At 37.7% G+C, this 144,179-nt stretch overlaps 2 protein-coding genes across 3 annotated transcripts; one reads left to right on the forward strand and one right to left on the reverse strand.

The window, feature by feature from the left end:
* Positions 1-40,627: 40,627 nt before the first annotated feature.
* On the forward strand, positions 40,628-86,391 carry APOOL (apolipoprotein O like; the record flags this gene model as incomplete). 2 transcript variants are annotated; one of them, XM_084258111.1, is made up of 8 exons in its annotated part: positions 40,628-40,879; positions 51,457-51,576; positions 54,420-54,474; positions 56,111-56,209; positions 62,242-62,333; positions 78,446-78,580; positions 78,757-78,874; positions 86,303-86,391. In XM_084258111.1, the coding sequence occupies exons 1-8, from the start codon at positions 40,775-40,777 to the stop codon at positions 86,389-86,391; spliced, it is 813 nt and encodes a 270-aa protein (XP_084114237.1). In that variant the 5' UTR covers positions 40,628-40,774. The 2 variants fall into 2 exon arrangements, with proteins under 2 accessions (XP_084114237.1, XP_084114238.1); XM_084258112.1 differs by having other exon boundaries at positions 78,446-78,556.
* Positions 86,392-89,368: 2,977 nt separating this feature from the next.
* Positions 89,369-108,463, reverse strand: SATL1 (spermidine/spermine N1-acetyl transferase like 1; the record flags this gene model as incomplete). The annotated part of the gene is made up of 6 exons (XM_084258944.1): positions 89,369-89,610; positions 90,272-90,312; positions 90,924-91,025; positions 91,566-91,646; positions 97,680-97,731; positions 107,945-108,463. The coding sequence occupies 6 exons, from the start codon at positions 108,461-108,463 to the stop codon at positions 89,440-89,442; spliced, it is 966 nt and encodes a 321-aa protein (XP_084115070.1). The 3' UTR covers positions 89,369-89,439.
* Positions 108,464-144,179: the final 35,716 nt, after the last annotated feature.

Consider the following 144,179-nt stretch of genomic DNA (forward strand, 5'->3'; position numbering starts at 1 on the left):
GCACTATATCAGAATTGAGGCTGGTATTCTCAAACCTGGCATGGTGGTCATCTTTGCTCCAGGCAATGTTACAACTGAAAGTAAAGTCTATTGAAATGCATAATGAAGCTTTGATAGAAGTTTTTCCTAGGGACAAAGTGTGGCCTCAATGTCAAGCATGTCTGTGAAAGATGTTCATCATGGCAGTGTGCCTGATAGCAGGAAAAAAAGACCGACCAATGGAAGCAACTGACTTCATAGTTCAGGTGATTATTCTGATTTTCCTGGCTAAATCGGTGCTGGATATGCACCTGTTCTGGATTGTTCTACAGCTCACACTGACTGCAAGTTTGCTGAGCTGAAGGTATTGCTGCATGCGAGGGGGGAACCACTTTATTCAACCCACGGTAATCTTCCGTCATATGGCAAGAGCCATCAGGTTTCTTTACCAGCCACATGGGCGAATTATATAGGGTTATGGGCAGCATGCACAATACCCACTTTCCCCAACTCAGCTACTGTGGCCTATAACCTCTCCATGGCCACCTGGCAACTGATGCTGTTTAGTACTGGTATCTTTCCTAGGGACTGACAGTTTTCTGGGCAGATGCTTAGCATGTCCATGCAACACTGCCTTCACCTCATGTACCCTAAGTCAAAACTCTCCTGCTGTGGTCTCCAGCCACAAGCCACATAGAACATCCTCCCCCAGGATGTACTCTGGGATTGGTGACACCTATACTTTATACTCCTTTGGGGGTAATTGCCCAGTTCCCAGGGGTATTCTCACTGCTGTCACTTTGATACTCTGGTCTCCATAGCCATCACTGTAACAAGCAGACCCCTGAAACTTCTCTGAGTTCACATATAACAGAGTACATTCTCCCCTGTATCTACTAAGGCCAAAATCCTTTGCACAATGGTTGGAGACTAGTGGATAGCAGCTCCACATATAGCCTCCAGCCCCCGCCCGTCCCCTATGGATGGGTCCCTCGGCCCTCATCCTATTCAAAAGTGAACAGGGCCACCCTCTGGACTGAGGTTGGCAGCAAATTGTACTCCAAGTACAGAGCATGTGCCTTGGTCCTGGAGTCCCCAGCTTTCCCCTTCACTGAAGCCTGTCTCCTCGTGGGAGTGAACTGCTGGTCCTCTCGCAGTTGTCTCCATAACTAACAAGTATGCATTGGGCCATGCATCTATTTTGATGAAATTTACACCTGTTCTCAATAGATCCACCCACATTTGGGTATGAGGTGTTTTTAAAAGGCTTACTTGCCTTTTTTGGCCATCGTTTTCAGTTGCTACCCATATTCCCTTCTGATTGCGCAGGCTCTCAATTTAACCCTAACTGGCTACCATTGTGGTGATGTCATTTATTTGGCATCCCTCATAGGGTGCCAGAATCGCCTTAAGGGACCCAAAATGAGGACAAAGTGGCATTCTGCAATACCAAATCCCTCATCCCAGCAGTAATATGCTCATTGTCACGGCCATGAATGTTTACATTAAACATAGACTGCCATATTCCCAGTTCCTGAAGTACCTACACAAGCTCAGTGTAAGTTGGCCATTTATTCATGGTTTCTGGCACATCTCCCACATCAGCCCATACTGTTCACACAGCAGCCATTTACCATTCCAACAGAGAGTGATCACCCTGGCTATACCACCATCTGTTCTGCAGCTTCTGTCTCAGTAATGGGTACAGTGTCTCTGAAGCCAGTTTATCCATCTCCTGTACCATGTAAATAATTCCATCCACTCCCAGGTCCCATAAACACAGCAGCCAAGCTGCCAAGAGTTCTCCTGGTTTCTGACTGAACTGTTTACCCAAGATTACTAGTTCTGCTTGTGTGTATGGGCAATATGTGGTGAACCCCACCATCTGTGGTGGCCCAGCTGCCTGATCCCCCAGGGCCATGGGCTGCTAGTGCTCCATCTTCTCTTTCACCACTAGGTGTGCCTGGAACATGGGGCCAGCCTCCTCTTCCCTGCAGAAATGGAATCTGAGGTCTCTGGAGTGGCAGGTTGGTCTACCACCACTGGGCAAGCTTGGAGCAAGGGGCCAGCATCACCTTCCTCTCTGGAGGAGGACGCTGGCACCTTTGGAGCAGCAGGTAGGTATCCCTCTATCTCTTCCTCCAGTCACTTCACATTCTTGCAGGGCCTGTGCATCCCTCTGTCACTTCCAGACCTTGGGTTCCTATTTCCACATAGACTCTCAGAGAGTTCTGAGAAACACCAACCCCATAGCTCCCGCTACCTTGAGAACACTGTATCTGTCCAAGGTCCCTTCTATTTTGTACAGGGCCCATTTCAACTGCCAAGGTGATTTATCTATACTTCTGGCCAGTCCTGAGGAGGTGCCTACCGGGTGAGGAGACTGGCCCCTGGGGACCACCTCCTCGTGGCTGGCCACCCCATTTGCTCATGGCTAGCCACCTCTGAGAACACTTAAACTATAGAAATGGTCTGTTTATAGGCATTATTGGTGAATCAAGAAAAGGTCCTGATAGGGCTAAGGAGGGGGAGGAGATCAGGTAAGACACTACACATGGTATTTTAGGAAATCTGCAGACACATCGTTTATTGCCTGTTCACTCTGAGTTAATTTTCCAGCCCAAGAACTCATCTGACAGAGTATAGGGAGCCAGTGCTATCTGAGGACCAGACTCAGCACAGTAGGATGAGAGTGAGGCCAGGTGTCCAGGCCTAGGAACTCCGGGGGCTGGACATCACAGTCTCTTGGCAGCAGTGAAGGCCTGCTTACTCCTAAACTGTCTGTTCAAGTCACTAAAAAACTCAGCTGGAAATGAAATGAAATGGAATGGAATGCTTTCTTTAGGGTGTTAACTCCCCATCTTCCACTGTCGGATTGAAGAGCACCTTAAAGATTCAATTCCTGTTTCTATTGGCATTAGGTGGTAACAGGTGACTCGAACTCCAGTCTTCTGGTTACAGTCTTACCTTTCATTTTTAAAAAAACTGGATAATTATCATCGAAATGTGTGGCAATATAGTTGTGTATGCATTATTTTTTTGAATAGCTCATTCAAAATACATGTAATAAATGGTTGCAGTTTGATCATTTTTAAAATTTTCAATGTTTCCTTCAGTGCTGATTCAGAATTCAGAGGCATAATTTTTATTACCAACAATTCCTTGTGAATAAAACAATATGTGAACTCTATGTATTCAAGCACAAGTTCTTTCATTAATATAGCAAAACCTTATTTGGTGTTTCATTGGTATTCCAATGACAACTTTTCCTAGATTAGCATTTTGATACCATTCACTATTATTTGCATAAATTGATCCTTCTAGCTCTACCATGCTCAATTTTGGTGTGGTATTGGGCAGAAGGACAGTGACTCTGGGACCCCCAAACCTACACACTCTAAATTGTTTCTGCCATCCACCACATCAAAATATACTCTAATGTGAAATACCTTAAATGGAAAAGAACTTTTATACAATTAGTATGCAATAGAGAGAAGAAAAAGTATATAGTTAAAATAGTTTCCCCATGAAGCGCCCAATGTTACCCATCCCCTCATAGGTAAATGTCCAGCCAAACAGTGCTGACCCAAAGCAGGGCCACTAAGGCCCAAAAGCCTACCACAAGTCTAAGGCACCTTCTGGTGAGTAACCCAGCAGGGGCCAGGCAAGTCTGGGACAAAAGGAGCAAAATCAAAATACAAATCAAGATAAAGGCTGCCATTATCAACCTCCCCATGGGTCTCTCACCCATGTCTCTGTCTCGTTTAAGTGTCTCCTTCCATGTTCCCCAAGTCCCTGGTACAAATCCAAGGCTGAAAAGCAAGCACAGTTTGTTTCTTCACCATAAACCATTGACTCCCCTCTCCATACTTTGCTCTCCACCATTCCCCTCCCACTCTGGTAGCCTCAATTCTACAATGATACTTCTAGGGTTTGTTTTAATTTGATTTTGTCTGACCCTTTGTTTTGTCCTGTATTCCACATATGCATGAAACTGCCCAGTATTTATCTTTCTCCTGCCTTATTCACTTAGTATAACCCCCTTAAGTCCCATTCATGTTGCTACAAATGGTAAGATTTCATCTCCTTTAACAGGTGAGCAGTATTTTGTTCTGTATATATACCACATCTTAATCCACTAATCTATCCTAGGGGACTTAGGTTATTTTTGTAAATTGGCCTATGTAAATAGTGCTGCAATGAACATAGGATCAAAAACTATAGATGTGGCCTGAAAATTTAAAAATCAGAATATATTTGTTACCAGCAGGCAGTAATTGGTACATGAGTTCCTACTCAAGATTGAAATAAGGATGACATCCTCTCACTCATATAGGCCACAAGAAGCCTAACATAAGGATGACATTATTCTTTCTAGATGGGGGAAGGGAAGAGTTTTGGAGCAACCTGGAGCAGTTGTAATAGGAGAACATACCTCTTCATGTGTCAAATGTTCAGAAAATGGAGAACAAATACCTCCCAGAGGGGAAGATCTTAGTTTTATAACAAAGATAAGGTCAGAGTAAGTTCAGTGTTCTTCTTAAGTTCCATGTGCACCAACTGGGTCTGTCAAGTCTGTGGTACAGCAACTGTTTTACTTTGTAACACTGGAATATTGGTTAAAACAAAAAAGTTACCACATCTTCTTGATCCAGTCATCTATTTTTGGGTATTTGGGTTGTTTCCAAAGCTTAGCTATTGTAAATAGTGCTGCTATAAACATAGGGGTGCAGGTGCTTCTTGGAATTGATGTTTCTGTGTCATTTGGGTAAATACCTAGGAGTGGAATTGCTGGATCATACACCATGGGATATTACTCAGCATTCAAAAAAGATAAGCACATGCAATTTGCAGCAACATGGATGGAGCTGGAAGGGATCATGCTCAGCGAAATAAGCCGAAAGAAAAAGAAAAATACCGGATAGTCTCACTCATAGCGGGAATCTAGAAAACTTAAATAAGGGACCAGGAAAAAGAATAACTATAAGAAAGAAAATATCAAAATCAACAAACAACTATGAACCAGAGACGTTCTATGGGGGGGTGGGGGACGAGGAAAGGAGGGATTGGGCTCAAAATAAGGGGGTTGTAACTGTATGTGGAATATAAAAATAAAATTTAAATTAAAAAAAGTTACAAGGGATGGAGAGATAAGTAATAATTTGCAGGTAATTGTTAAGCAATGATTTGTGGGCAGTATTTTTAATGCTCTTGTTACCAATACTACATGCAAAGGGAAAGAAGAAAGCACATCTAAGAAGTTCCCTGTTGCATCTTCTCTTGTAAACTACAATTAGTAGTGTAGAAAAGACCTCTATGATGTTTGGTATCTCTTTCTGTCCTCCTGATACTGAAGTTAAGTACAAGTGCTGTTTTCTTTGTATCCTTATTTCTATCAAAAATGGGAAAGGCCACCACTCCTGGGTGAGGTGAGGTCCCAGAGACTTGGTCCCTCACCGGACTTACTTTCAGTTCTACCAGATACCTGAAACAGGTCTGGAGTCACCACAAAGAAATTGAAACAGTAATCAAAACTTGCCCAAAAACAAAAATCCAGGACCAGATGGCTTCATAAGTAAGTTCTAAGAAATCTTCAAAGATGAACTAATATCTCTCTTGCACAAGCTCTTCAAAAATATTGAAAAAGAAAGAATATTTCCAAATACATTACATGAGGCAAGCATTATTATAATATCAAAAGCAAAGACAACACTAAAAAGAAAGTTACAAGTCAATGTACCTGATGAAAACAGATGAAAAACCCACAATAAAGCCTTAGCAAACAGAGTCCAACTATGCATTGAAAAGAATATACACCATGACCAAGTGGGATTCACACCAGAGACACAAGTGTCTCAACATCTAAAAATCAACCAACATAATTCACCACATCAACAGATAAAAACAATATGATTATATCATTAGATTCCAAGAAAGCATTTGATATGATTCAATATACATTTATGATGAAAACCCCCAAAAAACTGGATACAAAGAGAACATATCTCAGCATAATAATAGCCATGTACAACAAATCCACAGCTAACATCATTCTCAATGGTGAAATAATGAAAGCTTCTCATCTAAGATCTGGAACAAGATAATGTTGTCTACTCTCACCACTTCTATTCAACATATTATTGGAAGTCCTAGCTAGAGCAATTAAGAAAGAGAAGGATATACAAGGAATTCAAATTGGGAAAGAAGAAATAAAGCTATTGACATGAAAAATATACATAGAAATTCCTAAAGATTCCAATGAAAAACTAATAGAAATAATGAGTTAGTTTACTAAAGTGGTAGGTTATAAAGTCAATACACAAAAATCAGCTGCTTTCCTGTATGCAAACAATGAGCTAGGACAGGAGGAACTTTTTTTAAAGATTTATTTATTCATGCATATAAGAACCAGGTACAGGCCAGATGTGGGGGAGGGTGAGAGGATTCGCCAGAGACAGAGCAGGGAACAGAACAGGCAGACTGGCTGAAATACACTGCTGAGGGGAGCAGCAGGTGAGACAGGAGAGGTCTGCCGCACCATGTGGGATTCTTGCCGGCTGGCCAGGATCGAACCAACGCTGTGAAGCTGCAGCCACCAGTGGAGGCCCGGACAGGAGGATATTAAGAAGAAGATCTCTTTTACAATCATACACACACACACACACACACAAAAAAAAAAAAAAAAAAATACCTAGGAGTAAATTTAACAAAGGAGGTCGAAGCCTTACACAAAAAACTCATTGTTAAAAGAAATAAAAGACACAAACTAATGGAAGGATATTCTTTGCTCATGCATTGGAAGAGTCAACATTGTCAAAATATCCATCCTACCCAAATAGGTATAGATTCAATGCAATCCCAATAAAAATATCAATTACACCATTAAAGGAAATAAGACAAATATTTTTTTTAATTTTTTAATTGATTTTTTACATCATTGTTCATTTGAAAAAAATATTTGCTTCTCCCCCCCCCCGACTCAGGTGTAGTCCCCATAGAATTTCCTTCACCAGTGCACCCGTGCACCATCACCACAGTCCCCTGTGCTCCTCCCACCCTCCCTCTACCCCTCTCCTCCTCCTCCCCTGCAGGATGTCTCTGATTTATAATTGTCTGTTTTTGTTTTGTTGTGTTTTGTATTGTAATTATTCCCCTGATGTCTTATTTGGTTCCCCTATATTCCTGCTATAAATGAAACCATCCGATATTTTTCTTTTTCCTTCTCACTTATTTCTCTGAGCATAATTCCTTCTAGCTCCATCCATGCTGCTGCAAATGACATGAGTTTATCTTTTTTGATTGCTGAATAGTATTCCACTGTGTATATATACCACATCTTCTTGATCCAGTCATCTATTTGGGGGCATTTGGGTTGTTTTCAGATGTTAGCTATTATAAATAGTGCTGCAATAAACATAGATGTACAGGTGTTCTTTTGAATCAATGTTTTTGTGTCCTTTGGGTAGATCCCTAGGAGTGGAATTGCCAGGTCATATGGTACCTCTGTTTTTTAGTAGACTGAGGAACCTCCAGACAGCTTTCCATAGTGGTTGGACCAGTTTGCATTCCCACCAGCATTGTAGGAGAGTTCCTTTTTCACCACATCCTCACCAAAATTTGTTGTTGCTAGCTTTTTTGATATGTGCCTTTCTTACTGGTATAAGGTGGTATCTCAATGTGGTTTTGATTTGCATTTCCCTGATTATAAGGGATGTTGAACGTTTTTTCATATGCCTGTTGGCCATTTGCAGGAAATAAGACAAACATTAATGAAATTGATATGAAACAACAAAGGACCCTGAATAGTGAAAGGAATCCTTACAAAATGAGGATAAATGATGATATCACACTTGTAGACATCAAACTATATTATAAAGCCATGATAACTGAAACAGCATGGTATGAGAACAAAAACTGACAGACTAATGGAACAGAATTGACAGCCTATAAATAAACCTACACCTATATGAAAAATTAATCTACAACAAAGGAGCTATGAATATAGACTAGAATAAGGAAAGCCTCTTCACTAAATGTTCCTGGGAAAACTGGACAATCTCATGCAAAATAATGAAACTCAACCACTGTTTCACACCATACACAAAAATCAATTCAAAATGGATAAATTACTTATAGGTAAGACCTGAAAACATAAAATACATAGAAGAAAACATAGGCAAAACACTTAACTACATAAGCTTCAATGATGTCTTTGTGGATTTGTCTCCAACAGCCCGGAAAACAAAAGAGATTATTGAAAATAGGGACTATATCAAACAAAAAAACCCCCTGCAGAATAAAGGAAACATAACCAAAACACAATGGCAAACAAAAAACAAAATGGGAGACTACATTTGCACGCCATACATCTGACAAGAGACTGATGACTGCTATCAATATCCACAAAGAGATATTGATCTCTCCACAACTCAACAAAGAGAAAACAAATAATCCAATCAAAAATGGGCAGAAGAGCTAAATAGACACTTCTCAAAAAAAAACAAAACATAAATATGGCCACAAGCACATGAAAAAAAAATGTTCAACATAACTTATAGTCAGGGAAATGTAACTTAGACCACAGTGAGATACCACCTCATGCCTGTGAGAATGGTCCATATTGAAAATATCAGAAGCACCAAGTGCTGGCAAGGATGCGGGGGAAAGGAATCCCTCCTGCACCATTGGTGGGAATGTAGGCTGGTGCAGCCCCTATGGAGAACAGAACAGATGTTTCTCAAAAGATTAAAAATGGATCTACTGCATGACTCAGTAATTCCACTCTTAGGTGTCTACCCAAGGAATACCAAAACACTAATTAAAAAGTAAACCTGTTCTCCCATGTTTATAGCAGCACTATTTAATGTCGGCAAGCTATGGAAACAACCTAAGTACCCAGATAAAGATGAGTGGATGAAGAAGCTGTGATATATTACTTTGCAGTCAAAAATGATAAACTTATGCCATTTGAGGCAACATTCATGTAGCAAGAAGGGGTTATGCTAAGTGAAATAAGTCATAAGGAGAAAGATAAATATTGGATGTTGTCACATGTGGAATTTAGAGTAACTGAACAAAGGGCCAGATAAATATAAGCTTAAAAATTAACCCTTGATGTCACCAATAAAAAAGAAAGAAAATTCTAGCAACAATTCACCCCCACCCAACAAAACCTATGTTAACCTGAATAAGTAATGTATGTCAAAGGGGAAAATGAATAGGTAGAGAAGTCTTTTTTGTGAAGCTATAATGCACCTAAAATCATTTCTAATAAATAGAGGGATGCTATTGCAGATCTATTAACAGAGAGTAATATGAAGAAAATGGTATTAAAAAAGATTAATTTGTAAGTAAGTCACAGGGATATAATGTTGAGCATGGTAACTGTAGTAATATTGTAGTGCATATTTTAAAGCTGTTAAGAATGTACATCTTAAAAGCTCTTATCACAAGAAAAAAAAAACTGTAGCTATGTATGGTGATGGATGCTAACTAGACTAATTCTGGTGATTATTTTACAATACATACAAATTTGAATCATTATGTTATACACCTTGCTTATAACCAATGTTAAATATGCCAGCTTTACCTCAATTAAAGATTAATTTGACTGGCAAAAAAAAATTAACCCTTGAAAAATGAATACAGAACTGAGGTGTATAGAGTTGGAGGGGAAAGAAGAGGTTAGAAAACAAAATGGTGAGGGAGCACAATGGACTATGGTGGTGGACTATGGGTACCTTGGTGATGGGAGTGTGATGGCAACTATACCTGAAGGGGGTGGGGAATTCTATTTTAAAACACTAACAACCATGTAAAACATTACCTAAAAAAAAAGAAAAATCTTCTATTTAGTGAAAAAAATATGCTGGTTACCAAAGGGAACAAAGAGGAAAGAAAAGGGTGTGAGACAGGGAAGTAGATTGCTATTTGTTGGGTGATGGTTTCATGGAGGGTGAATGGAACATGTGCACAAATGGAGAAGTAACAATTTAACCCTCCCAAAAATAATATTAATAATAATTAACAAAAATAATTAAAATGTAAGCTGCCATTTGCAAAAACACGGATGGACTTAGAGGATATTATCCTTAGTGAAATAAGTCAGATGAAGAAACACAAACATATAATTTCACTCATCCTTGGTATATAGAGAAAATAAATAAATGAACTAAATAAAACAAAATAATAAACTTTTAGATTGTAAAAAACAAATTGGTGGTTACACAAAGGAAGGAGGAAGTAGAGTGGGAAAATTGGTAAAATGGGTCAATTACATGGTGAAGCAATAGAATTGAACCATTAGTGATGAACTTAATAGAGTATATATAGGTGTTGATTTATAATGATGCACAACTGAAACCTGTATGTTATAATGCTGTATTGCTTCAGTAAAAAAGTACTTAAAAATTATCTACTCCACTTGTCAAATATACTAGGTACATCACTGATTCCTGGTATACAGTGTTCACTTACATACTTGCTGACTGAATAAATGAATTAACATTGGGTGTGTTATTTGGCTGACTATGAACATCTTTTTTCTTTATAACCTTTCACTGGCGACCTAGTGGAAATCTTGCTTTTATTAGAGTGTTACATCTGTCCACCACATGAATAGCCTTAAAGCTCAATTATCCTTCTAAAATATAACTTAAATCCTCTACATCTTTGCTCAAAACCCTCCAATTACTTTCCTTCTTATTTAGAATCAAATCCGAAGTTCCTCCCTATGGTGACATAAACGCTCCTACACAGTGCCTTATTCCACTCTCTGATCTTCTCACTCCAGCTACACTGACTATTTATATTGCCATTTCTTCTGCATGCAAAGTCCCTAAATTATTTTGGGATTTTTCTCAAATGCCACCTATCAAAAAAACTTTTCCTAACCTATCTAAATCAGTAAACTCTCACTCCACTCCCATAATGTTTTGTTTTCCTTCGTAGCTTTTGGCACTTGTAATATTTGTCTGAATGGTACCATGTAACCTGAACAAGTCCCTGGCATACAGGAGGCACTTAGTGACATAGTTTTTGAATGTATGAACTTGCTCGGGTATCACAGAAGTAATGTGTGTTCTCTTCATAATGTAATGTAACCAGCTATTTGTCAAGGCAGCTGAATTTGGGTTTCAAGTCCTTAGCTAGACAAAACTGAAACAAACGAAAATGACGCGCCCAGAAAAATGGCTCTCAAAGGGACGATGGAGAAAATTCTGAAAGACTATTAGGGACAAGAGAGAGTAATAATTTTATTTTTTACATCGTTCTTCATTTTTTTACAATGTGTGCTTTCTCATCTGAGTTATAGTCCCCATAGAATTCCCACCACCAATTCACCCGTGCACCATCACCATAGTCCCTTATGCTCTTCCCTCTTCTGTTTTGATCCTACTTCCTTCTCCCCACCCCTGCAGAATGTCTCTGGTTTATAATTGCTTGTTGATTTTGATTTTCACTTTATTATAATAACCTGGAAAAAAAAAAAGACTGACTTACGGATGAACCTCTTCTTTGGAAGGCAGCTGGCTAACAGCAGCAAGTTCCTAAAGCGGCTCTAAGTGGGTGGAGAATGGGCGGGAGTTGGCAGATAAAAGACGTAACTAGGCGGGGTTGTGACGAGTGGAGCCTAGTTGAACTGTTTTGTCCCTCTGTGCTTTCCATATGAAAATTTGGGGCGGAGAGGGTCACAGAGATGGCGGCCGTTAGGGTAAGTGGAAAAAAAAAAAAACTTGCTTAGTTTTCGGGGGACAGACAGCATTCTAGTAACTATTGAAGTGATTCTTGCAACTTTAGAAGGGACCGCCACAGCGAGGGGCAGGGTGGAGTTGGGGGTTGTGAGAGAATTGGCAAAGTCGGGGAATCTTTAACATTTAAAGTCTCCAGACACCTGCCTCTCCACTTTCGAGTTTCCTCAGTCTGGGAAACTGTTTCCTAATCGCCTGCTGTTGACAGTTTATACCGCCACACAGTAAAAACTGGGAAAGGGCTGGATGAGAATGCTGATCAGAGGACGAGCTGCAGCTCACGTTTGGGTCTAAAGGTGAAACAGAAAAGAATCCTGGGCATTTGTCTGAGTGTGCAGGGCGGGGCCTCGTGACCTTTTACTTTTTCCAAACGTTATTTGGGGTGAAACAGTCCAAGATAGAGACGTCACAGAACCTTTTTGTAGTACGCGATTTTGTTTTGACTCTGGGTTTGAATAACAAACTTGAGGGTTCGGTTTTTATGTGTTTTTTGTTTTTTTTTTTGTTTTTTAGTTCTATAATGAGAAAATGTGCCTTTACTTAGGAATCTGTGTGCCGGAAGTGACTCAGCTGGCTGTTAACTACAGTTCCCTAAGTATGTTTCAGTAACCGTAGTCGTCACATATGTAGTGGGTTTTGAGTGTAAAATGCTGTGCCAGGCTTGCATAGATACAAATATGATTAATTCAGTTCAGCCAGTATTTAAGTTGACTCAGTATGTGTCTTGATTTCTCAGCCTCACTTCATTCCTGCAATTCTGGCTCTCGTAATATCTGGATTATTACAACATCCTTCTAACTGCTTTATATATTTGTTTAATCCTTTAGATTGCCCTAAGAAATGGGTCGTATCCCACTATATAAATGAAAAATCTGAGGCTTAGAAAGTGTTTGCTATGTATGGTGATGAATATTAATGACATAGGGTGGTGATCATTTCACAATACATATAAATATCAAATCATGTTATACACATTAAACTAGTATAGTGTTATGTGTCACACATCAATTAAAAAAAAAGTGCTATCAGGTTATACAGCTGCTAAGTGGAAAAGCCAGGTTCAAACATGTGTTTGACTCTGGAGTCTGTGATCATTCCACTACTCCTTGCTTTTCTGATAGAGAGCTGTATTTTGCACTTCGGAGAAGTTTTGTGGTACAAGGAAGGAAAGAAATCTTGGGGTGGAAGGTAAAAAATTCCCTGAAAATACCTTTTCATTAAAAAATGTCAGGAGACCTCACATGCTTGTTCAATCTGCACTACTTCCCAAAAAGAACATTACCAGAAACCTTCCCTTTTGTTCCCCTGCATAGTTATCCTCCATTATAGAGGAATTTTGCCTCTTTTTGAACTTCATATAAATGGAAATATGTAGTATTTATTTTGCTGTGTCTGGCTTCTTTCGCCCATTATGCATGGAACACTAGTTCATTCTTATTGCTATATAATATTCTAGTGGGTGAATATATTATCAATGATTTATCCATTCTACTCTTGATAGTCATTTGGATTATTTTCAGTTTTTAGCTATTATTATAAACCGTGTTCCTAAGAACATTCTTTGGGCACACATAAGAGCACATTTCTTTTGAGTATATACCTAGGAATGGGGTGGCCAGTTCATAACAGGATGTAGCTTTGGCTGAAACTGCCAAATAGTTTCCAAAATGTACCAATTTATATACCAATTCGTGAATGTTCCAGTTGTTCTTGAGAGCAGAGATTTTTACCTAAGAAAGAATTAATGGCTTAGTAGCAGCATTGGGAATCAGGAAGAATACACACTCACCTCACTTGTGGGTAACAAGAAAAACAGTGAACTCAGGTGATCTTATGTTTCATTTCAGCAAGGAAAAGGGAGACTAGATAAAATGGAAAGGTTTTTAGAGTTTGAGGAATAGCAAAAAGTTTAGTCATTGGAGAAAAAACAGACAGCACTATGCCAAGGATGACGGGGATGGGAAGGAATATGGGCATCATGGACTTTAAGCTTTCGAAATCTTTGATTATACTAGTTATATGGTATGTCAGCCTTAGTCCTTGTTTATTTCCACTATTTTGTTTCATGTAACTAATGCCAAAAAATAGTTGGAACCTAACGAAGTAAAGTTTGTATTTGGAAAGACTGGTGATTATCTCTACAAAATCAGTTTTTCAGTTTCCTCTCAGCTTTGTTGATTACCTTTATTTTCAGTGTAACTTTGAAAGTTATGCTTTGAAACCCTTAGCCTATTTAATGCTTGCTATGGTGGGTTCCAGGATGTTACTTTATGCAACAAAAACAAAGTGATCGGTGCATTGTCCCTTTCTACACTCATACAGCTCAACTAATTCCTGTGATGTCACTCTTAGAAACTGTTGTTAGGTGTTCTATGAACTTCACTAAATATGGAAATAAAAGATTGATTGTTATGCATCTAAGGTTCCCTAAAATTGTTGCACATCAGGGTCACTTAAGTCAGTGTTTCCTAAACACTGGATTGGAATTATCTGGTGAGTTTAAGTACTGATGCCTCAGTTCCACCCCAGATGGAACGTTTTAGTGTTTTAAAAGCCACCAGGTGACTGATGTGTTGCTGTGTTTGAGAACCAATAATGTAGGGGGGGAGAGTGACTTTTCTACAGATTATGAAGAACAGAATGTTAGGATTTTTCTAATTATGAAGAACAGAGGTATATTCAAATTACCTTAAGTAGTGGTTTAATATAAGCATACTTAGGTTAAGAATAAAGCTTTGGAAACTATTACCAGTTAAACAAGAATAATCCTCAAGAAGAATTATTCAGAATACTATAGCAGTCACCATTCTCATGACTAAACTCTACTTACTACTTTTGTGTTTTATATCATTTCTCATACTAAGAGGATCTGATTGGGTTGACTAGTCACTAATGTCTACAGATGTCCCCTCTTGGACAGTGTAGGGGCAGGACTGGGCACAGTGCATGTTCTCTGATCCCATGCAGACCGGGTAAAGGAGGAGTCAGAGTCCTCAGTAGTTTTGCAGGTCTTTTATTGGGGGTTCACCAGGCATATGGCAGGCAGGGGTGCTGGCTGGGGGGCTGGGAGGCTGGCAGGCCTCCCAGCCCCCAGCAAGTCTTCACTCTATCTGGACTCTCTGGCGTTCGTTCTGCTGCTTCTCGGCTTCTGCTGCTGCTGCTGTCCCCGTGACTCCGCCCTTAAAAGCACAGTCTTAGCTCAGCTGAATCCCATCTACCTATGCCCACACCCTATTCCAGGTGCCCGCCATCAGGCATGCATTCAGGACAAGGATCCATCATCTATCCTGATGGCGGAAGGGCAGAAAAGCCTGATATTTTCTTTACCCTACAGACAGAATTTGCACTCAGACCTCTTTATTAGTCAACATCTAGTTGGCTATCTTTGACTCAGGTCCAGTTAATGTTGGCCAGTGTGTTAAGTGACATAATTCAAAGCATAGTAACCTATGTTAGGTATCATAGAAGAAATCAATATAATTGTCAGATGCTCTGAGGCTCAGTAGGAGGGGCAAAGGTAATAGATGGATACTTTGGGGGTTCATGGTCTGTCTGGTACAATTTGTATTTGCATAGTTACCAAAAGTAAGCAATAAAGTTGTTGAGAATATGGTAGAATCTTTCTTAGAGTTGCTACTAAAAGCTAATTTCTGCTAAGTAAAATAAATCAGGAGAAAGAAAAATACAGAATGATTTCACTCGTGTGTTGTGCAAGCAGGCATAGGGCAGATTCACTATGGATTTGGGCAGATGGATAATTTTTCAGGCTTTAAGGCTCTCTCAGGGAACCAGGTATACAGGAACACCAGGCAGTAAGGCTGAGGCAGGCAGGGGCTGGGCTGGGCTGGGCTTTGAGACAGTTAATCAAGCCTCCCAGCTCCCCACAAATCTCTATGCTCTTTCCCTGGGCTCTCTCTGGCGTTCTCTCTCATCGTCTTGTGGTCTTGCCCCTTCTGTCTTCATGCCCCGCTCCTCTAGTAGTTGTAGTCTGTCTTTGAGTGACACCACCCTTATATCTCTGGCCTCTAGGCTCAGGTGTGCACATTTACACAAGCCCTCACTCATACTCCAGGTGTCCACAATCAAACACACATACCCTGAGCCCATACTCCTAAGAGTCTTCTGCATTAACAAAGGCCACAGGTGATAGCCATAGAGGCTAGTGGCAGAAAAAGCCTGATTTATTCCATTTACCCTACCTGTGGAATACAGAGAAACAAAACAAAGTAACAGACAAAACTAAACCAAATTAAATCCTGGAAATATGACTATAGAATTGAGGCTACAGAGAGAGTTGGTGGAGGTGGGGAGAGGGGGGCTGAATTAATGATGTTTTTGGTGCCACTAGCTTCTGTGGCCATCACCTGTGGCCTGGATCGTGTTAATGCAGAAGGTGCTTGGGAGCGAGGGACACGCTGGCCAGCAGGGGGATCGAACTTGTGTTGCAGTGGCTGGCTGTTGTGGCAGGAATGGGCACAATGCAGGATCTCTGTGATCCGAGCAGATGGGTGAAGGAGGAGTCCTGGAGATCTCAGTGGCTTTTGCAGGCTTTTATTGGGATTTTACTGGGTACACAGCAGGCAAGGGTGCCAGGGGGCCGGGAGGCTGGTAGGCCTCCCAGCCCCCGGCAAGTCTTCACTCTTTCTGGGTTCTCTGGCATTCCCTGGTGGTCTCTGCTTCTCTTTCGCTCCTTTCACTCTCGTTCTCTCTGCTTCTGCTGGTGTCCCCGTGATGCTGCCGTTATAATCCCAGTCTTAGCCCAGGTGAATCCAATCTACCTATGCCCACACCCTATTCCAGGTGCCCACCATCAGACATGCATTCAGGACCGCAGGGATACATCATCAATCCTAATGGCAGGAGGGCAGAAAAGCTTGATACTTTTTCACTTACTGTAGGGACAGGATGGGCCACAGTGCAGGTTTTCTATGATTCTATGCAGACTGGGTAAAGGAGAGAGTCCTGGAGCCCTCGGTGGCTTTTGCAGGCTTTTATTGGGATTTACCAGGTGCACAGCAGGCAAGGGTGCTGGGGCCTTCCGGCCCCCCAGCAAGTGTTCACTCTTTCTGGGTTCTCCTGTGTTCTCTGTGCTTCTCTCATGGTTCTCTGTCTCTCGGCTTCTGCTGACGTCCCCGTGACGCCGCCCTTATAAACTCATTCTCTCAGCCCAGGTGTACCCACTTGAGGTGCCCGCCATCAGGCATGCATTCAGGACCACAGGGTTCCCTCATCTATCCTAATGGCGGGAGGGCAGAAAAGCCTGATTCTTTTTACCTTACCCTACAATCCACCCCCTCAGGGTTTTCTGCCAGACAGTCTAAACAAGTCATATACGTTTCTCTTGGCAATATGAACACTGCAGCCATGGCCCACAAAAGTAAAACAGTATACATCACAGTAAAACAATATAACAAAATACAACAGAACACAAATAAGTCTAGGCAGGGCACCAACCTAGTGGCAAAAGACAATAATTGGCACCAGCAGATGATCCACCACATCTGCTCCCGAAGGCACTGTTCATACAAGGAAGGGGAACCACTCACGCATCTGCCGTCACATGCCAGGAGCCGTCAGTCTTCCTGACCTTCTCCGGCTGTGGTCTCAGCCACATACCGCATCCACCCCCAGGATGCACTCACTCCTGGATTGGGGATTCTCTGCTCTTTGGGGGTAATCGCCCAATCATCAGGGTTTTCTTTCTGTGGTCACTCCAAAACTCGGCTTTTATAGCCACCAATGCGACACGCAGACTCCTGCACTCAGGCCAACCCTTTGCACAAGCACATGGGTCAGGGATCCGTGGATACAAGCTCCACATGTGGTCTCTCTTGAGTCCCCTCTTTGACTTTGGGCTCCACCACAAGCCAGGTTCCCCACCCGTCCCCCAAGGACAGGTTCCTCAGCTCCTCACCCTCACTCAACCATGAGCAGGGCATCACCCACAGGTGATTTTAAGAGATTCACTGACCTTCAGCATACTTAGGCTGCTTAACATCCATTGAGGGCTTCTCAACCTTTATACCAGCTTTTGCTTTCTCAGTTGGCTTTTTCTCTGCCTGGCTACAGAGACTTGGTGAGCACTTCCTTCCTCAGCCAACAGTGGCCTCTTATACCAAGGCCCATTGGCCATGCCTTGATTTTAAACGATACCATCTACCCCCAGGGTCCCTAAAACATATCAAACTTGCCAAGGTCCTCTGCCTTCTGGCGGGATTGTTAGTCCATTAGTCCAAGTTCAATGGCTTTTCCCTTTGTCCACACTGGAGAGCTCCGAATCGTGGTCCTTTCTTCCTCGACAATTCTTGCTGCCTCGGGGGTCGTTGGCTGGTCCTCTCGGGCCGTCTCCTCCAGGAGAGGTCTCGTCCTGTAGCTCCCGGAACTTGTCCACCTCCTGTGCCGCCATGATGCCTCCAGCGTTGTCACAGGCTCTCTGTCTGCTCCAGAGGTCCCTCCAGAGGTCTTCAGAGGGCTCCATACCCATTTGCATGGATCTTCTTGCCAACTTACACTAAATGTAGGGGCAGGATGTGCCACAGTGCAGATTTTCTATGATTCTACACAGATGGGGTGAAGGAGTGAGATCTGGAGCCCTCAGTGGCTTTTGCAGGCTTTATTGGGATTTACCAGGTACACAGCAGGCAAGGGTGCTGGGGGGCCGGGAGACTGGTAGGCCTTCACTCTTTCTGGGCTCTCTGGCGTTCTCTCTAGTGGTTCTGTCTCTCGGCTTCTGCTGGCGTCCCCGTGACGCCACCCTTATAAACTCAGTCTCTCAGCCCAGGTGTACCCACTTGAGGTGCCCGCCATCAGGCATGCATTCAGGACCACAGGGTTCCCTCATCTATCCTATTGGCGGGAGGACAGAAAAACCTAATACTTTTTACCTTACCCTACACTGGCCATAGCTTGATAGTGCTGTCTTTTTTTTTTTTTTTTAAGAAAATATTTATTTATTTATGCATACAAGAGCTGGGGTACAGGCCAGAGATGTGGGACTTGAGAGGATTCACCAGAGACAGAGTGGGGAGCAGAACAGGCAGAATAACTGAAGTACCCTGCTGAGGGGAGCAGCGGGCAAGTCAGGAGAGGTCTGCTGCGCCATGTGGGTTGCTCCCTGGCTGGCCTGCTGGGGATCAAACTTGTGCAAACTTGTGCTGCAGAGGCTGTGGATTGCTTCATAGTGCCACCAGGAGGCACAATAGCGCTGTCTTTAACCCCTGCACCACCAGGGAGGCCTGATATTAGTACTCTTAACCAAGGCATCTACATATTTAATGGATCTTTTTTTTCTCAGTCATTCTGAAACTCAACTGGGGCATGTCATATCAGTAACTGCTATTACCACATTCTCTCCTTAGAGTGGCTTCATAGTTCACATCACTTTTTCATATTTCCAAATTCCTGGTTGATATATTTAGGTGCATCAGATTCAATCAACATGTTCAAAATTTCTTCATCTTTACTAAGTTTGATTTTTCTGCTCATATTACTCATTTAAGACTGAAGTTAAGATGAACTTGGAATCATAAAATTTTACTCACATGCAAACTGTTAACAGATCTTCATTTTTTCATATATTCATTAAAACACTTTAATATCACCTATATGCAGGAGATGGGGATATATATTGGAGATATAAAGATCAACAAGATATGAACAGGAGGTATATAGAAGAGAAACACTAAAACTAACAAGCCCATGAACAGTGAAAAGATGTTTAAAATTAGAGAAGTACAACTTAAAACAATGATATAACACTTTATTAAGCTAGGGGAAAAAATGCAGTGCTGAGTCTGAGTGTTGGTAGGGATATGGGAATGTAAGCACCCCCATATACTACCCGTGGGAGTATTGACAGCTACAGCGATTAAGGCAAACCATCTGATATTTTGAGAAATGAAGCTATATACATATACCCTGAGACCTGCAAGTTCAATTTGTCCCTGAGTGTACATCACAAAGATATACGAGTTCATGAGGGTACTTCTGCAAGGATATTCATTGCAGTGAAATATGGTGGTAGCAAGTTGGACGCACTCTAGGTATCCACCATTGACGGTAGATAGATAAAGTATAGATACACATCATATAGTACCATATAACAGATAGAAGAAATGGCTTAAATGTGCACAAAGGAACATGGATGAAAGGATATGCTTTATAGAAAATAAAGTAATAACTTTATGGAAAAATAAGAAAAAATGAGATATATGTTAAAAATATATACTGTACCACAATGTACATTTTGTAAAAACTGGAAAAGATAATCATTAAACACATTAAAATAGCTACCTATAGTGGAAGAGTGAGAATGAAATTTGGTGATTAAAAAATGAATCAATCATTTCCCTCTTTTTGTAATAAAACTTTTATTGAGGTAACAGTAATTTACAACATTGTATATGATTTGGGGATATAGGTTCACATGTCTTATATATGTTACAACACCACATCCACCACCAAAATACCTCCACCATCGTCTATCGGGTCCCCTCTCTATGCTGCCCACCTGCTCTGTAAGCTTCAATTCTACAATCAGGTATGTCCAGTCAGTTTTAGATTTGATTTTCTTTCGCTATGTTTAGTTTCTCTGTATTCCACACATGAGTGAAATGATCTGATATTTCTTTTTCTCCTGACTTTTTTTTTTTTTTTTTTGCTTAATGTGACCCTCTCCAGTTTCAGCCATCTTGTCACAAATGACAAGATTTCATCTTTTCTTATAGCTGAGTACCTACATTTTCTCAATCCACTCTTCTTTCATTCTGCATTTGATTGTTTCCATAACAGGGCTATTGTAAATAGTGTTGCAATGAAGATAGGCGTGCATATATTCCTTTGAATTAGTACTTTTATGTCCTTAGGTTAGATATCTAGGAGTTTGATTGCTGGATCTTAAGGAGATCTATTTTTAATATTTTGAAAATCTCCAAACCTCCACACTGTGTTCCATAAGGGCTGGACCTGTTTCTACATTCCCACCAATAATGTAACAAGAATTCCCTATTCTCCACCCCCGCCACACACACACTTATTATTACTGATGTTTTTGATAAAAGCCTGTCTCACAGGAATGAAGTGGTACCTCATTGTGATTTTGATTTGCATGTCACTGATGACAAGTGATGATGAGTTTTGTTTTGTTTTTTTTTCATGTGATAGTTGGCCATCTGTATGTCTTCTTGGGAAAAGGGTCTTAATTTTCACTGATGAGCATTATTCCATTGTGTGGCTACATCACATTTTATACATTTGACAGTTGATGGACATTAGTGTTGTTTCCATTTCTTGAATATTATTTATAATGCTGCTGGCTGTTTGTGTAGGGATGTTTTCATTTCTTTTGGTTAGAGATCTGGGATGAAATTGCTGAGTCATATAGGAATGCTTACTTTTTTGAGGAACTTCCAGAATGTTTTCAAAGTGACTGAATCTACATTCCCACCAGCAGTGTATGAAGGTACTAATTTCTCCACATTCTACCAACAGGCCACGGGTGCGGTGGGTAAGAGGATTCACTAGAGACAGAGTCGGGAACAGAACAGGTGGATTGACTGAAATGTGCTGCTAAGGGGAGCAGCAGGCGAGACAGGAGAGGTCTGCCGTGCCATGTGGGTTAGCGACCTGGCTGGGGCTTGAACTCGTGCTGCAGTGGCTTTGGATAGCTTCATAGTGCTGAGACTTAACTCCTTGCACCACCAGGGAGGCCCCTCTTTGTGTATTTTTTTTAAGAAATGTATATTCACATTCTTGACCCATTTTTAAAAAATTTGTTCATTTGCCTTTTTATTGAGTTTTAAGAGTTTAAACATATACTCTGGGTATTAGACCTTTATCAGATAAATGTGTGATAGATATTTTTTCCTTTTCTGTGGCTTGTCATTTCACTTTCTTGTCTCCTTTGAAGCACAAAAGTTTTAAATTTTGATGAAATTGAATTTCTTTTTTTAACTTATGGTTTTAGTTATCATATGTAAGAACTCATTGCCTAATTCAGAATCACAAAGATTAACACCAGTTTTATAATTTTAGGTCTTCTTAGTAGTTCTATGATTATTCATTTTTGTATCTGGTATGTGCAACATTGTGATTTATAGGAAAAAATATATAGAATTGTTGCTTTGAAATCTTTCCATCCTCTGGGTTCACACTCAAAGTTACTATTCCCTTTCCCCTCCCCTCCTCCCTTTGAATGGGTCACATTTTGCTGTTTCTTTTTTTTTTTTTTTTTCAAATCTTAATATTTTTTAATAAATTTTATTTTTATATTCCCCATACAATTGCAACCCCCTTATTTTGACCCCAATCCCTCCCCTCCCTGCCCCCCACCGCCCATAAAGTGTCTCTGGTTCATAGTTGTTTGTTGATTTTCATTTTCACTTTCTTATAGTTATTTTCCTGGTCCCTTATTTAAGTTTTCTAGATTCCTGCTATGAGTGAGACCATCCGATATTTTTCTTTTTCTTTCTGGCTTATTTCGCTGAGCATGATCCCTTCCAGCGCCATCCATGTTGCTGCAAATTGCATGTGTTTATATTTTTGAATGCTGAGTAATATTCCATGGTGTATATGTACCACCTCTTCTTGACCCAGTCATCTATTTTTGGGTGTGTGTTTTATAATTTTGTTTGTTGTAAACTGCACCTAATATTTAGGTAATGTAGCAACTCTGGTTTCTGATGCCCCCCCTTCCTAGAACTTATTATTGTTGTTGCTTGTTTGTTCTCTTGTTTATTTGTTTAGTTACTTTTCTGGACAATGTGATATATATTTCCCCCAGTTGTACTGTCTCAGATATTCCTGTGCAGATAGTTTTCCTGTTTATCTTTAAGCCCAAATTACTATAGATTGCCCGTATATTAACCAGTGGTTAGTCACTGGCTAAGTAACTTAATAGCAAGATTTTCACCTTTTACTATTGGGCCTGTTTGTGGTTTGTAAACTGTTTTCAAAGTTGAGAAAGTTTAAGAGTTTGTCTTATATTCAGCCAAGGACTAGAAGTGCAGTGTGTTTCTCTCCAAACTTTACTCAGACTTTGCAGCCTTGAGTATGTTCCCTGTACACTGTACTTCTGGGGATGACTGTCCTTTGAGCAGGGCTGTCTTGGTCTTTTTCCTTGACCACTTCAATTAAATTCTGTTTCTTTCCATTATACAGAGCTGCTAGTTTCCACTGGTTGCTAGGTGATAGTTCTACAGTGATTAATAAATCATCTTGTTGTCTGGTCCAATAAGGTCTGTCCCTTCAGCAGTGTTAAGGTGTTGCTAGTCTTTGATGATTGTTCTGATTCTATCCTTGGTAGAACTCTTGCCAAATGCACTTGGAACAGCTTATTTATACCACCATCTTGGGGAATGTGAAGATTCCAATCAGATGTTGTGAGTTACAAAATAACTCTTAAGCACTGCAGAAATGTGAGGGATATAGGGCACTAGAATTTTCACCAGGTACCTTCCTGGATCCTCTCTGTGGAAAAGGAACTGGGAATAGGGAATCAACACATATATTTTCCTCTTTTAAGGAGTTGGTGTGGATGACAGTTAACAAAGAGCTGGAGAGTTTTATGGAATAGCTTTTCTATAACACAGCACTGTGGGTGGATGGGTACAGGCCCTGGTACTTGAAAGCAACTGCTTTCCACTTTTCTTAACAAATTCTAAAAAATTTGTTGAATAAAAGTGTATCAATTTGCTGTAAACCCTTTGGTACATATCTAGGGAATTTGCTGATTTGACTAGTTTAGTAGATGCTTCTCAGAGGGAGAGGTTTAACCAGGCTGTTCAAACTGCCAGTCAAAAATCAAATGCAAGTTTCCAACTTGGGGCTCTTACAAATAAAGTTCCTATGAGTAATTGTGCATTGGATTTTGTATAGATATCAGTTTTGATTTCACTGGAGTAAATGCCCATACAAAGTACCATGCATAATATGGTAATTATGTTTAGTTTTAAGGCAAAGATAAACAGCTGGGGCTACATCAAATTAAAGAGCTTCTGCACAGCAAAAGAGACAATAACCAAAACAAAGAGAAACCCCACCAACTGGCAGAAAATTTTTGCACACAGCACTAATGATAAAGGACTGATCACAAAAATCTACAGAGAGCTGATGAGACTCAACAACAACAAAGAAAATAATCCAGTCAAAAAATGGGCAGAAGAGCTCAAAAGAAACTTCTCCAAAGAGGAAATGCAAATGGCCAACAGGCATATGAAAAAATGTTCAACATCACTTGTAATCAGGGAAATGCAAATCAAAACTACAATGAGATACCATCATACACCAATGAGAATGACACATATTAAAAAAACTAGCAACAACAAATGTTGGCGAGCTTGTGGAGAAAAAGGAACTCTCCTGCACTGCTGGTGGGACTGCAGACTGGTCCAACCACTTTGAAGAGCTGTATAGAGATTTCTAGACCTACTAAATATAGAGCTTCCATATGATCCAGCAATTCCACTCCTAGGTATTTACCCAAAGGACACAGAAACAGTAATTCCAAAGAGCACCTGCATCCCTGTGTTTATAGCAGCACTATTTACAATAGCTAAGCTTTGGAAACAACCCAAATGCCCAAAAATACATGCTCATTATTTTGATACTCCTCTTCTATAGTCAGATCTCTCCTCAGGCTCCTTATAAGGACAGGCATGATTACATCGGGGCTACCCTGATGATACATGATAATCTCTTCATACCCAAATATATAGTTTATTCAAATCTGTAAATTTCCTTTTTCCATTTACGGGAACATATCATAGCTTTTGGGGCTTCAGACATTGAAATCTTTGGATGGAGGTACATTGTTCAGTCTACCACAATCCTCTTATTTTATAAACTTCTCTGACACTGGCAATTTCCTGTGTTCTGAACTCAACTTTATCTGATCATATAGTTAACTCCTGCTTTCTTTTGATTACTGTTTGTTTGATATATTTATTTCCATCTTTTCATTTTTAACCTGCCTGTATAAGTCTCTTTGAAATTAATTTACTTTAGGTGGCCTATATAGTTCGGTCGTGTTTTTAAACATGTCAGTATGTCTTTCAATTAGTGTATTTAGATAACTGGCATCTAATGTAGTTATGTTAGGGCTCAAGTCTGCCATTTTATTCTGTTTGTACTGTTTGTCCTTTCTATATTTTTTCTTGACTTTCTATGGATTATTTGTACCTTTTTTAGAACTCTTTTTTGACTTATCAGTAGTATTTGTGTATATACAGTTAACCCTCCATATACAGTTAACCTTCCATAGCCATGGGTTCTGCATATGAGCATGTGCAGACTTTTCTTGTCATTATTCTCCAAATAATACATTATATACTATTTACATATAATTTGCAGTGTATTAGGTATTATAACTAATCTAGAGATGACTTAAAATGTGTATGAGGATGAACATAGGTTATATGCAAATACTGTGCCATTTTATATAGGGGATATATGTATACTTGGATTTTAGTATGCACAGGGAATCCTGGAACCAATTTCCTGTGATACAAGGGATGACTACAACTCTTTTAGTGATTTTTTTGTAGGAATATTTGCTGTATTTGCATTTACCTTAAATTTATTCTTTCCATTGTTTTTTCCTTCTTGATGTTCCAAGATTACTTATTTTATCACTTTTATCAAATTCTATTTTTCTTCATCTGAGAATGTCTTGATTATCCCTTTATTACTGAATGATATTTTTTCTTAATATAGAATCTAGGTTGACAGTTCATTTTTTTATTATTATTATTTTTTATAATAAATTTTATTTTTATATTCCCCATACAATCGCAACCCCCTTATTTTGACCTCAGTCCCTCCCCTCCCGCACCCTACCCTCCATAGAATGTCTCTGGTTCATAGTTTTTTGTTGATTTTGATTTTCACGTTCTTATAGTTATTCATTTTCCTGGTCCCTTATTTAAGTTTTCTAGATTCCTGCTATGAGTGAGACCATCCGGTATTTTTCTTTTTCTTTCTGGCTTATTTCGCTGAGCATGATCCCTTCCAGCACCATCCATGTTGCTGCAAATTGCATGTGTTTATCTTTTTTGAATGCTGAGTAATATTCCATGGTGTATATGTACCACATCTTCTTGATCCAGTCATCTATTTTTGGACATTTGGGTTGTTTCCAAAGCTTAGCTATTGTAAATAGTGCTACTATAAACATAGGGGTGCAGGTGCTCTTTGGAATTGATGTTTCTGTGTCCTTTGGGTAAATACCTAGGAGTGGAATTGCTGGATCATATGGAAGCTCTATGTTTAGTAGGTCCAGAAATCTCCACACAGCTTTCCATAGTGGTTGGACCAGTTTGCACTCCCACCAACAGTGCAGGAGAGTTCCTTTTTCTCCACACCCTCGCCAACAATTGTTGTTGCTAGTTTTTTTAATATGTGACATTCTCACTGGTGTAAGATGGTATATCATGTGGTATATCATGGTAGTTTTGTTTTGCATTTCCCTGATTACAAGTGATGTTGAACATTTTTTCATATGCCTGTTGGCCATTTGCAATTCCTCTTTAGAGAAGTTTCTTTTTAGCTCTTCTTCCCATTTTTTGACAGGATTATTTTTCTGTTGTTGTTGAGTCTCATCAGCTCTTTGCAGATTTTTGTGATCAGTCCTTTATCATTAGTGTTGTGTGCAAAAATGTTCTCCCAGTTGGTGGGAGAACACCTTTGTTTTGGGTATTGTCTCTTTTGCTGTGCAGAAGCTCTTTAATTTGATGTAGTCCCAGCTGTTTATCTTTGCCTTCACTATCACTGCTTCGGGTGATGTGTCTGTAAAGATGTCTTTGATGTGAATATCACATAGTGTTTTGCCTGTATTTCCTTCTATGTATTTTATGGTTTCAGGTCTTATGTCTAGTTCTTTAATCCATTTTGAGTTGGTTTTTGTACATGGTGTTAGGTAGTAGCCAAGCTTCATTCTTTTGCATGTAGCGACCCAGTTTTCCCAGCACCATTTATTGAACAAACTTTCTTTGCTCCAATGCATAGTCTTTGCTCCTTTGTCAAAGATTAGTTGACCATAAATCTGTGGGTTTATTTCTGGATTTTCTATTTGATTCCATTGGTCTGTGTGTCTGTTCTTGCTCCAATACCATGCAGTTTTGATGATTATGGCTTTGTAGTATAGTTTGAAGTCTGGGAGTGTGATGCCTCCATTCCCTTCTTTTTTTTTTTCAGGAGAGCTTTGACTATTTGGTGTTTTTGGTGATTCCATATGAATTTCATCAATAATTGTTCTATTTCTTTAAAGAATGACATTGAAAATTTTATTGGAATAGCATTGAATCTGTATATTGCTTTTGGTAGGATGGCCATTTTAATAATGTTTATTCTTCCAATCCATGAGCAGGGAATGTCTTTCCATTTCTTTTAACAGTGTTTTATAGTTTTGTTTGTATAGGTCCTTTGCCTCTTTTGTTAGATTTAGTCCCAAGTATTTGATTTTTTTTGTTTCGATAATAAAAGGGATTTTTTTTATTGCTTCTTCTTCAGATTTATTGTTTGTGTATAGGAAGGCTACTGACTTTTGCGTGTTGATTTTGTATCCTGCCATTTTACTGAACTGATTGATGAGTTGAATTAGTTTTCTGTGGAGTTTTTGGGGTTCTCTATGTATATTATCATATCATCTCAAATAGTGATAGTTTGACTTCTTCTTTTCCTATTTGGATTCCTTGTATGTCTTTCTCTTGTCTTACTGCTCTGGCTAGGACTTCTAGTATTATATTGAAAAGCAGTGGTGAGAGTGGACATCCTTGTCTTGTTCCAGATCTTAATGGAATTGCTTTCATCTTTTCAACATTGACAATGATACTGGCTGTTGGTTTGTCATATATGGCCTTTATGATGTTGAGGTATGTTCCTTGTATCCCAAGAATTTCAAGGGCTTTTAACAAGAATGGGTGTTGCACTTTGTCGAAGCTTTCTCAGGATCTATTGATATTATCATATGGTTTTTATATTTCTTTTTGTTGATGTGTTGGATAACGTTGATTGATTTTTGGATGTTGAACCATCCTTGTGTCCCTGGAATGAATCCTACTTGGTCGTGGTGAATTATCTTATGGATACATTGTTGGATTCTGATAGCTAAAATTTTATTGAGGATTTTTGCATCAGTGTTCATTAGGGAGATTGGCCTGTAGTTTTCTTATTTTGTGTTGTCCTTGTTCGGTTTTGGTATTAGTGTAATGTTGGCTTCATAGAACATGTTTGGTATTGTCCCTTCCTTTTCAATTTTTTGGAAGAGTTTATGAAGGATAGGCACTAATTCATCTCTGAATGTTTGGTAGAATTCATTTATAAATACATCAGGTCATGGGCTTTTGTTTTTCGGGAGGTTTTTGATTACCATTTCAATTTTGCTGCTTGTAATTTGTCTATTTAGGTGTTCTATTTCTTCTTTATCTAGCTTTGGGTGATTGTAGAGTTGTGGGAATTTGTCCATCTCCTCTAGATTGTTGAACTTGTTTCCATATAACTGTTCATAGTAGTTTCTGATTATTCTTTTGATTTCTGCTGTGTCCGTTGTGATTTCTCCTCTTTCATTTATGATCCTGTTTATTTGGGCTTTCTCCCTTTTTTCCTTTGTGAGCCTGGCTAGGGGTTTGTCTATTTTATTAATTTTTTCAAAGAACCAGCTCTTGGTTTCATTGATCTTTTTGGATTGTTTTTTTAGTTTCAATTTCATTTATTTCTGCTTTGGTTTTTATTATTTCTTTTCTTCTACTGGTTTTGGGTTTTTTATGTTGTTCTTTTTCTAGATCTTTGAGCTTCGAGATTAGGTTGTTTCTTTGAGTTCTTCTTGTTTCTTGATGTGAGCCTCTATTGCTATATATTTTCCTCTTATTACTGCTTTTGCTGCATCCCATATATTTAGGAAATTGGTGTCCTCCTTGTCATTCAATTCAAAGAATTTTTTAATTTGTTCTTTGATCTCCTCATTAGTCCAGTGGTCTTCCAGTAGTGTGGTTTTTAATCTCCATGAGGTAGGAGAGTTCCTTGCCTTCTTTTTATGGTTTATTTCTAGTTTGATGCCTTCATGGTCAGAAAGATGGTTGGTATGATTTCAATCTTGGTGTATCTGTTGATGTTTGTCTTGTGCCCAAGTATGTGATCGATCCTGGAGAATGATCCGTGTGCACTTGAGAAAAATGTGTTCTCCATTTTTTTTTGGGTTTAGTGTTCTATATATGTCTGTTAAGCCCAAACGCTCCAGGTCCTTATTTAGAGGTTTAGTTTCTTTACTTATTTTTTGTTTGTTCATCTATCCATTGTTGATATAGGTGTGTTGAAGTCTCCTACTAAGTATGTGTTTTCTCTGATGTCTGTTTTCAGAGATGACAACAGTTGTCTGATATATTTTGTTGCTCCTTCGTTTGGTGAGTATATGTTAATGAATGTTATTCCTTCTTGAAGTATTGTCCCCTTGATCATAATGTAGTGACCATTGGGGTCTCTTTTTATCTTTTTGATTTTGAAATCTGTTTTATCTGATATAAGTATAGCTGTTCCTGCTTTCTTTTTTGGTCCATTTGCTTGTAGGATTGTTTTCCATCCTTTAACTTTGAGTCTATTTTTATCTTTTGTAGCTAAATGTGTTTCCTGGAGACAGCAGAAGGTTGGGTTTTGTTTCTTAATCCAGCGTGCAACTCTGTGTCTTTTTATTGAAGAGTTTAGTCCATTTTCATTTAGAGTTAATATTGTTATGTTAGCATCTGCATTTGCCATTGTGTTTGTCTTTCCTTTGATTTTATTTATTTATTCTTTTAATAACTTTTTTTTTGGCTTTCTTTCATTGTTATTCGTCCCTCTGAGGTTCTGGCTTTAGGATTCCTTGTAGTATTTTTTGGAGTGGGGGTTTAGTCGTAATGAAATTCCAGAGTTTCTGTTTGTCTGGGAAGGTCCTTATTCTTTCTTCATAGACGAAGGAGAGCTTTGCGGGATAGAGTATTCTTGGTTGGCATCTGTTTTCTTGGAGTCTGTTGACTATGTCCCTCCACTCTCTCCTTGCCTGTAGTGTTTCTTCGGAGAAGTCTGATGTCAGCCTGATTGTTTTTCCTTTGAATGTTATCTGTTTCTTCCTTCTTGTCAGCTTCATTATTTTTTCCTTGTCCTGGATTCTTGGGAGCTTTACTGTTATGTGTCTTGCTGTATTTTTCCTTTTGTCATGGAAGTTTGGTGTTCTTCTTGCTTCTTGTTTATCAATTTTCAGCTCCTTCTTCACATTTGGGAAGTTCTTTTCAATTATCTCCTTGAATATTTTCTCTGTTCCTACATCTCTCTCCTCTCCTTCTGGTATTCCTATAACTCTTATATTTCCTTTCCTCCTGGAGTCAGATAGTTCCCGAAGTCTTTCTTCGGTCTTTTTCCTTCGTACTTCTCTTTCCTTTTCTGTTTTGGTTCTTTTTATTTTTGTGTCTTCAAGAGTACTTTTTCGTTCTTCCATTTCATGTATTCTGTTTTCATTGCTTTTCCAATAGTTCTTTAGTCCCTCCATTAATTCTTTGATCTGCATTTCTTTTGCTTCCCTCTTTAGGGACTCAATTTCATTCTTCTGATCGTTGTTTTCCTTTATGAGTTCTGCCACTTTTTTAATCATGACAATTTTAAATTCTCTTTCTGGAAGGCTCAGAATTTCTTCCAAGTTACTGTCGTTGCAATCTGGTGGGTGGTTTTCTTTTTGTGGTGTGCTTTTTCCCGAGGAGTTGCTAGGTTGCATGCGTTTCTTTTACTCCTTACTGTCTGTTTGATAATTTGTCGTATGCATTGGGACACTGTGTTGCTGGGACTGGCCGGCATCCTGGGTGAACTCTGCTCCCCTCTGGCTCCTCTGGGAGCCATCTGTCGGTTTCAAGCAGTCTTTATTGAAGAAAGGTCCCTGTTCTAAAATGCCGATGTGGGGACACACTCCCCTGTGTGCCTGGTCTGCCCCGGCGGTGGGTGCCCGCTCCCCCTCTCTGCTTGGACTGCAGGCCAGAAGGGGCCTGGCGTGGGCGAACTTCCCCGCTCACCTCTGTCTCCTGAGGGAGTCTTCTGCTGGTTTCAGGCAGTCTTTACTGAAAAAATATCCCTGTTCTAAAATGGCGACGCAGGACGCACTCCCTGTGCGTCAGGTCTCAGGCACACTCTTCTGTGTGCCTAGTCTGCCCCAACCGTGGGTGCCCGTACCCCTGTGGGCTCAGACTGCTGGTCGGAAGTGACCTGGCGTGGGCTAACTTCCCAGTTCGCCACTGGCTCCTCCGGGAGCCTTTGCTGGTTTCAAGCAGTCTTTACTGAAGAAAGGTCCCTGTTCTATGGGGTGTTAGTGACTTTTTTTCTGGTCGCTATGTGGCACCAGAGATCTCTGCTAGTGTCCTTGGGGAGCTGTTTTTTTCACCCTGTGGGACAGGGAACAGAGTGGGAATGGTAGGGAAAACCTCAACGGCTTTGGGGTGCTGTGTCTGCCTTGTGCCCCACTGTTGTGGGGAACCCACGCCCGGAATTTCATGCCCCGGGTCTCAGTTCCAAAGCCCTCAGGTCCAGGACGCGGGCTGTAGCCCAGTTCAGTGTCCACAGAAATGGCGCCTTTTGCACCCACTCCCGTGTCCAGGTGCCTTGTTTCTGATTACTCAATGAGGGACTTTTACCTCAGTGAGGGCCCCCGCGCTTCTCCCCGTAAGCCTAGGTCGCAGGCACAGGGACCTGGGCAGCCGCGATCCGCGTTTGCTTTTCAAGCATGCCGCTTTTCCGTGCAAGATTACCGGCTGGCCCGGGGCTGTGTGCAGGTCTCCAGGAGTCTCTGTTGTTCTCTAATGGTGCCCAGAGCCGTTCGCTCACCTCTGCGGTGAATCTTGCAGGGTACTCCACAGCTCCCGTTCACGGTGTGTGGTGGCCTAAATAGTTCGTTTCCACTCGCAGTCCCGCTTGATGAGTAGTTTGTTCTTGTTGGTCATTTTAGTTTTTGTTTTCCTCCTCTCTGCTGGTCGGAGAGTGCCGACTTTGTGGGTGGGCGAGTGTAGCAGGGTTCTGAGCTTTCCTCCCTTCTAGTCCTCTTTTATGGCGATTTTCTTCTTCGGGTAGTTTGCTGGAGTTGTCCGTTTATCTTCCGTGTCCCAGTTCTCACTGGGACCTGCCGCTTTTCCTCCCTATTAACTTTTTTTTAAATGGGAGATCTTACTCACAGCATTTCCTCGCCGCCATGTTGATCCGCCTATCCGACAGTTCATTTCTTTCATCACTAGAAAAATGTGCTGTAGGCCTTAGTGATTTTGTATGAAAAATCTGCTGTCATTCATTAATTTTCCTCTATTGGTAAGGGATTATTTTTCTTTTGCTGTTATCAACATTATCTTTCTTTAGTTCATATGTTCACCTTGGTATAAATTTATTTTGATTTATCTGTATGAGATTTTTTCAGCTTCTTTCATATATGAGTTTTGTGTGTTATTCCAAATTTGGAAAACTTTCAGTTATTCTTCTGTCATCTTTATTCTGCATTGAGTTAATCCACTGAGTTTTTATTTGTCATTATATTGTTCACTTCTAAATCTTCCATTTTGTTTTTCTTCATATCTATTTCTTTGTTGAGAATTTCTTAAATTTCCTTCAAGTATTTTTTAATTTCTTGTTCAAGCATTTTGATGATGATTGCTTTAAAATCTTTGTCAGATAATTCTAACATTTCTGTCCCAGTGATGTTGGTGTCTGTCAGTTTTCCTTTACTATTCAAGTTGAGATTTCCCTGGTCCATATTATGATGAGTAGTTTTCAGTGGCTACTTATATAGTTTGGTATATTCTTGTAAGACTCTGATCCTTATTCAAACCTGTTTTAGTTGACTTTCTATAATACCACTCTGCATGGGAAAGCATAGTGTTGCCTTGTTACTACCAGGCAGGAGTAGAAGTCGGTGTTCCCTGCTCATTCTTTATCGTCATTCAGGGAGGAGAGAGCTCCCTTCTATTCTTAGCCGAAAATGGGAGTTTAGGAACTTCACAAGGCCTCTGATCTTACCACCCAGACTAGGAGGGATAGGAGTATCTCATTATTGCTCTCCACATGGCCTCCACTGGTGTGTGTGTGTTTATGGGGGTGACCTTATTATCATTCAATAATGGTGAAAATCCTGACATCGGTAGGCTTTCTCAGATACCACTTCCTTAGGGTTCCTGGACCTAATTCCAGTATGAACATGTATCAGCTTCCCCACACCAATAAGCAATTCTCAGACACCAGAGTGTCCAAGAATTAAGTCAATTCTGGTACGTCTGCCCAGAGAGATCATACAATTCCACAGGTTAAGGGCTCAATTTCCAAAGACTGCCCTATACTTTAGATTCCAATCTCAAACTCAGACTGTTTACCTGTGCTACTGTTCAACTGGCTGTGGATTGGAGGCTCCTACAACCTGTTCTTAGAATTCATGAGCCAGTTGCAAGCCCAGACTGTTCCCTGTGCTTCCAACTGCCTGTAAATCAGAGGTTCTCTCTACTCAGGTTCAATTAATGTACTAGAAAGGTTCATAGAATTCAGAAAATCCATTTATTTACCCCCAGACCACTTATTTATTACAAAGGATAGTAAAAGATACTTGTCAACAGCCAGATGAAAAGCTACATATCACAAAGTCCTTAATAAAGGATCTTCTATCCTAATGGAACTTGGGGCTCAGCAAGGTGGCACATAGAAGTATTCTGACTTCCCGATATGGAAGATTTCCAGAGCCCCTCCTTTTGGGGCTTTTATGGAGGAGGCTTCATTATATATACATGATTGATTAAGTCATTGGTCATTGGCTGCTGCACCTCCCCCTGCAGTGATCTTTAGGGTTAACCGTCCCTAGGTCTGGCTGGGCAACCAGCGCCCAGGGGGAGATCAGCAAAACCCTACATACCTGCTGCACCTCCCCCCACAGTGACCTTTAGGAATGGCTTTCGCCAAGGTCCCTAGGTCCGGCTGGGCAACCAGCATGCAGGGGGAGAACAGCATAATACCCTGAAGCAGAGGAAGTACAGCAGAAGTTCCCTGAAAAGGCAGAAGCTTATCAAAAGATAAAGACCACCAGGAACCACTACAAGAATGCTAAAAATCTTATCCCATCTTTCTAGAACTACAAACTTTAATCCCTTATTTGTCTTTCTAAACTTCCTTCTTTCTTCTGTAAAAGTCATTGCCTGTTATGTAGATCACCTCCCTGATGGTGATAGACTGAGCCCATGAGCAAGCTGATTTCATTGATATTCATTGTCCCTGTGCATTTGGAAAACATATATATATTGGTCACAAACTCAAAGAAAATTACATTCAGATTTTCACTCTTGAAGTGTGTCTGTTTGTCATTTCTTTCACCGACGCCCTGACCACCCTGCATGCTTCTCTCAACCCTGAGGTGGCCTCATCATCTACTGCTGTGCTGGTCTGCTGCAATTGGCAATTGAAATGGACTACTATTCCCTCTCCCCTCCTTTGAAATCAGAGGCCAGAACTCTAAGTCCCACTTTCTATTCATGTTCATTTCCCTTATCAGCCTCCATTTTCAAGTGGTTTCCAAAAGTTACCCTCATTAACATAGAACCATTGAGATAATAAGACACCCATTCAGACTTTTATGGCTCTGTAGCTTTTTCTAGAACTAAGTACCAGAGTCCAAATATTATAAAAAAGATTCTCCCTTTGCTCTAATGGCTAAGGAAGTGCCAAGAGTTTTGGGAGTTATGACCTAAGAACTATGGATAAAGACCATATATACATGTGAAATATATTTGGTCATGTGAATGACCAAATACATATATCTGTGTGTGTTTTGTATATATGTGTTTATGTACACATATATGTGTATTATAAATCATAGTGTCACACTAATCATCAGATGATAATGAATAGCTAGGTTTCCACATGGTTTCTACTGATATCTTGGGGACCAAGGCTCATTACCATCTGCAAGGATGAAAGCTATACTTTCTCTACTACCACGCTGGTTGGATGGGGAGTGTTAGAATCCCTGTGCTTATGGGGGTGGGAGTATGCCCTCAGTTTTGTCTTGGTGTTTAGATAGAGAAGCTATTGTTTTAAAAGTTTTATGTTGTCCTAGACCACTCCTTTCTTGGTCCTTTCTATGTATAATTAGTTCATTTATTTTCACTGCTGCTTAATATTCCACTGTGTGGGCCTCCCCGGTGGCGCAGCGGTTGAGCGCTGGGTTGCGAAGCTGCCTGCAGCCTCTGCGGTGCCGGTTCGATCCCCGGCTGCTCCCCGGCCACCCGAGGAGGGTCCCACATGGCGCGCAGACCTCTCCTGCCGCCCGCTGCTCCCCTCAGCAGTGTACTTCGGTTCTTCTGCCTGCTCTGCTCCCTGCTCTGGCTCTGGTGAATTCTCTCACCCTCCCGCGCTTCTGACTGTACCCAGTGCATGTATAAACCAAACAAACAAACAAATAATAAATAAATAAATAAATAAATAAGACATGCCTCTAGAAAATTAAAAAAAAAAAAAAACACTGAAAAAAAAATATATATTCCACTGTGTGGGTATAGCAGATTTATTTCTCCATTCTCTTAATGGATGTTGTGATTACTTCCCCAACTCTATTTTCTATTACAAATAATACTGTTATAACAATCATATGCAAGTCTTTTGGGGCTCATGTGAGAGTTTCCCTGCTCTGCCATTAGCTGTATGACTTTTTTAAGCCTCAGTTTTCTTATCTGAACAATTCGGGTAAGAGTAGTACTTATTTCCTAGAGTTTTGTATTAGGAAATGCTGAACAGATAATACATGATGTGCTACAACACTAGGCCTGGGCAATAGCAAATGTCCCAATAATTTCTAACAGCTATTGTTATTCTTAATTTTTAAAAGATTTTTTCTGTTCCTAACATCTAATTGGACTGTTGACTACATGAAAAGTGCCTAGTTGTGCTTATGAATGACCAGGATTTTAATAGAGTATTCCTGGGCCTAATGACAAGCAACCAGTTGAATTTAGCTGCATCACAGAATTTCTGTAGGAGAGTAGTGAAGAGATAAGACTAGAAAAGTGATCATGGATTTCCTCAGAGATAGCATTTGAGGAAGATGGGAGCGTATCTTTTATGTTTATATTCCTAACCTAGCATAATTGTTGACTAATGTTGTTTAAAGAATGAGGAAATGTAAAATAACATGTTTGTTTTTATGATTTTTGTGATTTAGGAGGCCATTGTGTGATTTATAGATTTAAATCATCTTTTAAAACAATTTCTATATTATAATAAAATTTATCATTTTCATATTTTCCTGAAGCATATTTCTATTACATCCTCCTTCAGTGGCATAAACCATAACCAGCTTTTTCTTCTGCTGTCTTCAGGTCAGTGTATATGTCTTGAATATATAAAATATAAGATTAAAAGTGGTATGTTTGAAAGAAAAATTATAAATAATTTAATACCTTCTTTTTGATAGATAGCAATCTTTCTTTTTCACAAGAAAAACCCAAATAATGGAACTTTAAAACAGTACTGTCCAGCAAAACTTTTCAGTGATGGAAATATTTTATTTTTGTATTGTCTTATATGGTAGCCACTAGAGTCACATGTGTCTGTTGAAGGCTTGTAATGTGACTATGGGATGAATGAAAAAAAAAATTGAAATATAAATTTAAATAGCACCTGTGACTCATGTACCACATTCGACAGTGCTGTTGTAAGGGTCACAAGTAATTATTTGTTCAAGATCTTTTCATTTTATAAAGAAATGGGCACAGAGAGGTGACATGATTAACCAGAGATTACATAGTTGTTCATGAACTTTAATGTCCTAATGCCCAAGAACAAACACAGATGTCCTAATGCCCAAGAACAAACACAGATGTCCTGATGCCCAAGTTTAAATTATTACTAGATCTGAACACTTTGAAATTTTTAAGCTGCTAATCAAATTATATCTAATACTTTCATACCACTTATTGTGTTTAGTAGTAATTATCCATTCCTTTCCTGCTACACAGACCATCACTAGCTTCATCAAAAAAAAAAAAAAAATTCCTTAGGCTGAAGTTTTCAAATTCATTTATTTAACTAGAAGTAAATTTTGTGTGTATTTTAAAATGCTTTTTACTTTTAAATTCTTGAAATTCTCTTTGTTCTGTATATTCCAGATGTTCACTGAGGGTAAAAGAATGACTCTCATCATATAATAATAGAGTATTATTTTAACATAGGGTAATCTTTTATTAGTGATTTCCCCTTATGGATTTTAGAAAAAACAAAGTGGAAATATTTTATCTGTAGTAAATTATGTGCTTGGAAACGGTCACTTAGCATTAGAATCATGAGTTGTCAAAATTGGAAGGGACTTTGGACATTTTGTACTGCAGCATCTTTCACAAATGGACAATCTGATGCATGGCAAGGGAGAAGTTACTTGTAAAAGATGACAGCGTATTATTAACAGAGCCTAGACTAGAACCCAACTTTTTCAATTCGCAGTTATGTGTTCTTTCCACTGTACTACTATTCCTTCTCAGGTCTTTTCAAGTGAACATATCAAAATTTTATGGTTATGTTTTAGAGAGTTGTTTGCTCCTTGTGATAGCATATTCCCTTGAATTTTATTTTTTCCCTATTCAGTGTTGGATGGTTGTATAATTATAAGAATCTGTCTATTTCATTTAGGTTGTTGAATAATTATATTATCCTATGAATTTCTGCAGTATGTTGTGACTTCTTTTTATTTTTGATACTGTTTATTAGAAATCTTTTCCTAATTTTCTTAGAGAAGATAGATAAAGGTTTCTGTTTTTTTTTTTTTTTTTCCCAAAGAACCAGCCTTTGTTTTTATTCATCTTTTGGACTGTCATCTTGATTTGTAATTCAATTTATTTCTGCTGTAACTTTTATTATTTCCTTTCATCTACTGGCCTCCAGATTATTTTTATTGCTCCTTGAAATGAGAGTCAAGTTTGTTTGCTTGTGCTCTTTCTAGTTTCTTTTTTTGTTTGTTTGTTGTTTTCTTTTTTAAGATTTATTTATTTATATAAGTTCTGGGTACAGTCAGAAGCGCGGGAGAGTGAGAGAATTCACCAGAGCCAGAGCAGAGAGCAAAACAGGCAGAAGGCCCAAAGTACACTGCTGAGGGGAGCAGCAGGCGGCAGGAGAGGTCTGCACGCCATGTGGGACCCTCGCCTGGTGGCCGAGGATAGAACCTGCGCTGCAGAGGCTGCGGGCAACTTTGCAACCCAGCGCTCAACCGCTGCACCACCCGGGAGGCCCCTCTTTCTAGTTTCTTAATGTGATGTATTTTGGTGCGCTAAATGTGATGTATTTTGGTGCGCCTTCGTTTACTGAGTATATATTGATGAATATTATGTCTTACTGTTGTATATTCCCTTAATCGGTACATAGTGTCCATCCTGTCTCAGTACTTCTTTAAGCTAGATGTTTGTTTTGTCTGAATAAATAAGGCTGTTCCTGCTTTCCTTTGGGTGCCATTTGTTTGCAGGATTGTTTTCCATCCCTTTACTTTCTGGGTGTTTATCCTTGGCACTTAGGTGTGCTTCCTGGATGCAGCAGATGGTTAGATTCTGCTTCTTAATCCAACTATATGCTCTGCCTTTTTTATTGGTAAGTTCAAATCATTAACATTTAGAGTGATTATCGGCATGTAAATAAGTGTCCATTACTACCATTTTGCTCCTAGCTTTTTGGTTCTATTTAATTCCTTATTCAGTTCTTTGTGTTCATTTTTCTCTCTGGTTTAGATCCTCAGGCTTCTTTTAATATTTCTTAGGGGTCGAGGGAGGGCATTGGTGGATGACAACTCCCTAAGATTTTTCTCTGAAAAGGGAAAGAGATCCTTGCAGGTAGAGTAGTCTTGGCTGGCATTTTTTTCCCTGGATTTTTTTTTTTTTTTTGCATATGTCATTCCATTCTCTTCTTGCCTTTATTGATTCCTTAGAGAGATCTGTTGTTAGTCTAATTGGTGCACCTTAATAGGTCATCTGTTTGTTCCCCATTGTCAGCTTCATTACTTTCCCTTTGTCTTTGACTTGGAAGTTTTAATATTATGTCTCTTGCTGTAGTTTTCTTTTCATCTAGGTAGCAAGGTGTCTTGTTATGTTCATTTCCTTCTTCCAGTTTGGGAACTTCTCCACTGTTTCCCTAAATAGATTCTCTGTTCCCTTCTCTCTTCTAGGATTCCTGTGATTCTTATATTTCCTCATGGTGTCAGATAATTTTTGAAGTGGTTCTTCATTCTTTTTCCTTTGTTCCTTTCTTTCTTTTTCTATCTTGCTTCTTACCTCTTTTCATGTTTGAGTTTACTGATTCATTCTTCCATTTGATTTATTGTACTACCATGGCTGTCGCCTGATTTTTTTGCTTCCTCCTGCAATTCCGTTAGTGTTTTGTTTAGAGTTTTCATTTTTCCATCTTCTGTTTGTTGAATGTTTTTCTCACGGTATTTGTTTCCTCTCCTGAGTTTTCTTTGTGTTATTCCCTTTCTTTAGATTTCTTGATCATGGCCATCTTGAATTCTGTGTGTGGTAGGTAAAGAAGCTGTTCCATGTCTTTGTGGTTTGGTTCTGGGGTTTTGTTTTCTCTCTCTGATATACTGTTCCACTGTGGGCTTGCTTGGTCATTTATATTTTTACTTCTTCCCATTGTTTACTATGGGTTTACTGTGTGTAGCTGGGTCTGTTGTTGTATATGATTCTTTTCTCTTCACTGTTCTGGGTATTTACTTGATTGTGGCCAAAGCTGCTGGGGTCTTGTATGATCTGTGGTGGTGCTAAGGCCTCCCAAGAAGCTCTTCTGTGCCTTCTTCTGGTAGTTGGGAGGGCTGGGGGACACTAGCTCAACAGGCTGAGTCCCTGGGACCTTGCCTTACCCAGGATCAATAGCTCAGGCTTGTTTCTTGTGGCCAAGATGGCAGAGGGTTGCTGAAGATTCCTTATATAGGATGAGGTATTGTCCAGCCCAGAGTAGGGCTTGAGTCTGCTCCCTAAGCATTGGTCACTGTGCCCTCAATTGAATGCACCTCCTGTGTATTTCTGGGGGCTTGTGGTATAAAGCTAGGTCTTGCAAGACCCTGACTTGGGCTTGTGTTTTCCCAAGGAGCTGATGACTGGGCACTGAGTGGAATGCACTTTTTGAGTGTGGTTGGGGGCCTTGTGGTGAAAAGCTAAGTACTGCAATGCCCCGACTGGGGTTTGTGTTTGCTCCTGAGTAGTTGGTCACTGAGCCTGGAAGCAGGGCTGCTTACCAGGGAATTGTTGAAGGCCTATTATGTAAAACAAGGCCCAGCAAGGCCCAGGCAGGTGGCAATGGTCTGCTTGGAGTTGCTGGAGGCCAAGCAATGAGTAGGATGCACTTCCTGATGTATTGAACTGTCTGAGAGTTTGATCCCAGCTGCTCTTCTCTCAGTCCTTGTCTCAGTGAGGAAAGAATTCACCATTGAGACCAGAGTTAGGAAGAAAAGCAAGAAGTTTATTGTCAGATAAGAAGAAGGACAGGAAAGCTCTTTGAACAGAGAGTAGTCCTGAGCAGGTTGCTGCTCAGGAGCAAGAAGCATAGTTTTTTGTACTTTATTTGAAATTAAGGGGCTTAGTTCTCTGCGTTGTGTCTTTGTCTTGTACTGGCTGAATTCCATGACAGGTTCTTATCAAGTTGATTCTGGCCATCTGTTGAGTCCAGGAACCAGCATCTCCTTGACTGGAGGATATCTGGAATGTGCGAATGGAGCTGACCTTGGCTCACAGAGTCTTGTTTTATGGTGTGGGGCAGCCTACAGAATGTCCTTTATTTCAGCATGATTCAGAATTGTACCTGAAGGCTGGGACCCTAGTGACTCTAACTCAACTACCTACCTGCCCATCTTACTTACTTTTCTCTTCCTGGTGCGACTGGGGACCATGGTGAAAGGCTCGGTTCTGTAAGGCTCGGGCCTAATTTGGGTTTTTAATAAATTTAAATTAGACCCATAGTTTTCCTCAGATGACCCTAAAATTTATAAGAAAATGGAATGTGGGGAACTTTTTAATTAAAAATATCTTTTTGATATATCTTTTTTTCAGATGGGAATGCTGAGAACCATGCCTGCAGGTTTGATATGCACATCTATCATTGTACATGCAGCCAATAAAGAGGAATCCAAAAAGCAGCTAGTGAAACCAAAGCAGGTAATTTGTTTTAAATAGTGTCAGAGTTTTTATATAACATAACGATGGTGTAGTAGCTATGAGTTTTTTTTTTTTTAATTTACCTCTATTAAAATTTTCTGTAGTATTTGTTTGGCACATAAGTTAACAGAAATAGATATAAGGTATCTTGAAAGAAACACTATATTGTATTAACACTATAACTCAAAACATCTAAAATCCTAACTGCAATGAAAATCAATTGGTGATTTTTCTTAATGAATAATCAACGAGTAGTACAGGGTCTTAGTACTTCTAAGCAATCTTATATTTCTTCCTTGAAAAATGTAGTACCACTGATATTTGGAAGCCTTTGTTTAAGAATTTCATTAAAATTTCAGTTTTGAAAGTTGTCTTACTTGTTTTGTAGTTTTGTCTTCGATATGGTACTATAATGCTCTCTACAATAGACACATTAAGTGGTCCTTTATCTTCTACATGAATGAAACTGAATAAAGGAATGTAAGGCAATACATTTTCTGACAACTTTGATTTAACATAGTCTTTATGACAAACACAATCTCTTGAGTTCTATCCATTGACTATGTCTTGTTATAATTTATATAATTTGCTTTTAGTGGAGGTAATATTGGGATATGTCCATCAGGTTATGACCACTGTAGTGCACTTACCACCAACACACCCAAATTCTATCACCATAGACCTTTGTGCTTCCTTCCCTCTTTGTTCTTACCCTTCCTCTACCCTCCTCCCCCAGTTGGTTCTTCAGTTCTGTAGTCAGCTCTCAAGGGTTAGTTTATCTGACTCTTGTTTTAGTTACTTTATATTCCACATTTTAGTGACACTATCTAATATTTATCTTTCTCCTTCTGATTTATCTCACTTAGCATTTTCCCTTCCAGTGCCATCCATGTTGCCACAAATGGCATGAGTTTACCATATTTGACTGCAAAGTAATATTCCATTGTGTATATACCCATCTTCTTGATCCACTCATCTTTTCTGGGGCACCTAGTTGTTTCCATAATTTGGCTATAGTAAAAATAGTGCCGCAATAAACATGGAAGTCCAAGTTTCCTTTTGAATTAGTGTTGTTTTCTCCCACAAAATAACTCTTCAGATATCAGTTACATTTTAAGTACTTTTGCTTCCTGGATAAGCATCTTAGTAATTTTAACCATTTCTTTCATATCATAGCTTTGAGTTCCTTCACTATCATGATAATTATCTGCCAAATATGTTCAGAATGGTATGTAGGTATATTTTGACCACTACAGGATAGAATGAGATTGACTCTTCTTCTTCTAGATAATATTCCTGTCAGTACTGCTTAAGATTACTTTCAGTTTTGTATTTATTTTTGTTTTAAGTTCTGACAATTAACCTTGCTTATCATCAATCTTTGAGTGTATCTTTTTTGGAGGCATCAATATACTACTCTCTTATTAAGTACCATCTAGTACATATAATTAAATCTCTGTCAGAAAACTCTACAGAACCATGGGGTGATCATATTTTTTAAGCTGTTAAATTAGCAGTATTCAGATTTATAAAATTAAACTGTATGTATATGGTCAGCCATACATATCCCTGAATGTTTCTTGTTAAAAATTTTCTATGATATGAATTTTATTTATTTTGTTATCATTTGTTTGTTCTCACCAAAAAATAGCAGAGAAGAAATATTGACAAGATATGTACATTCAGGATAGTATGGCTATAGATGAGAAATAATGAGTTGATTATTCTTCTTACTTTGATACAATTTAATTTATATGTGGCTTTATACTTTATTGCTTCTAAACATAATTTATGATAAAGTACAAACAAGTTGTATTTATAGAATAAGTGGCATTTAAACTCAGGGCCTGCAATCCATAGGAATATTTTTTAATTAGTAGAGACTTGAGTAACATGTGACTGGTTACTAAAATTCTCACACTTTTGTTAATATCCTTACTTTTTTTCAGTTTTTAGAGACATAACTGCCAAATAGGATTTGTACATGTGCACGGTTTGGACAATTTGATGTTTATGAACACATACAATGTGAAATAATCACCTCTGTGTTGTCAGTTTTTGACTTATGATATTTTCTGCTTACATTGGGTTTATCAGGACATAACCCCATTTTAATTAGAAGAAAATCTGTATAATTTCTCCCTTTTCTCCATATCTTGACCAATAATTAGTATCTCAAGTCTTTTTTTTTTATAAATTTTATTGTTATATTCCCCATACAATTGCAGCCCCCCCATTCTGACCCCAATCCCTCCCCTCCCGCCCCCGCCCCCCTAAAAGTGTCACTGGTTCATAGTTTTTTGTTGATTTTGATTTTCACTTTCTTATATTCATTTTCCTGGTCCCTTATTTAAGTTTTCTAGATTCCTGCTATGAGTGAGACCATCCAGTATTTTTCTTTTTCTTTTTGGCTTATTTCGCTGAGCATGATCCCTTCCAGCGCCATCCATGTTGCTGCAAATTGCATGTGTTTATCTTTTTTGAATGCTGAGTAATATTCCATGGTATATATGTACCACATCTTCTTGATCCAGTCATCTATTTTTGGGCATTTGGGTTGTTTCCAAAGCTTAGCTATTGTAAACAGTGCTGCTATAAACATAGGGGTGCAGGTGTTCTTTGGAATTGATGTTTCTGTGTCCTTTGGGTAAATACCTAGGAGTGGAATTGCTGGATCATATGGAAGCTCTATGTTTAGTAGGTCCAGAAATCTCCACACAGCTCTCCACAGTGGTTGGACCAGTTTGCACTCCCACCAACAGTGCAGAAGAGTTCCTTTTTCTCCACACCCTCGCCAACATTTGTTGTTGCTAGTTTTTTTAATATGTGCCATTCTCACTGGTGTAAGATGGTATCTCATGGTAGTTTTGATTTGCATTTCCCTGATGACAAGTGATGTTGAACATTTTTTCATATGCCTGTTGGCCATTTGCATTTCCTCTTCAGAGAAGTTTCTTTTTAACTCTTCTGCCCATTTTTTGACTGGATTATTTTCTTTGTTGTTGTTGAGTCTCATCAGCTCTTTGCAGATTTTTGTGATCAGTCCTTTATCATTAGTTTTGGGTGCAAAAATGTTCTCCCAGTTGGTGGGGTTTCTCTTTGTTTTTGTTATTGTCTCTTTTGCTGTGCAAAAGCTCTTTAATTTGATGTAGTCCCAGCTGTTTATCTTTGCCTTCACTATCACTGCTTTGGGTGATGTGTCTGTAAAGATGTCTTTGATGTGCAAATCACGTAGTGTTTTGCCTATATTTCCTTCTATATATTTTATGGTTTCAGGTCTTATGTCTAGTTCTTTAATCCATTTTGAGTTGATTTTTGTGTATGGTGTGAGGTAGTGGTCAAGCTTCATTCTTTTGCATGTAGCGACCCAGTTTTCCCAGCACCATTTATTGAACAAACTTTCTTTGCTCCAATGCATAGTCTTTGCTCCTTTGTCAAAGATTAGTTGACCATAAATCTGTGGGTTTATTTCTGGATTTTCTATTCGATTCCATTGGTCTGTATGTCTGTTCTTGTTCCAATACCATGCAGTTTTGATGATTATGGCTTTGTAGTATAGTTTGAAGTCTGGGAGTGTGATGCCTCCATTCCCTTCTTTTTTTTTCAGGAGAGCTTTGGCTATTCGGGGTTTTTTGTGATTCCATATGAATTTCATCAATAATTGTTCTATTTCTTTGAAGAATGACATTGAAATTTTGATTGGAATAGCATTGAATCTGTATATTGCTTTTGGAAGGATGGCCATTTTAATAATGTTTATTCTTCCAATCCATGAGCAGGGGATGTCTCTCCATTTCTTTGTGTCTTCTTCTATTTCTTTTAATAGTGTTTTATAGTTTTCTTTGTATAGGTCCTTTACCTCTTTTGTTAGATTTATTCCCAAATATTTGATTTTTTTTGTTTCAATAACAAAAGGGATGGTTTTTTTGATTTCTTCTTCTTCAGATTTATTGTTTGTGTATAGGAAGGCTACTGACTTTTGCGTGTTGATTTTGTATCCTGCCACTTTACTGAACTGATTGATGAGTTGAATTAGATTTTCTGTGGAGTTTTTGGGGTTCTCTATGTATAATATCATATCGTCTGCAAATAGTGATAGTTTGACTTCTTCTTTTCCTATTTGGATTCCTTGGATGTCTTTCTCTTGTCTTATTGCCCTGGCTAGGACTTCCAGTATTATATTGAAAAGCAGTGGTGAGAGTGGACATCCTTGTCTTGTTCCAGATCTGAATGGAATTGCTTTCAGCTTTTCACCATTGAGAATGATACTGGCTGTTGGCTTGTCATAGATGGCCTTTATGATGTTGAGGTATGTTCCTTGTATCCCAAGAATTTCAAGGGCTTTTATCATGAATGGGTGTTGCACTTTTTCGAAAGCTTTCTCAGCATCTATTGATATTATCATATGGTTTTTATATTTCTTTTTGTTGATGTGTTGGATAACGTTGATTGATTTTCGGATGTTAAACCATCCTTGTGTCCCTGGAATGAATCCTACTTGGTCGTGGTGAATTATCTTATGGATACATTGTTGGATTCTGATAGCTAAAATTTTATTAAGGATTTTTCCATCAGTGTTCATTAAGGAGATTGGCCTGTAGTTTTCCTTTTTTGTGTTGTCCTTGTTCGGTTTTGGTATTAGTGTAATGTTGGCTTCATAAAACGTGTTTGGTATTGTCCCTTCCTTCTCAATTTTTTGGAAGAGTTTGTGAAGGATAGGCACTAATTCGTATCTGAATGTTTGGTAGAATTCACTTGTAAATCCATCAGGTCCTGGGCTTTTGTTTTTGGGGAGGTTTTTGATTACCATTTCAATTTCGCTAATTGTAATTGGTCTGTTTAGGTGTTCTATTTCTTCTTTATCTAGCTTTGGGTGATTGTAGAGTTGTAGGAATTTGTCCATCTCCTCTAGATTGTTAAACTTGTTTCCATATAACTGTTCATAGTAGTTACTGATTATTCTTTTGATTTCTGCTGTGTCTGTTGTGATTTCTCCTCTTTCATTGATGATCCTGTTTATTTGTGCTTTCTCCCTTTTTTCCTTTGTGAGCCTGGCTAGGGGTTTGTCTATTTTATTGATTTTTTCAAAGAACCAGCTCTTGGTTTCATTGATCTTTTGGATTGTTTTTTTAGTTTCAATTTCATTTATTTCTGCTTTGGTTTTTATTATTTCTTTTCTTCTAATGGTTTTGGGGTTTTTTTGTTGTTCTTTTTCTAGATCTTTGAGCTTCGAGATTAGGTTGTTTCTTTGCGTTCTTTCTTGTTTCTTGATGTGAGCTTCTATTGCTATATATTTTCCTCTTATTACTGCTTTTGCTGCATCCCATACATTTAGGATATTGGTGTCCTCCTTGTCGTTCAATTAAAAAAAATTTTTAATTTCTTCTTTGATCTCCTCATTAGTCCAATGAGGAGTCCAGTAGTGTGGTTTTTAATCTCCATGAGGTAGGAAAGTTCCTTGCCTTCTTTTTATGGTTTATTTCTAGTTTGATGCCTTCATGGTCAGAAAAGATGGTTGATATGATTTCAATCTTGGTGTATCTGTTGATGTTTGTCTTGTGCCCCAGTATGTGATCGATCCTGGAGAATGATCCGTGTGTGCTTGAGAAAAATGTGTACTCCGTGTTTTTGGGGTTTAGTGTTCTATAGATGTCTGTTAAGCCCAATTGCTCTAGGTCCTTATTTAGAGCTTTGGTTTCTTTACTTATTTTTTGTCTTGTTGATCTATCCATTGTTGATAGTGGTGTGTTGAAGTCTCCCACTACGTATGTGTTTTCTCTGATGTCTGTTTTCAGAGAGGACAACAGTTGTCTGATATATTTTGGTTCTCCTTCGTTTGGTGAGTATATGTTAATGAGTGTTATTTCTTCTTGAAGTCTTGTCCCCTTGATCATAATGTAGTGACCATTGGGGTCTCTTTTTATCTTTTTGAGTTTGAAATCTGTTTTATCTGATATAAGTATAGCTGTTCCTGCTTTCTTTTTTGGTCCATTTGCTTGTAGGATTGTTTTCCATCCTTTAACTTTGAGCCTATTTTTATCTTTTGTCGCTAAATGTGTTTCCTGGAGACAGCAAAAGGTTGGGTTTTGTTTCTTAATCCAGGCTGCAACTCTGTGTCTTTTTATTGAAGAGTTTAGTCCATTTATATTTAGAGTTAATATTGATATGTTAACATCTGTATTTGCCATTGTGTTTGTCTTTCCTTTGATTTTATTTATTTATTCTTTTAATAACTTTTTTTTTTTTTGGCCTTCTTTCATTGTTATTCGTCCCTCTGAGGTTCTGGCTTTAGGACTCCTTGTAGTATTTTTTGGAGTGGGGGTTTAGTTGCAATGAAATTCCGGAGTTTCTGTTTGTCTGGGAAGGTCCATATTCTTTCTTCAAAGAGGAAGGAGAGCTTTGCGGGATAGAGTATTCTTGGTTGGCATCTGTTTTCTTGGAGTCTGTTGACTATGTCCCTCCACTCTCTCCTTGCCCGTAGTGTTTCTTTGGAGAAGTCTGATGTCAGCCTGATTGGTTTTCCTTTGAATGTTATCTGTTTCTTCCCTCTTGCCAGCTTCATTATTTTTCCCTTGTCCTGGATTCTTGGGAGCTTTACTATTATGTGTCTTGCTGTATTTTTCCTTTCGTCGTGGAAGTTTGGTGTTCTTCTTTCTTCTTGTATAGCAATTTTCAGCTCCTTCTTCACATTTGGGAAGTTCTCTTCAATTATCTCTTTGAATATTTTCTCTGTTCCTACATCTCTCTCCTCTCCTTCTGGTATTCCATAACTCTTATATTTCCTTTCCTCATGGAGTCAGATAGTTCCCGAAGTCTTTCCTCGTTCTTTTTCCTTTGTACTTCTCTTTCCTTTTCTGTTTTGGTTCTTTTTATTTCTGTGTCTTCAAGATTACTTATTCGTTCTTCCATTTCATCTAATCTGCTTTCATTGCTTTTCCCAGAATTCTTTAGTTCTTCCATTAATTCTTTGATCTCCTGCATTTCTTTTACTTCCCTCTTTAGGGACTCAATTTCTTTCTTCTGACCATTGTTTTCCCTCTCTAGGGACTCAATTGCATTCTTCTGTTCGTTGATTATTTTTCTCTTATCATTGTTTTCCTTTATGACTTCTGTCAGTTTTTTAATCACGGCAATTTTAAATTCTCTTTCTGGAAGGCTCAGAAATTCTTCCAAGTTATTGTCGTTGCAATCTGGGGGCTGGTTTTCTTTTTGTGGTGTGCTTTTTCTCTGGAGAGTTGCTAGGTTGCGTGTGGTTCTTCTCCTCCCTACTGTCTGTTTTCTAATTTGCCGTATGCCTTGAGACACTGTGTTGTTGGGACTGGCCGGCATTTTGGTTGGGCTTCTCTGCTCCCCTCTGGTTCCTCCAGGAGTCATCTGTCAGTTTCAAGCAGTCTTTACTGGAGAAAGGCCCCTGTTCTAAAATGCCGATGTGGGGACACACTCCCCTGTGCGCCTGGTCTGCCCCGGCGGTGGGTTCCTGCTCCCCCTCTGGGCTTGGACTGCAGGCCAGAGGGGGTCTGGCGTGGGCGAACTTCCCCCACTCACCTCTGGCTCCTGAGGAAGCCTTCTGCAGGTAGTCTTTACTGAAGAAATGTCCCTGTTCTAAAATGGTGATGTGGGACACACTCCCTGCGCGTCTGGTCTCAGGCACACTCTTCTGCGCGCCTGGTCTGCCCCGGCTGTGGGTGCTCGCTCTCCCTGTGGGCTCAGACTACTTGTTCGGAAGGGGCCCGGTGTGGGCTAACTCCCCAGCTGGCCACTAGCTCCTTCAGGAGCCTCTGCTGGCTTCAAGTCGCTAGGTGGCGCCAGAGATCTCTCCTAGAGCCCTTGGGGAGCTGATTTTCCACCCCGTGGGACAGGGAGCAGAGCGGGGATGGTAGGGTACACCTCAACGGCTTTGGGGTGCTGTGTCTGCCTTGTGCCCCACCGTCGTGGGGAACCCACGCCCCTAATTTCGTGCCCCGGGTCTCAGTTCCAAAGCCCTCAGTTCCAGGACGCGGGCTGTAGCCCAGATCAGTGGCGCGGGAATGGCGCCTTTTGAATCCCGCTTCCCTGCCTGGGCGCCTTGTTCCTGCTCACTCAGGGAGGGCCTCCGTGGTCTCCCCGCAAGCCTAGGTCGCAGGCGGGGACCTGGGCAGCTGAGATCGATCTGGATCAGCGCGATCTGGATCAGCGCGCCCGCTTTCTGCGCAAGCTTACAGGGCGGCCGGGGCTGTGTGCTGGTGCTGGTCTCCTCCTGGGGGGCGGGGCTCTCTTTAATGGCGCCTGGAGCTCACCTCCGCGGTGAATCCTGCAGGATTCCCCACAGCTCCCGTTCAGGGGGTGTGGTGGCTGAAATAGTTCTTTTCCACTCACAGTCCCACTTGCTGCGTCCGTTTTTCTTGTTGGCCGTTTTGGTTTGTTGTTTCCCTCCTCTCTGCTGGTCGGAGAGTGCCGACTTTGTGGGCGGGGGAGGGGAGCAGGGTTCTGCGCTTCCCTCCCTTCTGGTCCTCTTTTATGGCAACTTTCTTCTTCGGGCAGTTTGCTGGAGTCACCCGTTTATCTTCCGTGTCCCAGTTCTCACTGGGACCTGCCGCTTTTCCTCCCTATTAACTTTTTTAATGGGAGATCTTACTCGCAGCGTCTCCTCGCCGCCATGTTGCCCCGCCCCTCCTCTCAAGTCTTTTTGATGATAATTCATCCTAGCAGACCTAGCAGATGTGTGATGACATCTGTATTACTACATCAGGGAAATGCAAATCAAAACCACAGTGATTTTGCACCTCATAGCCTTGTATCTGATACAAAAGGAAAAACTTTCACATTTTCACCATTGAATATGTTGTTCACTGTGGGTTTGGCATATACGGCCTTTATTGTGTTTAGGAATATTCCTTCTTTCTCCATGTTAAATGATTGTTGAATTTTATGACATATTTTCTCTATCTCCAATGGATTGTATGATTTTTATCTTTCCTTTTGTTGATGTGGTGAATTTCTTTGATGTAAATCATTTCCTTCCACTTTCTTCATATCTAATAATTCACTATAGCTCTTGGCAACTGTTCCCAATCTGTCAAACAACAAATACTTAAAATTTTCAATTTCCTATTCTGGAAGTTCTCTCATTGTTTTTATTAGTTTTGGTAATATTTGTAGTCTATTGCTATGAACTTTAATTTATCATGTTTTATTTCTTGAAAAATTGTTATTTCATATTATATATTTTCTAATACATGCATTCTTTGTATATCTGAGTCTTTGATGTTGCTGCTGGTTCTTTTCCAGATGGTTCTTTGTGTTTTCTAATTTTCCATTGCTGCTTTGTTTTCTAATTTTTCTAAATTGTCGTCTCATATTTCTTAGAACTTTATATGTTTTAATTGCTTGAACTCCGGTTCCTCCAGAGAAGGAGGTATTTATTTGTTTCTACCAAGCATCCATGGGGCTATCAGCCTTGGAGCACTTTATTTTTGGCTTGATTCTTCAGGTTACCCTGGCAATTTTATGCTTCAGAGTATATAAATTCTTATTTGTGTTTGCCAATTCTTAGGAAGTATTTCCCTCCCCTCATCTTGGTCCCCAATCTTTAAGACTGTAGATTTTCCTAACAGTCCCTTGGAGTAATATGTTTATTTCTACTTCACTCTTAATTAAGATGTGACACTATGAGGTTCTCTAGTAAGATTGCCTACCTTAAGCCTGTTTGTTTTTATTTTTTTTAATTTTTTTAAACTTTTTTTTAATTTTTTTTTTTTTTATAGAGGCATGTTTTTATTTATTTATTTGTTTGCTTGTTTTGTTTATACATGCACTGGGTACAGTCAGAAGCGCGGGAGGGTGAGAGAATTCACCAGAGCCAGAGTGGGGAGCAGAGCAGGCAGAATGACCGAAGTACACTGCTGAGGGGAGCAGCGGGCGGCAGGAGAGGTCTGCGCGCCATGCGGGACCCTCCTCCGGTGGCCGGGGAGCAGCCGGGGATCGAACCTGCGCCGCAGAGGCCGCGGGCAGCTTCGCAACCCAGCGCTCAACCGCTGCGCCACCGGGGAGGCCCCCTTAAGCCTGTTTTGAGTTTTGTTTCTTGACCCCATGTGCTGTGGACCATCTGTTTTATAGCCATTGATTTCAAGGTAAAAGTTGGTTTTGCTCATCTCTGTGGGTTTCTGTCTTCACTAAATTTCTGGATTCTGAGTAGTCTTTATAAGCAAATTTAGCTGGGAATGTGGTGAGTGCCTGTAGTCCCAGCGCCTCAGGAGGCTGAGGCAGGAGGATTGCTTGAGCTCAGCATAGTGCACTATGCTGATATGGTTGATAGGGTGCCCGCGCTAAGTTCAGCATCAATATGGTAACTTTCCAGGAGCAGGAGAGCACCAGGTTGCCTTAGGAGGGTTGAATGCCCCAGGTCAGAAACAGAACATGTCAAAACTTTCATGCTGATCAGTAAATGTACTAGATTATTCTTACATTTAAGATAGTTTAAAAAACTGTCAACATTTTTACTTGTTTTTATTAGGATGGTTAATGAGGATTTCTATTCCTGCCATATTGCTGAAAAAGGAAGTCTAACTTTTTTTTAACATAAACTTTATTTCCTCTAGCTTCCCATATATACTGCACCACCTCTTCAATCCAAATATGTTGAAGAGCAGCCTGGCCGTTTACAACAGGGCTTTGCATATATACGTACTACAACTGGTCGTTATATTGATTGGTGCAAGGTAAGTTAATTTTAATAGTGCTCTGATAGTGGAGGGTTCTGATGCATATTTACATACCAATTATTCCAGTTACTCATTGATGTGTAACAAACTTCCTCAAAAGTCAGTGGTTTAAAACAGTGACCATTCTATTACAGCTCATGATATTGTAGGTCAGGACTTTAATAAGAGTTTGGAAAGGCAATTCTGTTTTGTGTGGGATTGATAGAGGTCATTGAGTGGTATTCATTTGGTGAATGAGGTGATCCAGAGAGTCCATGAGAACTTAATTTGCATTAATTTGTAGGTGAACTTAATTGTGCCTACACATGACCTGTCAGGTATGGTGGTGTCACGATAGTTCAGCAACTTATATGGGCAGTTCAGGCCTCCTAGAAAAAAATGTTACAAGGGGCCTTAAGCAGAGCTTTCAGAGGTTTTTACCAGTCTTAGACATACCCAAAAAAGTCACTTCTACAGCATTCTATTCTTAAATCAAGTCACTAAGGCTAACCTATTTTTAAAGAGGGGGTGAATTAAATTCTACCTCTTGGTATGAGTATTAGCATATTTAATCTGCTATATCACTACTACATATTAAAGTAGTTCGGCAAGCATTTTTGTCACCTAGCATGTTCAAAACATTGTTTAGCCTTTACATGAAGTTCTGTGATTACTTCTGATTAGTTCCTTATTTGTCTAAACAAAATGTTTACTTGTTGTTAACTCATAAGACCATTCTGATATTTATTGGGCCAATTAAAATTTACCTTATTTTAATATTTAATATTTAGACTTCAATCAGCATTATCTAGCAGTAGAATATTAGAGTAAGCTGATATGATAGTGTTTCCCTTATCATCACATCAGTATTAGTGTTACCATCATCTCTAGTGTCAATGTCACAGTGATAATGTTAGTACCATTATTTCATCATTTTGATCTAGTAACCACTTTCCTCAAATCTAAACTATCTGATTGTGGACCCTTGTGTGTTTTCGGTTTTAATCCAATATATTTAAGAAGAAAACTGATGATTTTATAAAATATCCCATCTGTGAACTTTGGATATTCCAGATGATGTTTTGAACATTTGATGAATACTTGATGTTATTTCTGAAAAAGTGTCTTACATTTCTAATAATATTAGTTACACTAAAAACTCTTAATGTTTGACCTTAAAATTACCTTAACTAATTAGATTCTGAATCATGTTCCTGAGGCAATAAGCCAATAGCTGGATGATAGACTTGAGTCTCCTGAGATCTAATTTCCCATAGAGGTCTCAAAGTTGTTTTCAAAGTGATAAATTGTTTCTGAGATATCACTGTAATTACTATCAACCAATGTAAGATTAAAAGAACTTTTTATCCATTACTATATTGAAATAAATTGTTTGAAGAAAGGCACTTTTGCTTGCATATCATCTTCATTGTAACACTTCCCTTTCTGATTTTCTCCTGAGTACTTTTTCTGTTCTTTAAAAATAATTTCTGGCTCAAATTGCATTCTATATTAAACACAGAATGCAAGGGCAAATTCATTTCCTACTCCTACTCCTTGGTGTTTTGAAATTTTGGTAGCAGTGACCTCCAGTGGTAAAGGTGAATTACTTAACAAGTTAAGGAAAATTTCTCAAAATAGTGAATAAATTTCTTCCTTGGGAGTTACATGATTCCTAGTCAATTGGTCAATTGCTTTTTGAACTTTGAAGGTGAAATTTTCTCAAGATACAATCCCTAAAGAAAAATCAGTCACTCAGTGGCAGTGACTTCACTGAAAATATCTTAGACAAAGGTACTAGTACCAAGATAGCTCAATAGCAGTAGCACATTTCTTTACTGACTAATGTAATTGTTTCTTTTTTATTTGCTTTGAGAAATATCTTGTAGTTTTTATCCCATGGTTCCACAGCAGGTTGTTCAGGAAAGGAGACCATATGTTTGAATTGTGTTTTCTGATTCCTTTCACAGAGCATGATCATGGGTATTTACTATGGGTAAATCATTTTGTGACTTTATTTTTCTTCTAATGAAATTTCACAGGTACCTGTCACTTAATAAATGTATATAACAGTATTTCTTGCATTAAAATAAATTAGTTAAAAATAGGTCAGAAGGAAATTTTTGATTTAAAGATTTAATCACTCCACTGGGTTAATAAAATTTTGATTTTAGAGAATTTGTTATTTTTTTAAAAACAAGGTGGACAGTAGTCTCTGTATGATGGTTTGTATGTATTCTGAGATAAATAAATGTCTTAATCAGATTATTTTTTCATTCTAATGCACAGAAAAAGAAGATAAACCACTTTTGTTTAGGCCATTTTCTCTACAAATCATGCTGTTGCTACCAGGTTTTTATTAATCAGATAAATATAAAATAAATTGCTTTAAATTTATTTATCAATATCAACTGCTTCTAAGCTGAAATATACCTCTCTTCATGCTTTATTTAAATTACATTCATTATTCTATGTAATTATATAATAAATTATAAATGTTTGTATTTCTGCAATAACTTCTGTGAACTATTACTATTACATATTACATATTTATACATATTACTTTATCCTTTTGTATGAGGAAAATTACATATTACATATTTAAAAAATTAAAATTACATATTTATCCTTTTATATGAGGAAAATAACAAACAAGTGTTATCCATATTAAATAAGATAAAAACCAAGAAATGAAGTTAAGTTTAATAAGTATACTCATAGTGAATGAATGAATAGGAAAGCTAGGTTTATATAGTGTAATACTAATTCACTCTTTTAATATAATCTCAGAGATGTAGATTATTTGATAATTATCAACATCTTTAAAAATGCAGGTGTCCTTTTTCCTCCTTTTTGCTTAGGGTGTATATGTTTTTGTGAAAAATGGGATAATGGATACAGTACAATTTGGAAAAGGTAGGTGAGTGAACCATCCATAATTAGAAATGTTCTATTATATTTATTTTTTTTATGTATTTATGCATACAAGAGCCAGAGGTGCAGGGAGGTGAAAAGATTCACCAGAGACAGAGTGGGAAGCAGAATAGGCAGATCCACTGAAATATACTGCTGAGGGGAGCATCGGGTGCAACAGGAGAGGTCTGCTGCGCTATGTGAGTTAGCTCCCTGACTGGGGATCTATCTTGTGCTTCCATGGCTGCTCCATAGCCTCATAGTGCTGACGCTTAACCCTTTGCATCACCGTGGTGACCCAGTTCTATTGTGTTTTTAACTTGCAAGGTTTATATGTGAGAAAGTAAGCATGGCATATTATCTGTTATGTTTTACCAGCTCAGAAGATTCTGTGAGAATATTTAAGCTAATGTTCATAATAATAATAATAATGGTATCTACCATTTATTTAGCAATTATATGTTGATACTATTAAGCATTTTATATAATTTATCTAATTTTTGATGCAATCAGTATATCGGTATTATAGTTATTATCATTTTAAGATGAGGACACTGGGGTTTAGAAAGGTTAAATAGGTTACACATAGCTAGTCAGTGGCAGTATCTGGTTTTAAATAAAGATCAGTTTAACTACAAAGCCCGTATTATATGCTCATAAATTATAAATAAAAGATGTGTCCAAATTGTTATCTATTAGTTTAAGTGTTATTTTATTTGCTGTTTATGTAAACTGTTAAAATATATAGTACTTTGCTATTTATTGCTAGAAACACTATATGTACCTGCCATTGTAGAATATTTAAGTTAATGTTAGAAAGCAATTATAGTTTACTTATTTTAATAATGGTTTCCTAATATTCTTGACCTAAGCCATTTGTGAAAATAAATGTGTTTATGAGACAGAAAGATAGCTAAAATTATAAATGTTTTTCCATGATGTTGATGATCTCTATATATACTACAATTTAATATATTTAGGGATAATGCAAAATTACATTCCTCATCAATCTTAAAGATTATGATTAGTTAAATAATTAACTATGATAGAATAAAGTGGTTTTTGAATTGCATGGAACCAGAAATGATTTAAATTTATAAAAAGCCAAGAAATCTGGACTTCTGCCCACTCTCCATTTACTTTTTTTTGATCATCAGTTTTAACCAGAGCAACAGCTTCTCTGAGGTTATTGAGGGATAGCAGCAAGCAGGGTCAAATAGTTGTATATTCAAAACTCCATGCTAAAGTATTTCAGCTCTTACTGGATCCCACCAATCTTTGAACAGATAAGCATTTCCATTATAAGGATACAATACATACCAGGAATTTACTTTATAGTAATCTCTAATAAGTGAGCATTCTAGCATCATATTTTATTTGAGAGTAATAGTGCCTGTATCAGTAAGGAAACAAATATCATTAAAACAACTATGGATGGAAGACTTTATTTTGTAACAAGTAACTATTGTTTTCTAAGCTTTGTAAGTTGCTGCTCAAATCATTATTTGGTGTAGCTCTTTTGAAGAATGTTTAAACCATATGTTATCGTAGCCGTTCTTTTTAACTTTTTTGCATGTTACCTATGTAGAATGCCCAATTGTAGAAAATCATTTATAATAATTTTAACTGATTTCTTGAGATGCATATGTCTATCTGAAGAATCCACCTCGAGATTTTCTTCCCAAAATTGGAGTGATTACAGTTTCAGGATTGGCAGGCGTGGTTTCAGCGAGAAAAGGTAGGGTTTTAAAAAGTAAATTCTCTCTTTCAATGCCATTCTATTAACTTTGAAATTTTATTCTCATGGGAAAACCTCATATCCTACATTGACTATTATTAGGATGGGATACCATAATTTTTTTAGATTTTGTATTACAGCATGATTACTTTTATAGAGACTTCTTGTGTTTTCAAAAATATAGCTATTCCAAAGAATGTTCAACATCATTAGTTATTAGGGAAATGCAAATGAAAACCACAGTGAGATACCATTACACACCTATCAGAATATCTAAAGTTTAAAAGACTGACTATATAAACTATAGTAAAAAATGTAGAATAAATGAAATGGTCATTCACTTCTGATGAGAATGCAAAATAGTATAGCCATTGTGGAAAATAGCTGGGCACTTTCTTCATCAAGTTAAATATATACTTGCCATGAGATATACTAATCTTACTCCTGGATATTTATCCTGGAGAATTGAAAAACCTGTACAGAAATATAGATAGTATTCATAATCATAAACAGTTGAAAACAATTTAAATGCCTTTTAACATAAACTAAACTGTAGTACATCCTACAAAAAAATTCCATCTAATGACAATAGAGTGAACCATTGACACATAGATCAATCTCAGTTTTCTTTTTTTGTTTTTGTTTTTGTTTTTTAAAGATTTATTTATTTATTTATGCAAGCACTGGGTACAGTTAGAGGTGTGGGAGGGTGAGAGAATTCACCAGAGCCAGAGCGGAGAGTAGAGCAGGCAGAGTAATGAAGTACACTGCTGAAGGGAGCAGCGGGTGGCAGGAGAGGTCTGCGTGCCATGTGGGACCCTCACCCGGTGGCCGTGGATCGAACCAGCACTGCAGAGGCTGCAGGCAGCTTTGCAACCCAGCGCTCTATTGCTGCGCCACCGGGGAGGCCCCCGATCTCAGTTTTGATGAATCTGAATTAAAAAGTCAATCTAAAAAACCTGCATATTATGATTCCATTTACCTGACTTTTTCCATCAAAGTTTTATAAATTTGCCATTCGTTACAAAATATATATATTTTTGGGAATACAACTTCATACCTCAACATGTACACATGCTATACTTGCTCTGCACCAACACTCCATTGCCAGTACTCTATCACCTTTCCTCCTCCATAACCTCCCTCAATTCACTTTCTGATAACCACTATAGTTTTCATAGTGTCTAAGAGTTACTTTTTTGTGTTTGCCATTTTTTTTTTGTCTTTAGTTGTATATATTCCACAAAAGAGAAGCCGTCTGGTAATTCTTTCACTTTCTGGCTTAATTCACTTAGCATAATCACCTCATGGTCCATCCATATTATCATAGAAGTCACTGTTTCATCTTTTTTAATAGCTGAGTAGTATTCCATTGAGTAGATATACAATTTCTTTACCCAATTCTCTGTCAATGCATATTTAGTTTAATTACACTTGTTGGCCATTGTGAATAGTGCTAATATAAATATAGATATGCATAAATCTTTTTGTATCTTCATATTCTTTTAATAATTACCTAGGAGTGCAGGAAACTGATAGAACAGCTAAATGTCTAAATGCAAAAAGACTTATGACATATATAATTTTCTGCAAAAGATAAAATTAATAGTGAAAAAAAATAGGTCAGTGGTTCCCAGGGGTTAGGAATGGGGAGAAGGTATGACTATAAAGAGATAAGTAGCATGAGATATTTCTTAGGGGTTCCATATCATACCCAGAGTTGGGTATGATTGTAGGGACACTACAGTATATGACACTTTACATATATTAAAACTGATAGAATTGTACATCAAAAATTAAATTTATTTTTTTTAAATATAGTTCTTCCTGCTAAAACTTAATTATTATTTTCATATCTCAGTAACTATTATTTTAAGATCTTATGTTCTCTAGCTACTAACAAAAAATCAGGAGAGTTTTACATGAATATGAATATGAATTTGAATGAATATGAATCACTCAAATTCCTTTGCTTAGTCATGACTACCCATAATTTGGTGCTGTATTAATGATTTAAAGCAGAGATACTGATATCTCGGAACAAATTTTATTCCCTCTTAATCTCATCCTGACCAACGGTGCTGATACTGACATCAGCCAGCTCAGTGTGTGTGTGTTTTATTTTCCCCCTCTTTGCACTCTGTATTTATATCAACTTTGCTCTTCTTTCCCATTAAGGTTCTCAAGAACACTTCCAGCTTTTATGGTTATGTTAGGCAGTCTCACTAAAACATTACAGTGAAACTATGCAAACTGAAATCAGTAAAGGAAAAAGTCACCTGGTGCAAAGCTTAGAGGAAAACAGATACAAACTTCTAAGAGTCCTCTCCTGACACAATCATATGAGATCTACTTAATTCTTCCATTACTGAGTTGTTACATATGTGATAATAATATGAGATGTTGTCAGGCAGTGATGCTCATTAGACACTGAGAATACAAGGTTATTATTAGGGGCTCATCATGTAAACATTATCTGTTCAGCATGTACCAAAATTCTAGACTGCCAGAGCAAAGTAGGTATTCAGCATAAACTACATCATTTGTAAAGTTTAGGCTCAGTGTACCACTTTTTTCATTCAAGGAGTACTTTTTATCAGTGTAGGGAGCTTCTTATAAGTCAGGATTCCAGATTTCCAGATGCCAGCTAAGGACCAACCTTGGAAGCAGGCCTTTCTTGGCAAACTCAGCCATACTATGTAAACTCTTTTCTACAGACCATTAAATAACTCTTAAGCACATGGTGAAATTTAGATTTATACATCTTCCATCTCTGGGTATGAAAATACTTCTCAACCAAGCCATTGATAAGCTGATGCAATTCTCTGGTCAGTGCCTACTCATTGTCCCTAAACTAAATTACAGTTGGCTGGAAGTCAAAACTCTGAACCAGTCTGGAACCTGATATCAGATACCTTGTGATTAGTTTATCCAGCAATAGTCCTTAAAGCAGTTTCAACTCAAGTATACCTAATCAGATAGAAAACCTTTATGAATTATAAGAACATTCCCACATTCTAACTTTAACCCATATATCTCATCTCAATAGATCTAATATTCTCCCTATAACTAATAATAATGGCTCCCTGGATCCTTTTTATTCTAACACTGTGAGCAACTTCTTTTTTTAAAATATTTATTTATTTATGCATACAAAACCTGGGATACAGGCCAGAGGTGCAGGGGGTGAGAAGATTCACCAGAGACAGAGTGGGGAACAGAACAGGCAGATTGACCAAAGTACCCTGCTGAGGGGAGCAGCAGGCAAGGCAGGAGAGGTCTACTGCGCCATGTGGGTAGCTCCTGGCCAGGGATCGAACTCATGCTGCAGTGGCTGCAGACAACTTCATAGGTTGTGTCTTAACCCCTTGCACCACCAGGGAGACCCCTATGAGCAACTTCTAATTGAATATGTATTATAAATTACTTATTAAGAAAAAAATTGAAAACTAAGCACCATGTACAACAGTTAAGACTCAAAGAATTAATTTTGGGGGAAATTGGTGTAAAACATTATACTCAATTCTGTGAGAAATATGTAATTCAGTTGTAAGAGAAAATACTCCTCAAGTCATATCTCCAAATGTCAGACCTAGAATAACCTAACTCAGTCTTTTTCACAATGTAAATCTTAACCTATTAGTTAGTAGTGGAATAAACATATTCCACTATGGAAACATTGGTTGAGAAATAAAATTGAAGAAGATAGCGTATATCCAAATGCTTTTACTTAGTGTAGGTAAATATCACAAAACTTTTGTTTTCGTTTCAATGAGCATGAGTGAGAGGAAGGAGTGAGAGATCATAATGTAAAATTTGTTCTGAGCCTGAGTAAAAATACTTATGAGTAAAAATACTTATGGTGCAGAGAGAGGTCCAGAGAAAGGAAATCACTTAATGATTTCATAAATATATAGCATATACCTAGTTAGTGGCTACGTCTAGAGTTATTTCCTACTTATAGGAGTAAGGCTCTTGAGCCCAAATGAAACTTGTATTTTTGTATACAACCTTTCATATCAAATAAAGACAGGAGGAATATAAATCTTTTTAACCTTTAAAATGACACATCAAGGAAAAACTGCCACCTTCCTAATTTAGGAGTTAGCAGAATTGACTGAGCAAAAGAAACATCCACCAAGAGATATTAGGTCAGTAAAATCTAGAATCAAACTACAGATAGTAGAGTAATAGTGACCATGACTAGGGTAAAGGAGCAACATGAGACATGTTTTTGTACACCTAGACTCTCTATCCCAACACCACAAAAATCAGTCTGTAAATCAAGCTAATCTAGAGATTGAAGCAGCCTACTTACCCACCTACCCCAAGGCTTCCTTACTAAGAGCTAAACCAAATAGAGAAATGCCCTTGCTTGTAACATTCTTTATAGTGTAAATTTGCCTATAAACACTGACAGGTATTTTTCACCATAGTCTTTAATGATACGCCAGATAGGCTGTTTCATTTTTAAATTAAGGGTTGTCAGAGCTATTCCAGGGAATAAAATTACTTACCCCAATTAAAAATCCCATGATCATGTTGCCCATATCATATTTACAGCGTTCAAGGTACATATTTACAGAGATAAGACAAGCTTTTACAATACATTTTGTTTTTAATCAATAGTCTGCTGGAACTATACTATGACTTTGAATGGTAGGATTCAATCTATTTTTAAAATTTGGAGTTTCATGGAAGTGTTTAGGGGTAGTATGAGGATAGGGGAAAAGGTTTTCTTCCCCCAGCTAACTATATTAACCTTTAAATTTATAGGCTTTATATATTGAAGCTCCTTGATGACAGTCTACTGGGAAGATTTTTATTTTAAACACTGTACAAAAATGAACAATTTTGTAAAAAAAATATGTAAATAAATACATTTTAAAAAGGATTTTGCTGTCAAAACAGGTTGAAAATGATTCTTAGATGTTTAGTTAAGGTTCTTTTGGGAATGAATTATCTGAAGTTACTTGCAATTATTAAATTATTACTTCAGAATTCTAAAATAGTAACATGAAGGATTTTTATACCTTTTAAAGACCTTTGCTGCTTAGTTGGTTGTATCTTTTATCTTCCTAAGGACTTGATTAAAAAAAAATATGTGACACAGAAACAGTAATTCCAAAGGGCACCTGCACGCCTATGTTTATAGTAGCACTGTTTACAGTAGCTAAGATATGGAAACAACCCAAATGCCCAAAAATAGATGACTGGATCAAGATGATGTGGTACATATATACAATGGAATATTACTCAGCAATCAAAAAAGATAAACACATGCAGTTTGCAGCAACATGGAACGAGCTAGAAGGGATCATGCTCAGCAAAATAAGTCAGAAAGAAAAATACTGGATGGTCTCACTCATAGCAGGAATTTAGAAAACCTAAATAAGAGACCAGGAAAAAGACAAATCAATACAAAGTAAAAATCAAAATCAACAAGCAACTATAAACCAGAGACACACTATGGGGTGGGGGGAGGAGAGAGGGGTGGGGAGAGGAAGAACTAGAGTCAAAATAAGGGGGGGTTGTGAAATTGTATGGGGAATATAACCAAAATGAAAATGCATACATTGTGCAAAGATGGAAAATGATGTAAGAATTATATAAAATAAAATATTTTAAAAAATTCATGAAGAGAGTCCATTTCAGTTTAACATTATGCCACAAAATGGTAATTGATTACTTTTCTATATTATCATACTTTTATTAGATACTTGGGGGAAATGTGGTTACAGATTTAAGTTTCTTAGGACATAAAAATAAATGTCTGGTTTACAAAAGATAAACCCCTTTTGTATAGATAATTATCAGTATTAGATTGAGAACACTTTTCTTCAAATGGACATTACATAATGGGTATTAAGTTGTGATCCTTAAAGACATTTTAGCTGCCATGTTGATTGCTATTTTTACTAAGAGAGTAATTTATCATAAGGTGATGACTTAAAAAGAGCAGTAAAATTATGAAAACATCAAGTCTCTGATAACATCTGCTTGGAGTTTAATAATTTGTTGAAATTTCATAGGTTCTAGTTTTAAGAAAATTGCTTATCCACTTGGACTGGCCACTTTTGGAGCATCCGTTTGCTACCCAGCTCAGTCAGTAATAATTGCAAAGGTAAGTTATTTTTAAGTAAGGGAAACATTTTAATATTTGGTTAAATGGTAAATGTCACAGTATTTAAATGTTAGATCTGGTTCGGGATCTCGAGTGCTGACCTCCACAAAGTAGGAAGGTTTCACTGATGACCCCAGCCAATTGCATATATATAATCACTATATGAATTTATTGGGAGGAATCCATGTTACAATAATATGAGCATGCAATTAAATTGGCAGCAAAAAAGAGAAAAGGTAACAAATCTTTTGACAAGGTTCAGGAGGCTGGCTAGGCAGAGTGTGGGTGATCCAGTCCCAAGAGCTCTACAAATCCATCTGTCTGCAACGAGGAATGGAGTCTCTTCTCAGGGTGATAGTCCTGGCAGCTTTTACCAGACTGTGGAGAAGGCTTCAAGACCACAGGCATGGAGTTCTTAAGCATCTCAAATTGCTTTAACTTCAGTGCCCATATTTATGTGATTTCTCAGAGGTATTTTATCAGGACCACCTGTTAATTTTGACTTAGTTGTCTGGCCACACAGCCAGGTTTTTATATATCCTGGCTTCTATCATGCCTGTCAGTGTCTTCATAAACAAGTGGTTGCTTTTTATTGATAACTTACCTCTATAACAATGGCCTCCACCTTCCAGGATCAGGATCATTACAATATCAATACATGTGACAAGGATCAAGTTCAGCAACATTAAATTAGAATTTATGGGGAAACATCCTGCTGTATTGTTGAGCTATATAAAATTCAGTTTTTAATTAACAAAACTGTACCTGCTGGCAGCTATTTAGTTAAGCAGATTAACATAATGCAGAAAACACCAATTGATAGATAACAGAGGCTTCTGAAGGTAAAAAACAAACAAGTAATAAAACCTACACAAACACACAAACTCAGTTTCAAAACTGCCTGGAACTAAACACTTTCCATGAGTCTGTATGATAGTTGTTTTGTCATTTTCTTTTGAGCGTACATGCAAATTCAAAGATTCTCCAAATAATTTGGACAGTGTTTTAACACATACTTAGATTGAGGTAAACTCTGGAATCTGCACTTTTTCTTCTTTTCCTTTTTCCCCTAATTGCCAGCATTTAACATTTCCCCCTCACACTTAAAGCAGTGTGTAGTTTTACCGGAAGGACATTTTGTACTTGTATTCTCATTACTGCACCTCTTTATTTTATTTTTTTAAAAGATTTATTTATTTATACAAGCACTGGGTACAGTCAGAAGCGCGGGAGGGTGAGAGAATTCACTAGAGCCAGAGCGGGGAACAGAACAGGCAGATCCACAAAATACACTGCTGAGGGGAGCAGCGAGTGCGGCAGGAGAGGTCTGTCACGCCATGTGGGACCCTCGCCAGTGGCTGGGGATCGAACTGGTGCTGCAGAGACCGCGGACAGCCTTGCAGCCCAGCGCTCAACTGCTGCGCCATCATGGGAGGCCCCCTACTGCATCTCTTTAATTATTGGTGTAGATAAAACTGTCTATTCAGTATTTTTGAGAATGTCAAAGATACAGTATTCTATGTAGTTTGTAATGTGATCAAATTATAAAAGCTTTTGGCAATGAAAGGGCATTATTCATTAGATTTAGTTAAACTTGAGATAACTGATGGGTAAGATAGCCTCACTTTTAGGAATCTTTTCTAAGAATTTACATAGGAATTAACTACTTAAATTCATATAATGATGCTGAAAGAAAGTTTTGAGGTCATTTCCTTTAACTTCCTCATTTTTTTGTACTGAAACTAAGGCCCAGGAAAGTTTCACAGTAATTATTTTGTCCAAGATTCTATTCAATTTCAGGTGTCCTGATTCCCCATCCATTTTTCTTCCAAGGATGTGATGCTGCCACTGATTCCTTTTTAGAATAAATAAATATGTTAGAATAATAATATTCCTTTTAGAATAATGACTTAATATTTTTTGATTTTTGTGTGTGCCCATTCTTAAATAATTTAATCATTATAGAAAGAAGAAACAACCACCTGAAATCCTTCTTCCAACAAGAAAAGTATCAGTTTTAACATTTGATAGAATGTTATTATATGTCTTTCTCCATGCATACATAGAGATAGAAAGTTAAATGGATGAATAGACAGATTCAGTTTCATAAGAACAGGATTATAATATAGTAGAAATCTTTTTTAGAATAAAATATTAAATTTATTTTTACTTTAACAAAAGGAAAATAAAGACAAAATAAAAATTCTATGACAATATTTTAATGAGGGCCTAAAAATTCTTCTGTGGTTAAAAATGATTGTTAAGGGTCACCCCCGTGACACAGCGGTTGAGTGCTGGGTTTCAAAGCTGCCCACAGCCTCTGCAGCGCTGGTTCAATCCCCCGCCGCCGGGCTAGGGTCCCACATGGCGCTCAGACCTCTTCTGCCGCTTGCTGCTCCCCTCAGCAGTGTACTTTGTTGGTGTGCCTGTTCTGTTCCCCGCTCTGGCTTTGGTGAATTCTCTCACCCTCCCGCACTTCTGACTGTACCCAATGCTTGTATAAATAAATAAATAAATCTTTTTTTAAAAATGATTGTTAAATTCCTGGAGTTGAGATCCTTGCTTTTCCTTTGTCATATAGCAATGTCATATAGATTATTCAGCAGATTATAATGTATGATGATATATATAAATATGCAATATTTATACATATATGAATATGTTAATGAATATATATGAGCAATATGTAAACATATATAATAAATGTGTATATATAATACACACAACATATATTCATAGCATGCGAGTCATGATAGACTTCAGAGAATCTGTCATTTTTCCATCTAAAACTATGCATAATTATAAAATTGCATAAGTATAATAAATGCCTTCTAACTTGAAATTATCAGGACCAGTAGTTAATGATTGATTGAAAATGTTACTGCAGAATGTTATAAAAAAAATTTATAAGTATGTGCCCTAAATATTTTATTTCAAATACACACATTTATATATGTTTGTTTTTTCTCTTTTGAAATAGGGTTTTTCTTTCAGTATAGGTCTCCTAGTTGAAGCGTCATAACATCTTTTTATTTAGTTAGCCACAATTAGCCATAGCTATCTTCAATTTTCAATTTAGGTTTCCTTACAATAAAAAGAACACTTGGAAACATTTTTTAAATAATATGAGTTAAGAATCCCCTTCCATTTTTATTATTTCTCCCAGCAATTCACAACTGTATTCCCCACCTCCAATTTGACAAGTTATTATTTTAGTAGCTTATTTTTGAGTCTTTAAAAGGGACTTAGAAACAGCAATTCACATTCATATTTTATCCTATTATGTTACATTTAAATTGTTTAATTATAGTAAAAGTGATGTAGAGACTTGGAAATAAATGCAACTTATTCTTGGTGAGCATACAAATCATTTGTGTAAGACAGAACTTGGGGCATATTGGAGGGTACTTACTGGTAATGAATATTAAGCATTCTGTGAACATCATTTATTATAAATTTTAAAAACATCTTTAGTTATCAGACAAGTCTTTTGGAAGGGTATCAGATCCTTTGAAACGATCGTCTGCTGTATCTGTATTTTTGTGCAGTAAAGGAACCATACCATTCAAGAGACTCTCCAAAAGTTCTATAGTGTAAAAGCAAGTTATGAAAGACTAATATAGAAGATCCTTTGAAAAATAAAAGTCACACTCTATTTGTACACCATTTTGGAAATATACTTCAAGATGGAACTACTCTTTATATTTTTCCTCACAATATTTTCATTATTAACTTATGTAAAGAATAATATTCTGCTTGACAACTATAAAATATTATAGGAATGGACTTATTGAATAATAGTTTAACACTTTTTAAAAGCTGTTAATCTTTACTGAAGGGCATAATTTTAAAAATAAATTTAAATATATTTAGAGATTTATCTTGTTTCTGAATGAAAGGACTCAATATTGGAATATGGCTGATGCTACCAAATTTATAAATTTTATTCAGTTGTTGCAGAATTCCTGGATTTGGAAAGAACATGACATTCACTCAACATTCAGCCATTGTTATATATCTACCATGTATCAGTGACTATATTAAGCTATAACATAGACAATATAAGAGACCAAGAGAACAAAAGAGAATGTCCAAAACCAAAAATATTGAATATATCGTGTACACATGGGGTGGGGGTATAAGTATGGTAATGGTGGCATTTCAGATCAGTGTATAAAGAAAGGATGGATTATTCAAGAAATGTGCTGGAATAATTGGCTATTTGGAAAATACATAGACATTTCTTCACCAAGTATCATGCAAATATTCCAGGGGGAATAAAAACCTAATAATAAAATATAATGCTACAAAGGTGTAAGTATACAGACAGATATTTGTGTAATCCTGAGATAGAGAAGTCCTTCTTAAGTAAAAAACAATTCAGAATCTATCCGAGGGAAAAAAATAATATATTTTACTACATCAAAATAAGTTCATCTCTGTTGATCCAATATACCATGCGTGAAGTTAATGGAAAAATGAAAAACTGGGGACTATTTGTAATGTATATGACAAAGACAAAATAACGTACTTACTGTATTAACAGTTTCTGTAAATGTGTTGGCAAATTGAGGCAAGCAAAATTAAGTTGATTGTATTAAAGAATCAGGAATGAGAATTCAAACCTAGGAAGTAGTCTGACATATTTTACTCTGTGACAACTGTTACAACAGTCTCACTATTGAATTTAGTTTATATAGGTAGGAACAGTGAACCATGGACATTAAAAATGTAATTATTCTTAACAGGGAGGCTTCTATTTGTAAGTTGTTTTGACCCAAACATACATTGCTTCTATCTGTGCACAAAGTAAGACCAATGCTGTACTTTTGTCACATACTGATTTCTAAAGTATAAATTGTGGTAACTGGCTCCTTGGTCATTAGTGTAGGTTTGAAAGGCTAGTTACTCTCAGGCAGCATATTCCTGCATAGGCTGTAGCGTGAAGCCTGTTTAACCTTCAAGGCTATGCAGATGACTTTGCTCTCTTGACTACTAGACCATGAAGGGGAGTTCCAGAATATTTTTTTCTTAATTTGTCATTTTATTGGTCATCTGAATAGATTTAAGAAAGTGCTAGAGAAATGTTAATAATGCAGATTCAACATAAATCATATTGTATTTGTAGATGTTACATTATAAATAGCAAAAACTTGGGTAAATATTCTTCTGGTATTTTAAAGCTATTATGTGAAAGAGCAAAACAGTAGCTTCAGTCATTAAAACAGTTGGAAATTCTATTTTTTTCTAAAATTTTATTAATTTGTCAGTCATTTACATAGCTATACTGTTTATGATTGATATATGTTCCAACCTTGCTCTACATCAGGGATCCTCAGCAATCACCTGGTAAGCATCCCTGACTCCAGGACCAGCAACCAGCTCCTTTGGTGCAGACATGATCCAGTCTGAAACTTGCAAGGCCTAGCTTTTCACCAGGGGTCTCTAGCTAAAAATGGGAAATGCATATCATTTAACTCTCAGCCACCAGGAACTCAAGAGACAAAACAATCCCAAGTCTGGCTCTTCCAGGGCTTAGCTTTTCACATCAGGCTCCTAACCACACTTGGGAAGTGCACGTCACTCATCACTTAGCCAATAGAACCTCCCATTAGAACTATGCCCAGGCCTGGAGCTCACAAGGTTTTCTTCTACATCAGGGATCCTCAGCAACACCCCAGTAAGTGCCAGTTACTCCAGGGCCAGCCTGAAACTACTTGGGAGCAGATACAAGCACCAGTGTGGACCTTAAAGCCATAATTTTTCACTTTAGGCCCCCAGCCACATGTGAGAAGTGTGTCTCATTCAAGACAGCCACCAGTGCATCAGGACAGACTCAAGCCTCAGTGAGGGCTGCATAGAATCTCCTTCTAGATAGCAATCTTCAGCATCGTTGTGCCACACTAACCACTAAAACAGGGCCTAAGCCATCAATAATGGGTGGGGCAAGTTCCCAGGGACTCAGCCTGTTGAGCTAGTGTCCCCCAGCCTTCCCAACTACCAGAACAAGGCACAGAAGAGCTTCTTGGGAGGCCTTAGCACCACCACAGATCATACAAGACCCCAGTAGCTTTGGCCACAATCAAGTAAACACCCAGAACAGTGAAGAGAAAGGGATCATATACAACAACAGATCCAGCTACACACAGTAAACCCACCGTAAACAATGGGAAGAAGTAAAAATACAAATGACCAAGCAAGCCCACAGTGGAACAGTGTACCACAGAGAGAAAATAAAACCCCAGAACCAAATCACAAAGACATGGAACAGCTTCTTTACCTACAAGACATAGAATTCAAGCTGGCCATGATCAAGAAATCTAAAGAAAGGGAACAACACAAAGAAAACTCAGGAAAGGAAATGAATACCATGAGAAAAACATTCAAAAAACAGAAGATCGAAAATAAAACTCTAAACAAGACATTAGCGGAATTGGAGGAGGAGACAGCCATGGTAGTACAATAAATCAATGGAAAAATGAATCAATAAACTCAAAGATGAAAAAGAGGTAAGAAGCATGATAGAAAAGGAAAGAGGAATAAAGGAAGAAGAATGAAGAGGCACTTTGAAGGAAATATAAGAAGAGGCACTTTGAAAGGAAATATAACAATCATAGGAATCCTAGAAGAGAGAAGGGAATGGAAAACCTATTTAGGGGAACAGTGGAAGAGAAGTTCCCAAACTGGAAGAAGGAAATGAACATAACAAGACGCCTTGCTACCTAGGTAAAAGGAAAACTGCAGCAAGAGACATAATACTAAAACTTCCGAGTCCAAGACAAAGGAAAAGTAATGAAGCTGATGATGGGGAACAAACACATGACCTATTAAGGCGCACTGATTAGGCTAACAACAGATCTCTCTAAGGAATCAATAAAGGCAAGAAGAGAATGGAATGACATGTGCAAAAAAAATCCAGGGAAAAAGATGTCAGCCAAGATTATCCTCCAGGGCTCTCTTTCCCATATGAGAGAAAGATAAGGATCTTGTCAGACAGAGAAAATCTTAGGGAGTGGTCATCCACCAATGCCCTCCCTCGACCCCTAAGAAATATTTTTAAAAAAGCCTGAGGATCTAAACCAGAGAGAAAAACAAACACAAAGAACTGAAAAAGGAATGAAATAGAACCAAAAAGCTAGGAGCAAAATGGTAGTGATGGACACTTATTTACATGCTGATAATCACTCTAAATGTTAATGGTTTGGACTTACCAATAAAAAAGGCAGAGCATATAGTTGGATTAAGAAGCAGAATCTAACCTTCTGCTGCATCCAGGAAACACACCTAAGTGCCAAGGATAAACACACAGAAAGTAAAGGGATGGAAAACAATCCTGCAAGCAAATGGCACCCAAAGGAAAGCAGGAACAGACATACTTACATCAGACAAAATAGACTTCTAGCTTAAAAAAGTCCTGTGACAGGGATGGACACTATGTAACGAACAAGGGAATATAGAGCAGAAAGACATAACACTCATCAATATATACTCACTAGACACCCCACTGATTGGAAAAAAAAATCTTTGAACTCCAGTCAACTGATAAGAGACTGATCACAAAGATATACAAAGAAATCACACAACTCAACAAAAACAAAAGAAACAATCCAATCAAGAAATGGGCAGAAGAACTTAAAAGACATTTCTCCAAAGAGGAAATGCAAATGGCCACCAGGCATATGAAAAATGTTCAACATCCCTTATCATCAGGGAAATGCAAATCAAAACCACATTGAGATACCACCTTACACCAGTAAGAATGGCACATATCAAAAAAAACAAGCAACAGCAAATGTTGGCGAGGTTGTGGAGAAAAAGGAACTCTCTAACATTGCTGGTGGGAGTGCAAACTGGTCTAGCCACTATGGAAAGCTGTCTGGAGGTTCCTCAGTCTACTAAAAATGCAGCTACCATAAGACCCGGCAATTCCACTCCTAGGGATCTACCCAAAGGACACAAAAACATTGACTTAAAAGAACACCTATACACCAATGTTTATTGCAGCACTATTTACAATAGGTAAAACCTAGAAACAACCCAAATGCCCAAAAATAAATGACTGGATCATGAAGATGTGGCATATATACACAATGGAATATTATTCAACAATCAAAAAGGATAAAGTCATGCCATTCACAGCAACTTGGATGGAACTAGAAGGAATTATGATCAGTGAAATAAGCCAGAAGGAAAAAGAAAAATATCGGATGGTTTCACTTACAGGAATGTTGGGGAACCAAATGAGATATCAGTGTAAAAAAAAAAAGTACAAAATAATAACAGTACAAAACACAACAAAGCAAAAATGGAGAAATATAAATTAGAGACATCCTGCAGGGGAGGATGAGGGAGAAGAATCAAAGTGAGGGAGGGAGGAGCAAAGGGGTCTGAGGTGATGGTGCACAGGTGCATTGGTGAGAGAAACTATGGGGACTACACCTGAGGGGGTGGGGGAAAGCAAATGTTTAAAAATGAACAATGATGTAAAAAAATTAATATAAAAGAATGTATACTCACTAAATGACAGCGCACCAAAATACATCAGATGACTACTATCAAATTAGAAAACAGACAATGGAGAAAATACATAGGTGGCTGGAGACTTCAATACCCAACTCTCATTAATGGACAGATCAACATGACAGAAAATAATCTCCCAGAAGAAAGACCTAGACCATGTGCCTAATAGTCATTAAAAGGGTACTATACCCAAAAATACCAAATATACATTTTTCTCAAGTACACTTGGCTTATTCTCCAGGACTGACCACACACTGGGTCACAAGACAAACCTCAACAAATCCATGAAGGTAGAAAATATATGAAGTTATTTTCTCTTACCATAAAGGTACTGAATTAAAAATCAACTGCAAATGAAAACATGGAAATATTTTAATCCATGAATTGTGAATAATACATTACTTAACAACCACTGGGTTAATGGCACAATCAAAGAAGAAATTAAAAAATACAGTGAGGCAAATGATAATGAGGACACAACCTTGCAGAATGCATGGGACACAGCAAAAGCAGTTCTAAGAGGGTGGTATGTAGCAATGCATACCATTATGAAACTAGAAAGAGTACTTACAAACAACCTTGTGTCTCAACTCAAGGAACTAGTAAAAGAAGAAAAAAATTCCTAAGGCCAGTAGAAACAAGTAATAATAGCTAGAGCATAAATAAATAAAATAGAAAACAAAAAGACAGTACAAAAGATCAATGATGCAAAAAGATAGTTCTTTGAATAAAATAAATAATATACAAACCTTTAGCAGGCTAGCTAAGAGGGAGAAAACTTAAAAAATATGATCAAAAATGAAAAAAGTTACAACAGACACTGCAGAAATTCATAAAATAATAAGATTGCTATAAACGTTTAAATGTACACAAATTCAACAACCTAGACAAAAACGCATATATTATCAAAATTGTACAATCACCCAATATTGAATAGGGAAAAAAATAAAATAACAGACCAATCACAAGCAAGGAAATGGAAACTAATCAATTCTCCCCAAAAAATAAAAGTCCATGATGAGATGACTTTGCCAGTTGGTTCTACCAAAACTTCAAAGGCAAACTAATATCTATCCTGCTCTGACTTTTTCAGAATATCAAGGTTGAAGGAATTCTTACAAACATTTTATGAGGCACATATTATACTAATGCCAAAGACAACACAACGAAAGAAAACTACAGACCAGTCTCCCTAAGGATAGATACAAAACCCTCAATAAAATCTTAGCAAACAAAATCCAAGAAAACATTAAAAGATTATACCCCATGACCATTCATAGCAAGATTCATAACAAGAACATAGGGATGGTTCAACATCCGAAAATCAATGTAATATACCACGTCAAAACAGAAAAAAAGCACATGATCATATCAATAGATGCTAAGAAAGCATTTGATATGCTTCCATTTATGATGAAAACTCTTGAAAAGCTGCGCATAAATTGAATGCATTGGAACGTAATAAAAGCCATATATGACAAACCCACAGCTAGTATTCGCTATAGTGAAAAACTGAAAGTCTCTCCACTAAGATCTGGTAGAAGACAACGTCCACTCTCACCACTACTATTCAACATAGGATTGGAAGTGGGAGCTAGAGAAAGTGGCAAGAGAAAGCATCAAAAGGAATCCAAATTGGGAAAGAAAGAAAACTATCATTATTTGCAGATGTTATGATAATATACATAAATAACCCTGAAGACTCCATGAAAAAACTAATTGAAAAAATAAATGAGCTCAGCAAAGTGTCAGGTTACAAAATAAACATACAAAAATCAGTTGCATTCCTATATAAAATAATGAAGTAGAAGAAGAAATTAAGGAAGCCATCCCATTTACAATCTCACCAAAAAAATTTAAATACTTGGGAATAAACCTAACAAAAAAAAGGGGGGGGTTGAAGGATCCTTTACAGGGAAAACTGTAAAACATTGCTAAAAGAAATAGAATAAGACATGAAAAAATGGAAAGATAAACCCTGCTCATGGATTGGAAGAATCAACGTTGTCAAAATGTCCATCCTACCAAAAGCAATTTATTGATTAAGTGTTATCCCAATAAAAATCCCAATGGTATTCTTCAAAGAGGTAAATAAAAGAATACTGAAATTCATATGGAACCACAAAAAAATCCCAAATAGACAAAGCTCTCCTGACTGAAAAGGGGGGAAATTAAAGAATCAAATGAAGACTTCAAACTATACTATTAAGCCATGATGACTAAAACAACATACTACTAGAACAAAAACAGAGACATAGACCAATGGAATAGAATTGGAAGCCCAGAAATAAAACCACATGTTTATGGACAACCAATCTATGAAAAAGAGTGAAGTATACACACTGGAACAAGGAAAACCTCTTCAATACATGGTGCTGGGGAAATTGTACTGCCACATGCAAAAGAATGAAACTAGACCATTATCTCACACCATACATGAAAATCAACTCAAAATGGATAAAAGACTTGTATGCAATCCCTGAAAACATAAAATATACAAAGGAAAACATAGGCACAATACTATGATATAAATCTCAGAAACATCTTTGCAGACTCATCTCCAGCAGCAAAGAAAACAAAGGAGAAAATAAACTGGGATGTCATCAAACTAAAAAGCCTCTGAACAATGAAAGAAATAGTGATCAAAACAAAAAGACACTAATAAATGGGAGAAAATATTTGCATACCATACATATGGTAAGGAGTTCATACTCAAGAGTTACAAAGTGATTATACAACTCAACAAAAAGAAAACAAACCAACCATTCAAAAAATGAGCAGAACTTTGGTACTTCTCCAAAGAAGACATACATATGACTAACAGGCACATGAATAAATGTTCATCATAACTTATCAGGGAAATGCAAATCTAAAACACGAGATACACCTCACACCGGTAAGAATGGTCCATATCAAAAATACCACAAATTACAAGTTTTGGGGAGGGTGTGGAGAAAAAGGAACCCTTTTACACTGTTGGTAGGAATGTAGACTGGTCCAGCCCCTATGGAAAGAAGTGTGGAGATTCCTTAAAATACTAGAAATGGTTTTGTTTTCTAAATTCCTGCTATGAGAGAGACCATCTGGTATTTTTCTTTTTCTTTCTGGCTTATTTCACTGAGCATGATCCCTTCCAGCTCCATCCATATTGCTGCAAATTGCATGTGTTTATCTTTTTTGATTGCTGAGTAATATTCCATGGTGTATATGTACCACATCTTCTTGATCTAGTCATCTATTTTTGGGCATTTGGGTTGTTTCCATAGCTTAGCTATTGTAAATAGTGCTGCTATAAACATAGGCATGCAGGTGCCCTTTTGAATTAATGTTTCTGTGTCCTTTGGGTAAATACCTAGCAGGAAATTTGGAAAACTTAAATAAGGGTCCAAGAAAAAGACTAATTATAATAAAGTAAAATTCAAAATCAACAAGCAACTATAAACCAGAAACACACTATGGGGGAGAGGAGGGGAGGAGGGAGTAAGGTCAAAAGAGGGGGGGTGAGAATTGTATGGGGAATATAACCAAGATGAAAATGAATGTATTATGCAAGAATGAAAAATGTAAAATATATATAAAATAAAATACTAGAAATGGACTTACCATGTGACCAGGTAGTTCTAATCCTGGTTATCCAGATATCACTAAAATTACTATTTCAAAAGGAAACCTTCACTCCTAGTTTTAGAGCATCACTATTTACAGTAGCCAAGACATGGAAACAACCTTAGGGCCCCAGAACAGATGAGTGGATCAAGATTTGGTAAATATACACAAAGGAATACTACTAGAAAAAGATAAACTCATGACATTTGAAGCAATATGGGTGGATCTGGAAGGGATTATACTAAGTGAAGTGAGCTAGGAGAAAATTAAATACTGGATAGTTTCACTTATATGCGGAATCTAGAGAAACTAATCAAAGGTTTAGACAAAGACAAACTGTAAGACTTGAAGCAGACTGTAGATTTGAGACCCCCAGGAGGGGAGAAAAATGGTGAGGGACAGGGGAAGTAGAGAACAGGGTGGAGGGAAGAAGAGCATGGTGGAGAAATGTGGGCACTTTGGTGGTGGGAGAACTATTTTGATTGCACCCGAATGGTGAAATTTAATGTATTGATTTACATGTCATACTGGGAAAAAAATTAGTATAATATTAAAAAATATTTGGGGGATATATTTTCACATTTCCATATGTGCGCATGCTTCATTCCCCCTCTACCAGTCTCCTGGGCCAATGTCCTACCCCCTTCCTTCCCTATCATGTCCTATCTTCCCCTTTGTTTCCTCTGATGATCAGTATATTTTTCATAGTGTAAGAATTGTTTTTGCTTTGCCTTGCCAGTTTAGTCAAATCAGTAAAAAATGAATGCCCTCTAAGAAAATTAAGTATATGAGCAAGCAATCCACAAAATAATAAACATAAATCACCTAATATGTAAAAGATGCTTCATCAGGAATCAAATAAATGCAAATTGTTTAGATACTAGTGTTTAGATTTTCAATTTGACAAAGATTTAAAAGATTCATAGTACTGCTCCTGGTAAATGGACTAAGAAAACATATATATTCTTCTTGCAGTATGTCACTGACTTTCTAGAGATAGTGAGGCAATATTATCCAAAATCAAAATATATGTAATACTTATTCCAGTTATTTCACATCTAGGAATTTGTCCCAAGGAAACACCATGAGTTCTCATCACAGAATGTTTATAATGTTTATAATCACCCTTCAAAAAAGGAAACCTGCCATATGACCATCAACAAGGGACTTGTTAAAGAAATCATAATGCCGATATACTCAACAATGGGGATTTGTTAAACAAATTGTGGTATTTCCATTGTAGAATACTACTATAACGATGAATACTACATTATAGAATAGTAACTATGCATCTATTAAAATAAGAAGCAAATTGACTTCCTTTTAATAGGTGTATAATCTGACATGGAAACATTTCTGTGACATTGTTAAGCTTTGAAGAAATTAAATCTCAATAATATGTATAATGTGATCCCATTTGTGTTAAAAATGAAACAAAGTAACTTATTTTAAAATTTAAATGTGAACATCATTGATATTGTAGCGTATGATTTATTCTTTAATCACTTTTTTCAACTAAGTTCATTACTGACTTCTACTCATGTCACTGCATATAAATCTACGTCATCTTTTTTGGTAGATCTATAAATATGGACATTTCATTTGTTTCTATGTGCATATATATGTAATATACATATAAGAATAAAATATCCACACAAATGTTAACAAAGCTTACATTTAGAGGAGGAAGATTTTATACTAATGGATTGATTGATTTTTCTTAAATGTAGGAATATGCTTAACAAAACAATAAAAATATTTCTATTTAAGGAAGAAAAACATAGTTTTAAAAAAATATTTTTATAGAAAGTATAATCCTGGAAAGCTCCCCAAAACTTCATTAAAACTTGAAAAATGAATAGCTGTTGATGCTACAAAATCCATAAGAAAGAAAAATATAGGAAAAGAAGTGGAAGAAGGAATCACTTTTCAATTTGACAAAGATTTAAGAGTCATACTACTGCTGCTGGTAAATGGACGATGAAAACAGACATACATTCTTTCTGCAGTGTGTGACTGACTTTCTAGAGATAGTGAGGCAATATTATCCCCAAAACTTCATTAAAACTTGAAAAATCAATAGCTGTTGAAGCTACAAAATCCATAAGAAACAAAAATATGGGAAAAGAATTGGAAGAAGGAATCAGGAGATTTTCAAAGGGAAAGAAGATATGAATGAAAGTTACAGCAACCCCAAAGTTATATAGATATGTAAGTGACTGAATAAATAAAAGTAACAGCAGCTTCAGAAATTCAGTCAGCATCTTAGCCTCTGTCTTAGTGTGTTTATAGTTAATTTTTATTTCATGCTTCTACCAAGGAAAAAGTACTATTCTCTGGAGAAATTAATTGATGCTTATGACTGAAGAAGTCACCATACAAATTTAAGCGAAAGCATTAACTTTGTGGCATCTTAAATGGGTCCTTTATCCTTATGTGTCAGTGATGCTGTTGCTGTAGTTGGTAATAAATTAATACGGAATTATGCTGAACTGAAGCCCAGAAATGTAACTATAAAAATTTAAAAACACACACACACACACACACCAGAAAAAATAATCTCATTTTATAGTCAGCTGTTTTTCATTTTTTTAAAGATTTATTTATGCATACAAGAGCTGAGGTACAGGCCAGAGGTGCAAGGGGTGAGAGGATTCACTGGAGACAGTGTGGGGACCAGAACAGGCAGATCTACTGAAATACACTGCTGAAGGGAGCAGCAGGCAAGGCAGGAGAGGCAGGAGAGGTCTGCTACACCATGTGGGTTAGCTCCCTGGTCAGGTGTCGTACTCATGTTGCAGTGGCTGCTAATAGCTTTATAGTGCAAGACTTAACCCCTTGCACCACCAGGGAGGCCCCTCAACTGTCTATTATTTTAAATCATCTTTCTGAAGTCCCTGTTACATTGCTACAATTTTAAATTTACCTGTTACATTATGAATGAAAACTATACCTTTTATAAGACTATTTTTAAGGAAGTTAGTGGCTTATAGTCAAATTAAAAGGAAGGTATAGAGATTTATCATACACTCCAGTCATTATATTGTCATAGCCTCCTCTGTTATCAACATCTCCCACTAGAGTGGTACATTTATTATAATTGATGAGCCTACATTAACACATCATTATTACCCACAGTCATCATTATTACCTCTGTCTCTGGTGAATCCTCTAACTCCTTACACCTCTGGCCTACACCCCAGCTCTTGTGTGCATAAATAAATCTTTTAAAAAATAAAAAAACAGTTGACTATAAAAGTTGACTATAAAATAAGATTTTTTCTGGTGTATATATCCATGTATGTGTATATATATATATATGTATATATATATGTATATATATATAAATCTTTATAGTTTTACTTCTGGGCTTCGGCTCAGCATGATTCCATATTAATTTATTACCAACTACAGCAACAGCATCACTGACACATTAGGATTTACTCTTGGTGTTGTATTAACTATAGTAGTGCCACCTGATCCTCAAGGATACATTCCAAGACCCCTAAGTGGATATCTGAAACCATGGATAATATGTATACTATATGCTTTCCTATTAGTGCCTTTGATAAATTTTAACTTATAGATTAGGCACAGTTAAGACATTAACAACAAATAATAATAGAACAATTAGTAAAATATATATATACAGTAAAAAAAGTTATGTGAATGTGGTCTCTCAAAATAACTTACTATATGTAGTATTTTCCAACTCAGTTGACTACAGGTAACTGAAACAGCAGAAAGTGAAACTAGGTAAAGGGTGACTATGGTATGTATAAATTTTTTAGTATTTTACAGGAAGCAAATAATTTTTCATATAAAATGTAGAAAATGGAGAGTTATTTGATCTAGAGATTTATATCTATATTTCTATTTATTTCTTTTGATTCTAACCTGGTATTCATATGAAATATGTAACATACATTTTAATATATTTTAACTTTTACAAACATGTTATTTGATTTACTTTTTGTCTTAATTAGGTAACTGGGAAAAAGGCATATGATACAAGTCAGCAAATTTTTGAAGAAGTTAAATCATTGTGGACAAAAAATAACAAAGAGTCACTTCCTGAACCTAAAGAAAAAAACAAGGTAATGTTTAAATGGACCAAAAAGATAGATATTTAATTTTGTTTGGGTGGGTGTTGATTTATAATGGGAGTCTTAAAGGTCAGATGTAGAATGAAAGGAGATGAAGGAACATAATACCATCACATGCTACAGTTTTTGGTATATTTTATTCATTTAGTAATATGATTTACTTATGAAGGAAAAATCTTTTTGGTAAACAGCTAGGAAGCTCCGCTGAAATAGAAATACCTGCAAAAACAACTCGTGCCCTGAGACACTCAGTGCCTTTGCCAGCAGAACACAGCACTGAAACAAAGATCAAGTCAGAATGCACCTCAGGTTTGTTTGGAATAGTTCAATTTTGTTTTCATTCTTTTCTTAAATAATTTTCATTGTATTATAAATAGTAGTTTGAACATTATTTAGTATTTTCGTCATAAATGTTTTGTCTTATATCTGATATCTTTCTAGGTTATGAGGTACTCAGGTATTTGAGATTCTTTCTAAAGACTCAGTTCATAACGTAGATCTTTGAATTTGGTAGTATAGGGGATCACTGGCAGGTTGGGTGAATGAAGCATTTAATGTCACTCTATAACTGTGAACTTTTTAATCAGGTTGGAGGAAAATGTGCCTTTTTGAATTCTATCAATTTATAGGATATAAATATGTGTCACATCTACACAGAAGAAATATCAACTTTCTCTTTTTTGTGCTATTCACCCCTCTCAGTCTCAGCTTCCACCATTGGTTTTATTTAGTTTAGCTACCAAGAAGACTTTTAGTATCAAATAGTAAAAACAGTACCAATTTTAATACTAATAACTTTGCTAGTAGTAGATACAAGTAACCAATACTTTGTAGTACTAAACAGTGACAATGAAACCTTCTATGCAAATACTGCCATGGTTTTGCTGTCATCAAAAACAAAGTTAACAGAATGTTTACTACCATTTTAACAGTGTATTCACATAAACTCACCAGTTACTGTTATGCATTAGTTTGTCTCCCTGTCCATTGTGAATGGTATTAACCATTAAGTTCTCTTATTGCAATGGAAATAGGGCCAACTCAGAGGTAGAAAGTACATACTGATAATATGTACTTTTTATTGAACATCTACTGTAGTACAAAAACTGTATTATGTTATTTAACCCTCAACTAAAAGTACAATAAAAACAAAAAATCTCTGGTATATATGTAATTAGAATAACATTATGATGAAGAGACTGAAACTCTGAGAGCTTAAGTGAGTTGCTCAAAATGATATAGCTTATGAGTAGCAAGGTTGTGTTTAATAGCTTAGATCTTCCTGACACCAGAGTTTAAGCTCTTTCCATTATCTATAGTTTATCTAATTTAAAACCGTAGTTTAATCTCTGATTTCAGCCTCCTTCTCTCTCACTTAATTTTTATAAAAGACATCACTGAGTAACAAACATGATTTGACTTTTACTTTTACCTTCTGTTACCTCTCCATTCTAATCAAGGTAAGTTATAAAGTTTTTAGATTCTCTCTGAGTAATCTATAGTTGACTTTATTCCCATATGTATATTATATATATGGTTATTTTTCTAAATGCCTGTCAATTCCATGGTATCTTAGGCAGATGAAACATGTTCACAGTGGGATCAAATAATCTTTAGCCAATGTATTTTCTTCACACATCTGGATTCTAGAACCCTTTACCTGCCTGTCATGGATAATGTGGGATATAAAAAGCATTCCAAGGAGTCCTGTAGAGGAGAGAAATATGCTAGGGCTATTCACCCTTATTCTATATTATTAGAGTTAATTATACAGTAGACCCTCGGGTTCACCATTTCTACATTTCACATGCAACCCCAGAGGTCCAAGACATGGAAAGAGACAATAGTGATTATGAGCACAGATTTTAGAATAAGACCTGAATCTGTATCCTAGATCCAATATTTACTAGTGCCATAACCTGAGGCAAGTTACCTAATATTTTAAAGAAGGACAATAATGTTTTTCTCACATGGTTTTTCTGAGAACTAAATGAGATAGATATTACACATAAAGCATGGAATACAGTGTCAAACACATACAAATTCTCAATGAGTATTAGAAAATATCATTATCTTTGCCTACATTAATTTGTCATTTTGCCAATGAACAAATTTTCATTAAGCGCATTTTGGAAACATGTCATTTAGCTGGAGAACCTAGTCATAGCCACCACTTATCCACACAGAATGGATTATGTGTAATCTTCAACTGTATATCATGGCTCTGAATGTATGGTTGGTTGTTCTCTATCATCCGTATATATGTATGGTGAAAATTATGTTATTTTGTAATCACAAATTTGGCAATGTAGTAACATTACACATGCACATCTTCAAAATCTGATAAAAGCAAAATGAAATCTGACAGTATCACAGTATCAATGTCCTTATAAAGCAGAGGTTGGCAAACTGTGTCCTTTGTGCCAAATTTGGCTCACTGCCGACTTTTGTACATTTCACAAGCCAGGAATGGCTTCTCTGTTGTTTAAATGGTTGATAATATATCAAAAGGAAAAGTTTGTGTCAATGAAAATTATATGAAATACAAATCTTAGTGTTTATAAATAAAATTTTATCAAAACACAGCCATACTCATTCACTTACATATTGTGACTACTAGAGATCATGCATTTGCCAGATTTTTATGAATCAGGACACTAAATAGCCAAGCTGGAAACCTCTACAGTGCAAAACCAAGTTTCCTGCAGTCTTTCAGCACAAAGGAGATAGAAACCTGTCAATCTCTCAATCAGAAGCTTGGGAGTGCCACACCTGAGGAACAGAGAGAAAATGGAGGTTGACTGTCTCTTACTAAAACTTCAGTCCAGCTCACTGCTTGATTGGATTAAGATGATAAGCACTTCATTCTTCCTAAGAGAGGAAATGGGTCACTCTCTACTAGAGCTTCATGGTGCTTTTATTCAAAGTGTCCACTATACAAACAAAATATTAGTCACACAAAATGCCAGGAATATGTGACTGACAATCAAAAGAGAGAAAATAATAACAGCAGACCCATAACTGATCTAAATATTGAAGTTAGCAGAAAAGGGCTTCGAAGTAACTATGATTAACATTAAATAGAAAATATGATGCACCTAATGGACGAACAGATGGAAAATTTCACATAGTATTGGAATCTATCAAAAAATCAAGTGGATTTTCTAGAATTGAAAAAGACAGGTCTTAATTCTGAAATTAAGAATACTGGTTAATAGGGAAAAAGGCAAATAGAATAAAGTGTGACAATGCACTTTGCAATAACTTGTCCCTTTAAGTGTTCCAGCCACTGTGAAGCTGAATACTGAATATCATCCCAATTTTTTAATAAAAGAAACAAAAATAGAATTTCTAGCAGTCCTAACCTCACAGCAATTAGTGATCTGTTCCATTTTTTGGTACCTAACTTGCTTAAAATATAAATGAGATAATGTGTGAAATAAGTTATCAGTAAACATCCTACCTCATGGCTATTTTAGACAATAATCCATTGCAGTTTTACAATAACTAAAAACATTTTATTCATTTTCTGTTATAATACCATAATTTTGCAAAGTCTGCCAAATTAAGTAGAAAATGTTTTTATTAGTGATTAAGATATGATAAAGAGAAAAGGAAAATATTATAATGGTTTATGGGATTGAGATTCAAGAAGAGTTTTATATCTTCTTATCCTTTAGGGCAGAGAGCTTTTAATCAGCTCAAGGGGTGAAGAGTGTTTTGTTGTATTTTTTTTACCAACAGAATGTTAAATTTTACTTTCCTTTATATGGGATAACTCCATCTCCCAGGGAAATGACACAGTTTTTTACTTTATATCACAACAGAGGAAATAGATCTGTTGGCTTGTTCTTTGGGTTGTTATTGCAGTAGACAAGCCACAGGCCACATTGCTTCAAGGGGTGAAAAAATTTCTAAGAGGCAAGATATAATCCTTAATTACTCAGATCAGAATAAGATGAATCTTTTTTTAAAGGCAGAAATCAAATGATTTATTCTAAGTGGTTCTAAGCCAGAAGAACCCATATCACAATTGGGTTTTTTTCCAAAATCACTCCATCCAAGAATTATAGCATCTTCAGAGGTGAGGCCCCCAAGCAGGGAATGCTGATACAATTCCTCTAGTTAATAAAAACTGAAATAAACTATCAGTAAATTAAAAATTTGAAGCCTTTCAGCTTCAGTTTGAGAAGTAGCAATCTTAAAGCAGAGACCTTTCAAATTTGGGTGAGCTGAATTATTTCCCAAACTTACTATAAAAATATAAATTAAGGAAGTATGTGGAAGTACTAGAGAATTCAGTCAGATGATGGCATTGTTAAACAATTAGACTCATTCAGTTATATAAAAATATTTTTGTCACATGCTTATGTATTTAATAAAGAAAACTTTTTTGGTAATACACTCTTCATTTATACTGAGCAAAGTCTCCTACCACTTAGCAGTAAAAGTACATTTGAGATAAAAGCAGACAGAACCCCTAGCAAGCAGTTTCTCAATTTTTGTGAGTGTGAGTGCTACTGACACGTTCTCAGAATATTTTTACATTAATAAAATAAAATTCATTGTAATATATGAACTTCCTTAAGTAGCCAACAGTATCTAACATATTTGATATATGCTATAATTTTGAAGTAGTAATAAATATAAATATCTGGATATAGCTACAACTACAGCGTAAATGGAAAATATCTTTCTATTTCTGACAAAATACGAGGTCTTAACATTATTGTGACTTGTTGCCTACATTCATTATTGAAGACACTGTTCATTTTCAGTCAAATGTTAATGAAAATAAAAAGAAATTTCTCTCATCCAAGCTCATAGTTCACATGAATTCTATCACAGACCACCAGAGGAATACCAGGTTAAGAATCTCTATTCTATAGAGAGCTGTATTGGTACCATGTGTACTAATTACTTGTGATCTGTTTTTTTTTTTTAATATATTTGGTGGTGATGTTACATAGAGTTATATCACATTATAAAATAGGAAATGTTTCCTAAAAGATTATTGTAAAAGGCGTCATTGTATAAGAATTCTCCCTTTAATTTTCATTGTAAAACCAGAAATATAATTCCTCTATGGAAAAAGACTCCCAAATATAATAAAATTATTTAAAAATGAATCATATTTTGAAAACCATATTTAAAATAAAAAGAAATTTCTGAAAAATATCTTTAATCTTATATCACAAAGTACAGGCATACCTTAGAGAAATTGCAGGTTTAATTCCAGACCACCACAGTAAAGTGAATGTCACAATAAAGCCAGTCAAAAGAATTTTTTCTTTTCCCAGTGCATATAAAAGTTAAGTTTACACTATGCTATAGCCTACTAAGTCTGCAGTGGCATTATCTCTAATAAAGCAATGTTCATGCCTTTATTAAATGTAGCAAAGAGATACCAAGTGTGTACACACTGTTGGGGAAAATGGTGACAATAAACTTTCTCTATGCAGGGTTGCCACAAACCTTCAATTTTTTTTTAAAAAAAACAGTATCTGTGAAGGACAATAAAGTACAATAAAGGTATGCCTGTAAGTACAAAAGTAGTTGTTTCTTGACTTATTACCATATAAAAGGTATTACATGCAGCACTTTATGCATATTATCGTATTGAATACTGAAAATAATCATATGACACTGTTACTAATCTAACTCCCATTTTATAGAAGAGCCATTGTTGTTGTGTTAGGCGTCAGACAAACCTGGATTCAGTCTTGACCACCATTTATCATTTATCAGTGCAGTGACACTGGTCAAGTTTCTCAACCCATATAAATTAAAATTTATGTATTTATAAAGCAATGATAATATAAAAATAGCATCCATTTTATGGTGGTATTGAGAGATAATGCATGGAAATAATGTAGCCCCTTGCCTGGCACATAGTCAGCTTTTCAAAATCACCATTGATACACGCATTGCCAAATCCAGGAGTTGATTTTCCATCTCCCTCTTATGCAGTCTATCAGTAACGTTTAACATAGGTGATTATTCTCTCCTCTCTGAAATAATCTTTTCACTTTGCTTGTAGGATACCACATGCTCTTGAGTTCTTTTAACTCACATACTAGCTTTTCCCTCTCAATTTTCTCTGCTACATTAATTTGCGTAATTTCAAAAAAAAATTGGAGTATCCAAAGGGCTCATTTCTTGCCCCCTTTCTCTGATGTTCTAGATGTTCTCATATAGTCTTATAGTTTTAAATGCATATTCAGCTTAGGACTATAAAACTTTCAGGTCAGGCCAGGCCTCTCCTGAGCTCTATGGACTCACATTTCTACTTGCTTAGGCAACATCTGTGCTCAGATGTCTAGTTAACAGTTTACATTTAACACATTGAAACTTCATTTGCCTTCCTTCTGCCACATTTTTCCCTATCAGTAAATGTCAACTCAATTCTTCCACTTTCTCAAATTAAAGAATTTCAGACAACATATTCAATTCATTTAGGAAATCATCTCTATTCTACCTTCAGAAAGTTCTCCAGAATACAATCCCTTTCTACCATCTCCACTGCTACCACCCTAATTAAATTCATCAGTATCTCTCTTGTGGAGTACTACAATAACTTCCAAACTCGTCTCCCTACTTCCACCCTTATTCTCTGTTACCTGGATGAGAGGTCCTTGGTTCTTGACTAAGGCAAGGAAAGAATTTAAAACTACATCCAGGCAAAGCAAACCATCAGTTTATTTGGCAATAGTACATTCAGGAGAGAATTCAAGTCCTCAGGGATGCCTGCAGCACTATGGGGTTTCATATTTTTATGGTGTTGAGCAATATACAGGTACCACCTTTGCCAGGGTCTTCCAATCAGGGTCTTGCCTCTGCTTTTCCATTGAGTGGGGGGCTTTTAGCCCTTATATGGGACTTGGAGCTGTCAAGGTCATCACCCCCCACAATGCAGGGGGGGCGGGCAAAACCATATATATTAGTATCAGGTGTGGGTATCCACCTTGCTGACTTTAAAGTCATCCCCTCCCTCTGCCAGGCAGGTGGTTCCTGAGTGTTGTTTTATCTACCCCCTGAGGGTGTTTTCCTGGTGTCCTGTATATTGTTGTCCCACCTTCAATTATCTTAGGAACTGCTCTCTACCTTAACTAGCTAACACTCCTAGAGCCTCTTTTACCCAAACCAAGAGTGATCTTTTCAAAATCTAACATATCACTCTTCTGCTCAAAGTTGCTCAGTAGCTTTTCATTTCAGAAGAGAAAAACCTTACCATGACTATATGGCCTGGTATTATCTTTCTGATCACTTTTCTTATTCTCACTGTACCTACCATCACATCTTGCCTACTCTGTTCCGGCCATATTGGCCATTTTGTGGTCCCTCTGGCACGCCAGATCAATTATACCGTCCATCTGCTCACCCTTTAAGGCATTTCCCTTAGATATCTACAGGGTTCATATCTTCACCACCATCAGCCGTTTGCTAAAATATCACCTTTACAGAAGGCTTCTCTAGCCACTTTATTTAAAATTGCAAATTACTCAAGCACTCCGTATCCCCCTCCCTGCTTTATTCTTCTGCATAACACACCATCTGATAATATATTTTACTTGTTTTATAAATTTGTTTGTGTTACCTAATTTGAATGTTATATCTATGTTGGCAGAGGTGTTTTTTTTTTTTTAATATGTTTTGTTCACTGCTGTATTCCCAGTACCAACAATAATTTTGTTAAATGACTCACTAATTGTTTTTTCATTTTAATACTTTTATCAGGTGCTACACAGTTTATGCCTGACCCCAAGCTCATGGATCACGGGCAGTCCCATCCAGAAGATGTAGATATGTACAGCACTAGAAGCTGAAATAGTCTGCATAGAGAACTACAAGATGTGTGAAGTTGCAAATAATAATTAAAAAATCATGTAATGGTAACTGTGACACATAGAGTATAACTTAAACCAAGTTTTTCCCTAATGTCTTCTAATGTATTGTTGACTAATCACATAAGTTACTAAAACACAAACTGAATTCAAGCAATATGAAATGATTTATGAGGAAGGCAGAAGTAGAAGTACGAAGATGCATCTGATGACTTTATAGGGTGTTTATTTAAAAGAGTAAATAATTGAATGCAGATTAAATTGAAATATGAAAAAATATGTATGTGTATATATATATATATACATGTTTATACACATATATATTTGCTTTAGCTTTACTGAATTAATGTCAGCTAAATTAGAATCGTATGTGGGAGGATGTAACACCCCCCCTTTTTTTGTTCACAGCTCTGGAATAAAATATTCATATTTTATGGTACTTGGGCTTGACTTTGTTTTGTTAATGTTAACACCTCTTAATGTCCAAAAACATGTAACTATTTAAGAGGACCTTATGGTACATGAGACCACCCCGTACACACTCCCCAACCAATGCTATTAAGCAATCTTACTGGTTTACTTGTCTGTTCCCCAGGGGATGTATTACAGACCTTTTATTTTCAGACCTTTTATTCTCAAGCCTCCTATACCTGCCAAAGATAATTGTCTATTACAAGATATACCTCCTTTCAGTCATGCATCCCCTTTTTCTAAGACTAATGCTTCTATTTGTTACTGATCACATCCCTTCCCTTTTCCATTACCATATTCCATCCTGTTTAATCTTCAATCTTTGGTTTCTATTTTCACTTATTTTTCTCAACTTCTAAATAGCTTCAGATCTTCTTTATTCAGAAGCAGGTGTAACAAAAACATTTCCTTAACCCTGCCTTTTCCTCTTGAGCTGTCTTTCTTTCTTCCTATGATTGCCATAATTCATTGAGTTCTCTTGTCCACTTCCTCCTTGAAACTCACTTCTCCATTTGCTTTCAGTTATTCCTGATTCTCTTGTTATTCTTAATTCTAAAATGCTGAGGCTCTTTGGGTTCTGTTTTCACTCTGTATGCTCTCATTTTCATTTAACATACTTCACTGTTGTCAGCCATTTATACTTCCAGTTCACATATTTCTTCAGAGCTATGACTGTCTTTCTAATTATTACTTGGAGATATACCAGAGATATCTCCAATGTCAATATGCCTAAGGATAAATTTCTCTCTCCATATGTCTGTCTCAAATCTATTCTACCTTCTGTAATCTTTGCTCTCATCTTCATCACTTTTCTGTAGTATAATATTAGCCTTTTAAGTAAAAGTAGCTGAAATAAATAAGGGTCTATTTAAAGTCTGGAGTTAATCAGTGTAAGGTTGCTCATCGATGCCATCAAAGACCTAGACATTTTCTGTTTCCACTCTGCTCTTTAGCGAGTAGATTTGTCACCTCATGGTTAAAAATGGCATATATATATATATATATATATATATATATATATATATATATATATATATAAAATAGTAGGAAGAAGGGTTAGAGAAAACCATGTGGCTTCTGACCTTTTATCAGAAAAGTAAATGCTTCCTTAAAGCCACCTCAGAAGACATCTGTATCTTGACTAGAGCTTGTCATACAGCCACACTCAGTTCAGGGAATATTGAAAAGATTTTCTTCTTGACAAGAAGAGTATTTTTCCCTTTGTTGAGAAAGACAAGGGGTAAAGGATTTGGAATGAATGTTGAGTTTGAGTTCAGTGTTGAGTGTCAGCTTCCTATTCTAACTTGTCTGTCATTATTGCATAATTGTCTTTCTGCCAACTATTATGAATAATTGCCTTTCCAAAATCTTCAACGGCTCATCATTGCCTACAGTCAAATCAGGATACCTTAGCACGACATGCAAGGTCCTTCATATATGATCCCAGCTCATCTAAATTCTTGGTTACCTTCCCTCACCCATCCTACTGCCAATGTATCTAAAATATGCCACTTGCTTCTTGAATGTGATTTATTCTCTTAAGTCTTTTTTTCTTTCCCTATGCTGGTTCCTTTTGGAATTTTTTTCTGTCTCATCCTGCTCTACATTTCAACTTCCTACTTCATCCTTCAAACCTAATTCCATTGTCACCTCTCAATTCTCCAAGGTAGTATTTAGATGCTCTTTCATTTGTTCCCTTGGCATTTATATTTATGATAGCCCATATGATTTATTATAAAACTAAATCTTGTTTAATGTTTTTTTTCGCAGTTCAGGCTCCTTGTGAATATAACTGAATCATTGTGTAATTTTTATGCCCATGAAATCAAATACCTAGTGTATAGTAGGAATTCATGTTCTACCATGCTGGTTGAAACACAGGATACAAAAAGTATTACAGCATATCAAAGGGTTTATATTGTACTAGGAATTATAGAAACATAAAAATAGTGTTATATGTAGTATCTGCTGATACCAAATTGCTACAGAGGCTCAGAAATGAAATGTAGTTCTAGAGTGATAAAAAGGTGGCAGTGGTACTTCAGCTACTCAAGGTGGGGAAGCAGTTCAGTTACTATTGAACTCTTCAAAATTTAGTTTCAGTATTTGAAGTGATTTTTTTGTACCTTATCTGTTTATAATCAAACACACCCATCGTAGGGCATATTATTTATCTTTAAGATAAAAATGCTACAGTTGATCATTATATTTACCCCAATTTCAGCTATTATAAGATGTGGCTATATAAACATCTTAAATTTAGTGTGATATGGTAGGTAAAATATAATTATCCTAAAGTCAAGTTTATGTGATTTTTTAAATTTTATCTCTTCTTTTGGATCATCAACTCTGTTACTAGCTATTTATATATACATATATATACATATATATATATAAATTTGTATAGTGGAGAATTGACTGCATCTGCAAAGTCTGTTTATAATTAAAAGATCTGCTCAAATCAGTATTTGATCACTTGCTGTATTGTACAACACTCAACCTGCTGTTACATGATACTCAGATGTTGGAGCATATGTTGGGACATGTTGTGATGAGTTATCACTCTGCCTCTGCCATGTCCATGAGTTCTTCTCTGTTAAACCTGAACAGATGCCAGCCCTCTTCAGAGGAAAGGTCTAAAGCCCCTTGACGAGTGTAGTACTCAACAGAAGCCTGGTTCCAAATGGCGACAAGAAAATGCATGCAGTTACACTGGCTTCTGATGGCTATCTGTTTTAAAACAAAGATTTCTTTTACTAGAATGTTTTGTATTCATTAACACACTTTATTGAAAATCTACTACACAAGTTACTAGCAGATAGTAATATAATAGTTCTCTCTTAGACTTCTTTAAAGCTATAAAAAATGCTACTGTTGAACTTTAAAACCCTCTATTTAAAAGTCTAAAACTGGTTTGCAAAGCTCAAACAGTCTTTTTGTAAATTCAATTCACTGGGGTTTTTTTTGTTTTTTTTTGTTTGTTTGTTTGGTTTTGGTTTTGGTTTTGGTTTAGAAAAAGTTTATGGAAAAGGTCACCTGATCTCATAATGTATTTCCAAAATACAAAAGGACCTTATTTTTGTACTATTCTCACATTCATACTGTGGACCTATTTTATGGATAAAATCGCCTTCTAGTCTTCCTCTTGCTTGCTTCTACTTTGTAGCAAAAAAGGTATAAAGTGTGATTGTGCATTATATAGAAATCAATTTTTAATTAAAATACTCAAATACAACATTAGTATCTGATTTAAAAAATTGGTTTCATTGAAATAAAATTCAGGTTATTTGAGGGTTATGTTCACATGGTCAGATTAATTTTCTGTTAAATAATAATTTTTGATGAGGAAAAAGATAACATACAAAATACCAATGCTAATTGTAATACATACCTGACTTAGTCTCCTCAGCATTTCAGCCCCAATACCTAGACCTTTTGAACATACAATTCAAAATGAAAAACTGTTAAGTTGAAAAATTCCACTTAAAAAGTTACTTGCTGTAATTTAAAAGAAAATGCTACAGTTGATCATTATATTTACCCCAATTTCAGCTATTATAAGATGTGGATATATAAACATCTTAAATTTAGTTAATATATTCTTAATAGCTTATGTTAAAATTAACTGATGAATGTTTTTCTTGTCATTTTTCCTAATTAGAATGGGTTCCAAATGTTTTCGGTTTGTTTTAAAAACTAATAATTAGAAAATAGAGTCCCTGTCACTATCATCAAGTCACAGAATATTTTTCTTATCTATTTATAGTCAAATGATCTCAAAATGTAATAGCATTTTGTAAAGACAAAAGTGTAGCTATGCTATAATAGCTTATTCAAGCCTTGATGGGAACTAAAGAAAAACATTTTTCCAATCTGTGATTGAGTCTTCACTATATACAAGCATAACTAGGATAGTGATCAGACTCATGAAATAGAAATGAGTTATAAAAATTAATTTAAATACTAAAGCCTTATCTCTACTCAAATTAAAATACAGCATTTTCATTTTTAAAGTATAGGTAATAAAATAAGTGTAGCTTGACCTCGGTAAGCTTGTTTGACATAAAAGTCCTCTAGGTAAAGTAACTTGCCAATCCAGGGGTCGTATGTGAAGTAGTACATGGCAAACCCAACGGTCACTTTGTCTAGGAAGAGGAAACCGAGGGTATAAAGAGGTTAATGCTTTGAATCTTAAAATGACATATTCAGTGTTATCCCTATCAAAATTTCAGTGACATTCTTTAAAAAAAAATAGAAAAATATTGCTGATTTTCATATGGAACCACAAAAGACCCCAAATAGTCAAAGAAATGCTTACAAAAAAGAGGAAGAATGGTGATATCACATTCCCAGACTATTACTGCAAAACCATAGTAATCAAAACATAAAATAAAGGTCACTGAACAAAATTTCTAAAAACACATAAGTATAAATATAGAAGGGCAAAGTCTCTTATAATACAATCTTAAGAAATAATCTTTTCAATGTAAAGTACACCTTTTCAAATTTTTTTCTATGCATATATGACAGGTACATTTTCTTTTTTAAAAAAGTGTGTTTATGTACTTTTATCATCTTTGCTCAGTAGTACTTACATGCTATCAAAGTATAACAAAGTATCTGTACTTTGTTTTCAGGGTAGAGAAAATATACTCCAGATTATGTTGGAAAATGATTTATTTTACCTGAGGTTTTTTGTTGATTGTGTACTTCTGCAATGAGACAATAGAAAAGGGGATTGTCCCCAAAGCCATCCCTTAGTAAATCTGAAATATCAATTCACATAAAATGTTAGAAAATTTGCAATAGAGAGAAGATGGGGAAATAAGCAACACCAGGAATTTGTTTCTTCACCTGTGCAATTAGTCTCAGAAACTTTCCAAAGTTAACATGTTTAAACTAGAGCTTATTTGAACACTTGCAACTTGCAGAGGATAGCTTAGCTGGTAAAATGCTGTTTATTTTGATCAATTCAGTAGCAGCTTTCTGACAGCCCATCCCCAAACCCTCACCACATGACAGATAACTGAGGGGACAGCAAACTAAATTTTTCAGAGTGGTTTTCTGGAGCTGGGATAGGCAATAAGGACTTTATCCTCCAAATATTGGAGTTCTGTTTTCTGATTGTGGGTTGCTACTCTGAACACTGAGGTGAGGTCTTGAAGTTTAGACACCATTTTTCCAGTCTCCACTAACTAAAGCTGCTTCCAGGAGAAACTTGTTTTTTGGACATTCAGAAACAACCATATACACAGGGAAATCTAGAAAGCTACCATGCATGACAAAGTACAGACATAGAAAAGACCTCAGAATATCTTATTCATTCAACTCCGTGATCTCTGATACAAAGACGCCCTATATCAATAATGCAATCGCAACCCACATGGCACAGCAGACTTCTGGCTCACCTGCTGCTTCCCTCAGCAGTGTACTTCGGTCAGTCTGCCTGTTCTGTTCCCCACTCTGTCTCTGGTGAATCCTCTTGCCAACCCACCCACCCCCATACCTCTGGCCTGTACTACAGCTCTTGTATGCATAAATAAATAATGTTTTTTTAAAAAAGCAATCTCTAGCGAAGAGAGGGGGTTTCATTTCCAAAGTTAACACATAAGTTTCAAATGTCGTTTTCAATAAGAACAACAACAAAATCACAAGGCATAAACAGAAATTTGAAAGTATGGCCCTCAGGAAATAAAAATAAAAGGACACATACCTTAGGAAGCCTAGATTTCATATTTACTAGACAAATAGTGAAGGGGGCTAGGGAGAAAGGGAAGGGCACCACTCAATATAGGAATACATAGCATAGGCTGTACATATAAACTATATGACTAATCATGTTTTCTTTAAACTAAAACTCTTGCTTTGAACCGAGGATCCTGCCCCAATGTTGCCCAAATGAATGCCAGACATTGATGCCATCGGAAATTAACCAAGCAGGCCAGCATGTACCAAGACCAGCTTAACCCAGAGGCTGATAACAAGTTCTGGGGGCTTAACATGATGAATACCAAGAACATATAACAAGCTGTTCTGATAAACTGATTCAACTCTGATGGCTATCCTGATTAACTGTTAATAGTTACCCTGATAACTATTTTTGTTAATTTAACTATAAAATAGTGAGAAATGAGATGTGGGAATGCTTTCTTCAGGGTGACATGCCCACCATTCTCAGGTTGCTGGCCAGCTACCTAAATAAATACACTTCTTATAGATTGAACTCCTGTCTCTGCTTTTTGGCTTTCAGTAGTGACAGGTAATAGGATCCAGCATTATTGGCAATAGTATTTTTAAATGACTGTCTTAAAACTGTTCAAAGAGCTAAAAGAAAACATGTACAAAGACAGGAAAAAGATATATGATCAAGATGTAATATCAACAAAGAAATAGAAACTATGAGAAAGAATGCTCACCAAAAAAAATTGGAAGCTGAAAATCATAACTGAAATGAAAACAGCATGGTAAGTGTTCAAAATCAGATTTGAGCAAGCAGAAGGAAAAAAAAAAAATGAACTTGAAGATAGAACAATTGAAATCAAATCTGAGGAACAAAAAAATAAAAGAAGACAAAAAGTAAACAAGTATAAGGGATCTGTAGAGCACCATCAGGTGGACCAGCATATACATTATGGGACTCTCAGAAGGTAAAAAGAAAATGAGGGGAAAAGACTATTTGAAGATATTATGACTGAAATCACCAGAATTGACAGAATACATGATTCTGCAAATCCAAGCTCAACAAACTCCAATTATTATTAACCCAAAAGACCCCTACCAAGACATATAATAACCATATTGTTGAAAGACAAAGAGGAAATATTAAAAGCAGCAAGAGAAAAAAGCAACTGGTCATATACAATGAATCTTCAATAGGATTATCATTCAGTTTCTCATCAGAAAGCTTGGAGGCCAGAAGGCAGTACATTGATACAGTAAAAATGCTGGGATGGGAGAGGGTTTCTTTGGGGTGATAATCCTATCAACTGATGATTATATGTCCACAAAAACCATCCTTCAAAAATGGAGAAATTAGGATATCCAAGATTAAAAAAGAAAACACACACTGCTCTGCAAGAAATGCTAAAAGGTTGAAATGAGATAGTAAATCAAAGTTATATGAAGAAATAAAGATAAAAGTGAAGTCTAGTTAAAGGTAAATACATGGGTGATTAAAGAACTAATGTTATTTTAATTTTCTTTGTTACTCCATTTTTTATGTTCTACATGCTTAAAATCACAAATATATAAAATTAGTAGTGTATATTGCTGGGTACACAATATATAAAGATGTCATCTCTGAGATCAGTAACATATAAGTGGGACAGATGTATAGAAGTTTTTGTATAGTATTGAAGTTAAACTGGTATAAATTCAAATTAGATTGTTAAAACTTAAGGATGTAAATGTAATCCCCTGATAATTACAAAGAGGATAATTTATAGAATAGGCACAAGGAAATGGAAAAGGGAATTAAAACATTTCACTACAAAAATCAAACAAAAAAGGAAGGTAGTAGTGGAGGAAATGAGGGACAAAATTAGCTATTTGGCACATGGAAAACAAATAGCAAAGTAGTAACAGTCCCTCACCAGTAATTAAATGTAAATGGATTAAATGCTGTAGTCAAAGGACAGATTAGCAGAATGGGCTAAAAAATATGATCTAATTATATGCTGATTATAAGACTTTATAATTAAAAACATACACAAGTTGATATGAAATGATGGAAAAAATTTCATGCAAAGAGTATTCAAAAGGGTGTGGGGGTGGCTGTACTAATATCAGACAATACAGACAAGTAAAAACTGTTTAAAGAGACAAGGAAGGAAATTATTAATGATAAAAGAGTCAATTTGCCATGAAGATAAAAACACTGATAGACATTTTTGCACCAAACAATAGAAATCCAAAATATACAAAGTAGATAATGTCAAAATTGTAAAGACACTTCTACAATGATAGTAAGAAACTTCAATACCTTAATTTCAATAATGTACTGAATAACAAACTAGAAGACAAATTACCAGATTACTTCAGCAACACTATATAACAGCTGGACCTAACAAAAACATGCAGTACACTCCACCTAACAGAATATACATTTTTCTCAAGTGCATATGGGATTTGCTCCTGCATAAACCAGATATTAGGCCACAAAAAAAGTTAATAAATTTTGAAAGATTGAAATCACACAAAGTATCTTTTCCAACCATAATATAATGAAGCTGGAAATCAACAAAAAGGAAATTAGGAAAATCACACATGGAAATTTGACAACACACTCCTTACCAGTGGGTAAGAAGAAATCGTGGTGGAAATGCAACGTACAAAACTTATGGGATACACTAAAAATAATGCTTGGAGGCAATTTTATAGCTATACATGCCTATACTAAGAAAAGAAAAATCTCAAGCAATAACCTAACCTTTCACCTTAATAAGCTAGAAAATGGAGCAGACTAAATCCACAGCTAAGAGAAGGAAGGTAACAATAAACAATAAAGTTTATCTCTAGTAGAGATAAACCAAATAGAGCATAGAAATGCAATAGATTTGAAACCAAAGTTAGTTCTTTGAAAAGAGCAAAATTGACTACTAGACTAAGAAAAAAAGGAGAGTATATAAGTAATTAAAATCAGAAATGAGGAGCCTCCCTGGAGCAGGCAGTTGAGAGCAGTGCTGTGAAGCTGTCTGCAGTCTCTGCAGTGCAGCCAGGGAGATACCCACATGGTGCAGCAGACCACTCATGTCTCGCCCGCTGCTCCCCTCAGCAGTGTATTTCAGTCAGTCTGTGTTCTGTCCCCCGCTCTGTCTCTGGTGAATTCTCTCACCCTCCCACACATCTGGCCTGTACCCTAGTTTCTGTATGCATGAATAAATAAATCTTAAAAACAAAAAAAAACATAAAATCAGAAATGAAACCATTGCTACTGGCCTTGCAGAGATGAAAAAAATTGTGAGGAATTACTGTGAATTGTAAACAAATTAGACAACTTAGAAAAGATGAAAAAATTTCTTGAAACTTACAAATTATCTAAATTGATTCAAGAAGAAATATAAAATCTGACAACCTATATAGCAAGTAAAGAGTTTGAATAAGTAATCAAAAATTCCCAGCAAAGAAACACCAGGGACTACCAGATGATTTCACAGTGAGTTCTTTTTTTTATTTATATATATTTTACATCATTGTTCATTTTAAACAATGTTTGTTCCCCCCCCTCAGGTGTAGTCTCCATAGAATTTCCTTCACCAATTTACCCATGCACCATCGCAGTGAGTTCTACCAAAAATTTAAGAATTAGCATTAATCCTCAAACATGTACAAAAAAAAATTGAGATGGGAATGCTTCCTAAACTCTTTTTATGAAGCCAGCATTACTCTGACACCCAAAACAGGTAAATATAGCATAAGAAATAAAAATTGTAGATGAATATCCTTTGGTAATATATATGTGAAATTCCTCAACAAAATAACAAATTGAACCCAAGTGCACACTTAAAGGATAATTCAGAATGACAAAATGTGAATTATCCTAGGATCAAAATGATTCAATATACTATATGTTAACAGAACAAAGGAAGATAACACATGATCATGAATCAATGCAAAATTTCACACACACACACACAATGAAATACCATGTCATGATAAAGGCCCTCAGAATACTAGGAATAAAGGGAAATTCTTCAGCATTATAAAAAGGTACTTTTAAGAAGTTAACTTCACAGTCACTGTGAGTGCAGGCATCCCCCCTAAAGTGAAAAATACAAACATGCCCAGTTTCACCTCTGCCATTCAACATTAAGCTATGGGGAGAGATATTTGACATACACACATAAAAAAAAAAAAGTCAAAGCCATCCAGATTAGAAAGAAACAGGTAAAATGATCTCTATTTGCAAGTGACATGATCTTACTGAAATAATACAAAAGAAAACTGCCAGAGCTAATAATTCTGGCAAAGTTGAAAGCTACAAATATGAACAAACAAATCAATTTTGATCATATACACTACCAAAGAACAACCACAAAAAGTAAATTAGGAAAGCAATTCTATTTGCAATAAACCCTAAAATAATAAAATACCTGGGGATAAATCTAACCAATACAGCAAAATACGTGCTTACTGTAAACTACAATCCATTGTTGAAAGTGCTAAATAAATTAAAAGATATTCTGCACTCATAGATGAGAAGAAGATCACATCTAACATTGTCAATACTATCCAAAGCCAATGTAAAGATTCAATGCAGTCCCTATCAAAATTCCAACATCCCTTCTCACAGAAATGATAAAGTTGACCCTCAAATTCCTATAGATTCCAAATATAATTTTATAAGCCTTAATAATCTCTTCTGTTAGTGTTATTTGCTGCCTAAAAATTCCAATACAACATGACACACTACTATATTAATACTACTAGCTATCAACATATAATAAAAATCTTCAAATAATTCTATCATTTTTGCTTTTTTCATCTATTTCATTGGGTATCAAATTATGCTTTTTTTGACTAATTACACATCTCATTCTACATTCAAAATTTAGTTGAAATCTATTGCAGCTTCAAAGACATAAAAGCTCATAGCATATTTTAAAAATGTGGAAATATAAAGTGGTGGAGCACTGATATCACTGTCAAATTTATGTACTGTACATATAGATACAATTAATATAACCCTTCTTGTATACCAAGAATAACAGCTTCCACACATCTAGGCACGTATATTACTATATACATACATTTTGCAATTTTTCTTTTTCTAGATCTGAAACTACCATAGAATATCTTACCTGTTGTTGTTAACTTAACTGCATCTAGCATATTTTCACAGGCAGCCAATTCCTGTTAAAGTAGAGAAAACTTTCAGTTTATGGTTTAATAACAAATTCTTAAGATGGTAATCATGAAGTTTTTATGGAGCATTTGCTAGCATATGATGTCCAAGACAGTATTAAAAAGTAAGTCAAAAACTAATCGCAGTCATCTAGAAACTTTAAAACAGCTCATGAAACAAAGGTATATATACAGAGATTGTCAATACTTCACTCATAGGAAGGTCAATTTTTCAAGTAATTAGCCTTGAATAAAGCAGGAAACAAAGAAGTAAATCTAAAAGAGTTTCTGAGCATTTTAGGTAGGTATCACAAAGTGTATGTAAAATTGAGAACTCCAGAAGCAGAGGGGGCACAATGGATTATGGTAGAGCACTATGGACCTTTGACTCATGTACAGTGTTGTAAACCAATGTTACCACATCAAAAAGTATACATTAGAAAGCTCATGGGCTTTACAGAGAACTCTGTAGTGTTTGCTTCTGAGGCATTTTTCTCAGTTAAACTTTAGACGTTATTTACCTTTTCACAATATCAATTTTAACACATTCTGCTTAATTCATCATGGTTTGGAACTTATGCTTGGAAAGGAATTCCCCACTTTCATATAAAAATAAAAATAGTTGCTCAAAATCAAATTTTAAATTTTTTCCAGTTTTATTGAGCTACAATTGGCATATAACATTGTATTAGTTCAAGGTGTACAATATAATGATATATTGTGTGTGTGAAATTATTGCCACAATAAATTTAATGTTGATCATTTCACAGAGCCCCATTTTTTTCTTGTGATATATTATAAGATCTATCCTCTTAGCTACTCTCATATATATAGTATAGCATTATTAATTATAGTTGCCATGTAGTATATTTTATTCCCAGAACGTATTTATTTTGCAACTGGATGTTTTAACCTTTTGACCATCGTTACCCATTCTACCCGCCCGCCCCTACCTCCCATATCTGTTAACCACTAATTGATTTTAAGCTCTTTTTTTTATTTTATATATTTTACATCATTTTTCATTTAAGCACAATGTGTGCATTTTCATCTTGGTTATATTCTGCATACAATTCCCACCCCCCTTATTTTGACCCTAATCCCTTGTACCCCCCACCCCCGCCCATACTGTATCTCTTTTTACTTTATTATAATTAGTATTTTTCCTGGACCCTTATTTAGGTTTTCTAAATTCCTGCTATGAGTGAGACCATCCGGTATTTTTCTTTTTCTGTCTGGCTTATTTCGCTGAGCATGATCCCTTCCAGCTCCATCCATATTGCTGCAAATTGCATGAGATTATCTTTTTTGACTGCTGAGTAATATTCCATTGTGTATATGTACCACATCTTCTTGATCCAGTCATCTATTTTTGGACATTTGGGTTGTTTCCATAGCTTAGCTATTGTAAATAGTGCTGCTATAGACATAGGGGTGCAGGTGCCCTTTTGAATTAATGATTCTGTGTCCTCTGAGTAAATACCTAGGAGTGGAATTGCTGGATCATATGGAAGCTCAATCTTTAGCAGATTGAGGAATCTCCACATAGAATTCCATAGTGGTTGGACCAGTTTGCACTCCCACCATCAGTGCAGGAGAGTTCCTTTTTCTCCACATCCTCACCAACATTTGTTGTTGCTAGTTATTTTAGTATGTGCCATCCTCACTGGTGTAAGATGGTATCTCATTACAAGTGATGCTGAACATTTTTTCATATGCCTGTTGGCCATTTGCATTTCCTCTTTGGAGGAGTTCCTTTTTAGCTCTTCTGCCCATTTTTTGACTGGATTATTTACTTTGTTTCTGTGGAGTCTCTTCAGCTCTTTGTGGATTTTTGTGATTAGTCCTATATCATTAGTGTTGTGTGCAAAATTTTTCTCCCAGCCATTGGGTTATCTCTTTGCTTTGGTTACTGTCTCTTTTGCTGTACAGAAACTCTTTAATTTGATGTAGTCCCAGCTGTTTAACTTTGCCTTTGCTATCACTGCTTTGGGTGATGAGCCTTGAAAGATGTTACTGAGGTATATGTCACATAGTGTTGTGCCTATATTTATTTCCTTCTACATATTTTATGGTTTCAGGTCTTATGTCTAGTTCTTTAATCCATTTTGAGTTGGTTTTTGTGCATGGCGTGAGGTAGTAGTCAAGCTTCATTCTTTTGCATGTAGTGACCCAGTTCTCCCAGCACCATTTATTGAACAAACTTTCTTTGCTCCATTGCATATTCTTTGCTCCTTTGTCAAAGATTAGTTGACTGTAAATCTGTGTGTTTATTTCTGGATTTTCTATTTGGTTCCATTGATCTGTGTGTCTGTTCTTGTTCCAATGCCATGCAGTTTTGATGATTATGGCTTTGTAGTATAGTTTGAAGTCTGGGAGTGTGATGCCTCCATTCTCTTCCTTTTTTTCAGGAGAGCTTTGGCTATTCGGGATTTTTGGTGGCTCCATGGGAATTTCATCAATAATTGTTCTATTTCTTTGAAGAATGTCATTGAAATTTTTATGGGAATAGCATTGAATCTGTAAATTGCTTTTGGTAGGATGGCCATTTTGATAATGTTAATTCTTCCAATCCATGAGCAGGGGATGTCTTTCCATTTCTTTGTGTCTTCTTCTATTTCTTTTAACAATGTTTTGTAGTTTTCTTGGTTTAGGTCCTTTATCTCTTTTGTTAGGTTTATTCCCAACTATTTGATTTATTTGTTTCAATAATACAAGGTGTGGTTTTCTTGATTTCTTCCTTTTCAGATTTATTGTTTGTGTATAGGAAGGCTACTGATATTTGTGTGTTGATTTTGTCCCCTCCTTGTTTATAAGCTGATTAGTTCAATTAGTTTTTCTGTGGAGTTTTTTGGGTTCTGTATGTATATTATCATATCTTCTGCAAATAGTGATAGTTTGAATTCTTCCTTCCCTCTTTGGATTCCTTGTATGTCTTTCTCTTGTCTTATTGCTCTGGCTAGGACTTCCCGTATTGTATTGAAAAGCAGTGGCTGAGAGTGGGCATCCTTGTCTTGTTCTAGATCTTAATGGAAATGCTTTTCACTTTTCACCACTGAGAATGATATTGGCTATGGGTTTGTCATATATGGCCTTTATGATGTTGAGGTATGTTCCTTGTATCCCAAGAATTTCAAGGGCCTTTATCATAAATGGGTGTTGTAGTTTGTTGAAAGCTTTCTCAGCATCTATTAATATTATCATATGGTTTTTATATTTCTTTTTGTTGATGTGTTGGATTACATCAAGTGATTTTCATATGTTGAACCATCTTTTTGTCTGGAATAAATCCTACTTGGTTGTGGTGAATTATCTTATAGATACATTATTGGATTCTTATAGCTAAAATTTTATTGATGATTTTTGCAACAGTGTTTATTAGAGAGATTGGCCTGTAGTTTTCTTTTTTGTGTGTTGTCCTTGTTTGGTTTTGTTGTGTAATGTTGGCTTCATAGAATGTGTTTGGTATTATCCCCTCCTTCTCAATTTTTCGAAAGAGTTTATGAAGGATAGGCACTAATTCGTTTCTAAATGCTTGGTAGAATTCACTTGTAAATCCATCTGGTCCTGGGCTTTTGTTTTTGGGGAGGGTTTGATTACCATTTAAATTTCAGTGCTTGTAATTGGGCTATTTAGGTGTTATATTTCCTCTTTATCTAGCTTTGTGTGATTGTAAAGTTGTGAGAATTTGTCTATCTCCTTCAGATTTTGAGCTTGTTTGCATATAACTGCTCATAGTAGTTTCTTATTATTCTTTTGATTTCAGCTGTGTCTGTTGTGATTTCTCCTCTTTCATTTGTGATCCTATTTATTTGTTCTTTCTCCCGTTTTTCCATTGTGAGCCGGGCTAGGGGTCTATCTATTTTATTTATTAAATTTTGTTTAATAGGGCCTCCCCTGGTGGTGCAGCGGTTGAGCACTGGGCTGCGGGGATGCCCGCAGCCTCTGCGGTGCTGGTTCAATCCCTGGCCACCAGCGAGGATCCTGCATGGCGTGCAAAACTCTCCTACCGTGCCCGCTACTCCCCTAAGGCAGTGTACCTCAGTTCTTCTGCCTGTTCTGCTCCCTGCTCTGGCTCTGGTGAATTCTCTCACCCTTCCACGCTTCTGACTGTGCCCAGTGCTTGTATGAATAAATAAATCTTTAAAAAAATAAATTTTGTTTAATAAACAACTTTTGGTTTCATTGATCTTTTGGATTTTTTTTTTTAGTTTCTATTTCATTTATTTCTGCTTTGATTTTTATTATTTCCTTTCTTCTACTGGTTTTAGGGGTTTTTGTTCTTCTTTTTCTAGTTCTTTGAGCTTTGAGATTAGGTTGTTTCTTTTAGTTCTTTCTTGTTTCTTAATGTGAGCCTGTATTGCTATATACTTTCCTCTTATTACTGCTTTAGCTGCATCCCATTCATTTAGGAAATTGGTGTCCTCCTGGACATTCAACTCAAAGTATTTTTTTTTTTAATTTCTTCTTTGATCTCATTAGTCCAGTGGTCTCCCAATAGTGTGAATTTCAATCTCCATGAGGTAGGAGAGTTCCTTGCCTTCTTTTTATGGTTTATTTCTAGCTTGATGCCTTCCTGGTCAGAGAAGATGGTTGGTGTGATTTCAGTCTTGGTGTATCTGTTGTCTTGTGTCCCAGTATGTGATTGATCCTGGACAATGATCCATGTGCACTTGAGAAAAATGTGTAGTCAGACTCTTTTGGGTTTAGTGTTCTATAGATGTCAGTTAAGCCCATGAGGTCTAGATCCTTATTTAGAGCTTTAGTGTCCTTATTTTTTGTCTCGTTGATCTATCCATTGTTGATAATGGTGTGTTGAAGTCTCCTACTACATATGTGTTTTCTCTGAAGTCTGTTTTCAGAGATGATAATAGTTGTCTGGTATATTTTGGTCCTCCTTCATTTGGTGAGTGTATGTTAATGAGTATTATGTCTTCTTGAAGTATTATCCCCTTGATCATAATGTAGTGACCATTGGGGTCTCTTTTTACATTTTTGAGTTTGAAATCTGTTTTATTTGATATAAGTATAGTTGTCCCTTCCTTCTTTTTTGGTCCATTTGCCTGTAGGATTGTTTTACATCCTTTTACTTTCAGTCTATTTTTATCTTTTGTAGTTAAGTGAGTTTCCTGGAGACAGCAAAAGTTTGGGTTATGTTTCTTAATCCAGCCTGCAACTCTGTGTCTTTTTAATAGTTTAGTCCATTTACATTTAGAGTTAATATTGATATGTTATTGTCTGTATTTGCCATTTTATTTGTCTTTTCTCTGGTTTTATTATTTTTTGTCTTGTTTCATTCTTTTTCATCCCTCTGTTGGTTCTGGCTTTAGGACTCCTTGTAGTATTTCTTGGAGTTGGGGGGGGGGGTTCGTCATAATGAAATTCCGGAGTTTCTGTTTGTCTGGGAAGATCCGTATTCTCTCTTCATAGAAGAAGGAAAGCTTTGCAACATAGAGTATTTTTGGTTGGTGTTTGTTGTCTTGGAGTTTGTTCACTATGTCCCTCCTCTCTCTCCTTGCCCATAGTGTTTCTTGGTAGAAGTCTGATGTCAGCCTGATTGGTTTTCCTTTGTATGTTATCTGTTTCTTCCCTCTTATCAGCTTCATTATTTTTTCCTTTTCTTGGATTCTTGGGAGATTTACTATTATGTGTCTTGCTGTATTTTTCCTTTCATCGTGGATGTTTGGTGTTCTTCTTGCTTCTTGTATGTCTATTTTTAACTCCTTCATGTTTGGGAAGTTCTCTTCAATTATTTCCTTGAATATTTTCTCTGTTCCTATGTCTCCCTCCTCTCCTTCTGGGATTGCTATAACTCTTATATTTCCTTTCCTCATGGAATCAAATAGTTCCTGAAGTTTTTCTTCATTCTTTATTGTTCATACTTCTCTTTCCTTTTCTGTTTTGGTTCTTTTTATTTCTGTGTCTTCAAGAGTACTTATTTGTTCTTCCATTTTGTATATTCTGTTTTCACTGCTTTTCCCAGACTTCTTTAGCTCCTCCATTAATCCTTTGATCTCCTTCATTTCTTTCATTTCCCTCTTTAGGGACTCAGTTTCATTCTTCTGACCATTGATTATTTTTCCCTTATCATTGTTTTCCTTTATGACTTCTGTCAGTTTTTTAATCATGGCAATTTTAAGTTCTCTTTCTGGAAGGTTCAGGAGTTCTTCCAATTTAGTGTTGTTGCATTCTGGTGGGTGATTTTCTTTTTATGGTGTCTTTTCCCTGAGGACTTGCTTGGTTGCTTGTAGTTTTTCTTCTCCCTGCTGCTTGTCTTCTAATTTGTCCTATGCATTGGGACACTGTATCTCTGGTACTGGCTGGCATCTTTTTGCATTTTCTGGGATGTTGGAAATTGGTGGTCCAATGGAGTCAAATACTGTTGTGCCAGAAGTGTAGTAGGGCAGTGGTACTATGAATATGTTAATGGTCGCTGTCACAGTATATCTTCTCCTTCTGTATTTGTTTTATTCCAAAGGTGTGTCTTGAGGTCCCACAGACTGCCCTGGAGGTGGGGTGGCTGGATAGCCCACTGGGCTCCAAATCGCTGGATCCCACTCTGGGCTCCGACTCCCTGCCAGGTGGGGCTGGCTTGTGGGTGCCTTCAGCTCACCTCTGGCTGTGGGGGCCACCCTTTCCTAATTCCACACAGTTTCAGTGGGTTCTGGAGTCAAAGATCCCTATTCTAAAATGGTGAGTCAGAAGGGCGCTTCCCTGCCTGGGTGGTGGCTGAATCCCTTCTGGGCTCCGACTGACAGCCAGACAGGGACTGGCATGAGGGGGCTTTTCAACTCACCACTGGCTGTGGGGGCAGCCCTTTCCCAGTTCCAAGCATTTTCAGTGGTGTGGGATGCAAAGGCAGAGATCCCTATTCTAAAATGGCGAGTCAAAAGGGCATTTCCCTGTGCCCGCAGTCTGCCCCAGTGGTGGCTGGATCCCCCTCTGGGCTCCAACTGGAGGTGGCCAGATGGGGCCTGGCGTGTGGGGGCTTTTCAGCCCACGTCTGGGTGTGAGTGCACCCCTTTCCCAGTTCCAAGCAGTCTCAGTGGTGCTGATGCAAAGACAAAGATCCCTGTTCTAAAATGGTGAGTCAGAAGGGCACTTCCCTGCGTCTGATTTTTAGTTCTTAACATTTATTAATTTGGAAGTTTTTTTGGTGTAAGAAGTGAGGTGGAATTTTACCTATATCTTTTCCTCCCAATTCTCCCAACACCACTTATGGAATAACCCATCATATATTAATTGAGTTGAAATGTTCTCCATAACATATACTACATTTTCATATGTACTTAAAAGAACTTCCAGATTCTCCATTCTATTCCATTGATCCACCTCTATTTTGATCTATCTACCTATGTATCTATGGTAAGAGGTTATCATAGTATTTTAATTGTAGCTTTATAATGTCTGGTAAGGATCATTTCTCCTCATTAATCTTAGTTTTGGAATTTTCTAGAAAACTCATTTATTCTTTCATGTGAAAATTTGGGGATTTTGACTAGAATTTAAAAATTTATAAAGAAGACAGCAAGAGCCAGATTATGTTGAGCATTTGGTAAAAAATTTTATCTAAAGGTAACCAAAGCCCAATGGAGTTTTGAGCCTTTTGGTTATAGTGTAGAGCACCTGCCCTGAAACACTGTGCTCCTTAAGAGCAGTGACTATAATTCAATAATCCCTATATTCTTTGCAGTATTTAGCACATGACCTTTCTGTTATATGCGCTTGATGTTGTACAATGAACAAAAATCAGATACTAATGCTACATAGCACTTACCTGTGGCTCATCAAAGGTCCAAAATGAGCCCTTTGGAGAATGACCCTAATAAAAAGTTTTAATGGAAAGTCTGGTAAGCAAGAAGTCATTACTACCTAGCAGTGAAATGACCAGATCCCCAAATAATGTTGTCATGTAGTGATTGGGAATAAGATAAAATTGAAGCATACAGAAGATACTTGGAAGAATTTTTGTAGCAGCATGGTAAATGAAACCTGCAAAATACCCAGCTAAGCAATGAATTCCTATGGTGGTAAACTGAAATTCCTTTGCAAAGAGAGACTGTTTTGCAGTTTTAGCAAGTGAACCTGGGTTAAGACAAGAAAAACATGAAGCTCAAAGCTAACATTCATGTCTGTGATACAGAATAAGTAACTTTTCTATTATTTTTTCTATACTGAGTGCTCATGAAAATTATTCCCAAGAAACATATGCTGTATATCCAGGAACATGAAGCAAATTAAAATGCCACAGATACAGGTTTATGGAAGTGGTAGGTCCAGTGAGGTGTTTTTCACTTGGTGATAGCAATAGCCTTGTTTGGAAAGCTAAGGGGGGTAAGTTTTCAGGATATAGATTCGCTGTCATTCAATAATAAATTTATTAATTCCTAACCAAGTGTCAGATACAAAGCTACCAAAAATTCTTTAGAGTTATTTTCTACCTGAAAATCTCTGCTTCTAGAATAATTAACATGTTATGTGTAGCACTTTGATTTATGATTTAATCATGCAGATTAATACCATTTAAATAAATTATGTGGAATTTGTGGGGATAGAATAGAAAGGAAGGTATGGAAGGATAGATAACCCAGTTCTTACAGAACTGTAATAGTGCCTAGCACCATTTAAAAACATGTATTTTGGGCCTTCCTGCTGGCGCAGAGGGTTGAGCACAGCCCTGTGAGGCTGTTCGCGGCCTGTGAGGCGCGAGTTCAATCCCCGGCCAGCTGGGAAGCAACACACATGGCACAGCAGACCTCTCCTGTCTTGTCACTGCTCCCCTCAGCAGTGTATTTCAGTACATCTGCCTGTTCTGCTCCTCGCTTTCTCTGGTGAATCTTACCCCCCGCAACTCTGGCCTGTACCCCACTTCTTAAAAAATAAAATATGTATTTCATTTAGGAAACTTATTTTATCTTGGCCATGAAAACACATTCTCTGATCAAATGGAACACAAATGGCCTTATTTAAATGAGATTTATATATTCTAGTTCATGAAAGCCTTTTCATTACAAAACTCTTTTTTTTATCTATAATCTGCATCTTGCTCCATCCAGGTATTTATTACATTAAAATATCTGAGCTGCTGTTTTATTTTAAAAGATTTATTTATGCATACAAGAACTGGTGTACAAGCCAGAGGTGTGGGGTGTGAGAGGATTCGCCAGAGACAGTGGGGAAGAGAACAGGCAGATTGACTGAAATACATTGCTGAGTGGAGCAGTGGGCGAGTCAGGAGAGGTCTGCTGCGCCATGTGGGTAGCTCCCTGGTTGGGGATCAAACTTGTGCTGCAAAGGCTGTGTTTAGCTTTGTGGATTGCATCTCAGGGAGGCCCTGAGATGCTGTTTTTATATGGAATTGTTTAAGTTGTGTGTCACATAATTGTTGCAGAACTTTGGCATAGTAACTATGGCTATTATATTGTTTCCTTTACTGTACTGGAATGAGTTTCAGGAATACCATTAAAATGAATTTTAATTTGTTTTTTTTAATATTTAACTTACTTTTATTAATATTTTTATTTAAGTAACATTGGTTTACATTATCTTTTGTATTTTAGAAGTGTAGGATAGTCCCTTAAGAAGTTGTTGCCCTAAATGAATTTTTAAGCCAGAAAATTTTAACCCATTTCATGGACTTCAGGAGACAGTATATGGATGGCCTTCAGGAATCAAAGACTGTGTAAAATTGTATGAAACATTTGTTGTGGGTAAATATTACTTTCTGGACAATCAATCATTAAATTCTACAAACATTTATAGTGTTAAAAACAACAAAACTCACTACCCTAAGATCTTAGCCATTAATATCTGAAGTTCTATCACTGACAGGGCATTCATTTGAGTTAAGCATTCCTTTTCCCTAAGAACCTCTTTTGAAGTTAAAATTTCCCCAGAAGGTACAATACATTAGGTCCCTGGAATGTCCATTCATTGGTTCCTCCTTGACTTTTTGAGCCCACTGCTATAACTCAATTAATTTATGTGTAATCATTTTTAAGTTATTGAGCCATTTCAACAACCTTTTGATATAGATAATACTATGATCTTTATTTTTTATGTGGAAAATGAAGCTTAGAGAGGCTAAGTAACTTCCAGAAGGTTGTGTACACTGTTTATAATTAGCAGAGTTAAGATTCTGATACAGCCTATGTCTTCCTTACCCTCAGGCCTGAACTAATACTAATAAGTTCCAAGGAATAAGGAGAAAAAAAAAGCTTACTTTAATTAGATGCAGGATTTCTGGGCAATCTTGAGCTTCCGCAGGTCTTACTAGGAATGAATCCATGCTTGGCTGCTGCATGTCTGATTGGCTTGGGCCTGGTTGCCTGATATCTAGTTGGCTAGAACTTGGTCTCACTGCTGATTGGCTTGGGCCTGGTTGCCTCATACCTAGCTGACTAGGAACTGGTTGCCTCATGCCTGATTGGCTTGGACATAAAGGTCTGATGCCTGGTTGGATAGGACATGGTTGCCACATGCCTGATTGAACAGTGCTGTGTTGATGTGAGCCTAGTTGCAGTTGACTCATGCCTGATTGGCCCATACCAGGTGTCCTCATACCTGGTTGGCTTGGGCCTAGTTGCCATGGGAAAGTGTGTCTCATGCCTATCTGGTAAGGGCTTGGTTGCCACATGCCTGATTGACTGGGCCCTGGTTGACTAATGACTGTTTGCCTCAGATCTGGTGGGCTCATGCCTGGTTGTTTCATGCCCAGTTGGTTTCTATCAGGTAGGATCATGCTTGATTGGTCCATATCCTTTTGATTCATACCAAATAAGTTCATACCTGTCAGACCTATGCTTGGTTGGTTCATGTATGATAAGCTTGATTGGTGCATGCCCAGTTGATTCCTTCCTGATTGGCCAAGGTCTGGTTGATGATGATTGGGTGGCCGAGGACTGGTTGGCAAATGATGAATTGGCAGATGACTGGTTGGCCAATGACTAAATATCTTGATGTAACAGGAGACCTTGACTACAGTGCTGCAGTGGGAGGTTATGGGATGTTTCTTGTTTTTCTCATTGATTCATACTTCAAAATACTCCTTTAAAAAGGTGAAAATAGGTGAAATAAAGGAGGACAACCTAAAGATTACTGACACCTCCAATTTGCTGAAGTTGATCTTGGCAGTGATTGTAACTATGGGCTTGGCTGGATTTCAGGTTGTCATCTGCCCTTACCCTGCCAAGAGACTGGAAGTGAGGGAAAGATGATGACCCGGAGAAAGTGTTATCACCCCACCCGCTTGCAGCATCATTATGTCATAGTGTTGAAGTCACAATGCACCTACATGCTTCCCCATATGATGAGGGAGGGGAAGGGAAGGTCCCACATGACCACCACTTTATTTCCTCTTCTCCAACAGCTTAAGCGATAAAGAAAAATGCTTGTGTCTCAGAGCTTAGGCTTTACAGCAAGAGTGCTTGCTATTTTAGCCAACCAATTCAAAGATACTTGTCCTAACCTTTTTCCCTTTCACCATTGCTCAGTTCTGAAATATTTGATTACCTATTTCTGGCCTTATTTCCATTTATCTCCTCCTTCCCATTAGCATAGAAATGAGAATGCTTAAAAGGATTGTGATAATGAGGAGCTCAAGTCCTTAATACAGAAAATATTTCTTTATAAATAAGAACTGTTATTACTATTCATGGAGATATTTTATGACTTTGCTCAGTGGGAAACAACTTATATTTTTATCTTTTAATTTCATAACATCCCTATTATACCCAATTCTGAAAAGACTGGCTCAAAAGATTTGGTAACCTAGTCAAGGTCTCATAACAAGTGGTGAAGAGCCACACCCAAGTCTATCTGACTGTATTAACAGGCTTTTACCATCATACTATCCTTCCTCTTTCATACTCTATAGTTATCCTCTACTCTCATATCTGTAAGATCAGGTATATTGTCTTTTCACCCCATCCTCCCTAGTAAAATTCTTTTTCCCATCATTTGTGTCTATTGGCTCATTTCTTCAACAATGTATATTATATAACTGGTGCTATTATTGTAGATGGAACGTCTTATCTATTTTAAATGGGAGAACTTCAGTTGAAGCTGTTCTAAGTCTCACATGTGATGAGGAATTTACATATACATTGACTCGCTTAATCATCAAAGAAACCCTGTCAAATATGTACTGTTGTTCCCCATTTTATAAATAAATTGAAACTTAGAAATATTAACTAATTTTCCAAGTCTAATACATGTTGGGATAGGGACAGAATACAAAGCCCACCCCATAGACAGATGTGTGCAAATAAAACTATAGAACACAAATATCATTTGGTGTACATTGGCTATAAATGGAATCTAGAGAACCAGCTTCTTAGCATGACAGGTCAATCAAATGACATCACAGAACTATGCCATGTCTAACACAAATTAAATTTAGGTACATTCCTGATCTTGACCCACTGTAATAATAGTGAGAACTAAAAATTTATGAATACTTCCTGCAATGTCAGGCATGGTTCTAAGATACAATTTACTTCTAAATCATTCAATCCTCACAATAATCCAATGAGGCAGTTGATATTATGATGCCCATTTTTCAGATAAAGAAACTCAGATGCAGAAGTTAGGTACCTGGACTTAGGTCACACAACTAAAAGTCCAGGAAAAATAAGGAAAACCCGGGCCTCCCTGGTGGTGCAAGGGGCTAAGCACAGCACTGTGAAACTATCCGCAGCCTCTGAAGCATGAGTTCAATACCCGGCCGGCCAGGGAGCAGCCCATATGGCACAGCAGACCTCTCCCATCTCACCCGCTGCTGCCCTCAGCAGTGTATTTCAGTCAGTCTTGTCTCTGGTGAATCCTCTCATCTCCGCACCTCTGGCCTGAACCTCAGTTCTCGTATGCATAAATAAATAAATCTTTTTTTAAAAAAGGAAAACTCAATTATCATTTTGTTTTTTTCTGAAATTTCAGCAAAGGGATGAAGGGATCTTGTTATTTGCTTTAAAAAGCACACCATTTGCATCATTTACTGGGGGAATCAATGACTTTTTTTAAAATTAAAAAAGAGAAGCACAAACTAGGTTTCTGGTTGATGCCCTAAGTGGGTTAAAATGAGATAATTTAATTTAGTTATCTACAAAACTGTTAAAGAGCTTCTTTTGTATTTTGATTCCTGAATCTTTATATTGATTGAATACCATCTGAGGGTTAGTTTTTTCTGTCTTTTAAAAGAATGTTGGGTTGGAACATTATGCAATTTTGAGGTAATGAAATACGATTAATCCGGGGACAGAGTTGACGGTGGATCTTTGCCCAGGCTCTTAAGAACACAGGACATGATTCCAAACCAGACATAGCATGAGAAACAATAACAGAATTCATTTACACAGGATTTGAAAAATGGAGACCTGAGACGGTATATATAGACTGGCAAATGACCAGATGCCATTTGCCCTACCCCAGATACAATCAACTGAGGTGAGACTGAGGTCCAACATAAAGCCAAACATGGCAATCTGATGGCTTCTCCATTTATCCCGTCTTGCCAGCAGCTAATTGTGAAAGCCCCAGCTAGTTTAACTGCCAGAGTCCCAGCAGCATAACTGCCAAAAGTCTAACTTTGTAACTGCCAAAATCCCAGTAGTTTAATTTTAAAAAGCCCTGCAGTTTAAGTGCGAAAAGTCCAGGTTTAACTGCCAAAATCCCCAGTACCACCCTTATTTCCATCAGCCCTTTCATACAAGGTGGATCATGGAAAGCCCCACCTTCTTATTATCCAGAAGGCTGCAAGCACCACCATCAACTCAAAGTTTGCTCCTGACTGTTCTTCTTACATTAACATTGGTTTACACATGTATATGATCCAGGAACATAGAATGACACCTCCTTAGATGGATTTCACCAACCCACATGTACCACCAAGTTACCCATAGTCCTGCAGCATAGTCCACTGGGCCCTCTCCACACTTTGTTCTTCACCCTCCCCCTCACTAGCTATTAATCTTAATTCCACAGACATATTTCTAGTGTTTTTTATTGAATGTTTTGATGAATACTTTGTTTTGTTTCTTTGTATACCACATATTAGTGAAACAACGTGATATTTGTTTTTCTCCTTTTTACTTACTTACTAAACATAACCCCCTCCAGTTCCATCCATGCTGACACAAGTGGCAAAAGTTCATCTTGTTTAACCATCAAGTAGTATTACATAGTGTATATACATATGATTTTGGGGGAAGGGGTATTTATTTATTTAATATATATTTTTACATCATTTTTCATTTTTGCACAATACATGCATTTTCATCTTGGTTATATTCCCCATACAGTTCCATCCCAATTATTTTGACCCTAATCCCTCCTCCACTGCACTGTAATGTGTTTCTGGTTTATAGTTGCTTGTTGATTTTGATTTTTACTTTATTATAATTAGTCTTTTTCCTGGTCTCTCATTTAGGTTTTCTAAATTCCTGCTATGAGTGAGACCATCTGGTATTTTTCTTTTTCTTTCTGGCTTATTTCACTGAGCATGATCCCTTCCAGCTCCATCCATGTTGCTGCAAATTGCATGAGTTTATCTTTTTTGATTGCTGAGTAATATTCCATGGTGTATATATGTACCACATCTTCTTGATCCAGTCATCTATTTTTGGACATTTGGGTTGTTTCTATAGCTTAGCTATTGTAAATAGTGCTGCTATAAACGTAGGGGTGCAGGTGCCCTTTTGAATTAATGATTCTGTGTCCTCTGGGTAAATACCTAGGAGTGGAATTGCTGGATCATATGGAAACTCCATCTTTAGCAGGTTGAGTAATCTCCACACAGCTCTCCATAGTGGTTGGACCAGTTTGCACTCCCACCAGCAGTGCAGGAGAGTTCCTTTTTCTCCATAACCTCGCCAACATTTGTTGTTGCTAGTTATTTTAGTATGTGCCATCCTCACTGGTGTAAGATGGTATCTCATTACAAGTGATGCTGAACATTTTTTCATATGCCTGTTGGCCATTTGCATTTCCTCTTTGGAGGAGTTCCTTTCTAGATCTTTTGCCCATTTTTTGACTAGATTATTTACTTTGTTTTTGTGGAGTCTCTTCAGCTCTGTAGATTTTTGTGATCAGTCCTTTATCATTAGTGTTGTGTGCAAAAGTTTTCTCCCAGCCGTTGGGTTTGTCTCTTTGTTTTGGTTACTGTCTCTTTTGCTGTACAGAAGTTCTTTAACTTGATGTAGTCCTAGCTGTTTACCTTTGCCTTTGCTATCACTGCTTTGGGTGATGAGTCTTTAATGATGTTGCTGAGGTGTATATACATATGATTTTTTTAATCCATTCACCTGTCCTTGGGAACTTAGGTTATTTCCATAACTTGGCTATTGTTAATAGTGGTGAAATGAGCATAGGGATGCATATATTCCTTCAAATAAGTGTTTCACATTGCTAAGATTTTGTTGAAAATTTGTATCTTAGTATAACCATCTACACCTGGGCTTTTGTTGTTTCACTATTCTTGTTTGTAATTGTTCTGTCTAGGTTTTCTATTTCTTTCTGATTCAAAATGGGAGGTTGTAGATTTCCTCTAGTTTATTCAATTTACTGCCATAGAGATGCTTGTAACAATTGCTTGTGATCGTCTGTGTTTCTGAAATGTCTTTTGTAATTTCTTCTCTTTCATTTCTGATTCTGTTTATTATACTTTTATCCATTTTTTCACACTGAATTTAGTTAAAGTTTTATCTATTTGATTATTTTTCATTTATCATATGGACTGTCTTTTTTATGCCAATTTTGTTTATTTCTGCTCTAATGCTACTTCTTTCATTCAATTAACTTTTGCCTTTTCTTCTTTTTCTAGTTTGTTAAAGTGATAGGAAATATTATTTATTATTAGGTCTCTTTTTTTCTTAATGTGGGTTCATGACAATATAATTCTAAGCTCTACTTTTGCTGTGTCCCATAGTTTCTGAAAGGTATGATTTTCATTTTCTTTCATCTCTAGGTAATTTTTTATTCTTTGACTTCCTCGTTAATCCAGCAGTCATTCAGTAGTATATTGTTCAGTCTCCACATATTATATGTTTTTCTGATTTCTTTTTGTTGTTGATCTAGTTTGATACCATTGTATACAGAGAAGAAACTTGATATTATTTAAATCTTTATGAATGTGTTTTGTGACTTAGGTTTTGTGACCCAACATGTGGTCATTTCTGGAGAATGTTTCACGTGCACTTGAGAAAAATGTGTACTCAGTGTTTTGTTAATGAAGTTTTTTATAAATGTCTGTTAAGCCGCTGTGTTAAAATTTCTTGTTTTATGCTATTATTACCTTGTTGGTTTACTGACTGGTTGATTTGTCCATTGCTGAAAGTGGGATATTGAAGTCTTTTAATATTGTGATTCTGCCTATGTCTGATTTCAGATATTATAATAATTGCCTTATATATTTTGTTGCTCTTCATTTGGTATATATATATACTGATAAATATTCTGTGTCCCTGATGTACTGATCCCTTTATCTTTATGTAGTGCCCATCACTATCTCTTATTACCTTCTTTTTGTTGAGACTCTGGTATATCTAAGTGTGACTTTCCCTGTCATTTTTCAGGTCTCATTTGTGTATAATTGTTTTACAACCTTTCGCTTTCAGCCTAAGTTTTCCTTTGGCACTTTGTGTCTCCTGGAGAGAGCAGAGAGTTGGATTTTGCTTGTAACTTGGTGTTCTTTTAGCTTCATAGACTTGTATATTTAGTTCCTTCCACGGGTTTCAGGTATTTTTCTCTATTACTTCTTTGAATAAATTTTCTGTTCCCTTCTCTCTTCCCCTTTTGAATCCTTTGTGCATTATGATTTTCAAGTCACTGCTTTGATCTTCCTTTTGGTCTAGTCTGCTTTCATAGCTTTCAGCAGATTTTTTTTATCTTGTCTATTCATATCTTTGCATCTTGCAACTCCCGAATTTTCTTTTTTAAACTTTGATTTCTATTGATTAATTTTATTTCTTCTGGCATTCTTTTGTTTTCTGCATCTTCTTACATTTCTTTGAATTTCTTTTATTGTGGCAATATTGAACTCTTTATTTGATAGGAAAATAAGATCTTCCATACCTTGGTGGTTATATCCTGGAGAGTTTTTCTCTGCTTGAAGTGTCATTTTCCCTTGAGTTTTCAAGTTGTCATGTGTTGTATTCTTTAAAAAAAAAAAAGATTTATTTATTTATTTGTTTGTTTATTTATTTATTTATTCAAGCACTGGGTACAGTCAGAAGCGCGGGAGGGCGAGAGAATTCACCAGAGCCAGAGCGGGGAGCAGAGCAGGCAGAAGGACCAAAGTACACTGCTGAGGGGAGCAGCGGGCAGCAGGAGAGGTCTGCGTGCCTTGTGGGACCCTCCTTTGGTGGCCGGGGAGCAGCCGGGGATCGAACCGGTGCCGCAGAGGCTGCGGGCAGCTTCACAACCCAGCGCCCAACCGCTGTGCCACCAGGGAGGCCCCATGTGTTGTATTCTTTTGTCTGCCCAATTTGCTTTTTTAGGTCTCCTTTCCAAGAGTCCTGCCCTCTCCAGCAGTGGCAAATTGGGATCTTCAAGGGGAAGTCTGAGAGGGTACTCTGAGAGAGGCATATATCACTTCTGACTCCCCATCCTGGTTTCTGTCAATCAAGATGCCCTTCATTCACAGATTGTGTTCACTAAGAAAACTAGTAGTTTCTGGATATGTAAGCAATGACACAACCTGAAATTTGTGCAGAGAGATGGGGTGAGTGACTTCCTGTCTTTCTGAAACCTGACCAGAAGTCCCTTGCATATAACGCTGTGAGTGAAAAGCCCTCAGGACCCACAGTCTCCTTCAGAGCAGGGACATGCTGGAGCATGAAGGTTTCAGAGATCAAGAAAAGTATAGGATTTTACCCCTGCCGATTCCCCAAAGGGGCCATAAACAACCCTGGTGGCCTAGAGATTGTGTAGGGACAAATTAATTGTCCTCCCTGCTGCCAAAACTAGTCACTATCCCCCAGGGTGACCTTCACTGAATAGTCTGTATTCTGGCTGAGAAATGTGTGTTCTCAGTCCTGAACCAGGGCAGTTGGAAAGCATAGGGTAATTTTGGGGGAAAGGCAGTTATCACTCCTGGTGAACTGGAATAGTGCCTGACATACTGTTTCTCAGTCTCTCCTACCCTTTCTGATAGTTTCTGTCTCTCCTCCCTACTGACACACTGGTCTGCATATCCCCAGGACCATTCCAAATATGTCTGCTCCCTCCAGATGTCTGTATCTTCAATGGCCCTAAAGGAAGTGATGACTCAAGGTTCTTGTGCATCCATCATCTTACTTCCATTCTGCAATTTTTTATTAACTAATACTTTATTTAAGACCTTTATTTCTTGGCTAATTTTCTGTCTGGATGATCTACACTTTGAGTCAGTAGTGTGTTGAAGTCTCCAGCAATGATTGTATATTTGTTGGTGTGATGTTTTAGGACTGTTAATAGTTGCTTTATATAACTAGGTGCTGCCATATTTGGAGCATTAATTTTAATAAGAGTTATATCTTCTTGGTGAGTTGTTTCCTTGATTGTTATATAGTGTGCATCTTTGTTACTGATTATCTTTTTTAGTTGAAAGTCAGGTTTATTGGATATGAAAATAGCAGTTCCTGATTTACTTTCTGAGTTATTAGCATGTATAACCTTATTCCAGCCTGTTATTTTTGGTTTGTTTTTATCTTTCTGTTTTTAAATGGATATCTTGTAAATAAAAAAATATTGATGGCTGGAATTTTTCTCTCAACTTTAGCCTGTCTTTTTATCTATGAATTCAGACAATTCACATTTAGGGTGAACTCTTTATCTCAGTCATTTTGTTTATGATTTTTGATTGTTTTATTTTTCTGTTATATAATTTTTCTTTTGTTTCCCTTTACTCTTTCAGGATGACTGTCTTTATTTCTATCTATTTCTTTGTTTTTCATCTGTATCTATTCTCGATTTCTGTTTAGTGGTTACCATGGGGGTTTTACTTGATTCCTCTTTTGGGTCCTTTATGAGCTGGTGTCTGCTCTCTGATATTTGACTATACTGATTCTACTCATTTCTTCCTTCCCCTTAGTATTTGGTGTTGTTAACTCATAGTATTCTTGCTCTTGGTGTTATACTGCTCTTGTCATTTTGCTAATGAGTTTGTTCTTCAGTTTTTCTTTTCATATAGAAACACTCCTATTAATATTACTAGAAGAGCAGGTCTGGTGGTGGCAAACTCCATTACCTTCTGTTTATCTGAGGAAACTTCTATTATCCCTTTCAAACCTAATTAATAATTTTGCAGAATAGAGAATTCTTGGCTGACAATTATTGTCTTTTAAAATTGCAAACATTTCCTTTCCCTCTCTTCTTACTTGAAGAGTATCTGGGCTGGGAAAATCTTAATTTGGGTGTCCTTATAAGATTTTTGTTTTACTTGCTTCCTACAAAATTTTTTCTTTGATTTTTGATAGCTTGACAATAATGTATCTGGGTGTGGTTTTTCTGAATTTAGGAATTTAGGTGTTCTTTTTGCTTGCTGGACTTCCATATTTAATTCATTCTGTACATTTGGGAAGTTCTCATTTATTTTTTTTGAATAGGGCTTCTACTCCTACATCTTTTTTTTCCCCTTCTGGGAGCCCAATCATTCTTAGTTTTCCTCTTCTAATTGAGTCTGATATTTCATTTAGAGCTTCCTCATTTTTGCTTTGTCTTGACGCTCTCTCTTTTAAATGTGTAATTTGAGTCTTCTACAGCTAAAAATCTTTCTTCTGCCTTTTGTATTTTATTTAAAACACTAAGTTTGTCTGTATTTCATTTAGACCTTCTTTTTGTGATCTTTTTATGTATTAAAAAAAATTCAGTGAAGGTCTATGTTCCTGGATATCCTTTCTGAGATCCGGTGTCTACCTATCTGCCTTTGACTGACCTTCCAGTATTTCTTTTGACATTTTTAATATTGTTTTTAAGTTGTTGTTGGATAGTTTCTCTATTTCTGTCTCCTTTATATTTGTACTGGGACTTATGTCCTCATTTTGCTTTTCCATCTTGTGTTGAAATGTTCTTTGCTTCCAAGGCATGTATATTGCCTTATTTGTAGTTATTTAGGCATGTATATGTGGTTAGTACACTGGGGATTGATTTTTGTCTTCTTAATTTACCCTGGTGTGTTATAGAAGTAGGAGGTGACTCTAGTCCTTTAATATTGATCTTAGTTTGAGGAGTGGTGTTAGTCATCTCTGCCTCTTGCTTCATTCCACAGCACACTATATTCTGTGCTTAGGTTGTCTTCCCAGCCAACCTCTTCCTTTCTTCCAAGGGTCATGCAATATGAAGCTTGGGTCTCCCTATGGGAAGGACATTGTCAGGACCACCAAACGGACACTCCAGGAATAGTTTACAGTTGGCTTAGAGGCAACATTGTGTATGTGTGCCTATTTAACACTAAAGCTGCCCCTAATTGCCGGTGTTGCCCTACCCTTGCCTCTGGTGCTACTTCTGCAGGGCTGGGAAGTATATGCACCCTTAGTATGCCTTTCCATGGGGTTTGTGAGTGCACTCTAAAGTCCTTTCTGATGTTGAGGATTTATTGAGTCATATCTGGCTCAGCCTGGCTTTTCTTTGATCTCTTCTGGGAGGTGGGAGAAGAGGGAGTTTTCAGTGGTGAAGCCACACCAATTGCAAGGTTCCTCATTTTCTGGATCAGAGTCTATGGACCTGCCACTGCCCTGGATTGGGCTTCGGGCCCCTACCTTGTAAGGAAATTTTCTCCATTGAATTTCACAATGTCCTGGGTTTCCCTCAGCATGAATTGGGAAGTTGTACTCCCAACGCAGACATGATCCCTCCTATTATTTCTCCTCAGTGGCCAGTAAGCTTAGTTCTTGAACTCTCTGGAGCAGTCATTGGGCTGTATAGCTGATTCAAAGCATCTGCGATTGTAATTTTATGTGATCACACACACAAATGTGTATTATTCCTTATAGTTAATTATTAACACAACTTCTCCCATCTTAGAAACCCAGAGCGATATTGCTTCCATGCAAATATCTCTATACTTAACTGGTATATTATTAAGGATGAAATAGTTTTAAAATATTTGAACAAAACTTCAATAATCAGTTTCTGCCATAAAGAGACAGTGTTATCCAGTTTAGAAAATGAATGTCTAAAGGATATATAATTGTGGCTTTTTTGCATTAAGTAAAAATGCACATATTTTTTTTTTAAATGAGGGCTTCTTCCCTTCCAAATGCTATCAGAAATTTCTAAACATATCATTTTGGTATTAACATACTAGCTTATTGCACATGTAAGTAAGTATTGAATTCTCTATGCCAAGAACTGTAAAATTTTATTTCTAAGAGTTAGAAATGTATATACATTTTCTGCTATAACAAAGTGTTTTTAATTTGATATAATGTATAAAGCCATTCACTAGATCTAAAAATGTGGATTTGTTTATGTACTTTATTTTTAGTGATGAAATGCATAAGATCCTCCTTTATACAAATTCTAAGTAAATTTTGAATTTTTACTCCAGTTTAGTTTCATTTAAGTGAATATTCACAATTGAGAAAGGCATTTGTACAATTTTCATCAATAACAAGTAAAATTTAAATTTATTGGAATCCCCCTATACTTCAGAGATCTCTTTTTGCATTTAAGTTCATTTGCTCTTTTTATACCACTGTTACATGCAAACAGAAAGAGAGGGAGACTGGGAGGGAGGGAGAAAAAAAAGACGGAAAGGCAAGAGTTTGGGTGAGAGTGGAAGGACTTAACGCAAGAACAGAGCTGACATATGAATTGTTTTTTTTTTTAAATAAAAACAATATTTTAGAAGTATTCATCAACCACATTTAATAATATTCACTGTATTCTATTTTATTAAAGAATACATACTCATTATAGAACATTTCCAAAATAACTGTAGCAGTCACAGAAAATATTACCTCTTGAGTTTGCTGATTGGAAAAGAGTATACCAAATAATTTGAATATTCTTCCTTTCCAGATACCAACAAATTTCCAATTAAGGGAAAATCCATCACTTTATGCTCTCTATTTGCTTAGCTAAGGGAGCAAATCAGGGATTCATGGGTTTTTATTTAGAAAAAATTCTCCTAAATAAACTTTTTCTTAAAAGATTTATTTATTTATGCATATAAGAACTGGGGTACAGGCCAGAGGTATGGGGGGTGAGATGATTCACCAGAGACAGAGTGGGGATCAGAACAGCAGACTGACTGAAATGCACTGCTGAGGGGAGCAGTGGGCAAGTCAGGGGAAGTCTGCTGCACCATGTGGGTCAGCTCCAGGCTAGGGACTAAGAATTTAATTATATATAAGAAGAGCTTGGATTTGATATTTTTTTTAGGAATTAGTCTGGAGAAAGAAGCTGAGTATTCCAGGAACTAGGAAAAGAGACATTAAATGCAAAGGAAAAGTTCTTGACTTGAGGAATAGAATCTGGCAAAATAGTGGAAGGCTGAGACCTAGGATACAAGACAGCCAGTAAAAGATTCTCTTTAATATGTCAGTGTTCAGTTTTAAATTATTTCCTATTAGATGTTGTATGGAAATATGCCTACCCCCTCACCACTTTAATAGATGTTGTTTACCACACACTGGTCTTGTGTTTATGGTATAATAGGGGCATAAAAGTGGAAGACCGAAGGCTACATGCCAAGCAGAAGTACTGAAAATAACAGCTATAGGAGTTGAGACCAGTGGCTAGGAAACTGATTTTAGCTTATATTGATTCATAAACAAGTGTATAAGAAGACTATAGGTCCTGCTGTTACCAATACATTTCATTATTGCAGAAATAAGTGACTCCAGAAGACTGGTAGACATAAAATAGAAATGAAAAATCTCACAGAATCTGATCTGGAGATAATAATTTACATTTCAATAACTTTCTTTTCTCAATAGATGGATAAATGGAATATATATTATATATAATATATTTAAAGATATATATGTATTTTTAAGATAGAGGGCCTCCCTGGTGGCACAAGGGGTTAAGTCTCAGCACTAAGAAGCTATTGGCAGCCACTGCAGCATAAGTTTGATCCCCAGCCAGAGAGCTAAGCCACATGGCTCAGCAGACCTCTCCTGTCTCATGCACTTCTCCCCTCATTAGTGTATTTCAATCCACCTGTTCTGTTCCCCACTGTCTCTGGTGAATCCTCTCACCTCCTGCACCTCTGGCCTACACCCCATTTCTTGTATGCATAAATAAATAAATCTCTAAAATAATATTGATACTATAGTAACTATCTTTTTTTCACTTAATGATGTTATCAGTAGTATTCTCCAGCTGCCATAACATAACATATAACTTTTTTTAAAAATTTGCTTGTCATTCAACAAATACTAAACACCAATCATGTACCAAATTGTCCAAGGCCCCATTGAGCATTTTCCAAGTTCCAGGTAAGTCCTCACAATAAGGTACCTATAGTGATCCTGAATTCATAAAGAAAAAAATTGAGGCTTAGAAAATTAATCTGCCTGTGATCACACAACATGGAAATGGCCGAGCTAGGATTTCAACCCAGGACTAATTAGTGTGACTCTCAAAACCACTAGTCTGAATTAGATGCTAAGGCATGTCATTGCTTATGTCTTTTTTTTTCTTTTATTTAACCAATCCCATATTTGATGGCCATTTCAATTTTTCCCAATTTTCTGGTATCAAACAATGTTCCAGTGAACATATTTGGGTAATACAGTTTTAAATAAATATAAGATTAAATATATCTGGGAGCTTTTTAGAAAACTAACAATAGATGATGCCTAAACAAAAGCACTATTTACTGACCTGGCTTCAGAAGAGGAGGAAGAACTGCATACCACCTCCACCACTACCATTGTAGGCTGCTCCCCACTATTCTGTAGGGTGCCAGTTGAGCCTGACCCACCCAACCTCAGAGGAGGAGGAAGTGCCAGCATCCCCCCAGCTAACAATACAATTGCAAGGCTACTCCCCAGCACTTTGCAGGGTGCCAGGTGTGCATGACACACTCAGTCTCAGAGGAAGAAGAAGCTTCAGAATACCCCTGCCACTGCTGCCTCCAAGAGGAGGAAGAACCAACATCTGTCCACCACTGTTACCATCACAGCCTACTTCCTGCTACTCTGAAGAGCACCAAATGAGCACACCCTGCTCTGTTTTTGGGGAGGTCATTCCTCCCCAGTTACAACCACTGAGCAGCCCACCCAGAGTCAGAGGATTAGGCCCTGATAAGGAACCAAGTAAGCTTGGGAAGAGAAGCAGAAGCCAGACCCACATCTGTGAAACGTGAAAACTAACAAGGGAGAGAAGGAAAAATATAGCAAACAGTTACACAAGTCCTCAGAGGAACAAAACATCACACAGAGAGAACCAGTCTCCCAAACTGAACAACAAAGAAATGAATGAGATAGTCTTCCTATTACATGCAGAATTCAAAATTGCCATGATGAAGGAAATTAAAGAACTAAAAGATTACAATGAAAACTCAGAAAAGCAAATGAATGTCATGAGAAGTACGATCAATGAACAGAAGACCAAATTTGAAATTCTAACTAAAAAATAAAATATGGGGCCTCCCCTGGTGGTGCAGGCAGTTGAGCGCTGCGCTGTGAAAATGTCCACAGCTTCTGCAGTGCCGGTTCTACCCCGGCCGGCCGGTGAGGGTCCCACATGGCACAACAGACCTCTCCTGTCTAGCCCGCTGCTCCCCTCAGCAGTGTATTTCATCAGTCTGCCTGTTCTGTTGCCCGCTCTGTCTCTGGTGAATCCTCTCACCCTCCCGTGGATCTGGCCTATACCCTGGTTCTTGTATAAATAAATAAATCTTTAAAAATTTAAAAATAAAAAATAAAATATGGAGATTCATTATTTATAAAGAATATTAAGGATATGAAAAATAAAAGAGAAAGTTACGGAAGTAGGAAGAATGAATCAGTGTACTTGATGCAAAAGAACAAAGAATCCACGAGAAAAGGAATTTAAGAATAATGGGGATACCAATGGCAGAAGAGAGAGAGAAGGGAACAGAAAATGTATTTAAAGAAATAATAGAGGAAAATTTCCCAAATGTGGAAAAATGAATACATGGGCAATTCCATGAAACTAAAAGAACCCCAGGATACCTAAAAACAATGAGATCTATACTGAGACATTTAGTAGCAAAACTTCAAGAGTTCAAGACAGTGAAAGAATATTGAGACTTGCAAAGGTGAAGAAGCAGAGAATCTATAAAGTTACCCTGGCCAGGCTAACATTGGACTTCTCTGAAGAAATACTATGAGCAAGGAGAAAATGGAATGATGTGTTCCAAATAATTAAAGATGAAAACTGTCAACCAAAAATACTCCTTCCTGCAATACGGTCCTTCAAATATGAGAGACATAGAAAGACCTTTACAGACAAATAGAAACTGAAGGAGTTTGCAGACACCAGACACCCTCCAAGAAATATTAATAGTATCACTACTATTCAACATGGTATTGGAAGTCCTAGCCAAGCAATTGAACAAGAGTAGGATAAAAAAAAGAATCCTTATTTGAATAGAAGAAGTAAAGCTATCATTATGTGCAGATGACATTATAATATACAGAGAGAACTGTAAAGACTGGACTGAAAATTAATTGAAACAATAAACTATATCAATAAATTGCCCAGTTATAAAATCAATACACAAAATCAATCACTTTCATTTATGCAAACAACAAGATAGAAGAGGTAGAACTTTAAAAATAGATCCCATTTACAATTATCTAAAAAAAAAAAACTAAATACCTAGGAGTAAGCCTAACAAAGGAGGTGAAGGGTCTATATAAAGAAAACTATGACGACACTGTTAAAAGAAATAGAAGAACACAAATAAATGGGAAATGATTCTCTGCTCATGGATTGGAAGAATGGCTGCCTAGCCAAAGCAATATACAGAATAAATGAAATCCCTATCAAAATTTCCATGACATTCTTCATCTAAATAGAACGAATGTTTTCTGAAATTCATTTGAAACCACAATAGACCCTGCAGAGCCAAAGCAATCCTCACTAAAAAAGAGGAAGAATGGTGATATCACACTTCCAGGTTTCAAGATATACTGCAAAGCTATCGTAATCAAAACAGTATGGTCCTGAGACAAAAACAGACTAACAGAGCTTTGGTCATTCAATATAAAACAAAAGAGCCATGAATATACAATGAAACAAGGAAAGCCTCTTAAATACATGTGCTGGGAAAAGTTGACAACCACATGTAAATGAATGAAGCTATATCACTATCGCACACTATTCACAATAATCAATTCAAAGTAGATAAAAGATTTGGACAAAAGACTTGAAAGCCTAAAATGCATAGTAGAAATTGTAGGCAAAACCCTTTGTGACATATGCTTCAGGAACATATGTGTGGATTTATCTCCAACAGAAAGGATAACATAAACAAATGTGACTACATAAAAGTAAAAAAGATTCTGCAAAATCACCCCACAGCAAAAGAAACTAACCAAAACAAAAAGACACCCCACTGAATCTGAAAAAAATATTTCACACCATACATCTGATAAGGGGCTGATATCAAAGATTTACGAATAACCCATATACCTCTTCAACCTTGGGTCTGCAATCGCCAGCATGTCCCCAGAGACATACTGAGGGATGAGTCATGGAGCAGGTTTGCAAGGAAAGACTCTGATGCTCAGTGAGCAGCCCTCTTTATTAGCAGTAATAAACAAGCATGATTGTTTATGTGACAGTGGCAGGAAGAGCAGGGTCCCAGGAAACAAAGGGTAATCAGCTTTATGGGGAATAGAAAATGGAATCGAATGATGTATGTTGGCCATGTATACAGGGAGGCCTTCCAGTGCATGTTCTTGATTTAATTTCTGAGCTACTCCCAGGCTACCTCAGACCATTACCACACAATCATTCAATGGCTACCTAGGCTGCCTTGCAATGCGGGCCATTGTCTTAAGGCAGTCATGCAGGAGAGCCTTATCCAAATCCTTCACACATACACACACGGGTGCATAGAGAGGCCATAGATACATAGGTGCAGAGACCCTAAGTGGTAGAGAGGCCACATATCCCCCCTTTTTGTTTATAGGGAAGAAGGGGAGGATGGGTCAATGAAGGGTCATCTGGTAAATCATCATTGATTGTTGTTGTCTGAGGAAGTGAGCACAGCAGCAGCACCAGCATCTTATTATAAAGACAAGGGAAATAACAAAGAGACATAAGATAATCTGAATAAGAGTATGGACAGTAAGGCTAGACCACCAGTTACGAGGATCCACCAAGGAAGAGAAACTCAGGAGACCATTAATAGTTGTGATGTTTGTTTCTTACTGGATCTCATGAATTTGGAGAAGAAGTTTAGTTTGTAGCTCTTGGACAGAAGTATGTAAAGGAGAACTAAATGGCTGAAGCAGGTCTTATTTTTGAGACATCTGAGAGAAAGAAGTGAGATTACTGGCAGTGAGATTGGTGACACAAAACCAGCTGTAACTGATGTCATATTGGAGGAGAGACCATGTCCATAAAACCTGCTGGTGTTTACCAAGCCATAGTGCAGCAGACTCTAGGGCATCAAGCTGGGCAAGAATCTGCTGCTTTATACGGGTCTGTGACAACAAATCTTCAGTGGTATTGATCATCTATTGGTGAACCTCATCAGCTGTTTGAAGAGATTTAGTAAAAGCAGACGCAGCCAAGTCTACTATAGCAGCCAGAGAAACGAGGAAAATAATTTCAAAGAGGCTAAAAAGTGACGAACTTTATTACCGTGGTCAAGAACATGAACCAGTTGAGCTAAGGGGGATTCACCCTCCCAGGGATGTGTAAGGTTAACAGGAATCCAAGCCTGTATCTGTTGGTTAATAAAAAAAGGTAGAATGATTGTGAAGACAGTGATTGTCAATACAGGGGGTGGCAAATGTGGCAGCTGGAAAGGTAATACTATTACCAGAGGAGGGTGACAGATAAGGGGTTAACAACAACAGATAGGGACAGAAAGTACAGACTTGGGTATAACTGAAAGTATCTGTGACAATCCATAAAAATTTGCCCTGAGTGAACTGGGCCGGGCCATGGCATAGGTGGGATATAGGGGAAGTATGGAGTAGCAACTCTCCAAATCTTTATCTTAAGGGGAGAGCATAAAGAATGGTTGTTACAGCAGAGTTGTAAGACAGGACCAGCAAAGTCTGGATTCCATGAACGATGGAGGTGCTGGTAAAAATAGGGTGGAGAAGGGGCCTCCCCGGTGGCGCAGCGGTTGAGCGCTGGGTTGCGAAGCTGCCCGCGGCCTCTGCGGCGCCGGTTCAATCCCCGGATGCTCCCCGGCCACCAGAGGAGGGTCCCACATGGCGCGCAGACCTCTCCTGCCGCCCGCTGCTCCCCTCAGCAGTGTACTTCGGTCCTTCTGCCTGCTCTGCTCCCCGCTCTGGCTCTGGTGAATTCTCTCACCCTCCCGCGCTTCTGACTGTACCCAGTGCATGTATAAACATAAATAAATAAATAAATAAATAAATAAATAAATAATTAAAAAAATAGGGTGGAGTTCAATTCCAGGCCTTGCCCTGCCATGTTTTGTTTTGATTCATGACCAGGAGGCTTTGTGGGCCCCAATTTTGTAGGGAGCAAGTTTTAAATAAAGCAGTCTTTGAGCAGAAGGTGGATCTAAAAATCTCCCAATGGAATTCACCAGACAGAGCTTGAACTAAATTATTTATATGCCATTGTGAGGACACAGGGACACAGTAAGTATTAAGGGATAAGGTCAGGCATAAGGGGTGTCTTGGACTAGGAATAGTCCAAGAGGAAGTAAGAGTATGAATAGGACATTTGGCTAAAGAGCCTGGGATCTCTAGCCCCCTATATGAAGGGAGTCATTTGATCCAATAGGGGGTTCTGTGTCCCCCCAGCCAACAATATGAAAGACAGGGGAATTGATAATGTGCCCATTTTACTTGAACTTCAACAGTAGGAATGAAAAAGAGGAGCGGAAGAAGGGTCCCCACTGAGGAATTAGCTGTAATAAAAGAGAGGAGAGCTAGAAATAGATTTTCAGAGGTGCAGGGTAATCCCTGTTTGGTGGGTACATCTTCAGCATTAGTGGTCAGGCCCCCAGATGAGTTTTTTGGCTGGCATGGCGTCATTGCTTTTGAGAAAACTGGTCAATCTTACTGTTTTTACCAGATCCTAGAGTGGTCCTGTAGGTGATGAAACAGAAACATACCCTCTCCCCCAAGTTGTAAGTTCTACAGGTCCCAGCCAGGTTGGTACTTACATTGGGTAGTGGTACGAGACCAAGAACCTAGGGCTTTGTTCTGCTGGGATAAAATGTTTTACTACTCTGAGGCCAGAAGAATTAGGAATGAAATGTTCAACAGCTATTAGGCTGGAGGAATTTGCAATATAAGAAGTTAAAAGTAAATAGAGCTTTGCATATTTGTTTTTATGGGGAAGGTTACTTTCTAGATACCCCCTTTTTGTTTTAAAAGATGTATTTTAAGGGGTCCATTGGCTCTTTTAACTATAGTTTGTCTTGTAGGGTTATAAGGGATGTCAGTCATATACTTAAATTTTTATTTATTTTTTACATAATTTGTCATTTTTGCACAATGTATGCATTTTCATCTTGGTTATATTCGCCATACAATTCCCACCCCCCTTATTTTGACCCTAATACTGGATGGTCTCACTCATAGCAGGAATTTAGAAAACCTAAATAAGGGACCAGGAAAAAGACTAATTAAAGTAAAAATCAAAATCAACAAGCAACTATAAACCATATACTTAAATTTTAACATAGTAGTAGAGAAGGAATGACTTGTCCTTTTACTGTTTTTGGTACAGATTAGTATAATTTTTTTATAGCCTTAGTAAATCTAGCCTGACATTATGAAGGATTTTTTTTTTAATAGCCTTACCAAATCTAGCCTGAAATGCTGAAGGATTTTATGGCTTTTGAGTAACTTTATTCATTTTTTTTAAATTTACGCATACAAGAATGGGGGTACAGGCCAGAGATGTTGGGGGTGAGAGGATTCACCAGAGACAGAATGGGGAACAGAACAGGCAGATTGACTGAAATACACTGCTGGGGGGAGCAGCGGGCGGCAGGAGAGGTCTGCTGTGCCATGTGGTTTCTCCCTGGCCGGGGATCGAACTCATGCTGCAGTGGCTGCAGTTAGCTTCATAGGTTGCGTCTTAACCCCTTGCGCCACCAGGGAGGGCCCCTTTATTCACTTTTTTATGATTGGCTGGCTTAACCATTACCTTATGAGTGTCCTGAAGGAGTATAATGGCAGGAATGGCACAGGGCAGGTTTTCTATGACCCAAGCAGATGGGGTAAAGGAGAGTCCTCGAGTCCTCAGCGGCTTTTCAGGCTTTTATTGGGATTTACTAGGTACACGGCAGGCAGGGGTGCTGGGGGGCCGGGAGGTTGGCAGGCCTCCCAGCCCACAGCAAGTCTTCACTCTATCTGGACTCTCCAGCATTCTCTGGTGGTCTCTGCTTCTCTTTTGCTCTTCTCTTTTGCTCTTTTCTTTCGCTCTCGTTCTCTTTTGTTCTCGTGGTTCTGCTGGGGTACTGGTGATGCCGCCCTTATAAACTCAGTCTCTCAGCCCAGGTGTACCCACTTATGCATGCCCACACCCTACTCCAGGTGCCCGCCATCAGGCATGCATTCAGGACCACAGATCCATTGTCAATCCTGATGGCAGGAGGGCAGAAAAGCTTGATACTTTTTATTTACCCTACAAGGAAGCAGGTAATCACAAGGTCAGTGTTTTTAGGACAAGGGTTTTGGAGTTGGTAATTTTACTGTGGTCAGTATTAGGACTGTTTACCAGAATATATGAGGTTTTAAGAAGTCTTATGAGAGGGGGGCGGAGCAACATGGCGGCGAGAAGACGCTGCGAGTAAGATCTCCCATTAAAAAAAGTTAATAGGGAGGAAAAGCGGCAGGTCCCAGTGAGAACTGGGACACGGAAGATAAACAGGTGACTCCAGCAAACTACCCGAAGAAGAAAGTGGCCATAAAAGAGGACTAGAAGGGAGGGAGGCGCAGAACCCTGCTCCCCTCCCCCGCCCACAGAGGCGGCACTCTCCGACCGGCAGAGAGGAGGAAAACAACAAACCAAGAAGGCCAACAAGAACAAACGATGCAGCAAGCGGGACTGTGAGTGGAAAGGAACTATTGCAGCCACCACACCCCATGAACGGGAGCTGAGGCGAACCCTGCAGGATTCGCCGCGGTGGTGAGCGAACAGCTCCGGGCACCATTAGAGAAGAACAAAGACCCCGGGAGACGCGCACACAGCCCGGGCTGCCGGTAAGCTTGCACAGAAAAGCTGCGCGCTTGGCGCGCCTCTTGAAAAGCAAATGCAGACCTGGATCTTGGCTGCCCAGGTACCCGCGCCTGCGACCTAGGCTTGCGGGGAGACGCTCGGAGGTCCTCACTGAGGTGAAGGTCCCTCCCTGAGTAAGCAGGAACCAGGCGCCCAGGCACGGGAGTTGTGCAAAAGGCACCATTCCCGCGCCACTGAACTGGGCTACAGCCCGCATCCTGGAACTGAGGGCTTTGAACTGAGACCCGGGGCACGAAAATTCGGGGCGTGGGTTCTCCACGACAGTGGGGCACAAGGCAGACACAGCACCCCAAAGCTGTTGAGGTGTACCCTACCATCCCCGCTCTGTTCCCTGTCCCACGGGGTGGGGGGAGGCGAAAAACAGCCCCCCAAGGACAATAGGAGAGATCTCTGGCGCCACCTAGCGACCAGGAAAAAAAAGTCACTAACACCCCATAGAACAGGAAATTTCTTAAGACTGCTTGAAAAGGGCAGAAGGCTTCTGGAGGACCCAGTGGCCAGCCGGGAAGTTAGCCCACGCCAGGCCCCTTCTGATCAGCAGTCTGAGCCCACAGAGGGAGCAGGCACCCACGTCCGGGGCAGACCGGGTGCACAGAAGAGTGTGCCTGAAACCGGAGGCGCAGGGACTGCATCCCGCTTCGCCATTTTAGAACAGGGACATTTCTTCAGTAAAAACTGCCTAAAACCAGCAGAAAGCTCCCCCAGAAGACAGAGATGGCTCCTGGAAGAGCCAGAGGGGAGCGGAGAAGTTCACCCAAGATGCCAGTCATTCCGAGCAACACAGTGTCCCAACGCATACGACAAATTAGAAAACAGACAGTAGGGAGTAGAAGAACCACACACAACCTAACAACTCCTCAGGAAAGAAGCACACCACAAAAAGAAAACCACTCCCCAGATTGCAACAACAGCAACTTGGAAGAACTTCTGAGCCTTCCAGAAAGAGAATTTAAAATTGCCATGATTAAAAAAGTGATAGATCAGAAGAAGGAAATTGAGTCCCTAAAGAGGGAAGTAAAAGAAATGCAGGAGATCAAAGAATTAATGGAGGAACTAAAGAACTCTGGGAAAAGCAATGAAAGCAGAATAGATGAAATGGAAGAATGAATGAGTACTCTTGAAGACACAGAAATAAAAAGAACAAAAACAGAAAAGGAAAGAGAAGTACGAAGGAAAAAGAATGAAGAAAGACTTCGGGAACTATCTGAGTCCATGAGGAAAGGAAATATAAGAGTTATAGGAATTCCAGAAGGAGAGGAGAGAGATGTAGGAACAGAGAAAATATTCATGGATATAATTGAAGATAACTTCCCAAATGCGAAGAAGGAGCTTAAAATTGATATACAAGAAGCAAGAAGAACACCAAACTTCCACGACGAAAGGAAAAACACAGCAAGACACATAATAGTAAAGCTCCCAAGAATCCAGGACAAGGAAAAAATAATGAAGCTGACAAGAGGGAAGAAACAGATAACATTCAAAGGAAAACCAATCAGGCTGACATCAGACTTCTCTGAAGAAACACTACGGGCAAGGAGAGAGTGGAGAGACATAGTCAACAGACTCCAAGAAAACAGATGCCAACCAAGAATACTCTATCCCGCAAAGCTCTCTTTCCTCCATGAAGAAAGAATATGGACCTTCCCAGACAAAGAGAAACTCCGGAATTTCATTACGACTAAACCCCCACTCCAAAAAATACTACAAGGAATCCTAAAGCCAGAAACTCAGAGGGACGAATAACAACGAAAGAAGACCAAAAAAAAAAAAAGTTATTAAAAGAATAAATAAATAAAATCAAAGGAAAGACAAACACAATGGCAAATGCAGATGCTAACATATCAATATTAACTCTAAATGTAAATGGACTAAACTCTTCAATAAAAAGACACAGAGTTGCAGCCTGGATTAAGAAACAAAACCCAACCTTTTGCTGTCTCCAGGAAACACATTTAGCTACAAAAGATAAAAATAGGCTCAAAGTTAAAGGATGGAAAACAATCCTACAAGCAAATGGGCCAAAAAAGAAAGCAGGAACAGCTATTCTTATATCAGATAAAACAGACTTCAAACTCAAAAAAATAAAAAGAGACCCCAATGGTCACTACATTATGATTAAGGGGACAATCCTTCAAGAAGAAATAACACTCATTAACATATACTCACCAAACGAAAGAGCACCAAAATATATCAGACAACTGTTGTCCTCTCTGAAAACAGACATCAGAGAAAACACATACGTAGTGGGAGACTTCAACACACCACTATCAACAATGGATAGATCAACAAGACAAAAAATAAGTAAAGAAACTAAAGCTCTAAATAAGGACCTAGAGCATTTGAGCTTAACAGACATCTATAGAACACTAAACCCAAAAAAAAACGGAGTACACATTTTTCTCAAGCGCACACGGATCATTCTCCAGGATCGATCACATACTGGGGCACAAGACAAACATCAACAGATACACCAAGATTGAAATCATACCAACCATCTTTTCTGACTACGAAGGCATCAAACTAGAAATAAATCATAAAAAGAAGGCAAGGAACTATCCTACCTCATGGAGATTAAAAGCCACACTACTGGAACACCACTGGATTAACGAGGAGATCAAAGAAGAAATTAAAAAATTCTTTGAATGACAAGGAGGACACCAATATCCTTAATGTATGGGATGCAGCAAAAGCAGTAATAAGAGGAAAATATATAGCAATAGAAGCTCACATCAAAAAACAAGAAAGAACTCAAAGAAACAACCTAATCTCGAAGCTCAAAGATCTAGAAAAAGAACAACAAAAAAAACCCAAAACCAGTAGAAGAAAAGAAATAATAAAAACCAAAGCAGAAATAAATGAAATTGAAACTAAAAAAACAATTCAAAAGATCAATGATACCAAGAGCTGGTTCTTTGAAAAAATAAATAAAATAGACAAACCCCTAGCCAGGCTCACAAAGGAAAAAAGGGAGAAAGCACAAATACACAGGATCATAAATGAAAGAGGAGAAATCACAACGGACACAGCAGAAATCAAAAGAATAATCAGTAACTACTATGAACAGTAATATAGAAACAAGTTAAACAATCTAGAGGAGATGGACAAATTCCTACAACTCTACAATCACCCAAAGCTAGATAAAGAAGAAATAGAACACCTAAACAGACCAATTACTATTAGCGAAATTGAAATGGTAATCAAAAACCTCCCCAAAAACAAAAGCCCAGGACCTGATGGATTTACAAATGAATTCTACCAAACATTCAGAGATGAATTTGGGCCTATCCTTCACAAACTCTTCCAAAAAATTGAGAAGGAAGGGACAATACCAAACATGTTCTATGAAGCCAATATTACACTAATACCAAAACTGAATAAGGACAACACAAAAAAGGAAAACTATAGGCCAATCTCCCTAATGAACACTGATGCAAAAATCCTCAATAAAATTTTCGCTATCAGAATCCAACAATGTATCCATAAGATAATTCACCACAACCAAGTTGGATTCATTCCAGGGGCACAAGGATGGTTTAACATCCGAAAATCAATCAACGTTATCCAACACATCAACAAAAAGAAACATAAAAACCATATGATAATATCAATAGATGCTGAGAAAGCTTTCGACAAAGTGCAACACCCATTCATGATAAAAGCCCTTGAAATTCTTGGGATACAAGGAACATACCTCAACATCATAAAGGCCATCTATGACAAGCCAACAGCCAGTATCATTCTCAATGGTGAAAAGCTGAAAGCAATTCCATTAAGATCTGGAACAAGACAAGGATGTCCACTCTCACCACTGCTTTTCAATATAATACTGGAAGTCCTAGCCAGAGCAATAAGACAAGAGAAAGACATCCAAGGAATCCAAATAGGAAAAGAAGAAGTCAAACTATCACTATTTGCAGATGATATGATAATATACATAGAGAACCCCAAAATCTCCACAGAAAAACTAATTCAACTCATCAATCAATTCAGTAAAGTGGCAGGATACAAAATCAACACGCAAAAGTCAGTAGCCTTCCTATACACAAACAATAAATCTGAAGAAGAAGAAATCAAAAAAACCATCCCTTTTATTATCGAAACAAAAAAAATCAAATATTTGGGAATAAATCTAACAAAAGAGGTAAAGGACCTATACAAAGAAAACTATAAAACACTGTTAAAAGAAATAGAAGAAGACACAAAGAAATGGAAAGACATCCCCTGCTCATGGATTGGAAGAATAAACATTATTAAAATGGCCATCCTACCAAAAGCAATATACAGATTCAATGCTATTCCAGTCAAAATCTCAATGGCATTCTTCAAAGAAATAGAACAATTATTGATGAAATTCATATGGAATCACCAAAAACCCTGAATAGCCAAAGCTCTACTGAAAAAAAAGAAGTAAATGGAGGCATCACACTCCCAGACTTCAAACTATACTACAAAGCCATAATCATCAAAACTGCATGGTATTGGAACAAGAACAGACATACAGACCAATGGAATCGAATAGAAAATCCAGAAATAAACCCACAGATTTATGGTCAACTAATCTTTGACAAAGGAGCAAAGACTATGCATTGGAGCAAAGAAAGTTTGTTCAATAAATGGTGCTGGGAAAACTGGGTCGCTACATGCAAAAGACTGAAGCTTGATCGCTACCTCACACCATCCACAAAAATCAACTCAAAATGGATTAAATAACTAGACATAAGACCTGAAACCATAAAATACATAGAAGTGAATATAGGCGAAACACTACGTGATGTGCACATCAAAGACATCTTTACAGACACATCACCCAAAGCAGTGATAGTGAAGACAAAGATAAACAGCTGGGACTACATCAAATTAAAGAGCTTCTGCACAGCAAAAGAGACAATAACAAAAACAAAGAGAAACCCCACCAACTGGGAAAACATTTTTGCACCCAACACTAATGATAAAGGACTGATCACAAAAATCTGCAAAGAGCTGATGAGACTCAGCAACAACAAAGAAAATAATCCAGTCAAAAAATGGGCAGAAGAGCTAAAAAGAAACTTCTCTGAAGAGGAAATGCCAATGGCCAACAGGCATATGAAAAAATGTTCAACATCACTTATAATCAGGGAAATGCAAATCAAAACTACCATGAGATACCATCTCACACCAGTGAGAATGGCACATATTAAAAAAACTAGCAACAACAAATGTTGGCGAGGGTGTGGAGAAAAAGGAACTCTTCTGCACTGTTGGTGGGAGTGCAAACTGGTCCAACCACTATGGAGAGCTGTGTGGAGATTTCTGGACCTACTAAATATAGAGCTTCCATATGATCCAGCAATTCCACTCCTAGGTATTTACCCAAAGGACACAGAAACATCAATTCCAAAGAGCACCTGCACCCCTATGTTTATAGCAGCACAATTTACAATCGCTAAGCTTTGGAAACAACCCAAATGCCCAAAAATAGATGACTGGATCAAGAAGATGTGGTACATATATACCATGGAATATTACTCAGCATTCAAAAAAGATAAACACATGCAATTTGCAGCAACATGGATTGCGCTGTAAGGGATCATGCTCAGCGAAATAAGCCAAAAAGAAAAATACCAGATGGTCTCACTCATAGCAGGAATCTAGAAAACTTAAATAAGGGATCAGGAAAATGAATATAAGAAAGTGAAAATCAAAATCAACAAAAAACTATGAACCAGAGACACTTTTGGGGGGGTGGGGGCCGGGAGGGGAAGGATTGGGGTCAGAATGGGGCATTTGCAATTGTATATGGGAATATAAAAATAAAATTTATTATTTAAAAAAAAAAGAAATCTTATGAATTTTAAAACATTTTTATTCATGTAGGGTAAGTAAAAGTATCAGGCTTTTCTGCCCTTCCACCATTAGGATTGATGATGGATCCCTGTGGTCCTGAATGCATGCCTGATAGGGGCACCTGGAGTGGGGTGTGGGCATGCGTAAGTGGGGGTACACCTGGGCCAAGAGACTGGTCTTATAAGGCCAGGGTGGCAGAGGATGCTGTGGTGTAGAACAGTGTAGTGTGGAGTATGGAGGAGTGTGGCAGCTTGCGGAGGAGGGCAGTGGTGAACAGCGGAGAACATAAAAACACCAACAGGTCTGCTTGAACGGTGATGAACACACCTGGTATGGGATGGTTGCATCACAATTAGCATACTATTTATATTAACTTAAAATATTTTTTGTAGCAAGTTGTTAAAGCACATAAAAAATAATTTTTAGGGCCTCCCCTGGTGGTGCAGGTGGTTGAGCGCCACACTGTGAAGCTGTTCGCAGCCTCTGCAGTGCTGGTTCGATCCTGGCCAGCCAGCCGGCGAGGGTCCCACATGGCGTGGCAGACCTCTCCTGTCACACCCACTGCTCCCCTCAGCAGTGGATTTCCTCAGTCTGCCTGTTCTGTTCCCCACTGTGGCTCTAGTGAATTCTCTCACCCTTCCACGAATGTGGCCTGTACCCCAGTTGTATAAATAAATAATCTTTAAAAAATTAATTTAAACATATTTGTATTTAGAGTTATTACATAAGACATTGTAATAGCTGTAGCGGCAGGAAGGCATAGTTTAGGATCTCTATGATCCTAAGCAAATGGGTGAAGGAGGAGTCCTGGAGCCCTCAATGGCTTTTTCAGGCTTTTATTGGGTTTACCAGGTACATGGCAGGTAGGGGTCCCAGGTGGGCCGGGAGGCTGCCCCCAACAAGTCTTCACTCTTTCTGGGCTCTCTGGTGTTCTCTCGTGGTCTCTGCTTTTCTGCTTGTTCTCCTTCTGGTAGTTCTGTTTCCTCTGGTGTCATGTGATGCCACCCTTATAGGTCCAGTCTCAGCACAGGTGTACCCACCTATGCATGCCCACACCCTACTCCAGGTGTCCGCCATTAGGCATGCATTTAATCTAATGTTGAGAAGACAGAAAAGCCTGACCACCATTTACCCTACACTGTTTTATTATCATTATTTAGCCTAGATGCTTTATACATACACACAATTTAATTTGACATTAAATTGAATACCATGAGCTCTTTTTTTAAGTAAACACATTTAAATATAGAATTAAAGTATTAATACCCAACATTACAACCTTAAGGCATGCATGCTTTCAATTAAACCATTACATTTTGAACTAGTTATTGTTTACCACAATTGTAGATCATGATCTCAAAATTGGGGTTTTTAAATTAGAATTTATATAGGTGCCATTCATAATTAACCCTCTGGAGGTAAGAGGCAATGACAGGCACAGAGATCTTTGATTTTTAAAATTTTGGCCATGTGTACTAATTTTATTTTTTAATGAATTATTTTATTTTATATAATTCTTACATCATTTTTCATTTTTGCATAATGTATGCATTTTCATTTTGGTTATATTGCCCATACAATTCCCACCCCTCCCCCTTTTTCTGTCCCTAAACCCTCTTCTCCTCCCCCTGCCCCCCACTATAGTGTGTCTCTGGTCTATAGTTGCTTGTTGATTTTGATTTTTACTTTATTGCAATTAGTCTTTTTCCTGATCCCTTATTTAGGTTTTCTAAATTCCTGCTATAAGTGAGACCATCTGGTATTTTACTTTCTGGCTTATTTCACTGAGCATGATACCTTCCAGCACCATCCATGTTGCTGCAAATTGCATGAGTTTATCCTTTTTGATTGCTGAGTAATATTCCATTGTGTATATATACCACATCTTCTTGATCTATTTTTGGGCATTTTGGTTGTTTCCATAGCTCAGCTATTGTAAATAGTGCTGCTATAAACATAGGGGTGCAGGTGCCCTTTTGAATTAGTGTTTCTGTGTCCTTTGGGTAAATCCCTAGGGGTGGAATTCCTGGATCATATGGAAGCTCTATCCTTAGTAGGTCAAGAAATCTCCACACAGCTCTCCATAGTGGTTGGACCATTTTGCACTCCCACCAGCAGTGCAGGAGAGTTCCTTTTTCTCCACATCCTCGCCAACATTTGTTGTTGCTAGATTTTTAATATATGCCATTCTCACTGGTGTAAGATGGTATCTCATTGTAGTTTTGATTTGCATTTCCCTGATTACAAGTGATGTTGAACATTTTTTCATATGCCTGTTGGCCATTTGCATTTCCTCTTTGGAGAAGTTTCTTTTTAGCTCTTCTCATTTTTTGACTGGATTATTTTTTTTTTGTTTTTGTTGAATCTCATCAGCTCTTTGTAGATTTTTGTGATGGGTCCTTTATCATTAGTGTTATGTGCAAAAATTTTATCCCAGTTGGTGGGGTTTCTGTTTGTTTTGGTTATTCTCTCTTTTGCTGTGCAGAAGCTCTTTAATTCAATGTAGTGCCAGCTGTTTATCGTTTCCTTCACTATCACTGCTTTGGGTGATTTGTCTGTAAAAATGTCTTTGTGGTGTATGTCTTGTAGTGTTTCACCTATATTTTGTTCTAAATATTTTATGGCTCCAGGTCTTATGTCTAGTGCTTTAATCCACTTTGAGTTGGTTTTTGTGCATGGTATGAGGTAGTAATCAAGCTTCATTCTTTTGCATGTAGGGACCCAGTTTTCCTAGCCATTTATTGAACAAACTTTCTTTGCGCCAGTGAATATTCTTTGCTCCTTTGATTAGCTGACCATAGATCTGTGGGTTTATTTCTGGATTTTCTATTTGGATCCATTGGTCCATGTGTCTGTTCTGTTCCAGTACCATGCAGTTTTGATTATTATGGCTTTGTAGTATAGTTTGAAATCTGGGAGTGTGATGCCTCCATTCCCTTCTTTTTTTTATTTTTCAGGAGAGCTTTGGCTATTCAGGGTTTTTGGTGGCTCCACATGAATTTCATCAATAATTGTTCTATTTCTTTGAAGAATGTCATTGAAATTTTTATTGGAATAGCATTGAATCTGTAAATTGCTTTTGGTAGGATGGCCATTTTGATAATGCTAATTCTTCCAACCCATGAGCAGGGGATTTCTTTCCATTTCTTTGTGTCTTCTTCTATTTCTTTTAACAGTGTTTTATAGTTTTCTTTGTATAGGTCCTTTACCTCTTTTGTTAGGTTTATTCCCAAATATTTGATTTTTTTGTTTCAATAATAAAAGGGATTGTTTTTAATTTCTTCTTCAGATTGACTGTGTATAGGAAGGCTACTGATTTTTGCATGTTGATTTTGTATCCTGCCACCTTACTAAACTGATTGATTAGTTCAATTAGTTTTTCTGTGGAGTTTTTGGGTTCTCTATGTATATTATCATATAATCTGCAAATAGTGATAATTTAACTTCTTCCTTCCCTATTTGTATTCCTTGTATGTTTTTCTCTTGTCTTATTGCTCTGGCTAGGACTTCCAGTATTATACTGAAAAGCAGTGGTGAGAGTAGACATCCTTGTCTTGTTCCAGATCTTAATGGAAATGCTTTTAGCTTTTCGCCATTGAAAATGATACTGACTATGGGCTTGTCATATATGGCCTTTATGATGTTGAGGTATGTTCCTTGTATCCCGAGAATTTCAAGGGCCTTTATCATAAATGGGTGTTGTACTTTTTTGAAAGCTTTCTCAAACATCCTAGCACCACAGATAATCTTGTTAAGGATGGTCCTGGTTTTCTTCAGATGATAAGATAAAGTGTAAAGATGCTCACTGGGAGGGCTAGACCATAAAGATATAACAAATGGGGAAAGACAGACCTGTTAGATAAGGAATGTGAAGATCCCCCACTCAGGAGCAAATGAAGTGAGTCAGCCGAAAACTGACCAATCACAAGGAGACTGGTGAAGTTTTAGAATAATGAGGGAAAAAAGGTATATATTCCCTGAGACACAATTCCACTTTGGCTTCCTTGCCCCTCCCAGGCTTGGTTCCCTGGCCTGGGAGTCCCACTTTATTTCTGCTCTTTTTCTCCTTAATAAACTTTTTCTTCTTCTAAACAAACCTGGGCTTCTCGCTTGCTTGCCTGAGCGTCTGAGAAGTTCCTGCTGTGGCTTCATGAGACACCAACCCGTGGGGGGTCTAGTGGCTGGGGCTCAGCAGGTGCCCTGCAGCCTGAAATCTGATCCTGGCTGGGAGACTAGGCCTGACAATTCCGGCATCACCAATAAAAAGACCTGCAAAACCACTGAGGACTCTGACTCCTCCTTTACGTAGTCTGCTGGATCAGAAAACCTGCACTGTGTCCATTCCTGTCCCTACAGTTGGATAACATTGATTGATTTTCAGATGTTGAACCATCCTTGTGTCCCTGGAATAAATCCTACTTGGTCATGGTGAATTATCTTATGGATATATTGTTGGATTCTGATAGCTAAAATTTTATTGAGGATTTTTGCATCAGTGTACATTACAGAGATTGGCCTGTAGTTTTCTTTTTTTGTGTTGTCCTTGTTTGGTTTTGGTATTAGATTCTCTGTGACAGTAAGCACTAACATATTCATAGTACTACTGCCCTACCAGAATTCAGACATGTGTACTAATTTTAAGTAGTTACTTTATTTGTGAAGACAATGAGAAACTGATTAAATTTTACTTAGTAACTTTTTTTTAGGTAAAACAAGCCTTGTGTTTTTAAGAGTGGCCTTTTGGCTTGAACTTAGGCTTAAGTTTGACACATGTATTTAACCACTTTTTTTTTTAAGATTTATTAATTTATGCATACAAGAACTGGGGTACAGGCCAGAGGTGTGAAAGGGTGAAAGGATTCACCAGAGACAGAGTGGGGAGCAGAACAGGCAGAAGGACGTAAAACACTGCTGAGGGGAGCAGTGGGCGCAAGACAGGAGAGATCTGCTGGGCCAGGTGTGTATCTCCCTTGCCAGCTGGGGACCGAACCCCTTGTGCAGAGGCTGCACAGAGCTTCACAACACTGGGCTCAACTCCCTGAGCCACCAGGGATGCCCTAACCAAGTTTTTAATATCAATTTATGTCAAGGAGGTTTGTAATATAGAAACTAAAATTTTTATATAAAATGAGTGCTAAATATTAACCATTACCAAAGACCTAGGGCTCAAGATTGTAATAATTTTAAAGTCAAGCAGTTTTTCTCTCAGCCTTGATTTAAAGATTAGGAAAACACAGGGAAATAGAAGATTTTACCTATAGAATAGAAGAACAGTTTGTTAAGGTGGATAAAAGAGTCCAGTTCTACAGCAGGAAGGCAGTAGAGACATGCCAGTGATTCCAGCATTGGAGCATGGTCCAGGCAGCTGCTTGCTGAGAGCAGAGGCAGCTCCCCCACCAGCCATCTGCAGTGAGTTTAATGAGGGTGCTAAAGGTGGTGGGAAAGGGGGGAGGGGCTCTGGATCACCAGCCCAAACCTGTTTGGGAGGTTTTTCTTCCAAAGTCCTAATGACTAAGCAGTACAAGTTCCTGTGTGATTTAACCACTTGCAGGAAGTGAGTGAGCTTCTTATAAGAAATTTTATATCCTACAGATAGGAGGATAAACTTAAGTTGTTTATGACATTGAAATTGAGCAGGAGAAAGATTTTTAGCTAAACTTAAAGAAAAAAAGGAATGGGGAGTAAGTGGTCAGGCCATAAATAAAAATCCTAATAAGGGCAAACTGCAGGGTATGGGGTGATTGTGTCGGGTCTTAGTGTAGTGCTTAGATGAGAGAGTGGCTTCCTCAGTTGCCACACTGGAGCTGGTGCTCTCAGCCAGCACTCTTAGAATTGTGGCTTGAAATTGAATTCTCCTGCCTAGTACAAGGGAAACTAGCCCGGGTTGCTAGGAGACCAATCCTTTACCGGCAACCCCTGAAGGGCTTCTAGGTAGTGTATGTGCTTCTTGTCTTCTGAGTCCAAATGTTATAGGACGGCCCCGATATTGAACGGGTTGCCTGGCTGTGGGTCCTCACCCGCGCACTTAGACCTAATGTGCTTTAAGGTGACCAACGCAAGAAAAATTACTTTGGGCTGGTCAACCAAGGGTGAAGCTTGGAAATCACGTTGGGCGCCAAGATGTTATAGGACAGCCCCAATATTGAACGGGTTGCCTGGCTGTGGCTCCTCACCTGCGCGCTTAAAAGGGGCTTATTAATACTCCACTACAGGCACACACAAAAGGTTAATAAAAGGTTTATTTACAAGGGAAAAGGAAATAAGGAAAATGTACAACTCAGGGAGAAAATAGGAAAATAAAGTCTTTAATGCGTCCTACCCAATCCGCCGACCTGGAAAACCAAAGTCACTCTCAGAGCTGGCCAGATGCTGCGAGCTGGCAGAGAGCCAAAATGGGGGACCTCCCCCTCAAAGCCCATGTGTCTGTCTTTATACTCACTTGGCTACTTAACCCCACCCTCAGGTCCCAGCCACCTTCCCTTTGGTGGTGATGGGATTTGGAGTTCCCAGTGTCTTTGGCTTTGGCCTGGGGTGGGGGTGGAGTCCACAAAGCCTGTATGGAATTAGCTTTAGGACATCCTTTTCCCCCTAACACAAAGACCCTCATAGGATGACTGGACTTTATCTTGTGACTGGCAGATGGGCTGATCCCCTAATCTGGTCCGGCTGCCAGTTAATTCTGTCACAGGAGTGTTCTAGAAGGTGGTGACCAGCCCTTTTGGTTCTCTAAGTGGTCGTCCCATGCCCACCACTGATTTTTGAGGAAGAGTGCCAGGACCTGAGAGAGAAGAGAGAGACAGGGAGAGAGACAGACAGGGAGAGAGACAGACAGGAAGACATGACTCATGAAAGAGAAGAACTTTACTTACTGGTCCGTCACAGACTTAAAGGTCTGTGTGGCTACTGTGTAACTGATTTTGTAACAGGGTGGTCCCCAGGAAAGGGGGAGGTTCCAGGTTTCCTGCCCCACCCAAATGGAGGGTGGAGCTGAGCAGGGAGAGAACGAAGCTGCAGAGGAGACTGAGGAAGGAAGAAAGCAGGATGGAGAGCAAGAGGGAGACCTGGAGGAGGCGCATGGAGCCTAGAGACATGTGAAGAAATTGCGCTTGTCTTTTGAGTGTAGACTGGGTGACACAGATGTGGGTGAGACCTGTGGGGAGGTGACAATGGCAGTTTTTATCTTGATTTTGATTTTGCTCTTTTCCTTCCGGGCTTGTCTGGTTGTTTCCGACCCTTTTCTGTGGGTCCCCACTGGAAGATGCTTTAGACTTGTGGCAGGCTTTGGGGCCTTGCTCTGGGCCAATCCCATTTGGATGGAGTTTTACCCACGAGAGGACGAGTAACTTTGGGTGCTTGATTTAGAAACTAGATTCTTTGCCTTTCCTGTCTTGTTTCCTAGTTGTATTAAAGTTCCTTCCCATTAAAGTCTTATATGTTTTGTGTTGATGTGGCGGATGGCAGAACCCATTTAGAATAGTCAGGTTTGCGGGGTTTGGGCTGCCCCTCTCCCTGCCCTGTAACAATTTGGACATCCTATTCCCTTCACTGGGCTTAAGGTATGGTGCCTGTTTAATGTCCCTGTTCAGGCACCAACTGTTGGGTTGTGATAGTGCCAGCATGTCCTCGGGGACACACTGAGGGATGAGTCTTGGAGCAGGTTTGTGTGGCAAGACTCTGCTGCTCAGTGAGCCGGCCTATTGCTATTTATTAGCAGTAATGAACATGCATGATTATGTGATAATGGCAGGAGGAGCAGAGTCCAGGGGAAACAAAGGATAATCAACTTCATGGGGAACAGAAGGGGATATACCAGCCACGTATACAGGGAGGACTTCCTGTTCAGGTTCTTGAAGTAATTTCTGAGCTACTCCCAGACTACCTTAGACTATGACCACACAATCAGTCAACAGCTACTTAGGTGTCCCCAGCACCCTCGTAATTTGGGCCATTGTCTTAAGCAGTCATGCAAGAGTGTCTTATCCAAATCCTTCTCACACATGCATGGGTGCATAGAGAGAACATAGGCACACAGGCGCAGAGGCCCTGAGCAGTAAAGTGGCCATACTCCAAAATGAAAACAAATAACCCAATTTAAAAATGGGCAAAATAACTAAATAGGCACTTCTCCAAAGAAAACACACAAATAGACAGTAGACACTTGAAAAATTGTTCATTACTTACCATGAGAGAAGCAAATCAAAACCACAATGAGATGCCATCTCACACATGTGAGTATAACCCATATCAAAAAGAACCTATAATTGCTGGCAAGGATTTGAGAAAAAGCAAACTCTACACTGTTGCTGGGAGTGTAGACTGGTCCAACTCCTATGGAAAGGAGTTTCCTCAAAAGATTACAAATAGATCTGCTATATGACAGAAATTCCTCTCAGTATCTACTCGAAGAACACAAAAACACCTATTTGAAAGGAAACTTGCACCCCCATCTTCATTACAGTACTGTTTACAATAGTCAAGATATGGAAACATTCTAAATGCCCAAAAAACAGATTAATGGTTTAGGATGTGATGTACAGTTTTATATAGATAGATATAGATATATAGAGAGAGATATAGACAGGTCTATCTATCTATAGGGGTGTGTGTGTATATATGAGTGTGTACATAAATAATCATACATATATACACACATATATATGGAATGCTACTCAACTATCAAAAAAGATAATCTCTTACCATTCCTAGCAGAACTGGGAGGGATAATACTAAGTGAATTCAGCCAGAAGGAAAGACAAATACTGGTTGCTGTCACATGTATGGGGAATATAGAAAAATAAAACAAAGGAACAGATAAGGCCAAATTAAAAAAATAACTCTGGAAACCTAACTGTGGAATGGGGGCAATCAGAGGTGGAGGGGAAGAGAGAAAGGGATAAAAGAAAGGAAGGAGTATAAGGGTCTATGATGATGGACTATGATTTTTTTGGTGGTGGGTGGACTACAGCAACAAATGCTTTTTTTCTTTATTTATTTATACAAGCACTGCGTACAGTCAGAAGCACAGGAGGATGAGAGAATTCACCAGAGCCAGAGCGGGGAACAGAACAGGCAAACTGATGAAATACCCTGCTGAGGGGAGCAGCAGGCGCAGCAGGAGAGGTCTGTTGTGCCATGTGGGACCCTCCTGGCCGCCGGGGATCGAACCAGCACTGTAGAGGCTGCGGGCAGCTTTGCAGCCCAGCGCTCAACTGCTGCGCCACCAGGGGAGGCCCAGCAACAAATGCTTTAATCGGACATCATACACTTTT

The sequence above is a fragment of the Talpa europaea genome (genome assembly GCF_964194135.1).
Source record: "Talpa europaea genome assembly, chromosome: X".
In the NCBI taxonomy this organism is placed as follows: Eukaryota; Metazoa; Chordata; class Mammalia; order Eulipotyphla; family Talpidae; genus Talpa; species Talpa europaea.